Genomic DNA, 130554 nt, shown 5'->3' with positions numbered 1-130554 from the left:
GGAAAGGGGTGGATGGGTGGGAAGGGAGGGATAAGGGGGAGGGAAGGAAGAAAGGGCTCATTACGATTAGCATGTATAATGTGGGAGGAGGTGCACGAGGAGAGCTGTGCAACAGAGAAGACAAGTAGTGATTCTACAGCATCTTACTACACTGATGGACAGTGACTATAATGGGGGTTGTGGGGGGGACTTGGTGAAGGGGGGAGCCTAGTAAACATAATGCTCCTCATGTAATTGTAATGATACCAAAATAAAAAAAAATTGAAAGCAAGAAAATTTTCCCACCTCTTTTTGTCCCTCTTCGGCCTTCTGTAAGTCTGTAAGGGTGAGACAGATGTTGAATGAGAATTTAAGAGCAAGGATGAGGAATGAAGCTGAGAACTAAGGTGGTAAACCCTTCTGGCTCCCGCAGTGCACATGGAAACTCAGCAGCAGGTATCTCTCTGCTGTCCTTGGCCTCTCGCCCCAAAATAAACAAGTGGCAGTTAGCAGTGGATTCTACACTGATGTATTGTCCCCCTTTTAGTTAGCAAATACTAACAAACAAAAGCCATTTGAGTAGGTTAGTAACATTCCACATTTCAGGTAGGGAGGACGGGTAAGTGAAAAGCCAGGCCACTTGCTGTGAGTAGTTCAGCCCCAAACCTGATACTGAAGGAGCACTGTATCATGCACTTCTTTTATTTTTGATGTTTCTAGTTCCCGAGTTTCTTCTCTTCCAAATAATAAAACTATAGAGGTCTCACTGTTAGGAAAGAGCAGCTCCATCTCAAGGATTTTGATGAATAAAGTATTTTGACAAATTTCAAACTAGCTGAAGAAAGGTGGGGGTTTTTAACTGCAACCAAGTGTCAGTGTTGTTAAACTTTAACTGCAAATGCTTTTGGCCTCAGAAATCTGAATTTCCTGAAGAAACAGACTATGTAAATGTAAAGGATTTATGCCCAAACAAGTAAATGTAAGTTTATTCCATTTTTTGGAAGGATCACAAGTATCTCTGAATAATATTTTATTTTGAGATTTAAAAAACCAGGCCCATTCAATTTGACTACAGTCTACCAGAATTCTCATAGCTGAAATGTTTTCTAGCACCTAGTATTAGCATAGTAACTAGACCAGAGTAAGTGCTTAGAAAATGCTTATAGAATTATTTTCTCTTAACTATTTATGGAATCAATGTTTAAATTTTTTATGTTTTTAAAAAGTATACGTTCTGCTTCTGGTAACTGAAGAATAATAGTATCAAACTAACTCTCTTACAGGTGATTATTATGGGTTCAAAACAAAATTTAAAAAACTATTTGAAGGTTAACCATAAACAGACAAAGCAGAAGGAAGATGACCCTTGAATGAAGCAGACTGTACTGGTTGAGATTTGTGTTTATATGCCTTTTTGCCTGAAGGTATTTCCCAAGCTACCAGTTGAGAGTAGTTAGAACTCAAGCAGAAAGCTATGGTGAAATTGGGTTGAGGAATAGGACAGAACTCAGGGCTTCTAGAGAGACTGGAAAGTGAGGAGGAACATCACAGAAGGAAATGAACCACCAAAGGGGGAACCCCACATCTGCATGTAAATTCTGCCATCCTTGGCTGATCCCTGAACTAGAGATCTGCACAAGAGACTCCAAGGAGCCTGGCAGAAAACAAATAGCTAAAAGGTTGAAAGAACTAAGCAAAATTTTCAGCTGCTGCCCACCATAAAAGGCACTGAGTCCTGCCAAATTAATTCCCTGCTAGAACAAAATACAACACTTTTCAGAGGAAGATCACAGAGTTTATAATCTCTACAATACCTAATATACAACCAAAGATTGTAGGAATAGAAAGAACAGGAAAATGAGATCCACAGTCAAGAGAGGAAATGGGACAATGTGGTCCATAGTCCAGAGAAAAACAGTCAGTATGAACTGATGTCCCAGATGGCCCAGATGTTGCATTAGCAGACAAAGACTTTAAATAAAAAGACTACTACAAATATGTTTAGATAAATGTAATACTTTAAGATAAGTGAAGTTGAAAGGTTTTATCAAGCAGATCTGCTGTACAAGAAATACTAAAGGAAATTCTTTGGGCACAAAAGAAGTGATAGCAGATAGAAATTCAAGTGTAAGCAAACTCTAGGCATAATGAATGACTAGTTACGGAGAAACAATGATGGTGCAAATAGGGGCTTTTACCAAGTGGGGATAAAGAGTACACAGGAGCTTATTATACGATTATAGCTTTTTTAGAAGCTTGAAATTATTATTACTTTTGATTACAGAAGAAGTATTTGTGAATCAATTTCCTAGTACACTGGATTCTATTTTTTGTGTCATACCAAGCATTGGGGAAACTGAAAAGCAGGCAGGGTGTCTGACAGTGTCTCGGACAACATTATTCTTGTTTCTTCTCTACTTCAATCCACAGCATCAAGTATCCTTCTGTTCTCTATCAAAACCTACTTTCAAGAAAGAATAGAAAACACACTTCCATGAAAAGTATAAGTGACTGATAAAAGTTGTATTACTTCTTACAGGGTGTTTGTTCTGGGTTTTAACAGACAGAACCTTCAATTGGAAAGATAGGAAGTTTACAGACATTACAGAGCAGTGGTAATTTTTAGGAATAAGAGAGCCCTTATGGCTTCTGATGTCATATCATGTACACAGTTAGCTAGACTCCACCGATACACCTGACTACCACTTGTGATTCTGCCCTCCTCCATCATCTTAGTTTAAACATTAGCAATTGGAATGTCACCTCTTCCTCATCAAAATTATTAAATGCATGGGAACCCCTTAAAAAAAAGAATTCTACATGTTTTGTGTTAGAACAGTGCACAGTCAACTCTGCTGTATTGTGTCATCTCTGCAAGGTAGGATGATGGGTGACAATGGATAGTGATCTTTTCTTACCATGTTAGAGTGAAAGTGAGCAATGTGAATGACTCACCCAGTCCTGAACTTTTACAGTATTGAGAAATGTCAAGATGAGCAGGAAGAAATGTCTCCAAGGACAAACAGGGAGACTAGGTACACAAGAAGGTGACTTCTGACAAACCTATAGTAACATACTGTATTTATTAATGTTTTTTTGGACTTAGGACTAGTGTTTTAAAAAACACAGACAGTATTAACTGATTTTCTTTTCTATGTATATTGTCTATCTACATTTATCTATCCACAGCCTACCTATAGGCTGTCAAGTTTTTCTTTATCTACTGTAGTACTTTGCAACTACTAGGTGTTTAACAAATACTTATTTAAATCAGGTTGAATCCAGTTTGTGCTATAACAGAAAGCAGGCAGGCCTATGGAATAACACTGTTTGGATACTTTTGATTTATTCCCCAGAGCAACAGCAGGCAACAGTAATTCTACCATTCATGCAGCTCTCGCCAGCAGTCCAGTGAAAGCAGCTAAATCCCCCAAACATATTTTATTTTATTTTTTGGTGGCTTAAAACAACAAACACTTATTATACTATAGTTGAAGAATTCCCAGGCAGAGTAGCTGGGTGGTGAAGGGAGGTGGAGGGTCTCTTGGGAGGCTGTAGTGTGGACGGGGCTGCTGTCAGCTGGAGGCTGGGCATTTGTTTCCAGTATGGCTCCCTCACGTGGCTGTTGGCGGGAGACTGCTGGTCCTTACCATGTGGGCTCCAAAACACAAAAAGAGGAGGATGGATTTCTTTCCCCCAAATACCGCAGAACTCAGTATACTATGTAATTTAAAAAATTAAAAATTTTTTAGCAATTAAATGTCAATTCATCATACCAATGGAAAATCAAAAAAACAAGCACTCTGAAAATGTTAAATGTTAATATGTTTGCCTTTCCAAATTAGTTTTGCTGTACCAGTATTTAAATTGGTTTGCAATATCTTAAATTCATTATACATAATAATAATGGCCAGCAAACACAAAGCTATTTGAATTCCAAAGGGAAGGGAGTTGTAGATTATCTACAACTGGCCTGGGATGTGGAGGGGTTGTTACTTAAGTCAACATCTTCTATAGTTTACAGACCTTTAGCAAAATCTAACATGCCATTTCTTTCTTGTATATCAACAAAATATAAGTCAATAAAATATTGATGATTGGAAACCCATTATGACTGAAGAATAGTTGAGAACTATACAACTGGAATTACAGGCACAGAGAAATGAAGGGAGAGGTCCACTGTTAAACACCAGAATTATGTTCTCTCTTGAGATCCTCTCTGTTCTATGTTTCTATGAGTCTCATAATAGAAACAAGAAACAGAATAGTTTGGTGGTTCAAGCATTGTTCCCAGTGGGAGGGAACACAGCCCAGCTAATTGCAGACAAACTTAATGTACCCTTTTTGGGCTGTCAGGGCTTTTATGAGCAAATCTTTTTGGGACAGGAGCTGCTCCCTTTCTTCCTTGAGACTCTCGATCTTCAGGGTTAACATTTTCTTTTCATCTTCAAGATCTATGATGTTTTCTGCAGAGGACTGCAGATTGGGTTTTAGAAATGCCAGTTGCAACTCAGGTTTTCATTTATCTGCAAATTATAAACAAACAAAAATGGTTGGAAACTTCATTACTCAGAGTTTGCCTATTTAGTTGCATTCTAACTTCACTTGAGGTTCTGGATGGTTTTGGCTATTTCTTGTTGTCTTACTTAATGGCCTGTGGCCCACTGCCATGGGGAAACAGAATTAATAACAATTGTTCCTTATGCTAACATAATACCTGTATACCCTTTCTTTGTTTATTTAAAAAAAAAAAGGACCCTGGCAAATCTCGTATGCTTCAAAAGGATTATAAAATTTATAGAAACACTAATCCTTAATTATAGCTGTGGAGAAATTAGAGCTGAATATATTAACCAACATATGACAAATGTAGACACTTACTGTCTGTTACCTGACAGCTTTGACTGAAGTTTGACGTTTGCTTTTTTAAGCTGTGAGGGTAAATTTAGCTTGAAACAATTCTGAATGGAGGGAAGTCACTTCATGGTCCAAATCATCTTTTTCCTTTGGAACTTGATTATTACTTGTCATTTTTAGCCAATCAAAAGAATTTAGTATGTCTTTCTCCTAAGAAGTTAAAATAAAATTTTATTTTGATTTAGTTTGTATAAAGTCACCTTTAATACAATCAAAGATGACTACATTTCTGTCCGTTTCGGGACAATTTTGAAAGCACCAATACAGATAGAAAACAAACTAGGTAATAGTTTAGTGAACAGAAGACAGAATTTGAAATCTGAGTTCCAGACTTGTTTGATCTGTGCTGTATCTATCTGAATTTGAGCATATCATTAACCTTACTAGGAGGGCCTCAATTTGTGTGTCTGTTAAATGGGCATAAGACTGCCTTTACCCTAGGGATGGTCTTATTCTAAATGATAAACCACCTGAGCGCTTTGGGAGGCAATGCAGTGATCCTTGGTGATTGATATTTTATTGTTGTTCAGTATGCTTTTACTATATAGCCCATTTACGTATTTGAAAGTTTCAAAGAGCAAAATTTGACATGGATGGAGTCCCTAATGCCTCCAGGCCATCCGAGTATGTATCCTTTAGCTTCCTCGGCAGTACCCGGAAAAGCAGCTAGCTAAAGAAAATTCATGAATCAAGTCGTCTAAACATGGTTGCCATCTATGAATACACAGCTGGGGATCACTTTGGCCATATGTTAAAAACCTTCAGTCTTCTGTGTCATCCTTCCAGTAAGGATAATATCTTGATTTTCCAGATGGAAATGTGGGCACAGAGAAATTAGGGGAGAGGTACAATGTTAAAAACCAGAATTATGTTCTCTCTTGAGAGCTTTTCGATTCTGTTTCTATGATTCTTACAAGAGAAGCAGAATGGCTTGGAAGTTCAAGCACTGTTGTGAGATCTTATTGCTGGCGAATAATGCAGCATGTTTAATTTATCCATCTTATTCAAGTCCCTTTGCAATAAAAGCCAAGTAAATGGCGATATGTTTTCCTTGTGGTATTTTAAAAATACCACTCCTGAGCATGCAAATATAGGGGATTCTGTTTTTTCCCTTTGTATTCATTTGATTACCCCATAGTTTATAAAGTACATTTCTGTTTTGTACACTTTGTACTGACAAGTCTGGGCATGCAAAGACTGGAGCGAGTTCACAAAAGCCATTTAGCATATTTGGTTGCCATTTAAGTTATGACTTTGGAAACAAAAGAAGACAAGCCCATTTACAGTGATGGGCAGGTTTACATAAATGGCTGCACTAACTCTATCCAAAATAGCTTCAGTTCACATGGAAGAAGGTATTTTTTCATTGCCACTCTGCCATAAAACTCCCTGATGTTTTTAAGAATATCCACACTAATTAAGAAGTATGACACAAAGGTTTCAGTACCTCTTCTCTTGTGTATCCTTTTTGTAAGTCATGAGACCTGAGCCACCAGGGCTATTGACTGACACCAGCCTCTTCCTCCAAAGCATTATCCTGACGCAGTGTAAACTAGGGAAGGAAAGTCAACAGACTCAGCCTTAAGAGCACACACAGGGCTTGAGGCTTGTGCATCCGCCTCATCGACTATCTCTTTTTGCTATGGTAGCAGTTCAGTGACTCAAGAATATCCAAGTTCAAACACAAAGGAGACTCCTGCCTTTTGGGGGCCCTCAGTGCCCCGGGGAGCCCGGCAGTCAGGAGGTATGTTCTGTGCCCAGAGAAGGATTCACACCCCAGCTCTTTTCACCAGCCACGCCCTGTGGCCTCATCTACGAAATGGAGGTTAAGAACTCCCACCTCCAAGAACCATTTTCAAAGTTCAATGAAATTCCTAAGGTTAACTGCTCAGTGTGCATTCTGTAAGAGCTGTTACTGTTTCATACTTGCTTTGAGCCAGTCTATTAACAAGTACACTAAAAATAAAATGATGCATTACTAAGATAAACCAAGAAAAAAGACTGCTCTCAGGAGGGAAATATTTGTATTATATAATTTTAAACATAATGAAGTTTCTTACTTTCAATAACATACAGTAACAGAACTGCCTGCCTAATTTATAGCAAACCTGTTTTAGTGAACAATAAGAACCATTTAGGATTATCACATCAGGATATACCAGAGAAAGGTGTTAGACCTGCTGGGTTTCAGCTCTGGCTTTGTCCTTCAACAAATCACAGCTTTAATCTTTGGCTTCCTCATCTGTTAAATCAACACCTTGTAAGGGTATAGTGAGGATAATATATTAAAGGTATTTAAATGTCTGCCTATTGAGAGAAAGCACAGAATACACTATATGAAATAGTAATTATTTCAATATTGTAGTGTATTTTTTACTGCAAGTAGAATTTTTAAATTATTTTGAATGCTAAATTTAGTCTGATATATGTAAACATTCTCCCTGAAATTATTTGTACTATTGCTTACTTAATCCCTTTGTCATTGATATAATTAAAATTTCACCTCAAAGCATTGTGATTGTGACAGAGATCACGGAATTGCTTTTGGAGTGGGGGTAGGGGTGCGCCAAGTGCTATTTCTCAGGGGGATGGTAATTACAAGGGTGTGTCTGCCTTATAATTACTCATTAAGCTATGTATTTGTTTGGTGTGGGTTTTGGTTTCTGTGTTTTATTTTATAATGAAAAATGTTTAAATAAAAATATTATTCAACCCAGTTACTGCATAAACTACTACAAGGATGAATCACAGAGAAGCAATTTCATGAGGTTTCATTGTTTTTAAAACACAGATAATAGAATTAACATACAAACTCCTACCTTTCCTTGGGCCCTTCCATCAACACCGAATCGCCATCTGAGATTTCCTTTTTCATGAGAGAAATTTTGGATGCCAACACCTGTAAATATAAAGTAGAATAAATTCATCTTAGAAAATGACAGTTTGCATGGCAATGTACAGACTCAATGCTGTTAATTTGAAAAGATGGACCAGCCTCATGACTTGAGCCACAGTGAGCACAGTAGTGCCCATTTAAATAAGAAGTGTACCCAGAAAGAGATCAGTGGGCAAGTTGAATGTGAGTCCGATTTGCTGTGGTTATTAAAAATATAAAAAGATGCCTTATGTTTATTGAATAAGTCACTCTTATCTCTAGTGAAAAATGTGAAAATTGCAAGTATTCTGTTACTCTGTAGAAAAAATATGAACACATATCTTTGGGATACTTTGCTTATAAAGAACCTACTCAGGCATTCTGGGAATGCAGAGGGGCCTGATGACATCCAAGCTTCAGGAGGACCAGAAGCAGAAACCGTGCCAAGAACCAAGAAAACCCTGGTCTTTCTCCCCTGGTCGCCACGGGCTCTGGCTCTCCTCACCCTGCAGGTCACCTCCCACTCCCTGACGACCAGCCGTGTGCCACTGAAAGGCTGCCCTGTGCTCCTGGACCCTTGGAGCCACCATCTGATGCTAAAGGACTCCTTCTGCTGGGCCCTGATTCCAGAGAACCAGGGGCAAAAGACACCTTGGGGACAGAAGGGTCCCTGCTGAGGCCCTTCTGTGATCATCATAGATCACAACGTGGAACTTCCTTCATGCCAGCAACACTGGGCTGCCATCAGTCAGACTCTGCTGGGGATTCAAGGGTGAATAACACCCAGCCCCTGCCCTTCAGGCGGTCCGACTTCAGAAAACAAGGCAGACATCTAAAGAAATTCTTTAAAGAGGGTAAAATAAAAGAAGCCCAAATAAAATCTTCCAGGGTCCTCCAGGAGTGGATGACAAATTTCACAGAGGAAATTATAATAGAACAATTCTGAAGAATGCGTATTAAAATGCATAATGCACACTTAGACAAAAAATGTTAGTTTACTTCATCAAAATGGGGAATTTCTCTTCAGTGAAGAACAGAGGCCAAAGTCTTGACAGGTCCAAGAGAAGATTTTTTGCCCTATCTAGAACTGACAAGGACCTAACACAGATCGCTCAGAAAAACGAGGGGCACTCCACAGAAGATGGCAAGCACCGGGAGGAAGCGATTGACAGAGAAGGTCAAAAGCACAGCGCCGATGGGCCACAGTCCTCACGCACCACCAGCCAGAAGGACCGGCAAGCTAGAGAGCGCCCGGGCTGGCAGGGGCGGGGCGCTACGCTCTGGGCGGGTGTATTAATGGCCGCATCCATCCCAGAGAGCACTCTAGCAGTGCGTATCACAGGGTCTGCATGAATACTTCGCACCTGGTTCAGGAAGATGGGGATAAAGTGGAGAGGCCAGCTGGGAAGGGTCTTCTGTGTCACGAGTTTGGTTTTTATTCTGAAGACAGTGGAGAGCCAAGAGAAGAGTCTAAGCAGGCAATGATGAGGCCAGGACAGAACTGACGGAGGCGTGGGGTTCAACACAGAGGGGAAACGGCAGCTTAGAAAATGAGCTAAGCGGCTGCATATATAAAATGACACACAGTGAGACAAGCAGAATGGAAACAGCATGCAGACACAAACTTCTATATAAAAATGGCAGAGTACATTTAATAGAGATCAGAAATGAATCTGGACTGAAATGGCATATTTAACTTCTGTAGCTTTCTTCTTTCCCATGCAGCAGCTTATGATTTTTTTTTTTGGTGTCATTAACCTACAATTACATGAGGAACATTATGTTTACTAGGTTACCCCCTTCACCAAGATCCACAACAACCCCCATTACAGTCACGGTCCATCAGCATAGTAAGATGCTGAAGAATCACTACTTGTCTTCTCTGTGTTGCACAGCCCTCCCTGTGACCCTCCACATTATACATGCTAATCGTAATGCCCCCTTCCTTTCCCCCCCACCCTTATTACTCCCTTCCCACCCATCCTCCCAGGCCCTTTCCCTTTGGTAACTGTTAGTCCATTCTTGGGTTCTGTGATTCTGCGGCTGTTTTGTTCCTTCAGTTTTTTCTTTGTTCTTATACTCCACATATGAGTGAAATCATTTGGTACTTGTCTTTCTCTGCCTGGCTTATTTCACTGAGCATAATACCCTCTAGCTCTATCCATGTTGTTGTAAATGGTAGGATTTGTTTTCTTCTTATGGCTGAATAATATTTCATTGTGTATGTACCATGACTTCTTTATCCATTCATCTACTGATGGACACTTAGGTTGCTTCCATTTCTTGCCTATTGTAAATAGTGCTGTGATAAACATAGGGGTGCATCTGTCTTTTTCAAACTGGGTTGCTGCATTCTTAGGGTAAATTCCTAGAAGTGGAATTCCTGGGTCAAATGGTATTTCTATTTTGAGCTTTTTGAGGAACCTCCATATTGCTTTCCACAATGGTTGAACTAATTTACATTCCCGCCAGCATTATAGGAGGGTTCCCCTTTCTCTGCAACCTCGCCAACATTTGTTGTTGTTTGTCTTTTGGATGGTGGCGATCCTTACTGGTGTGAGGTGATATCTCATTGTGGTTTTAATTTGCATTTCTCTGATAACTAGCGATGTGGAGCATCTTTTCATGTGTCTGTTGGCCATCTGAATTTCTTCTTTGGAGAACTGTCTGTTCAGGTCCTCTGCCCATTTTTTAATTGGATTATTTGCTTTTTGTTTGTTGAGACGCGTGAGCTCTTTATATATTTTGGATGTCAACCCTTTATCAGATCTGTCATTTATGAATATATTCTCCCAAACTGTAGGATACCTTTTTGTCCTATTGATGGTGTCCCTTGCTGTACAGAAGCCTTTCAGTTTGATATAGTCCTACTTGTTCATTTTTGCTTTTGTTTCCCTTGCCTGGGGAGATATGTTCATGAAGAAGTCACTCATGTTTATGTCCAAGACATTTTTGTCTGTTTTTTTCTAAGAGTTTTATGGTTTAATGACTTATATTCAGGTCTTTGACCCATTTGAAATTTACTTTTGTGTATGGGGTTAGACAGTGATCCAGTTTCATTCTCTTACATGTAGCTGTCCAGTTTTGCCATCATCAACGGCTGAAGAGGCTGTCATTTCCCCATTGTATGTCCATGGCTCCTTTATCGTAAATTAATTGACCATATATGATTGGGTAATGCGTGGAGTCTCTATTCTGTTCTACTGGTCTGTGGCTGTATTCTTGTGCCAGTACCAAACTGTCTTGATTACTATGACTTTGTAGTAGAGCTTGAACTTGGGGAGCGAGACCTGCCACCCACTTTATTCTTCCTTCTCAGGATTGCTTTGGCTATTTGGGGTCTTTGGGGTTTCCATATGAATTTTTGAACTATTTGTTCCAGTTCGTTGAAGAATGCTGTTGGTAATTTGATAGGGATTGCATCAAATCTATAGATTGCTTTGGTCAGGATGGCCATTTTGACGATTTTAACTCTTCCTAGCCAAGAGCATGGGATGAGTTTCTATTTATTAGTGTCCTCTTTAATTTCTCTTAAGAATGTCTTACAGTTTTCAGGGTATAGGTCTTTCAATTCTTGGTTAGGTTTATTCCTAGGTATTTTATTCTTTTTGATGCAAATGTGAATGGAATTGTTTTCCTGATTTCTCTATTTAGTTCATTGTTAGTGTATAGGAAAGCCACAGATTTCTGTGTATGAATTTTGTATCCTGCAACTTTGCTGAATTTTGATATTAGTTCTAGTAGTTTTGGAGTGGAGTCTTTAGGGTTTTTAATGTACAATATCATGTCATCTGCAAATAGTGAGTTTAACTTCTTCTTTACCAGTCTGGATTCCTTGTATTTCTTTGTTTTGTCTAATTGCCATGGCTAGGACCTCCAGTACTATGTTGAATGACAGTGGGGAGAGTGGGCATCCCTGTCTTTTTCCTGATCTTAGAGGAAAAGCTTCCAGCTTCTCACTGTTCAGTATGGTGTTGGCTGTGGGTTTACATATATGGCCTTTATTATGTTGAGGTACTTGCCCTCTATACCCATTTTGTTGAGAGTTTTTATCATGAATGCATTCCTTCTGTTTTTTAAAAAAAATAACCAGAAATTTAAGAACAGAGTCATTATCCTTTGATCCTTTCCAGAAGGTGATGTCATGGCAGTCTTTGGTGGTTTCAGACAATTCTTTTTTATGTGACTCTTATGAGAATTTAGAGCCTCCTTATACATAAGTTACTCTTTAAGGAATACAGCTACTCAGAGTTTATGGGATTATTAATGATTTTTCAAGATATATTTTATATTTTATATGGTTTCTACAATGAGGTTGTATCCCCTATTTTTACTATTTCTCCAGCTACATTCTGATTTTTGAATTTAGGTGAATTTACAATTCGTGTTAGGTAAATTGCATTGAAATTGCAAACCTTTCAGCCAAGTCTACTTTCTCCCATGAAGTGAATTGGTCCAACTGGCAGGTGAGTGGCCCAAGGAGGGTGGAAAGGTCAGGCCTGGCTCCAGCATGCTCTGTGCAGTGATGAAACCCACAGAGTGCGTGGGCCTACGGGGCCAGTGCCACAGATGGCCAGCAAGTGCTCGTCAGCTTCTCTTTCATATGTGCGGAGACTTGAGTGCCTCTGCTCTAGGACACTGTTCGTTTTCGCTCCTGTAGTCTGATGGTGATCAGCACCCTGTGGTCCTGCCAGTGCACCGACAACCCCAGGGAGATACCAGTGCTGAGAAGACAAAGTCCTGTGGTTTGCTTCCAGTTCTCGGACCTCACTGTCTCCCTCTGCCTGGCTCCCTGTTTGTCCTCAGCCCATCCATTGGGTTTCCTTTTGTACCCCATGTCTGGGGCTTAATGGCCCATTTTCTCACTAATCCATGAGAAGACTTCACTGAGGCCTAGACATCCTAGATGACTGGACTCTGGGTGGAGTGGCTGTGAGCCTTTCTCCACCAGGACGTCACAGAGATTAGGTTCAGGGATTTATGCTCATTTGGGAGTGGTGCACTCTAAAGCCAAAGAACCATGTGCATGTTACATTACTTGCTACAATGTTAAAAAAAATTACTTAGGATGCAGCTAGCTCTTTATCTTACTGAAAATATCCAACTACTAGAAATGGGACTATCTCTGTCAAGGATTATAACCTGTGCCATGTCGTGTCGGGCTGTATTTCCTTACTGCTCTTAAGCACCTTTAAAGAATTGCTTCATGTTTTGGCCATTGTGATACGATTTAATATGTTCAAATAGTAAGTGAATAATTAATATAGTTGCACTGTACTTAATGCAATAGTTGGGTCCCTGAAAAGTAGTGGATTAAATTATGAATAGAACAAATATTGAGTAATTCCATTTAGTATTTTAAATTACTAAGCTCTGTGAAGAAATTCTATTGTTAATGGCCTAGTAATTAAACAATTCTTGTGTAAATCAGGTGGCAGCATTATAAAGTGTGAAAATCAGGGAATTTGGAGGAATAAGAGCCAGGTTTCAGTTCCCATTCTGCCAAGTATGTATGAGCTGTGTTATATCAAAACATTTTCAGCTGCAGTTTTTGTCTGTAAAACAGGAATTCCTGAACAATGTTACTGCACTTTGCAAATTATAAAGTACCTTAGGTGTGAGCTGTTGGTATGGATATCTGCAGAGCATGTTAATACACATGCTCTTGTGTGGTTCTGTAACCTGTGGTTGACACAGAGCTGTTTTTTACTTTTCTATCTAGATGGTGAAACCACCGGTCAGAAAAGTCTAGCAATTGATCCAAGGTAACATTATCAAGGTGTCGGAGGCAAAACTAAAATCCAAATGTTCTGACTCCAAAATTGGCACATTTTCTACTTCACCTCAAATTTGGTTTGGGGGGAGGTGATGAATACTTAACACATTAATATGCTGTTGCCCCATTTAGGGGAGAGTGCAAAAGGTATGAGAAACAGTCTTGGCCAAAATTCTAGCTCTACCTCATATAAGCTGTGTGATACATGCTTAAATATAATACTTAAACTCACTGAATATGCATGTAGTAGCAAATAAAATGATGTGTGTATTATACATGATACATAATAAGCATTCATTAAAGAAAACATCAGTGCCAAATTCAGTCCTACACATGTGTGGGAGAACAGAAGCCAAATACATGTGAAGCGGCCTGGGGCAGGTCCACGGTTCTCCCTGCCCTCATCTCTCAAGGGTCTTTCTAGGGACCAGGAGCAGAGAAGCACTCTCATGTCCCATGAATTTTCTCGACTCCAGCACCATCAGAGTTGTCCGCAATTCTGAACATCCTTCCCATTTCTTCCTGAGAGGCAACAACGAAATCATCTCGTGATTACTAAAGGAAATGGAAGATTTTCAGTCTCAGATGGCAGACTGAATACATAAATTTATAAACTGTTTTAAAATGCTAATAAATAATAGCTTTTAAGTCCAATAAAAAGGAATAGGAGGAGTTATCGACAAACCATGGAGTTCCACAAATTTCTGTAAAACATTAAATGTAGAGAAGGGCTGATGGACAAAGGGGTCCCTAGATTATTAAGCCCAGATTATTGAGCAGGCTGGACGCAGGCATCAGGAGTGAGACCTCCTGGAAGGCCTCAGCCCCATGGCAGGCATGCAACAGGGCAGCACACGGGGGCATATGCTAAAGACCTGTGCATGACAACCAATCCTCCCGCACTTCCCTCGGTTGGATGCTCAGCCACCAAGCAAAGAAAAAATATCTTTTCTAAAGATATCAAACGAACTCTCTGGGAAGAAGTAAAGGAGCTTGAGCGGTGTTGGTGATCCGGTGAAACTCCCCTCCGCAGGCCTGTGCAGAGCAGCCGCCTCCTCCCAGTGCACCTGCCTCGTCTAAAGCAAAGTGAGCCCAGATGGCAGCTCCGCCTCTGCAGGCAGTACCCGGAGGTGATCTTTGAATTCCCTTATTTTCAAATATAAACAGATACCCAAAGATTATCAGACATCTGGGGCAAATCTGCAGAATGGAAATCCCGAGAGAAAGAACAAGTAAACAGAGAAAAGCTGTCCCTAGAAGAGATAGAACTAATTAATGAAACAGAAGATAACACTTTAATGTAATTAGTACCATCACAAAGATAGGAACAAATATCCATGAAACAAGGAAAACAAACAGTCTGAAAATGAGAAATTACTAAAAATAGAACAAAAAGGTACCTACTGAAATTGCGTATCAACAGATGGCTAGCTAGGAAAATAAAATCAAAGAAATCTCTCAGAAAGCAAATCCAAATGACAAACATACAGAAAATTGAACTGAAAAGTAAGAGACATAGGGGCTTAATCTAGGAGGCCCAACATATGACTAATAAGAATTCCAGAAACAAAAAACAAAGAACAAAGAAAACAGAAGGGCTGAATTTATCAGACAAATAACAGAAGCTCCAGAAGTTGTGAGGAAAGAGACAACAGAATGTCCAGAAAGATTAATGACCCACACCTAGAAATTTTTCTGTGAAATTTGGGCATCCCAGAGATTGAAAAAAATTCTAAAAGCCTCTAGAGAGCAAAACAGGAGGAAGAAGCCTGTGATGCCCTTATTCTGCAGAATGATGGCAGAGTAAAGGCACTTTCAGACAGGCAAGTGCCAGAGAATTTACTTCCCACCCACCCCTTCACGGGAAGCACTTGGGAATGTTTTCTGGTAAAATGTGTGGGTGTTGGATGCAGTGGCTGGGAGCCGGGAGACTCACGCAGGACAGCGCTGTGGTGGTGGCTCCGTGGCAGTCCCAGGAAACGACCAGGCACGGAGCAGAGCATGCGGTCCTGGAAGGACCCCTGGAGAAAATGGTACGACTATTTATTTAGACCAAGTGGAATGACCATGCACTCTGAAAAAAGTAAATGAAATATAATGAAGACCTTGGATCTAAGGAAGTAACTAGCAACTCCAGGAAGAACAAAGAGCTGTAGAAGAAAACCAGCCTAAATAAGAAAAAATACTGGAGTTTCAAAAAGAAAAGTGGAAGAGTTCCCAAGCCATGGGTAACATGAATAAGAAGTTGGCAGACAATAGGGAGAAAGTCAAGAAAACATGTTAACACATACGTTTCTTCTCACAACAATGAAAGAGTAAAGAGAAACTCAAGAGAAAAAGTTCAAGACAGACATTTTCCAAATATAATACGGCAAACCGAAATGTGGTGTGATTGAGTTTTACGTTAGGACCATTTACATTTAAGGGCTCATAAGTGCTAGTGAGAAAGTATTGTGTTTATAGATACTGTTTGACTATCCAGGGAACAATTTTTAGTGCAATATGCAAAGCTGTTCATAGTAATGTGTAATGCAATGATGTTAATTATTTTCAATATTTAGAATCAACTTGTAGACAAAGAGCAGAAAAGTTTATTATCGTTGCAAAGCAGGCTATGAATGTAACCAACTTTGATATTTTAAAGTAAATATTTAAAAGTCAGCTGCCAAAGGTTGAGATAGAAAGAGGTGGGCTGCCAACACTCACAACACAAAATGGGGAGTGGCGGGGAGAGTCCATTGTATTTACATTGAACAAGAAATGGAGGGTTGAAGTGTGCTGGGCGGGGGTAGTTGCAACAGTGTTTGGGAGCTAAATCCTTAACTCTCATAGCAAGAAGTGAATAGACAACACTTAAGATGTCATCTTAAACACTTTAAGATGACATCTTAAAGTTGGAAAATCTAGAGTGCTGTAGATTCTAAATTATAGATATGGAGCTGACCACGAGAATAAATGAAAATTAGACAAGGCTAAAAGTGATGAGCATGGTAGGCAGAGAGGAAGGGGAGAGACGTGACGTGGGGGGCTGTTTGCTTCTATTATAATCCCTTAGCAACTGTTTTTTATCTGATGAAAGTCCTAATATTTTTCAGTTTAATTAAAGTCTGGTATGCATTGCATATTACATTATCACTTTGTACATGCATCCACTTTGACATGTTGACCTCTTAGGTAAGTACTTTATTATTCCCATTTTACGGATAGGACACTGAGGCTCAGAGATGTTACCAAAATCACTCAAGGCTGCACAGCTCCTAAGAGCTGAATCTGAATTTCAGCCTGGGTCAAAGGCACTCTTATTTGAGAAGTGATATCGTCACTCAGATGGCTTTCAGCCTGCTTGTCCCATCCGCAGGTGAAGCTCAGATTCACCTAAGAGTAGGAAGTGCCAGGAACAGGGCAGCAGCAGGGTTTCTCCACAGCTCTGAAGAACAGAGGTCACACATCACAGAGAACTGAACCAAGCTGAATATTTATGGGACTGTCTTAAAAAAGGTAATATCTAAGATGAGATGAATTTCTAAAAACAGTTCTCAATGTGGACTTACAGAATTTCTAGAAAAATGATCTACATCACCCCATTAATTTTGCTCCAAGGTGGTCTCTACCCCACCCCCAGCATAGGTGCCCCCAGCATAGGTACCCACATGCACCCACACTCAAGTTGTATCCTTATAACCACCAGGGTTTGGGTCTTGACCTTCCTTTGTGAGACCAAGTCAATGTGCTTGAGCCCAGCTGTCTCACCCCAACCTCTTCTCTGAGGAAGCACACCATAAATTGCCCTTTGTAATTTTAATAAGGTCTTATTTTTTAATTTGCAGAAGTTGTAATGGATAGAAAAAAGAGCAAGTCCTAATAAAACCAGTTAAAAAAAAAAGAGGTACCTCCTGTCTTAATTTCAGTCTTTCTACCATCATCCTGCTCTTGACAACTTCCTCCTCTTGTTGCAGCAGTTTCTTTGATGCATCAAGCACAGTGCGCATGTCTGAGGCTAGCTGAAAGTGCGCGTCATATTATCTCTGATCTTAGTAACTTATTTTTCAAACCATAGTCAGGATCCAGGCTGTCCAGGTCTGTACTCTTGATGCTGACAGTGTGGTCCCTCATTAAATCTGAATAAGCTGGGTTTGAACTGATGGTGTAAACCGTAAAACAAGTATGCAAACACTTTTTTTCCGTTAGATATATGGGTGCTTTAACAAAAGAGCCTGTATTTTTTCTCTCACTCCCTCGTGAATCCTTCAGGATCTTACCCTTTCAGTTTTTCCCATTCTCTCTATCCTACTATCCACCAACTTTTTGAATGACAAGTCTTCACATTCTGTCTGTATTTTCTTATTTTCCAAGTCCTTCTCAATCTCCTGAAACCCACCTTCTTGTCCTTCTCCCACCAAAGTAGCGTCATGATGGGAGGCTGCACTCTGGGTCTCTTCTGGTCCTGGATCAGAGATCAGGATGATGTCTGTTACAACACATGGTGGGAATTTAAAATGCACGCTTCACTGAAAACCTAGATAAAGCACAGGTACTTAAGAAAAGATGAGGCATGGATTTCTCTATCCTTCCATCATCCCATGAGCCGGGCAGTGGCATCTGCGTTCCAGGGATGAGACTCTCCCTCCATCCATCTCCCTTTTGAGGGCAAGTGAGGGGAAGCTGTCTTGTTTGAAGGATTGGGGGCCTGCTGTTTAAGGCGTTACCTGGGAACTCTAGATGCCCCGCCAGGAGACTATGTGACTTTTAAAACATTGTGATTTCCCTTGATAGGAGAAGGAAGCTATGCATCCCGGGAGCAGCTGAGCAAGGGTGTAGGGCTTCTAGCTCTCGGGACCCCCTGTTCCTTCCCCTCTCCATCCCATCTGGCTCACTGTCCAGACAGCCCAGAATTAATCCCTTGGCCACCCTCACACGGCTGTGTCCATTTCATAGCAAACCCCAGCCCTCCTGAAGCTGTTGTTGCTGGACGCGCAAGTCAACACCTAAGTAGCCAGGTAGAGGGGCGGACTCAGCCCTCACCTCTGGGGCACTTTGAAGCCCTTGATACATGACTATTCCCTTTCCTAAAACTCGGACTTCTCTTGGCTTTACTAGTACTGCCCTCTCTTGATTTCTCTACTGTTCTGTTCTCCATCTGATTCACTAGCTCCTTAATGCCATCTAAATGTGGGAGTTGTAAAAAGTGAATACCTAATATTTAAAGCAGAAAAAAAACTAAGAATGTCAACATTTTGTATAGTATTTAAAAATATGAGAAATACAAATAATCCAGAAATAACCAAGAGTTGAACGTGGTTTCCCATAAGAAGATTAGGAATTAATAGCAAAGAGGGATATTGTTTTTTGGTAATAATTCTTATGGGCCATTTGACTTTTTAAACTAAACTAGATATAACTGTTTATTTAGTTAAAATTAAAAATACACTTTAAAAAGCTCAGTAGAAAGGCTGGAAGATAAATCTTTCTATGTACTGACCTATGGAAACATCTCTAAGATTTGTTAAGAGATAAAATCACATGGGCAAATAGTGATATGTGACTATGTATGTATATATGTGTTTACAAAGCTCGTATGTGTACAGAATATCTCTGGGAGAACATGGAAGATAATCTCAATGTAGTGGTTATTCTGGGAAGGAAAACTGGACAGAGGGCTGAGCCTTTTCATGGTGTATCTTTTGCATCTTTTTCATTTTGTATCACGTGCATTTTTTTACTTACTCAAAGTAAAATCGTCATCCAAATCTGGTTTAAAATTCAAAAAAATAGGACGCCACCGTGCGGCGGGCAGGGGACCCAGCCGCCTCCACGCCCGCCCACGGGGCTGGCTCCCGTCTGACTGCCCCCCACCGCCCCGTCCCCCCGGAAAGCACGGGCTGCCCCAAGGGGCCGGCCTTCCTGCCAGGGCCCGGCAGGTAGTGAGGGTTGGAGGAGGAGAGGGCAGCCGCCTCTCCACCGCCCGGAGCGTGCCAGCTTGCGCGGATCCCCAGGCGATCTCGGAGCTGTGATATTTCACCTGTCCAGATACAGTTTCATACCTACACAGGTAACAGAAAAGGTCAGAGACATGAGGCAAGCAGGAGTGTGGAGCATGTTAAGCAAGATGAACATCTTTGGAAGCAGTTGTGGAAGCCCTAGTTCTGCAGATGTATCTAATGACTTTAAGGAACTTTGGACAAAATTAAAGAAGTATCATGATAAAGAAGTACAAGGTTTACAAGTAAAAGTAACCAAACTGAAAAAGGAGCGAATGTTAGATGCACAGAGACTAGAAGAATTCTTCACCAAAAATCAACAGCTGAGAGAGCAACAGAAAGTCCTTCATGAAACCATCAAAGTTTTAGAAGATGGATTAAGAGCCAGATTATGTGATCGCTGTGCAGTAACTGAAGAACATATCTGGAAAAACAGCAAGAGTTTGAAAATATCCGGCAGCAGAATCTTAAACTCATCACAGAGCTTATGAATGAAAAGAATACTCCACAGGAAGAAAATAAAAACTTTCTGAACAGCTGCAGCAGAAAATTGAGAATGCTCAGCAACATCAAGCAGCTGATCTGCATCTGATGAAATGTTATTCTGGATTCACCAATTACAGCCTTTTCGTTTTCTGGCATCAGCCAACTATGAAGAAAGGAGAACCTCCACATCCGATACTGAGAACAAGCACATGCTAAACCAGACCCTTCCATGTGTATGGATGAATTGAGAAAAGTTCCAAAATCTTCAACTCATCCACAGCATAAACCTAATGAAAATGAAATTCTAGTGGCTGACACTTGTGATCAGAGTCAATCTCCTATGCCTAAAACACATGGAACGAACAGTTATCCCACTGATAAATCATCTTTTAATTCAGTTACAGTTGTTGCTGAAACAGCTGGACTTCGTGTTCAAGAAGAATCTAAACCTCAAGGTCCCATGAGCCCTCGTGGTGATGAGCTCTGCCACTGTCTAGAAGGGGATTATAAGGAACCATCTTTTGAAGAATCTAAAAGAAACAGTGAAGAGAGTTTAGGGTTTTCAGATTCTGAATCAAAGTCTCCTCCTCAAGAAGAATTGACGACTCGGGTATCATTCCCTGTATTTGGAGCTATCTCTAATGTGAGAAGCAGTATAGCTTTGAATACAAGTTTGTCCCCTTCCCTTTTAGAGACTGGGGAAAAAAAACCCATCTGAAAACACTGCCTTTCAGCAACTCATCTAATTCTAGATCAGAGAAAAGTAGATCAAAATCTGAAGATAGCGTCCTTTTCACACATCACAACCTTGGGTCTGAAGTGAACAATATTAGCCAGTCATCTTCTAACAAGCAGATGCTTAAAAATAAAAACATAAGTGAATCCATAAGTGAACAGGACAGTGTGGATCCCATTAAAGATGCTGTTACTGATAGAGACAGCTGTGCGGTGGCCCTGAAACCATTGGGAGGCAGGTGATCCAAAAGAAAGAAAATCAAGGAAGAAAGTGAAGATGAAGTACACTGCCCACAAGCCTCTTTTGATAAAGAAAATGCTTTTTCTTTTCTGCTGGATAATCTTTCTTCCATGAATGAGACCATGTGATGGATAAACCTCTGGATCTGTCTGACCGATTTTCAGCTGTTCAGTGTCAAGAGAAAAGCCAAGGAAGGGAGACCTCTAAAATCAGACTTAGGCAGGTGGCTCTCAGGGAGGCTTGGAAGCCCATTCCAGAGGGCCCCTCCTCAAGCCATGAGGCCCTGAGTGGGAGCTGTGTGTTAACCAGAGATTCCCCAGAGCCGTTTACAGGAGTGCAGCCTCGGTCCTTGAGTAAATCCTCTCCAGACAATGAAACACCATTACAGATAAAAGAAGAAATCCTATCTTTAAAGTCCCTCTACATCCACATGAAAGTTTGGAGACAGAGAATCATTTCGAGGACTTGAAGGGTGCTAGTTCTCATGAGCCAGTAAAAACAACCAGGTCAGTCCGTGGAGCATGTGAACTTGCATCAGTTGTTCAGTTAAATCCATGTAGAATTGCTAAAACAAAGTCTACAAAACAACCAAAATGTATCCTTTGAAAATATCCAGTGGAGTATAGATCCAGGAGCAGACCTTTCTCAGTATAAAATGGACATTACAGTAATAGACACAAAGGATGGCAGTCCAACAAGATTAGCAGGAGGAGAGACAGTGGACATGGACTGTACCTTGGTTAGTGAAACTGTGCTTTTAAAAATGAAGAAGCAAGAGCAGAAGGGAGAAAAGAGTCCACACAGAGGAAGAAAACTGAATGACAGCTTGGCAGATATGTTTGATAGGACAACACATGAAGAATAGGAGTCCTGCTTGGAAGATGGTTTCCTCCAAGTGGCGGATGAAGGGGAGGAATTCTCAGCTCCCACAAAGACTCCAAGCACTCATGGTGATATCAAGATAAAGTCAAACAGAAAGCATTTGTGGAACCATATTTTAAAGATGATGAGAGACAAAATTTTATCTCATATTGAGGTAGTTCAGAAAAAAGCAGACAGACAAAAATTGCTTCGACACACATGTAAGGAATGTGAAATTTATTATGCAGATATTCCAGCAGAAGAAAGAGAAAAGAACTTGGCTTCCTGCTCAAGGCACTGATTCCACTACATTCCATCCAACACACCAGAGAAATTTTGGGAAGTTGGTTTCCCTTCCACTCAGACTTGTATGTAAAGAGGTTATACTAAAGAAGATCTTGATCCTTGTCGTTGTCCAAAAAGATGGCGGCCTTACAATGCCATGTTTTCTCCAAAGGCCAAGGAGCAGAAGACATCGATGCTACAGCAAAAACAGGACAGAGGACAATTTTTTTCTTTTCGGTTATTTATAGATAAAGTTATTATTAAACACTTATTTCCCATCTTAGAACCCAAATAGTTAAAAAGTAAGTTTCTTAGCAAACAGACAATAACTCAGCCCACCTTGGGAGAAAAGCAGGCAGCCTTGAGTGATATGCTCCCACACCAGGAAGCTGCTCTCCTGGGAGGAAATCAGAGTGGTAAAATTCTTGTAAATAACCAGGAACACTAATAAGAAACTTAATGTCTCTTCAAAGATAAAAATTTTGGGACCACTTAGCAGGTCTGCATTCCTAGGCCTTTGTCTCTCAACTGCCTATAAATCCCCTAGACAAGCACCACCCTGGTCCCACTGCAGTACCTGCATCTCCACTGACACTCAGCACTATTAGCTTCCTGCTTTATGCCAATCTAGCAAGTATACAAGGGTATGTCCTTGTCGTTTACTCTCATTTCTGCCATTACCACTGAGATGGCACACATCTTCCTGTGCTTATTAACCTATGGGGCTTCCTTGTCTTGAATTGCCTGGCTCATTGCTGTTGCTGTTATTTGGACTTATACCCCCTTTCTTTCCAATTGGAGACCCTGGCTTTTTTCCCTTTGCTTGTATACTACAGATGTTAGACTGTGTTTGCTTTAAGACACTGCAAATAACCTTTCCCAATCTGTCTCCCTGTTGTTTTTTTCCTATGGTGTCTCATTTTCCATGGGTTGGAAAATTCCAGTCCCCTGCCCCCATAGCCAGTGCCAGTCAGCTGCCCAGCATACACTCGAGCAGAAAGCTGACCCTGTGTGCCACAGACACTGTCGCCAGCCAACCGCAGGTGGGACAGATGCTGGCCCCAGCCACAGGTGTCTGCTCTCCCACCAGCTGGCTTCACAGTGATGGCTTCTAGAAATATCTCTTGTCACAAGCCCCTCCAACAGCCAGAAAACCCGATTTTCTCCTTGGACACACATGAGGTGGTGAGGGAGGAGAGCCTCAGTGGGGTATGTGTTGGCGTGGGTGGGGAGGGGCAGAGAGCTCGGCTCCTGGGGGAGACGTGAAGCGAAGGGACACACACCACTGGGCTTTCAAATATAAAGACTTTAGTGAAGGTAGATATTGGTATGGGGGTAGGTTTACAAGTCAAACACCCCCAGGAAAAGTGAGGAGTTGGGGGCTTCTGAGGATTTCCCCACCCCAGGAAGGAATGCTGCTAATCTAGTATAAGTTGGCCCCATGGGCCTCAGACCACAGCCCTCCTCAAGTTAAGGCTTAACTCAAAGCCTTGAGGAGAATGTACCAGCAAGTGACAGATTCCAGACCAAGGTGGCTTGGCTAGAAACAAAGAAAACAGAGCCAAGTATGTGCAAATGCTGAGGTCCAGTCTAATAATCATGCCAAACTGCAATAACTAAGTTCTGCACTTTGCTCCCACCTCTTTGCTAAAGTTTAAGCCCCAAGAATTGGAGCCTGGTAATTGCAATGGGGGTGTATGGTAGGAACCGAAACTACCAGGAAATCCAAACCCCTAGGCCTTGCTGGGGGGCACTTCCCTCCATGCCTTGCTGTGGGACAAATGTGGACAGGCTGCCCTTTCTAAACCTCTTTGGATGATAGGCTTGAAATGCAGTATACCGGATGCTCACACAAAGGAAAGACCCCTTCTGTAACCTCTCCCCATGTCGATTTTCCCTATCCATAATCCAAGACTAAAATGTTTTAGTGAGAAACAGAGCTTATCCTACTCTTGTTGTCCAAAAACCTAGACAGGAAGGTGTTGTCCGACTCCACCTGCTAGTTAACTGGTAAAGTTATTCTTAGAGCTGCTTGGCCCAATATGACAGGATGAGAACCTCTGTACCAAGTTTTGGCAAACAAGGTTGATCAAAAATAACACAGACAGGCAGCCTACCAAGGCTCCATGGAGATATGTCACAGGGATAAAAAAAAAGTCTGTTAAATAGGGGCCTGTGGTTAACTTAACATGTAGTCTCTGTTTACAGCGTACTTCTCTGAAAATGAGAGCCACCCAGAAAGAAGCAGAGCCCAGGGATAGAGAAACAAGTTGTTTAAGGCATCATATGAATCCACAAGTTCAGCCATGATACAAACAACATCTGTTCATTCTGGTGCTCTGATTTCTTAAGACAGTTGAAGTTGGATTTCCATGTGAGCAACCAAAACATTCTAACAGAGGTGACTTAAATATCAGAGGGTGAAATGTGCACTTTTAACTAATTGGAAAACCCTAGAGAATCAGCTGGCAACTTACTCAAACAAATACAAGAAAAGATTAATTTTTTTTTTCCATAAGTGGCGTTGGGGCATTAAATCCATGCCTCAAACCAAACTAAGTTTCAGAAAGATAAAAGATTTGATTAAATCACAAAAGAAATAAATATAGACAAATTTTTACCTGAGCTGGGAGTAAGAGAAGTCTTCTTTAGCATTCCAGCAAAAGCAGAAAACAAAAAGATGGACTTGTAAAAATGAACTCTTCTGTTTGTAATAGCACATGATAAGTCCATTAAGACAGGAAGTGTGGGAAGATCAGGTCTGGGACTCCTGGATCCCTGGCCGTGGGGAAGATGATTGGATCTGGGGCAGGTTGGTTCTTCTGGACACAGCTGTCTGTCCAAATGAACTAGAATCAGGTACACATGCCTAACGCTGAGGGGTGAGCACAAGGTTAGACACATGTTTGGGGCAGCTCAACATATAGATGATAATTAAATCTACTAGAGTGGATGTGATTATCCAGGAATGAGAGAAAAAGTGGTCCTCAGAACCTTGCAGAGTACTGATGTTTAAGGAGCATGGAGGTAAAAAAAAAAACCACAAAGGAGATTCTTAGTGGCCTTGAAAATACTTAGCACTGTGTGGGCTGTATACTGGGTATTCAATAATACCCTTTGGCTGTTTCCACTTGTTTCTTAAATTCAGTTAATTTAAAAGTAGGTCAAAATTCAGGCGGGTCCTGGGGCATCGGCCGTGCAGGACGCGGGGTAGGGACCGGGGCAGCGCCAGTTTCCGGGCAGCAGGTGAGGCCACGCGGGGCAGAGGCCGGAGTCGCTGGGCCGGAACCCCAAGAGCTCCGGGGATACGGCCCTCCTTCCTGGCTGGAGCCACACCGGTGTGGGGGGCGCAGTGAATGAGGTCCGTGGCTCTGGAAAACTCGGACCAAAGGCCACCGGCAAGAAAGGAGTTGGTCCCCACAAACTAACAAGTCAGCAGCTTCCCCTGACCTACTCAGCTCCCAGACAGCTGGCTGTCAACCAACATGCGCCTGGCAGAAAAACAGAAATCTTCTCTGGAAGAGAGAAAAGAACTAAGATACTGACATCAGAAAGTCTCCCTGGAATAAAACTAAGATCTTGACATTGGGAATATCCTAAGGAATACCTAGCTCAATCGCCCTATAATGACGACTACAGTTCGGCTGGCCACATGGACGTGGACAGGCTTTCCAGTCGGTCCTCTGGTGGACAGCTTCTGGCTTGAGCAAACAGCCAGGGAATATCAGGAGGGTCAGGAAAGTCTCTGCTTGCTGTGACCAATATGTTGAGAAAATAAAAGAAGTTGTTACATTCATAAAAGAAGAACAAGGTGCTGTTAAAGGAAAAAAAAATTCAGGGAACAAATAAGCAAGCTTCTGGAAATTAAAATTATGATAGCAGATATGAAAGAGGTTAAGATGAAGTAGAGGATCAATACAGAATGTAGAATTTCGGAAATAACCCAGAAAGTAAAATTAAAATACAAAGATAGAGAAAGTAGGAGAGAAAAGATAAGAAAACTAGAAGATCAATCTAGAAGATCCAATACCTAAATAATAGGGGTTCCAGAAAGAGAAAACAGAAAAAATGGAAGGGAAGAAATTACAGAAAATTTCTTGGAACTGAAAGCATGCTGGCCTGGTACAGTGGTCCAAAACAGACCCACATATCCTATCATGGCATTTCAAAGCACTAGGGAAAAAGGAAGATCCTACAATCTCCAGAGGGATGGGGAAAAAGGGTTTCATACCAGAACCAAGAATCAGAATAACACCAAACTTCTCAAAACATAACAGTTGAAGCTGTAAGACAATGAAACAATGTCATCAAATTTCTGAAAGGAAATAATGTCCAATTACAATTCCACTCACGTCGAAATGTATGAGAGCAAAATGCAGATCTCTAAAATCTCTCTTACACTCTTTCTCGGGAAGGTATAGAGTGCTCCACCAAACAAAGTGAAATAAGAGTAGGCCCTAGGATCCAAGAAACAGAGAGAAGGAGTCTCAAGGAATGGGTTTATTGGAGATCTGAAGGTGACCGCAGTGCCTAAAAGGCAACACATCCAGCATAGAACAGGTCACAAAGTTCCAGGAAGGATTTTTTCAGGAAGGTGAAATTGACAGAATACCTAATTTGAGTATCTTGAGGAAATTTGTCCACTTTAAGAAGGATTTAGATTATATTAGCAACAAGTACATAAAGAAGTAAGCAGATGTACAAAAAGACCATTGTTAACTTCAGAGAAAACTTAAATGTGCAGGGCTTATTAAGATTAAGAACTTGTACTACTCAAAAACAAGTAAAAAGGTAAATTAGAATTTTGAGGAGATATTTACAATATCTCAATTTCATGCCAAACAAAAATGACAAATATTACTAAGAATATATAGTGAACTCTAAAACTCAATAAGAAAACCACAAACTCAATGAAAATTAGGCAGAAGATATGAAGAAGTATTTCACAGATGAGGAAATTCCATATGGCCAATAAATACAAAGAGATGTTTGACATTACTGGTGATCAGGAAAATGCAAATCAAGACCACAATGATGTAGGCATATCACTGGCAAAAATTTAAAAGACTCATAATACCAAATTTTGGATAAAGTGTGGATTCACAAAATCTTTTAATGTTGCTGGTGAGATTTAAAATATTAAAATGTTTTGACATTACCTTCTAAAGGTAAAGAAAAACTTATTCTATGACCCAGAAACGATTATTTTAGGTGGAAACAGAAAAAAATTATATATAAAAGAGGAATGCATGAATGAGGTTCACCACAGCACCATTCAGTAAAAACCTAGAAACAATCCAAAAGCTGCCCGTCAATGGAAGAATGGATGAGTCAACTGATAACTTAGAGCAGTCAAAACAAATAAATGTATGGATGAATTTTTGTCGTAAGATTCTATCTGAAGTGGAAAAGTAAATCTCAGTAAACAGCATGATGTACTTTATATAATATTAAGAAAAAAATTTTAATTTCTTTGTGAGATTAATACACAAAACAAGTAGAATAGAAATCAAATGTGCAAATACATATGACTTGATTATTTTTCCTACACCAGAATGATTAGAGCCAAAACAGTTCCTACAGAACTCGTGATCGCCCTCACATGGTGTCGGTGTCCTTGAGGAGCATCATGCCCTTGGGCTAGACTCAAGGTCAGATAATGATTGTGTGTTGATCGTGTGTTGAACCCCCTACTCAGAATTCTTTAGATGTTTAAGTTCATTTGCTCAATAAATCTGCGGAGTGCCTTTTCGGCATTACTCTTGTGCTGCAATGCCTTGAGTCCCCTGGCTGGCCTTTCAGATCTTCAGCATTCCGTGGCGTTCCCTCCAAATCTGTGGGTTAGAGGCAGGGCGGAGCTGACAAACATAAACAGCCAAAGAAAAGAAATAATAAAAATTAGAGCAGAAATCAATGAAATTGAAAACAAGAAATCAACAGAGAAAATCATTTGAATTTGAAGTTGGTTCTTTGAAAAGATCAATAAAGTTGATAAGCTTCTATTCAGGCTAAGAAACAAAAAAGAAATGAATCCATGCAAGAATGAATGGGTAATAAAAATTAATATTATCTGAAATGAAAGAAGAGGCATTATTAATGATCCCATGGATATTAAAAGGCTAACAAAAGAATATTATGAACAACTCTGCCCCAAAATTTGATAACCTAGATGAAATGAATGAATTCTCTGAAAGACAACAATCTGCCAAAATTAACACAAGAAACAGACTATCTGAATAAGCCTATATCTATTAAATAAATCTAATTAATCATTAACAACCTTCCAAAACAGAAAGCACCAGCCCTGATGGGTTCATTGCAAATTCTAACAAACATTTAAGGAAGAAATTACCCCATTTCTCTAAAATCTCCTTCAGAAGATAGAAGCAGAGGGAATACTTCCTAACTCATTCTGTAAGGTCAGAATTACCCTAACATCAAAACCAGATAAATACCCTACAGAAAGAAAACTACAGACCAAATATCTCATGAATATAGATGCAAAAATACTCATCAAAATATTAACAAATCAAATACAAAAATGTATGAAAATAATTATACATCATGACTAAGTAGAATTTATCCCAGGCATCTGAGGCTCAAAAGGTGCAGAAAAAGCATTTAATAAAGTCCTATACCCATTTATGTTAAGAAAACTCTCAGTAAACTAAGAATACAGGGAAACTCCCCCAACTTGATAAAGAATATGTTCAAAAAACCCAGCTGGGGGCTCCCTTGTCAGGCCAGGAGCTCTGTCCTCTCATTCTCTCTAAATAAAAGTCTCTCACTTGCTCTCCTACCTTAAGTGTTTGTGAAGTTCATTCTTCGACCCCGTGAACAAGAACTCCAGCATCATTTTGGGGGCTTGTCTGGGATAACTTCAGAGATGGGAGTGTCCTCTTCAAGTTTAAAAAGCCAGACATGCCTCTGGCATGCATTCTGAAGAATTGGGAGCAATTTGATCCCCAAACCCTGAAAAGAAAGTGTCTTACCTTCTTCTGCATGCAAGCCTGGCCTCAATACAAACTCTCTGACGGAGAGGCTTGGCCCTCCAAGGGAAGTACAATATAATAAGGTTATGCAGCTAAATTAATTTTGCCACAAGGAAGGAAAATGGTCAAAAGTCCTGTGATCTACTACAATATAAAACTGGTTTTCTAAATCCTTCTATTGGAAATCTAGTCTACTTACTGGGTTCATCATTATCCTAAAAAATTGGGAGGTTTTTAAACTAGACTTTCTGAGACAGAAATTTCCCTGAGACAAAAATTTATCTCCTGCAATACAGCCTGGCTTATATCTTTGAAAAGAGAAGAATGCTTAAAGGGAAGCTTGACTTTGTTATGTTTAGTGAAGGTTTTGTAAGTAATCTAGCATGATTGTTAAGAAGGAGTGAACTAAGTAAGTATAGTAACTGAACTTCTCCTTGGCTGCAGGGGTGTTGAGTTAAGAACACCCCACACCCTGCAAACTTCCTAAGCCTCCAGCATCCATGGACTAGGAGTGTTTTTCATTGGAATGATCACCTAGCCTCTATTTTTGTACCATCTCTTGGTTTAAAAGATGTATGTAATTTGGCATATCAAATACTTAACCAATTTTACTCAAAAGGCCTTAATACTAAAGTAAAACTAATGCGCCAAGCAGTTATACAAAACAGAATGGCACTAGACATCCTAACAGCAGTACAGGTGGGACCTGTGCTGTAATTAAAGTTGTGTATTGTGTGTACATTCCAAATTATTCACAAAATGTCTCTGATTCACTCCAGGACCTCTGAAAGCACACGCCCAGAAGTCCTATGGAGTACTACAACATGGAGCTGGTTTTCTAAATCCTTTTGAAGCCATGAAACTGCAAATGGTGATGGAAATGGAACCCCAGATAGAAGTGCCCATCTTCCAAGGCCCTCTCGGGTGAACACTGATGGAGACCTAACTGCACCCTTTACTGCGCCCTCTCTCAGCCTGAAGCAGCCAGAGCAGTCATCGCCCCCTTTCCCTAGCAGCAGCTAGGGTCTCCATCTGGAGAGGGGGTAAAGAGACAGGGACCATGGGTTTAGACAGTGTAGGGTGAGGGCCTCCGGAGAAAACAAAGCAAGATAATCCACTGTGGGATTTGCTCTGGCCTGCTAGGGGGCCCAGCTTGTTTTTCTGACCTTACCCAGGTGCTGCCTTCCTTCCTCCAGCCCTAAACAAATGATTTGCAACCTGGCCAATGTAGCAAGCAAGCCCAAAACAACATAGTAAAAACAGGAAGGATGCCATCTTGAAAATTAGATTGCATTTTAGAATCCAACTTGCTAAAAAGTAACTTCCTTAACATACGGACAATAACTCAGCCCACCTTGGGACCAAAGCAGGCAGCCTTGAGTGATATGCTCCCAGACCAGGAAGCTGCTATCCTGGGAGGAAATTAGAGCAGTAAAATTCTTGTAACCAGGAAGACTAATAAGAAACTTGGTGTTTCTTCAAAGGTAAACAATTTGGGACCACTTAGCAGGTGTACATCCCTAGCCCTTTGTCTCTCAACTGCCTATAAAACCCCTAGACAACACACCACCCTAGGGCTCCCTTGTCCCCTTCTGGCCTGAGCCAGGAGCTCTGTCCTCTCACTTTCTCTCTAAATAAGTCTCTCATTTGCTCTCCTAAAAAAAAAAAAAAAAAAACCTACAGCTAACATCATATTTGGTGAGAAACTCATACTTAACAGTGAGAAACTCCCACTAAGATCAGGAGCACAGCAAAGACGTCCCCTTTCACCACTGCTATTCAACATCATTCTGGGAGTCCTAGCCAATGTGATAAGACAAGAAAGGAAAGAAAAGGTACACATATTGGGAATGAAGAAATAAAACTTTGTTTGTAGATGACACGATCATCTATGGAGAGAATATGAAAGAATCAGCCAAAAAACTCCTGTTACTAATAAGTGATTATGGAAAAGTTGCAGGATACAAGGTTAATGTACAAAAGTCAATTTTCTTATATACCAGTAATGAACAAGTGGAGTTTGAAATAAAGTAAAAACATTTACATTAGCACCCCCAAAATGAAGTATGTATAAATCTAACAAAATATATACAAGATGCCTATGAGGAAAACTATAAAACTTTGATGAAAGTTACCAAAGGTAAACTTTAAAAAATAGAGATATTCTCTGTCTTTGATACAAAAATTCAATATTGTGATGATGTCAGTTCCTCCCAACTCAATGTATAGATTCAATGCAACCCCAGTCAAAATCCCAGCAAGTTATTTTGTGGATATCAAAAAGCTAATTCTTAAGTTTATATGTGAGGCAAAAGGCCCAGAAAAGCAACTCAATATTGAAGAACAAAGCTGGATGATTGGCATTACCTGGGTTCAAGGCTTAAAGCTACAGTAATCAAAATAGTGAAAATTGGTGAAAGAATAAACAAATACATCAATGGTACAGAATAAACGGCCCATAAATAGGCTCACACAAATAGAGTCAACAGATCTTTGACAAGGAGCAAAGGCAATACAGTGGAGCAAAAATAGTCTCTTCTACAAATGGTGCCGGAACAGCTGAACATCCACATGCAAAGCAATGAATCTAGACACAGCCTTCCCAAAAATCAAAATGGATCACAGACCTAAATCTGTATTACAAAACTACAAAACTCCTAGCAGATAACATAGGAGAAAACCTAGATGACACTGGGTATGATGATGACTTTTTAGATACAACACCAAACGCACAATTCATGAAAGAAATAATTGATAAGCTGGACTTGATTAAAGCTAAGAACTTCTGTGAGAGACAGTGTGAAGAGAATGAGAACATAGCCATAAACTGAGAGAAAGTATTTGCAAAGGAAACATCTGACAAAGGAATGCTATCCAAAATGTACAGAGAGCTCTTAAAACTAAAGAAAATGAATCTGATTAAAAAATGGGCAAAAGGCCTGAACAGACACCTCATCAAAGAAGATGGACAACAAGTAAGCATATGAAAAGATGCTCCACATCATGTGTCATCAGAGAAATGCAAATTAAAAAAAAGTGAGATATTACCGCATATCTATTAGAATGGCCAAAATAAAAAAGACTAAAAACACTAAATGCTGTCTGTGATGTGGAACAACAGGAATTCTCATTCATTGCTGGTGGGAATGCAAAATGGTATAGTTACTTTGGAAGACAGCTGGGCAGTTTTACAAAACTAAATATACTCCAATGACGTAACTCAACAGTGGCACCCCTTGGTATTTATCCGAATGAACTGAAAATACATGTCCACACAAAAACCTGCATACAGATGTCTACAGCAGCTTTATTCATAATTGCCCAAACTTGAAAGAAACCAATATGTGCTTCGGGAGGTGAATGAATAAATAAACTGTGATACATCCCAACAATGGAATACTATTCAGTGCTAAAATGAAATGAGCTGTCAAGCCTTGAAAAGACATGGAGTTAACCTTAAATCACACCTAAGTGAGAGAAGCCCAATCTGAAATGGCTACATGCTGCATGATTCAAACTACACGACATTCTGGAAAAGGCAAAGCTATGGAGACAGTAAAATATTAATGGTTGCCAGGTGTGGAGTGGGGGCATGGGGTACAGAGGGATGAATAGGCAGAGCACAGAGTATTTGTAGGGCAGCGAAACTATTCTGTATGATACTACAATGGTAGAAACGTGTCATTATGATAAAAATATACCAAGAGTGAACCCAAATGTAAACAATGGACTTTGGGTGTTAAAAATGTATCAGGGTAGGTTTATCAATGTAACAAGTGTACCACACCACTGTGGTGCAGGATATAGATAGCAGGGGGAGCTTGTCTGGTAAGGTGCAAGGAATATGGGGGAACTCTGCACTTCCTGTTCAATGTTGCTGTGAACTTAAAACTGCTCTAAAATACAAGTATACTAATTTTAAAAAGAAAGCATTATTGGTGCTAAGTTGTAGTGTCATTTGGTTATCACCCAGTGTTTAAAGAAAAAGAAAGTAAATCTTTTAAATGCAGATGTAATTTAGCTCGTAAGAACCTAAATTTAGATCTTTAAAAGATAAGAACTATTTGTTACAATTTTTCATAGTAGAAAGAGGAAAAATCCAAATTACCTTACAGATTAAGTTATCTTATTACAGTGGCTGGAGAAGTGCACCTGATGGTTGAGAGACTTACAACGCCTTTGCAGTTGACATTGCTGAATGCCTGCTGGAGGAAAGGTCAGTAAAGGAAATCATGGTAGTGCCACTTCCCAACGACACAGTGACTTGTTGCATTAAAGATTTTGATTACCAATGATCACTGAATTAATATCTCATCTGCAGAAATTTTACTTGCTTTACCAATGGGACAAATCTACAGATGAGGCCAGGCTTACTGTTTTGCATGCATTCATCCATTATCAGACCCAACTAACCATCATCCAAGATCTCTTATAGGAACACTTGGCAACAAACACAAATTGTTGAATAACTTTTTTGTCAACAAACTTGTGGCTTGGCAAGAAATGCAAAGTGTTGAATAACTCTTTTGAGTCTCATGTTTATCCTGGAACAAGTCTGTCGACATGTGCACAGATGACACGAAACCCAAGGTGAGTAAAACTGCTGGCACCTGAGCGTGAATCAGGGCAGTGGCACCTAATTATACTAGCAGTCTTTGTATCCTTCACTGGGCAGCTAAAAAACAAAACAAAAACCAGTTTCACTTAGGACTGTCCTTGATGAAGCTGTGGAAGTTGTTAACTTCATTGAAATTCAACTCCTTGACCACATCTTTTTACTCTTTGTGCACAACATGAGCAGCATTTGAACTGCTTGCTGAAGTCTGATAGTTATCTCAAAGAAAAGCACCGTGCAACAGTTTTAGTTGTGAACTATACAAACTACTTTTGTCATGGAATATACCATTTTCCCTCGAAAGAACAGCAGACTGACAAATTATGATTATCCAAACTTGGGTATTTGTAAGACACTGTTTTAAAAATGAACAAAGTAAAACTTTTATTTCAAGGAAAATAACTGATCATTTTTCTTGTCATAGATAAAATTGAAAATTTCAGGGGAAAATTAGAGTTCTGTGAAACTTGAATTCACCAGCATGAGTTTGACAGCCTCTCAATATTTTCCTTATAGGATTGGTGGTGATATTAACAAATTCTTTTATATTGCATGGAGTATGTCAACATTCATAAAATCTGCATAACTCAATAAATCACTATGTCCCAAAAGAAAAATGTGTGATGTGTAGAAACATTCCTGGAAAAAATATTCAAAGTGTCAAACAGACCAATGGATTTTAATGTCACAAAGTATAAAAAGTTCATTATGGCTTCTGATTCCATATTGCAACTAACCATTAAAAACTATCTCTTGCCAAGTTTTGGTGTAATATCAAATAATATTCACAATTATCTGAAAAAGCTACCAAACATTAATAAAATACTACCACTTTTCCCAATTATCTATTAGTGTAAGACTGGATTTCTTCATTTTCTTCAACCGCAATAACACATCACAACAAATTGAATGCAGAGGCAGATATGAGAGCTATTTTTAAAATTAACTCAAACATCAAAGAGATCCATAAAAATATAAAACAAGGCTACTCTGCTAACTAAATTTTCTTTTCCTTTGGAAAATACAGTTTAAAATATAATTTAACAAATATCATTTGTGTTCCAGGTAAGGGCTTGTTGTTATTTAAAAATGAGTAAATACGTATCAGACACTTGAGAACTGTGCTAACCTATTCCTTTGCACACCACTTACAACATTCCTACCGACCACAAAAAATCAAGTCATGAATGTTGGAGGCTGTTTGAAATCCAGAAGCTTTCCTCACTTATTCACACTAGTTCTCACTCTGGCCAATTCCAAACTTGGGGCTCCATCTTTTACAGCCCATGCTGAACTTATGTGTGGCAGCTGTTCCTTGGGCCCTTTCCTGCTAGGGGACCCCCAGCTTGTTTCCCCCTCCTCTAAGAGGCCTTGATCTTCAGCATAGTCTAAGGCCCTCTCCAGCTTCCCAAGGGAGAATCTTAGTTTTGTCTAACCCAGTCCTTTGGCCCAGCCACTGGTTGTGAGACCATGCTTACACCTGTTTCTGACCCATGAGGTGTGAGAAGTCTGTTGAGGAACCTGGGAAGGTTTTCCTCAATCTTAAAATGGGTCATATGCCAGGGTTGACTCTTTCTATCTGGGTATTGCTGGCATGTGAAGCCTGGAGCCACTGCAGCCATTTGGGGTGCATGAGAACCAGGATACTGAACAAGCCAACGTTTGAGGATGACAGAAATAAAAAGCTCTTAGTGACAGTGTTTTATAAAAGTAACCCACCACTGCCCAATCTCTAGATTTCTTATTGGGTAGCTAATATATCTCCTAAGGCTTAAGCCATTTTAGTGAGGGCTTACCTTTACTTTTAGCTCAAAATATCCAAACCCATTTGGACATACACACAAATTAACTTTCCATTCTTTGGTTTCTTTGGGTGGGAAGACAGTGTAGCAGAGTGAAAAATGTAGGCTTCAGACCCAGGCTTCCCAGGCCCCAAACTGGGCTCAGTCACCTAGCTGGTGAGATCAGGGCGAGGTATTCAATCTCACGGGGCTTTGGTTTCCCATTTTTAAACTGGGGGACACAGTCCATGATGTCATGGTCAGGAGTAAAGGCACTGCTGCATTTAAAGAGTTTTGAGTGGCTTCCACCTTCTCACGGTCCACAAGAGGAGGTTCAGACAAGGTGAACGTGCAGTGAATGGCATCTTTGCTAACTTCGTTTAGACCAACATATTGGGTTGGACCAATTGCAGTTATTACCAGTAACCCGACATTTCCGGCTTACAAATGGCAGTTTCACATGGTGCAATCTCCTGCCCCTGGAAGCAGGGATCAGAGCTGTGAAGAAAACTTTCTTTCCTTTTAGAAAATAATTGAGGCTCAGGAGCAGCTCAGCAAAGCTGGAGATTAAACAGGAGCTGCCGCAGAGACCACTTCTGCACAGACAGACGTACAAGAGCCGAAGACTGAACAAGCCAGTGAGATGACCTGTACTTGATTTCAAGATGGTGAAGAACTACCCAAACATTAATATAAAACAACTACCCAAACATTAATATAAAACTTACTGTCTTACCAGCAGCCTTTAGTGCCCCATCCGTGACAAAGAGTAAATCCATTGCATTTCAATAGTAACACATTTGAGATGTCAGTTTTCATTGAAAAGACCCAAATGTAAAGAAATTTGGTGGCACCACCACAGACCTTGTGAATTTTATTCATCTCATGCTCCTGGGTGGGTCACATGGTCAGGAATAAAATACGTTTTCTTAAGCTTTGAGAGTCTGATAACTTAGGTGTCTTTTTCACATGGGCTCACATTTAAACTAGAGGATAATTCCATAGTCAGAAATGTGGCCTCTTGACACCCTCCCTGTGAGATAATAACATAGCAGCTACCAGCTAAAATAAAAGGAGCTTGATTTTGTCAAACACCAAGCATTTGGTGTCCTCGGCGAGGACGTCGTGCAGGAGTGCCCGGGTGCCTGTGGCGCCCCACTCCGTGGGCACAGCCGCAGATCAGGGCCAAGGGGGCGGCCGGGCAGAAGAGCTGGTGGCCTCGCAGGGCCTCGGTTATTTTCTTGGGTCAGGACGGCATGCTGCCAGCTTTCCAGGGACCACACCGCCCCCCACCCCCGTTGATGCTCACCAGGGAGGAGGGCCAGGCGCCAGGGGGGCCTCTCGCCCGTCAGCAGGGTGAGGGGGTAAGCAGAGGGCGGAGGAGGGCCAGCTGAGGAGGGGCTGCGAGCGTTCAGAGCTTCACCGGGGGTTCGGAGGGTCACTTTCTGTTAGGATTGGGTCTGTGCCCTGCAGTTCTGATGTGGACCTATTCTTGCCCATGGAAACTGCCCGCAGAGTGCTGGCCCGGGGCCACAGGGGGAGCAACACTTGTCCCAGGCACCAGGCCAGCTCAGAGCTCGCTGGTAGTCCAGTCTGGCCTAAATCTCTCTTTGTTTCCCAAATGGCTTTTATCCCAAGCCTGGGAAATGAATATAAGCAATGTTAAATGCGAGATGATCATGAGGTCTGTCGGGTCCGCACACTCTGTCCTGAACGCAGGCACCGTGGGACCCGTGACAAGGCCCCTTGGCCCCTTCGGAGAGGGTGCTGGGGCTGCAGGCACCTGGCCCTCTCATTGGCCCCATCTGTCTAGGGCTCCTGAGCCTTCTTTGCTGCTTCCATTCTCTTCTTATCCCCCAAACCCCAACAGCGGTTTCCTCTGGCCAGGACAGGGAACAGGACCCGGAAGGAAATATGGCCACCTCAACTTGATTTGCTACGTTCTATTCTTTTTATAAAATGAAAGGTCTCTGCAAACCTTTTATGACAGAATGTTAATGTGATTCTCGGGGCAGGGGTTAATTACTCTACATCTTTCTGAATCTTTAAAGTAACAGTACTTCAAACGTTAACAGTGCTGAAATCAGTAGCGATCCCTTACGTATTTCTCACATTTCTTCTAATGAGCATCTTTTTCTTTCCTAATGGGAAAAAAATCTAAAGCATGGGCTGAGAAATTCTCTATATCAGGCACTGTGAACTAGGTGCTCTGTGGGGATCCATTTGCATGTGGGCCCTGTGCAGACACCCACTGTGAGGACAGTCATTTTGGGAGAATACAAACCTATAACATGATAGCAAAGAATGAAACTATAGTGCATTGAAACTGACCAGGTCAAAAGGAAGTAGGCAAGTGGCACAAAGGGGAGACACTGTTTTCAGCTTGCACTTCAGTCAGAAAGCTGTCATCCAAAAGGGGGAGGTACTAGCCCTCTGGTGCCACACACCCACTAGGGAGGAAGCACAGCAACGGTCACCAGCAGAGGAAGGAGCCACTGTCACAGGCCATCAAGGAGGCAGGCAGGATATTTTAGCGGCAGATGGACAATGCAAGTAGCTGAGGGTCAGATCAAATCAAAACCAGGGCCCTTTGCTTAATGATTAACACTCTTGTCATTTGCCCAGTGAGGAGCCTGGGGGTTACAGCAAAGCTCCACAGAACAGTCTTTTAATCTTGTATGTAGGACTATACCAGCTGAGCACAGGAAAATCCCTGTAGATCAGTCTCAGAGTGGAAGTACTCTTGGCAAACACTTGTGCTACTTTATAACAGTGTCAAATGAAAGAATCTGGCCAGCAGTTGTTGAAGGTTTGACTTCCCCTGTCAAAATCCAGTTTCTAACGATGGATACCAGGGAATTGGTCCTGCTTTCTGATGTACAGCATGTTTCTTTGATAGTTTATTTCTCCCAGCTGTGGTACATGCTACAGAAGGTCTGGTATGCCTTCTCATTCCACCAGTCCGCAGGTACAGAGTGAGCACAGACTTTATACACCAGGCACTGGGATAGACACTGGGATGCCATAATAAATAAACAAAGCCAGCCCCCACCATCCTGGAGGCAGGCCCTAAGTGGGCACAGCTTTTCCTTCCTTAATAAACTTTCTCCCTGGTCTAAGAACTCAGGAGGATCTTGACCTTGTTGAGAACAAATTCTTTGCTCCACTACAATGTCTTTCTAGGTGAAACCAGCTGATAACATGTTGTGATGGTTAATTTTGTGTGTCAGAGCTTGGCAAGGCTGCAGTGTTCAGTATTCAGTGAAACATCTGGGTGTTTTTATGATTTTTTTAAAATGAGATTAACATTTAAATCAGTGGACTTTGAATAAAACAGATTACCCTCCATAATTTGGGTGGGTCTCATCCAAAGGCCTTAATAGAATGAAGACTGACCTCCCCTGAGCAGGAAGGAGACCTGCCTGCAGATGGCCTATGGGTTTCTTTCCTGGGTTTCCAGCCTGCCCACCTACCCTGCAAATTTTGGACTTGTACCTCCTCAACTGTATGAGCCAATTCCTCAAAATAAATCTCTTTCTCTTACATATGTAGTGCATTTATCTCCTGTTGGTTCTGCACACGTACTCACAGAACACACACTAAAGGCAGTGAGACAGCAGGGGGTGGGTGTGGGACAGACTCCCAAGCTCCCAGGGGTTTTCATTGCTAAAGCTGAAAGGAGTCTTAGAAATAATCTAGATCCTGCTTTCTAAACAAAATCTTTCACAGAATCCAATGCACCAAAACGGGATCCACAAACCCATGTGTGCCAACTGCCTCATTCTCCTTTGCGCTCCTCTCCCCGAGACACCCCGGGAGGTGCATGTGAACTTGAATGTTCGAGCTCATTGTTTACAAACAGAATTATTTTATGTGCTCCCCAGCAAATATTCTTGCACGTCCCTCAATGTATTTCGATGGTAGTGCTACTCAAGTCTGCACCAACATTATATACATAAATTATTTATACTAATGGCTCTTGAACAGCTATAATAAAACAGACTTACAAATTCAATAAAAACATTACTACCAAACCAATAAAATTTAACTTAATAAGATTAATTTGTCAAATGATGTTGGTTTGCTCAAACGAAATTGCTGCTGGAAATATGAATGATAGTGACTTCTATGGAGCAGAGCTTTTTTGTGTTTGACAAAATGACTGGACAACCTTCACTGATGGGGGCCCATGCTATATTATTTGGCCTTCACTTGATATGATTAGTGTTGAGACCTCCTGAGTTCTTTCCTCAGTAGCCCATGAAAAAATTAAAGCAGTGTTGCTGATCCCAAACAAATACCCAGGCTCTGTGGTGGTTGGTAGCCCTTAACTATCGGGGGACAACTGCCAGATTCAGACAAAAGCTTAATGAGTTCTCATGAAAATGAAAAACTTATAGAAGGGAAAAGGCTGGTGATGAGTGAGTCTAAGTGGAGGGTGTATGTATGTCCTTGTCTTATTCTTGAGGCTTTTTTGTAGATTAGATTTTTTTTTGGGGGGGGAAAGAACCCATGGAGAGCTGACAGTTCCCAAGAATGTGTCCATACCCCACCAGTGTGAGAACACGAATCTACTTCAACCCTCTATTTTATAGATTGGAAAAGTAAGGCCCAGAGAACAGAAATGAGCTATGGGGATATTACTGGCCTATTAATTAGTGGAGAATCAAGATTAGAGCCTCAGCCTTCTCACCCAGACCCTTCACCATACTGACTATGAATTGCAGGGTTTAGATTCTACAGTCCTACAGTTCTCCCAGGGTTATAGTCTGCTGGAAGAAATCAGTGAGGACTTCACAACTGACCTGTTCCAGGGCATTACTAAGCTGGCCTTTAAGAAGACGCCAGTGTGTATCCCCACATACATCCCAGGCAGAATCAAGAGTCCAGCATCATGAAGAAGGAGCAGAGATTTCACTTGCTATGAAGCATTTCATTCTTAAACAGAAAAAAAAAAATTCTCTTTATTCTTGGACTCCAGCGACTGCTAACACCTTCCAGGCAGTAACCCTGAGACTGGGCAGAACAGGGGACATAGCCTTGGGCTACCCCATTCCTGCACCCACCCAAAGGTACCTTCTAGGCTCTAAGCCCTGCCTCCAGCCCTAAGTTTAATTTTCCATCATTCAAAAGAGATAACACAAAGCTTAGGAAATATGGAAAAATTACTATCCATAAAAGCACTTTGAAAATAGAAGTATGAGATGAAATGCAAACTGTTTTAGAAAATGCTCATCATTTAAACCATCATGTTTCCCATGGGACAGGTATCTGATCCCAGGGTTCAACAGCCGAATGACTGGAAGAGGTGATTATGCTAAAAGGGCTGAAATGTCTATGGAGTAGAGAAGAATTTGTAAAGTGTTTCAGCAAGTGGTATTGTCTCTAGTGTAGTAAGAGGGTCAAGTTCATGGGAAAAAGCCAGGGGAAACGTCACGTTTACTGTGAAACACAGACACTATAGTTATTCATCAGAGGAAATTATATGCAGAGGGCTGTTCAAAGAAAACCTCATTCCCCCTACTCCAAGTACACAGAACTGCAAATACATGGCCAGCCAACTGTCCTTTGTGTTTTAAAAACCAATCAACAACTTCTGGAAGCTATAATCTAGTTCTTAAGAGCCTACACTTAATGATTAAGTTGTGGATGAACCCCATTTGACCACAAACCTTCAAAGTTGCACAATGTCTTCCACAAATGTTAGGTTCGCAGTTCATTAGAAGGATCGTGGATCCTGGGCCGAGGTGCCAGCTAGCAGTCTGGGGCCTTGGGGAGAGTCTGGTGGTGGGAAATGCAAGCCTGTAAACTGGGCAGTTGGGAAACAAGTGTGTAAGCTGTTTGGGCAATTCCACTCACTATTCATATTTCACCTCCTTTGGGGGCACGAGGCACACCAACATGGGCTGGTCTGGCCGTGGGTGGGAAGCCTTGAAATAACTTTCAGTGGTCCGGCTGGACTGGCTGAGAAGGCGGTTTCTGGAGAGAGGGAATTTCTCTTAGATTTGCTGTTCTCTAACAAGTGCTGCCCACGGTGCTCACTCCTCATGCCCACATCCCCCAGGAGGCTTCACCCAACTCTGGGTGCCTCCACCAGCCATCGCCTCCCAGTGCGCCCTTCCCAACCCAGACCTTCAGCCTGCATCTGCCCCCAGCCCATGTGGAGAGCCACGCTGGAGACCCCCAGCACCCAGGCTGTCCAGGGGCTCGGCAGCTCCTCAGCCCCACACCTACCCCTTCCCCTGGTTTGCTGTCTCCTCAGAGGCTCTGATAGACACCTGAGGTCGTTCTTAATGCTTCCTGACATCCTCGTATTTCTTGACTCTCCCCTCCCCCACCCATGACGAGCTGTTCCACGCCTTCCCACACTGCTGCACCCCACTAGCTGCTCCTGCCTCCTCGGCTTTAGCTTTCAGTGGCTCCCCATGGTCCCCAGGAATACAGTCAGGTTCTTCAGGACAGCAGCGAGGCCCTTCAGTCTGGTTTTTTCTCTCCTTGAGTCAACTCCCACCCCAGAAGGCCGGGTGCTGGTGTCTGCCTCTCACCGCATTGTTTCTGGGCCACATGCCTTTATCCTGCTTCTCCTTATACCCAAACTGCTCTCATCCAGCTTGCTACGTCCTGTCTGGCTAACTGCTCACTTGCCCCCTAGATGTGCTTCGGGGGCCTGCTCTTCCTGGAGCGGTCTCGGCCTGGCCTCGTGGGGCTGGGTGTGGCTGCTCTGCTCGCCCTCCACACACACCGTGTGCCTGTCGTTCCGTGTGTCAGAACCACCCCTTCATGTCTCCGACACTCACCTGTGAGCTCTTTAATGAAGGGACGGAGAGTTCATGTTCTCAGAATTCAACAAATACGCTTCAAAAGTGTTTGCTAGACGAATGAAAAAATCATCTAAGTTTACTTTTCTGGTCTTCAAAGAACGATTTCCAAAACAAATATCCACGACATTATGACACGTCTGCCCCGACAAGGGGCCTGTTGGGAGCCCCTCGAGGGGAGGGGAGCTCCAAGCTCTCCTACTCACACCCTGGCCAGGGCTGGATGCTGAATGGTGATGCTGGAAGCGAAGAACTGAATGGCAGGGTGACCAAGCTCTTGAAGGACTCGAGAAGTGTGGATAACCGGTGGTCACCAGTCCTGTGAGGGGAGCCCCCTTCTGGGCCTTCATCTCTAAAAGCCTTGACTGGGATCCACTCTACAGTCCCTTCAGATTTCAAGATATACCATCAGCTGAAACAAAGCGGCTTTGCCCAGGGATTAAAAAGTGATGAATGATGAGAAAAGGACAGATTCGTGGGCTGTGGACACCCTGATGCTGGAGCAGTGAGCGACAGCACCAGGCACACTGGTGCTTATTCCGAATGGGACATGGGGGCAGGGGAGGCTACCAGAGGGAACCACCCTGCAGAGCAGAGGACAGCCCCATGACCACCCGAGAACGATGTGCTCTGGCCAGCACAGAGGGGGAGAAAGACTGCCTCAAGTCAGCCCTTCACCTTTGTCCCCTAACTTACCAGAAGGCCTGTGGCTCTGGTACAGTGGTTCCATACAAACAGGTAAGCACACCCCTGTGTCTCCTGCAGACACTAGGAAAGGCCACCATCACCAGGCCATCAGAGGGGGTCTGAGGGGTGTGTGCATGTGTGCATAAGGCACGAAATTTAACGTACTTACCTATTCAGGGTTAACCCAGGAAAATCTGTCCAGACTGCCACCTTCTATGTCCCAACTACATTAAGTAGAGGCTCCTGCCCTCCATTCTCACGGGGGATGCAACACCTTAGTGGCCACATTCCCTCTTCATCTTGGTGACATCTCCGTGAAGCCTTCCCAGGACACGGCAGAGCCCTGTGGGGTCCCATTCTCTGTAACCCCCTGTACAGCCAGTGCTTGGTTCCAGAGGGCTCGGTGTCATCTGCTGAGCACCTCGCCCACATCCCCAGCTGGACTGCAGCCTCTCATGGGAGTTTCTGTGGCCCCTGAGTGCCCATCACACCACTGAGGCTTCAGCAGAAACTCCTTAAAAGCTCATTTGATTAACTTCTACCTTCTAAGGAGATAATTAGCTAATTGTAGTAAAGGAACTCCTCTTAATGCAAAGACTGTCCTTATCAAGTTTACTCTTCGTGGTTCCTTTCCTCTGCACATCTCCCTTCCCCAGGCAACCCCACCATATTTTAGGAACGCTGATAGTAGGAGTTTCCGACTGGGTAGGAGATGGTACTGCAAGAGAGGAGATGTTTGGGCCCTTCCCTTCACAGCTGGCTGAGACCCTCTACGGTCCATGGGAAACGGCTGGTGCTCCACTCTTTGTGCCTCCTTTCCAAACGTATATACCTGAACCAGGGGCCACAAAGGTGTGTGGGCAAGAAGTGGTGCTAGAACCCCCGGGTAGGACCCCTGATTTTTGTCTCTCCACCCCAGCCTTATCTTCCCAGGCTGATGCTTGACTTATTACTCATGTCTGCTTTTGTGATAACACTGGTATCACCTGCATTTGTGATAACACTGGTAACAGCTGTTTGCTGCCAGATACTCTTGCATCAGCAGGATATATAAATTTTTCAGAATATATCAAATTTCCAGGTCTGCGGACACAGAATGGGAAATGCTTTCAGAAACCACCTGGTGAGAGCTTTAACACTAAATTAGTCAAGATATGGGCAATAACATGGCTCTTCTCTAAAATTTCTTGTATTAGGGAGTCACGCAAATACTGGCTCATCAAAGCATGATCAAGGGGGTACCAATTAATGCCAGATGCCTCCCTTCAGATCATTAGATCACATGTGCTACTTAACATGCTCATCATTCTAAGTCTTGATGGGATGAGCCCTTGACTAAGGCTTGGAACTTGATCACTGCTCTGCCACTGACCTCCAGTAACCACTCCACTCTCCAGTCCCTTGGTCTAAAATGTGGGGAGCCACGCCTGCTCTCCTGGCCCCCCAAGTTTGCTGTGAGGGTGAGCTTCATATATGGTACGTCTTCACCCCCACAATTAAAAAGACTTCTTAGACCCATCTGATGGTCCTTTTCACCTTGTGAATAGAGCCTCTCAGCTTAGTGTGTTCTGATCACTGTCAGAAGAAGGGCTGGAAGAAAGTGCCAGGGTGAGCCCAGGAGGAAAAAGGGGAGGTCAAAGGCCAGGCTGCACCCGGTCACCCCCTTCTACCCCGATTATCTCCCATTTGCAGGCTTCTCTTCCTAGTCCTGGGTCCCCAGACTCCCCTGGAGGGTTGAAACTTGGGTTACACATTCCATGCTACCTGTGAGCAGCCCACCTTCTGCATCCTTGGCTCCAGAGCGAGGACGAGGGACGCCTGTCCTAGTATGTCCTGCCAGGAAGGCTGCCTCCCGCCCCAGGCTCTCCCACAGCACAGCCGCCAGCCTGGCTGGGGTTCTGCATGTGCAGAGGAGTAAGAACTGAGCATTGGTGGGAAAGATACTGCAGTTTCTAGATATTATGGTAATGTGCATTCACCCTAAACTTAATCATAAGTAGAGACATGGAAATACTAGATTACAGGCCCAGGAGTTGACTGTTTACTAAAAACCAACAGGGAAAACCAATGTGATCTTACAGTACATATTCATTAAGCGCCAAAGGGAAGAACTTTTAAATGTCCCCGCTGCATATAATTTACTCTGATGAATGCCCACAGAGTATGTGCTTCATGTCAAATTCAAGTTAATTCTCCCTCTGGCTCTTTCCCATGAACTTGCTTGCCACCAGGCCATAACTACTTACTCTCACTAGTACTGGAGTTCTGGAAACTCCTACTACATCACAGACCTGGAAAAATTCCCTGTCACCCTCTTCCCCCTCTCACTCTGTTCACTGAAGAAGAAAGTGCCCTTGGCTTTGTTCACACCTTCACCTTTTATCATGTTGTTCCTGGAGTCCCACACATGGGACATCCTCAGTCATCTCCCTGTGTTTTTACCTCCTCAACAACCTTCCTCCCCAAGTCCTTTGACCTCCAGAGAACCTGTTCTCATCTTTATCTCACAGAAATGCAAGACGCAGTAACCAGCCATAAACCCATATGCATTTGCTTAGATGCCATGACACGCACTTTGGGGGTGACCATCAAACCCTGCCCTTCAACATTTGCCTCTTGCACAGAATTCCTGATTTACCTCACCTACAAACATCACCTGCTTGCCACTGGGGATTCTGCCTCATCGACACATTCACAGTGTCTACTCTGAAAGAGTACAGAACTGCTCCCTTTAGGATAAGAAACTAAAATTCAAGGTGCTTAACTGAGTTATTACAATTTAATGAGACAACATGGATGTGCTGGAAAACCGGTCCCTGATTATGTAGTTGGATGGGTCCCAGGCTATAAAAGGCCAGCCCCCCACCCATCCCACCACATGTGCGTGGCACCACGCCTTCCCCAAACCCTCATGCTTGCGCTTTCCTTTCTCTGTTCTGCCAAATCCCGTGCCCTTCCTCTGTCGGCTCACACACACGAAGATGCTCTAGTGTCTCACTTATAAAAGAGCAAACAGTCTACTGATGCGAGGTCCTTGCATGTGACCTATTTCTACTTGATGATTCTGTCCTGAACCTTCTGCAGCTGCACAGTGGAAAATAGGCTCCAGCTTGGTGGCCATGTGCCCGTTAAAGTGGGAGGTGAGGGGTTCTGATACTAGACAGGACAGGAGGACACATGCAGTGGGGGACAGTTAGCAGTCTGCCACATTATGCTTCTCCAGAAAACTACAAGGACCTTGGGATGCCTAAACTCAAATTAGGGTAAGCTTTTTTATTATTTAACTAAAAGTATCTTTTTTGTCCTTGTTCTTAGACAAAAGGCTGTCTAGGCTATCAAGGCTGATAATTAGTTTTTCATACTTGAAAAGCATTATTCCTTTGTCTCATACTGCAAAGGAGAAGTTAGTTGACAATTTAATTGTCATTCCTTTATACATATGCCCATAGGTTTCCTCACTGCCAGGGTGCTGGGGTGGAAACATGGGGCATTGTAATTGATGAGCTTCGCTGTTTCTGCCACAGCTAATGTTTACCCTCTCTGAGTCTCAATTTCCTCATCTACGAAATGGAAGTAATCCCACCCAGGGCTGTTGTAGGATTCATGGAACCTACAGAGCATTGATAGTGCCTCTGTCATGATCCTGGCAGGAAGCAGTTGGCAGGCACACTGAAAAGAAGGGATCACTCCCAGGGGAGAAGGAATGCGGGCAGAGTTCCGGGAACCATGGAGGGCTGGTGTCTGAGCTCCAATTCCTTAGAAGCAGGTCGAGCCCAGCTCTAAAGCAGAGAGCAAGGATGCCCCTGAACATAGAGCAGGGCAGATCAGAGATGGGGGTGGGGGGCATAACAGCATGACCAGCATAGTAGGCAATACACACTTGTTAACCTAGAGCACTCACCCACGCACAGTCAGGTGGCTGGCAGAGTGGTGACTTACCCCACCCCATGTTGGTCTGCCTTTGTCTCTGGTCTCTCTTGGCCTCTTCACTCCAGCATCTAGTAGAAAGGGTGGTGACTGCAGACCCAGGTTGTATCCAGAGAAGGGTGGAACCATGAGAGACGTCGTGGTTGTCGCACACACGCATCCCTTGGATGGTGCTTGGCTCCAGCATCATCCTCGGCATGCAGAGAGCTGTGGAACCTGCCCTTCGGCTCCGCAGCGCCCTGGGACTCGCCTGAGAACGAGGATGATTGGGAGTCCAGCCCCTGGCTCAGGCCGCAGGGCTCTCGCAGGCTCCCAGCATAGCCTCCTCACTGGCTCCGGCTCCATACTGACTTTTTTCTGATAGTGTCATCTTGCCTTAAAACACACTCCCTGCTCCCTCTTTCACAGAGAACTAACTCCAAACGCCTCAGCCTGGTATCCAGAGTTGCTGCTCTCCCCCCTCGCCCCCCACCCCGCCCAGGATCCCTCCAACCGCACAGGCTCAGTCCGCCTCCGCAAGGGCCTCCGCAGGATGCCTGCTCTGGGGGGGCGTGGCCCTGCCCCCCCCCCCCCCGTGGCCCCTGGCCGACTGCTGCCAGTCCTGGAAGGGCCAAGGCCACGCCAGCCTGTCGCACTCCCTCTTCATCCTCCACGTGCCTGTCTGCCTGGTGCTTGCTGCTTCCATATGCATCTGCCTCCTTCACCAGGTCACCATCCTCATCCAGAGCCATCACTTTGGGTCTTGCTCACCAGGCCTGGTGGGGCGTTTGCATGCAGCAGACACTCAGGAAGTGCTGGTGGACTTGGAGGAGGTCCGCTTAGAATCTTCTTGAAAAGTCACTCCCTTAAGGGCTAGGGAAAGAGAATCCTCCATCAGAAGCTTTTAATTTAGACAAACCTCTTTTTAAAAAAAATTCTCAGAACTTCCTATGCCTGTCACAAAGGGGTCTGGAGCTGTGGGGGACATAACCTGGGCTGCGGGGCTTGGCTGATGAGGCAGGTAAGTCTTTGCCCAGGAGGACTGTCTGGAGAATATAGGGTGCTGGGCTGCCTTCCTTTGCCCCGGGGTCAGGTCTGGGAGGTCGCCCCCTTCACTTCACTGCACAGCAGTTCTTGTGGTGGTTTGCAACATTCCACGTCAAAACCTGCATGGGATGGGTGGGAAGGGAGGGACAAGGGTGGGGGGAAAGAAAGGGGGCATTACGAATAGCATGTATAGCATGTATAATGTGGGGGAGGGCACAGGAGGGCTGTGCAACACAGAGAAGACAAGTAGTGATTCTACAGCATCTTACTATGCTGATGGACAGTGACTGTAATGGGGTTTGTGGGGGGACTTGGTGATGGGGGGAGTCTAGTAAACATAATGTTCCGCATGTAATAGTAGATTAATTATACCAAAAAACAAAAAACCTGCGTGGGCATGAGACGGAAGGTCTGGCTCTCCCTAAGGGGCCTGTCAGGTGGGGCTCCGAAATTCTCTGCAGGAATCTGCACTCACAGGACAGTGCCGCCAGGATCCCTGCTTACCTCCTGCAAGCCTTCCAGGCTATGACTTATTTGCAAAAATGTCTTTATCTTTATATCTGAATTACTAAGGGGGCTTTACTGCCCTCCAGTACAGTCTGGGAAACATGGGCACCCTCCTCTCGGGATGGTTCAGAGCCTCAGCCCCCATGGCTCTGCCTCCTGGTTGTTTCCTCTTCCTCTGACCTACCCCCTGCTGCTGGCCCAGAACATCAGGAGACCTCGCCTCTCTGTCTCTCCCCTCTCCAGGCAGCAGCTTAGAAGTGATACCCTGTGTTTGTGTAGCATGTTCCAGCCCAGACATCCCAAGCCCTGTGCAAACATCAGCTCACGACTGCACCTCTCCCTCTTCTCGCCATATCATGGCAAGGAAACTGTTGAAAGGACACGATTTGTGGAGTGGGGAAAAGAACATTTGGAATAGAAAACAGAAGGTTAAAAGGTGGGAAAGGTCAAAAAGCCTAAATTTCTGGTTTCAGAATGAACTTACTTTGGTTCTAAACCAAAAATGTCCCTTTTTTGGATTCTGACCCTCTGGCTGCTTACCTGGTGACATCACAGCATGGTGACGCTATTTTATAACACCGCCTGTGACATGATTTGGGCCATTGTGGTTTCCCTGTGTTTTGCAAGCCAGATGGTATCACTGAAAATATGATCTGATTTTGCAAGAAGGGACTCCATGCATGCATTTGTGAAGCGTGTTATGGCTCTGACTCAGCTGGTTGGAATTAAGCACTAGTACTTCTCTATATTTTAACTCATTGGTCTTCCTAGTAAACACTTCACTTTCCGGATGGAAAATCTGAGGTCTCAGAGCTGAGCCAGGGTCCAGAATCCACAGCTCTTGCCACTAGACCATCACCCTACGTTTCGTTGAATTTGATGGGACGTGGGAAAGGCTTTGCAGATCACAGAAAAAATCCCCTCCGTCTTCTCTTCCACTTCACTTACTTGTTTCCGGGCCCAGGAACAGGCAGTGGACCTCTGCAGTCTCCAGCTGCTTAGCCTTCTACTTCGGCCCTGCCACTCTAAGATCAAGCCCACACCTTCTTTCCCTCCCCTCAGCCTGTGCTCCCCCTCTGGGCTCGCCCTAGCTTACAACTTAGAAACTGAGCTGGCTCTCATGAAATCTTGCCCTTTGTGACCACAGAGATGAACTTGGAGAGCATTATGCTAAGTGAAATAAGTCAAACACAGAAAGACAAATACCATATAGTCTAAAAAACAAAATTAACAAACAAATCAAATAGATTCAGGAGCACAGAAAACAGGCCGCTGGTTACCATAGGGGAAGGGATGGGGGATAGGCAAAATAGTTGAAGGATAAAGGAGGACAAACTTCCAGTTATGAAATAGTCACAGAGGTGAAAAGTAGAGCACAGGAAATATGACCAATAATATTGTAACATCTTTGTATGGTGACAGATAACTACACTTATCATGGTAAGTACCTCATGGAGTATATAATTATTGAATTACTATGTTGTTATCTGAAATATAATATTGTATGTCAACTATATTTCAATAAAAAAATGTTTTAAATGTTCATCTGGCTCTTCTCTCAAACAGCACCTGTCCTGTCTGGCACAGCCAGACACATCCTATGAGGTTAGGCTCAGATCACCACGCTTACCTGCTCGAAGCCTGGTACCCTCCCACAATCCACCAAACTAAGGAAACTCTTTGCCTTCAGCACCCATAATATAACCTCGATCCACCCAAAGCTTCATTCCCACTGTTCCTTTATACATAGCTGGTGTTCAAGTTCCAATCAGGCTTCTTACTGGTATAAGAGTCGCTCCAATTTTCCAGGTCTGTGCATTAGTAACATTTGCACTATTTCCTTTCCCCAGAATGCCCTTCACAACCCAATTTCCTCCATCCACATCTCAGTCTTTCTTCAAGGCCTATTCAAATGCCACTTCCTTCATGAAGCCTTGCCTGATGCCCTGTCCTTTGAATCCCCAAATGCACTTCTTGTGCACAGTTAGCTGTGTAGCCTCCCACAGTGCGTAGTGCGCTGCTTGACACGTAAGAGATGCTCAGTGGATGTGTGTGGATTACTTGGATGAATCACCTCATGAATTACAATGGACTCAATGAGTATCTGTGGAAACTGATTTGCCAATGATCCCACCTCTCCTCCTGAATCTAAGCTCTGGTTTACGTTTCAGATACCTTCAAGAATGTATACATAATGTCTTACCTTTTCCTGGAACATGGCAGGTCAAAATCTGAACTAACTGTTCCCTCCATCCTGCCCCCAACCCGGCCCTAACTTCATCACTTTCGTCTTTCTGCCTCACAAATTCCCCCAGCGTGTACTTCGGTGACAGCTACTTCACGTGGGGCTTGATGAGCCCTGGGAACACAGGCGGCTATGTCCCAGGACCTAACATCCATGGATTAATCAGCATCCCGGAACTAAAGGATGCCAGAGTTGGAAGAGATGGTGGTCCAACCCCTGCACTACAGAGAAGAAACCACACTCCCTAAGGGATTTGTGAGAACTTGAGGCGGAGCTGTCCCAAGGCTCCATGCTGCCACATGGCCCAGGGGTCTGTCCTCAGTAGGTACCACATGGCCTTCCTAAGCTCCTGTTTTTCCAGGTGCTTCAGGTCGTGATCTTTCAAGTAACTGCCCATTTCCCTGACTCCCACGTGCTATTGGACAATACAGTTAGCACGGGGCTTAGACAAAGCCATTGCCTCTCCCACTAATTCTGCCCCAGTGTCTGATGAGTCGGGTTCTCCAGAAATTTCCAACAGTCAGCGAATAGGAACTTTCCATTACTAATCCAGCAGCAGATTCAAATTCTCTTCATTTTCTCCAACATCCCTGCAAAGCTAACGATAACCCGGAATACTTCAGGGCTTTAAATAGTTCACCAATTCAAAAAGAGTTACTTAGAGCATGATTAGAAATTACCATAAGTCCATGGCATATGGTTTGAACCAGACAATACGCACTTGGGCTAAATCATCTAAACTCACAGACAGCCTCAGAGGGACACTGACTAGAAAGTACTCAAGTACATCTGACCTGCTGAGCTAAACAGGCCAGAGAGCTTTCCAGCTGGCCCTTTGCTCTCCTGGGCAGGAAGATGGGAGAGAGATAACACTCTGGGACAACAGCTGTGCACTTTACACGTGAGATCTCATTGAATTTGAGATCACCCAGTGTGGTAGTGTGCTCATCTTACAAACAAGAGAATCAACACATTAAAAAATGCAGTTGTTGCTCAGGCTGATGTAACTGGAAGCAGAGACAGCCTCCAAGCCCAGTTGTAACTCCAAAGACTAAGTTTTTTCTATTTCTCCAGTGGGTTCCTTCCTTCCTTTTTTTCTTTTTTTTAGAAGCCAAATGCCCTTTTCTCTGAAATGATACACAAACTTAAGTATGGGAAACATGAGTGCAGAGCCACCTTGCTTTATTCCTATTTGACAAAAACTGGCAATACCCCAAACAACCATGGATGGGTGAATAAATAAGCATATGGTGCTGCACCCAGACAGTGGAATGGAACTCAGCAATACAAAGAAATGAAGTAACAGATACACACAGATCATCGATGAACCTCAAAATAATTAGGCTAAGTGAAAGAAACCAAACACAAAAGAATATATACTGTAGGATGCCAAGTACATGGAAGTTGAGAAACAGCAAAACCAGTCGAAGGTGACAGGCAGCAGGTCAGTGGTGCCTAGAGCGGGGCCAGCGCTGACTGCCACATGGCTGAGGGAGCCCCGGCCTGTCTCATAGGCTGTGGAGGTGGTTCCATGTGTCAGTTGTGGGATGATGTCTATACTGGCCAGAGCTCACTGAACTTCACGCTTCAAATGAGTGCGGGTTTGGTGTGTAAATAATTCCCCAATAACATTGGTTGGTTTTGTGTCATTTTGTGTTTTTTTAAAGCAGAAGTGCTTTAACGGAGGAAGAGAGGCTTAAACCCCATTAGTGTGACCCCCACAGGGACCCAGGGAGTCCCTTTGCACTATGGAAATTTATATCTTCAGGAAGCCCTTTGACCACACCTAGCTGCCTCATACAGCCATAAATAAAAAATGAGCCTAAAGTCCAGGCTTTATAAAGGGCATAAGATCTGTTCATTTTTGAGCACACCACTTCAACATTCAAAACACTTCAACTGAGGCTGCATAGTTCCAGCTAGATCTGTGACATACCCTGTCATTGGCAGGAAAAGGCTTCCAGGCCAGTTTTAATCTCTTTAATTAGCAGTTAAGAAATGAAACTGAACAATTTTATAAGCATAAGTGAGTGTGTATGTGTGTGTATGGTGTGTGTGATGGGTGTAAGTTTGCTTCACACCACTTGTATCCAGAAAGTGTGAGGTCTTATTTCCAAAATCAAATCACATGCAGCCTGCAGTGTTCCCTGACCAGGGGGATGCATGGCAGCAGTAGTTCTTATTGGCTCAAGGCCATGCACAAGCCTGGTGGGTTATCAGTCCAGAGGATTTTAGGAAGTAGGTCTGTCCTTGAGGCCACCCTGGTCCCAGCCTGGTATCCAGTGCCCAGCCTCTAGGGTCCATTTCAGAGGCTAGTGCCTTTGATCCCCAGCTGGGGCAGTGGGACCTTGTGGCATCCCCAAATGGAGACACACGAGGCCGCCTTGGATCAGGCCCCCGTGGAGCGGTGTGCGCAGGAGGACTTGGTCCCTGTTACCTCTGCAGCCCCCAACCCCCTTCCCTCTCAGAGCTGAGGAATCTCCCTTCTCCACTTCCTCTCCTTTCCCCAGTCAGGCTGCTCTGATCGCCACTAGGCCTTGTATCCTTCTACAGGACAATCCACCCTCATCCCTGTAATGGGTCTGAAACACAAGAGCTGGCAATGGTTGGGTGGGGAAGTGGAATGCGAAGGTGCAGGGAGAGAACACTACATCTCCGCCGTCCCTCCCTCTGACAGGAGCAGGCAAAGAAGGCTAATTTGCTCTTCCGTGGTGAATCCACAACAGGAACAGAAAGCTGAGCCAAGTTTGTTTCTTTATTAATAACTCAACTAATTATGTATGAGAGTTTGTGTTTGTATTTATATAAGATCCATGAGGTTAAGAACAGCCTTGGTCTCATTCACAATTGTGTCCCCAGCACTCAGCTTGACACAGCATACATAGGTGATCAATAAACACTGGATATTCATGAATGAATGTATAGAAATCAGCCAAAGGGCACACACCACTCTAGAGCTGATTACCTTCGGGAAGTGGAAGAATATCAATATTATTTATATTTCTGTATTGTTCATAATACATGAAATTTTGTTTGGTGACTATCTAATGTTTATATAGTTTGTATTAAAAAACCTTTCAGACTCTTAAGTAATAAGCACAAGTAAAAACTGTATTATAATCTTGCTGTGAGAGGGAAGCTGTCTTGTAGCAAGGATTCACATTTGGTAGAGTTACGTTATTGGATGAGAAAATGTTAAGATAATCTGCATTAGGCCAGATTCAGAAAGGTTGGAACATTTGAATCAATGTCACTAGATGGGGGAGTGACCCTTGACAGGGTGACTGGCTTTTCCTAAATTTAATGAGAAAATCATTTAAGCATTTTATCAGGAATATAAATGATAACCCCAGGAGATATGAATTATGTCAATGTGAATTAGTGTATTAGATTTGTGAGGTTTAGTCACTCTGTAGGAGTCCAGAGGAGAAAGAAAAGGAATATGCAAAATAAAATTCATAAAAATCAAAGGAGCCTCCTTAGAGCAATGGCACTGTCATGAAAACATTTCATTTTCTCTTAACTCATTAGACTATTGTTGGAGGAAGATCCTTGGTTTCCCTGAAACCCGTAAAGAAAAACTATGCAGGAGACCAGTGTTGCTCTGGAAGAAGAGGGTTTCCTGCCCAGGGCAAGTTCCTTATGAATTTGCTAAGACCAACGGAAGGCAGGGGCAAGGAGTTGGGGCCTTAAAAGGGGGCTTATTCTCGCAGCAGTAGGTCTCAGTCTCCCCTCACTCCCCACTCTCCCTGGCCATGCTCCACTCCCCCACCCCAAAGCTGGGAGGAACTCTGTGGGCGAGTCCTCATGTGGACACCCAACCAATTACATACCAGGAATGGAGGAGAGGACAGAATGGTGTTTCCTCTGCACCCCTCCCTTGGGCCAGGACTCCTGTGGCTGACCAGTCTGCTCTGTCCCCAGTAAACATCCTATGCATGTGCAAACAGGCTCTTATTATATACACAATGGGCACTATTAAAGACAGGTGGGAATCCTAGTCAGAAACTACATTTTCTGCACAGCCAGGAACACAGATGCAGGTGATCCAACCTAGATCAGGAGAGAGCAGCAGCTGGCCATCACATAATCATTGGAGTTATCTGAAGACCTTCTCACTGTACCAGGGTCTAACTCAGACCCATGAAGTCAGAACCTCTGGCTGGGTCCCAGCATCCTGTATTTTTTAAAGATCACTGGCTCTCAAACCCCAGTGTATATCAGAATCATCTGCAGGGCTTGTCAAACACAGACTGATGACACACCAGGGTTTCTGATTGATAGGTCTGTGGTGGAGCCTGAGAATTGGCCTTTCAAACAAGTTCCCTGTGGTGCTGATCTAGAAGATTATAACACTCACAAAGTCAGCAACTGGCTCAGGGTGGTGGTTCTCTACTCGGACTTGCTCACTGGAATCTCCTAGGTACCTGTTAGAATGCTAGACCCTGACTTATAATCAAAATTGAAAATGGGATATAAAGTTATTCATTTATCCCATGAGCAACCTTTACAAAATTGAAATGGGCTAGTCAAAAAACAAGAAAGAAAAGCTTATCCCACTGTTGCTCATGATCGAGCACTGCCCACAGGATGTTTATTGAGAGACAAGGGGCCAGTAGAGGAGATGAAGAGTTTGGTTTGAGGACAGAATTAGCAAGGGCATGGTGGGGGGGGCAGGTATGTTTGTGGGCCAGTCTCAATGGCCAGCCCAAAAGGAAAGCTGAGTATCTGCAAGTTCACGGAGGGAGATGGGATCCTTGCTGATATTCCCCATCGTTTGGAGAACAACAGTCCTGGAAGAACAAGCATGAACAGGACAAGGGGAGGAAAGTGAGGCATTATCATGGGCTCAACACTCAATACAGTACTTGATTTTCAAAAATTTGAACTTTTAAATAAATCATGGACACACGGGAAGTTGTCCCATGGTATTCCACTGTGTTGACATCTTACAACTATAACTAACATCTAAACCAAGGCGCTGACATCAGAACATTACTGCTAACTAGATCACAGGTGGGCATTATTTTTAAACACATGTTTGTGTGTGAGTTTATGGGTATTGCTGAATGCAGTTGAGGATGAATAATATTTTAATGCAATAATTCTAGAGTTCAGAATTAATGGAAAGCCATCTGTGATAAGCAAAATATGGGTATATAGGGCAAATACCTCAACATAATAAAGGCCATATATGACAAACCCACAGACAGCATTATACTTAACAGCGAGAAGCTAAAAGCTTTTCCTTTAAGATTGGGAACAAGACAAGGATGCCCACTCTCCACACTTTTATTCAACATAGTTCTGGAGGTCTTAGCCATGGCACTCAGGTGACACAAAGAAATAAAAAGTATCCAGATTGGTAAGGAAGAAGTCAAACTGTCCCTGGTTGCAGATGACATGATATTGTACATAAAAAACCCTAAAGACTCCACTCCAAAACTACTAGAATTAATATCTGAATTCAGCAAAGTTGCAGGATACAAAATTAATACACAGAAATCTGTTGCATTCCTATACACTAGCGATGAACTAGAAGAGAGAGAAATCAGGAAAACAATTCCATTCACAATTGCATCAGAAAGAGTAAAATACCTAGGAATTAACCTAACCAAGGAAGTGAAAGACCTATACTCTGAAAACTACAAGACACTCATGAGAGAAATTAAAGAAGATACCAATAAATGGATACACATCCCATGCTCATGGATAGGAAGAATTAATATTGTCAAAATGGCCATCCTGCCTAAAGCAATCTACAGATTCAATGCAATCCTTATCAAAATACAAAACAGCATTCTTCAATGAACTAGAGCAAATAGTTCTAAAATTCATATGGAACCACAAAAGACCCCAAATAGCCAAAGCAATCCTGAGAAGGAAGAATAAAGCAGGGGGAATTATGCTCCCTGACTTCAAGCTCTAATACAAAGCCACAGCAATCAAGACAATTTGGTACTGGCACAAGAACAGACCCATAGATCAATGGAACATACTAGGGAGCCCAGGTATAAATCCAAGCATATATGGTCAATTAATATACACTAAAGAAGCCATGGATATACAACGGGGAAATGACAGCCTCTTCAACAGCTGGTGATGGCAAAACTTGCCTGCTATATGTAAGAGAATGAAATTGTATTATTGTCTAGCCCCATACACAAAAGTAAACTCAAAATGGATCAAAGACCTGAATGTAAGTCATGAAACCATAAAACTCTTAGAAGAAAACATATGCAAAAGTCTCTTGAATATAAACATGAGCAACATTTTCCTGAACACATCTCCTCAGGCAAGGGAAACAATAAAAAATGAACAAATGGGACTACATTATGCTAAAAAGCTTCTGTACAGCAAAGGGCACTATCAACAGAACAGAAAGGCATCCTTTGGTATGGGGAAATATTTTTGTAAATGACATATATCTGACAAGGGGTTAACATCCAGAATAAATAAAGAACTCATACGCCTCAATGCCTAAAGAGCAAATAACCCTATTAAAAAATGGGCAGAGCATATGAACAGACAATTCTCCAAAGAAATTCAGATGGCCAACAAGCACATGAAAAGATGTTCCACATCACTAATTACCAGGGAAACGCACATTAAAACCACAATGAGATATCACCTCATGCCAGTTAGGATGGCCAACATAGAAAAGAATAGGAACAACAAATGCTGGCAAGAATGCAGAGAAAGGGGAAGCTTCCTACACTGCTGGTGGGAATGTAAACTAGTTCAACCATTGTGGAAAGAAGTATGGAGGTTACTCAAAAAATAGAAATACCATCTGACCCAGGAATTCCACTCCTAGGAATTTACCCTAAAAAGGCAGTTTTCCAGTCTCAAAAAGACACATGCACCCCTATATTTACTGCAGTGCTATTTACAATAGCCAAGAAATGGAAGCAACCTAAGTGTCCATCAGTAGATGAATGGATAAAGAAGATGTGGTACATATACACAATAGAATATTATTCAGCCATAAAAAGAAAACAGATCCTACCATTTGCAACAACATGGATGGAGCTGAACGGTATTATGCTCAGTGAAATTAGCCAGGTGAAGAAAGACAAGCACAAAATGATTTCACTCATGTGTGGAGTTTAAGAACAAAGGAAAAACTGAAGGAACAAAGCAGCAGCAGACTCACAGAACCCAAGAATGGACTAACAGTTGCCAAAGGTAATGGGACTGGGGAGTATGGGTGGGAAGGGAGGGATAAGGGGAAAAAATGGGCATTATGATTAACACACATAATGTATGGGGGTGGGCATGGGGAAGGTAGTACAGCACAGAGAAGACAAGTAGCGATTCTATAGCATCTTACTACACTGATGGACAGTGACTGCCATGGGGTATGTGGGGGGACTTGATAATGGGGGGAATGTAGTACCCACAGTGTTGCTCATGTAATTGCATATTAATGACACTAAAAGAAAAAATAAAAGTAAATAAATAAATGAATGAAAAAAACTAAAAAAACAGGGCCAGTAAAAGCTTGGTGAACCACACTGGAGCCTCAGGCAAAGGGAAAAATCAGTGACATTTTGTTCATCTTGGATTTTTTCTCCATTCATTTTGAGTTTTTAAAATACTGTATTAAAAGATGATTCATCTTGATCACGGGAAGATGGCAGCAAGAGTAGTTCAGTGGAAATCTCCGCCCAAAAACATATTTATGAAAATATAATAAATACAATTATTCCTAAAAGAGACACCAGTGGATACAGTACAACAGCCAGGATACATCCACATCTGCGAGAACTCAACATACATGAAGGGGGTAAGATACAAGCCGCAGCCAGGCAGGACCCGAACGCTCCCCCACCCCAGAACCCGGCGGGAAGAAAGGAGTCGGAAAGGGGAAGGAGTGAAAGCCCAGGACTGCTAAACAACCAGCTCTAGAAATCTGCACCTGGAGCGCAGACACAAGGTGCACGGGTTGCTGGATATTAGAGAAATGGAAAAGCAAAACCTGCGGACAGGTCCCCACAACCAGCGCTCCTGAGACAAAAGAAAAGCGAGTGCTTTTTACAAGTCTTAAGGACACAGGGACCCCACAGTTGGACGAAGTCGTCCTGGCGCACTAAGCCAGCATCTGGGAATCCCGGGGAACATTAGGCGCCCTAAACCCCTGGGCGGCAGCACAGCTCTGAAGCCCCTCACTAAGCAGCCTGCCAGTCATTCCTCCAACTGGTGTTGACCCCAACACACCGGCCCAGTAGTGGGAGAGTGGAAACGAGCTTCAGAGGCAGCGGCACCAGAGGGGATCGGGAGCAGCCCATGTGCGCCAGCGGCGCCAGGGGGGACCAGGAGTGGCTCATGCTATCCTGCTGCGGCGGTGACCGAGCAGCCCGGGACCGGCCCTCATGCACCGGTGGCAGTGGTGCCAGAGGAGCCTGGGAGAGGACTGTGTGAGCCCGCAGCAGTCCCCTGGTGGGGCAGTCAGTATCACACCTCTGCTCTCATCATTCAGGACATGGAGGTGAGTGTTGGGACCAGGTACTTCCACCCACATGTTAGTCCTGAGCCTAGAGGGTGTCCTCTCCTTCCCTCAGGGACGAGTCCTATGCAGATGGCCCTGTGTGCCTGATGTAAGGAGCAGGGTTTGAGGCCCACATTTCCCCGAGGGGAGGTCCAGGCAGCCCCAGGTGGCACCTCCCAAGCTACTAGGCACTAGCTTTTCGGAGCTCCACCCTGGGGAGCATGGAGCTGGTGGATGGATTCACCTACTCCATCTCCCTACACCTGGGGCAGGCTGTCTACACCAAGGACACCGTTCCAAATCTGGCGCCCTGCCAGGGCCCAGGGCTTCCCCACGAGAGTGGTTGACAGTCCCTCTCCAGAGGACCTGGAATCTCATTCCCTGGGGGCACCCCTTCCCTCTCCTTCATTGCACCCCAGAGGGCTGGGGACTCTTGGGTGAGTTGCAAACCTCCCTCGTCCTGGTGGTTCCCGGGTTTCCCGCTGACGATATGCCCCCTGCCCCCTTCAGCATGAAGAGGAGTCAACTCTCCATGGGAATAAGGTCCACAGGCGGAGGGCTCCCTGGACAGGTGTGAGGAAGAAATGGAGAATGAGGACGGCACGAGTGGAGCCAGCCAGAAACATCAGCTGGCGCACTCCTGAGTCCTCACTCCCTCCTGAAGACACTGACCAGTCCAGCACAGGCCAGCAGGCCACCAGGTGATCCTCCATCCCCTCCTCGGCCAAGTCGGGCCTCTGCCCACAGCCCTCTGTGTGTCTTGAGTGTCCCCACATGTGTCTGAGCTGCAGCGTGCTCCTCTGACAGGCAGGGTGGCTGGTGATCAACCTGTTAGGGTACCCATGGGGAACACGGGAGGAGCCCTAAAGGGGATCCCCTGGCGCCTGGCGGTGTAGAAAGGACTACCTGCCAAGCAGGGCCACTTTGGGGCTATTACTTCTCTATACCCGATGAAAAGCCTTTGGCTTCACCCGTCAGGGGACTCAATTTGGAAAAGCACATGGAAAACAGCCTTTGGAATAGAGACTTGCAATTCCCTGTGGCTGGGACCAGTCCCTTTCCTCACCGTGGCCACATGAGGGACCTCTGGGGGCAGCAGAGGGGTACCTGGGAAGGTTCTGGTAGGACTTCCTTCAGCAACAATAGGTAGGAAGCACTCACTTTGTGCAGGCCCTTTGGGGACTATTAGCATAACTGAGTGAAGGAAGCAGACACAATACTGGGACCCTGTCCCGGGTGGAGTTGGACAGTCACTTCAGGCATCAACCACAGGTCACAGCCGGGGAGCATCACGGGAGATGCTCTCACGGCCTCCTCGTGTAACACAGGGGATGACAAGGGGCCAGATGAGGAACTGGAAATGTGAGCACTCACTGGGCCCAGAGGGGGCACTGCCCATCTGCACAGAATGGGGGGCAGGAGTTAGGGGCTTGGGGCAGGGGGAGCACAGCAGAAACCAGCAGGTCACTGATCTTTGGATTCCCAAAGGCAGGCTGATGACTGGGGACTTCCTATTTGGGAGGATGGGAAAGGATGGGGTCCCAGGATAGACACACAGGGTCAGGAAGGGGGAGGGGCAGATGCCTGGACAGGCAGGGAACTACAGAGCGGCCAGGCCCACACAAGGGTGGGCCAGGAGGGCAGTGTGGCTGGGAAGACCAGGCTTCTCACTCTTCCACCCCAGGCCTTCCCCCAGCCATGGGATGGGCCGGGCTAGGCGCCAAGCCTGGGAGCCCAATGATGTGACCAGCTTTGTACAAGGCACCCAGCTTTCATCCATCCCAGAGGGCCAAGCCCTCCACTGCTTGGTCCAGGAGGAGCACCTGGGGCCCACTGTGGCAGAGCTGGAAGGTGAGGGGCTGCAGCCAGGGGACCGTCTAGGGTGGGCTTCCTGGACTGGGGTTGCCTTCAAGGCAGTGAGGGCTTTTCTGTCATTGTTAAGGTGTGGGGAATCAGCCCTGGGGTGACCCTTTCTCTGTGTCCTGCCTGCTCCAGAACCACGGCAGATGCAGCTGGCTCCAGAGACATGGGGAGGGCCGGCTTCGTGGCTAGAGCCAGTTCAGGACCTCCCTGAGACCCCTGTTCTGGAGCTACGGCTGGTGTCACCTGCTCCAGACCCTGCAGAGCCGGAGGATGTCCCAGCAGTGACCTCAGCTCCGGTGACAGGCCCTGAGCTGGAGCCTGCCAGAATGGCATCGGGCCTGGCAGTGCCAGAGCCAGCTCCAGAGCCCACCAGGCCCTGTGCTGTGAGCACCCACGTCGTGTCGGGGGAAAAGGAGCCCACCATCCTGGCATTCCCCCACCGCCTGGTGGCCGAGCAGCTGACCCTGATGTATGCGGTGAGCACAGCGGGCTCGAAGTGGGGGTGGGCCTTTCCTGTGCCATGGGCTGCCCCAGACCTGCTGTCACCTGATGTGCACTCCTGTGATCTGGGCCCACATCCCAGCTTCCTACCATGTGCCCTTAGAAACTCTCCTCACCCCCAAGGCTTCACTGACCACAGGGACAGTAGGGCTGGCATATAGGGATCCTTGCAGACCAATGAGGAATAGCGGAGGGAAGGTGGGCAGGGCCTGGCAGGGGTAGGAGGGGCAGGGTAGTGGAGAGGTGCTCAGGGAAGTGCTGCCAGGGCCTTAGGTCCTCGGGCCACTGGCCTGGCAGGCTCCACAGCCTCCAAACTTCAGAGGCCCCTGCCATGTACCTGACTACATGGGCCTGGTTGGAGTTGTTTGGGAGGAAACTGCACCTGAGTGGGTAGTGGGATACACGGGGTGACAGAATGGGAGGCAGATGCCCCAGGATGGGCAGGCGTGAGCTGCCTTGTGCTGCCTTGTGCTGCAGGGAGGAGGTGAGTGAGGATGCCTGTGCGCAAAGCCCCTCTGTTCCCCACCACTGTGGCGTCCAGTGCATCCGCTCCTGGGTGCCTCAGTGGATTGGGTCCAAAGCCTGGACTGCCACAAGGCTCACACCACTTCCTCATTGGCCTGGGCTTCAGATCTGACCAGTAACTGCCTGGGGCCAGGGGCAACGTGGACACAGCTGAATGACCCTCCTTGCCATCCCCAGGAGCTGCTCACCAAGGGGGCAGTGACCAACTGCATGACCTACTTTGGGTGCCAGTCATACAACGGAAACATTCTGCACCTGGCTCCCACCGTCTATAAGATCTTCAGAAAATTTGATGACGTGGCTAACTTCGTCATCTCCTCCTGCCTCGGGGCCCTGAGCATGACGGCCCAGGACAGGGCCCAAGTGGTGGAGTTCTGGATCCGGGTGGCCAAGGTGTGCCATGGGACAGCCCCCAGGGTCCATTCTGCCTCTTGGGACCTGCTCCCCTCCTTGGCCAACTCTCAGAATGGATTCCTGAGTTCTGACCCTGCACGGACCCTGGGCCCCTCCTGCCAGGGGCGTGCTGACCTGGACTTGCAGGCCCCGGGAGTGGGACAGCCATCCCTGGCCCCTTCCTTGGGTTGAGATACAGTCCTCCACCCAAGAGGGCTGCTCAACAGGTCCTGGGTGTTTGTCTCCTTAAGGACAGGGGTTCATAGGGGGACACAAGCACAGAAGGAGGCTGTGTTCTCAGCTCAGTCTTCCCACCCAGGAGTGTCTGGACCTCAAGACTTTTGCATCCCTCCATGCCATTCTCTTGGCCTTGCAGAGCCCTGCTGTGGGTCGTCTCAAATGCACCTGGGGTCATGTTTCCTAGTAGGTACTCCTGTCCCTGGGACCAGGCCACCTGAGTGGACCAGAGACACCACCCCTAGGTCTGGCAGTGTCCCCTCAGTCGGCTGGGGCTCCTGGGAGGCTGCAGACCCTGGGGACAGGGGCTTACAGGATGGCGGGCTCTCAGAGCCCCTGTGGGTTAGGCCAGCGGTTCCCCCTCAGGAATCGGGTTTCTTTGTCAGGTGTGGGTTGAAGCCAATGGGAGATGTTCAGCATGTGTTCTGTAGCAGGAGGTCTCTGCCCCAAGGACAGCCACCTGTCCCCAAAGCAGATCCGCCCCCAGGAGAACTGCAGGCCTCAGATTCCCCAGGTCTAAGAGCCATGGAGGAAAGGCTCATGCAGGCTAGTGGAAAAGGGGTCCAACCTGTTGGCCCACCTGTTGGCCACATGTCTGCCTCCTCTCTCCTCCCCTTAGGAAGATCTCCAGGATGCATAAGAGCTTATGCAGGAGAAGTGGCTTAACCGGAAGTGGCTCTTTATGGTAAATGGAGGCTAGAGGTCTGAACAGAGGGGATCCTTGGGGCAAGTCCTCTCCTGTGCTGTGGCCAAGCCTTGGGGATGACTTGAGGTGTGCATGGTGGGAGGGGGCAGCTGATGGGAGAAGTAGGCTCCACCTGGCCCCCAAGGTGTCCTGTGTGTCTCCCTCCATGCCTCCACTTGACTGGGAGCCTGACATTCAGTAAGGACCCAAAGGACAGGCTCCTGGTCAGGGCTGGGGCTGGCGCTGGGTTGGCAACAGGGGTGGGGCCTATGGCTGAGCAAGGTCGACCCCTCCCCAGGGCCCCCTGAGCCCATCACTGCCCCTCTGAGGACTCAGGCTCATCTGGTCATGGAGGGTTGTCACCCTGGGGTGTGGGCCTCCCAGGTGAGCAAGGTCCAGGGAGCACAAGATGGCCTTCAGCTTTATGCCCATCCCACCTGGTCGTGTGAGGGGAGCCGTGGTGATAGCCAGGTGACAGTGAGTGCTCAGAGCATGCTGAGAGGCAGACAGAACTCCCCTGACACTCTGCGGGTGAGGAAGCCTCTCAGGCCAGCCGGCCGCAGCCCAAGGACACCCATGAGTGTGAGTGTGTGCTGGAGCTGCGATCGCCCTGGGCTGAGAGCCTGCTGGAGGTGGGGACAGCATAGTACCAGGAGACTTGGGCGAGGCATCCACCAACCAAGCTCTGGTTTGTGGGAGGCCATGTAGGAGGGGAGCATGAGCACCTGAGTGTCCTGGACCTTGCAGGAGGTGACCTCCATGTTGAGGCAATGGCTGAGGGACCCCTGGGAACTCTGGCATAGGGAGGAGCAGGTGAAAATGACCTGCCCAGGGTTGCGGGTGGTGGGGCGACCCTGCACTTGCTCCTGCTGCCACCAGCCGTGAACTGCCAGCACTGGGGTGACCAGGAGGGCGAGAACAGTTGGCTACAGGGAGGAGTTGGAGCACAGGTGCAGGGACCACAGGTCTCGGGATTGGCCAAAAGCCAGGCCTTGGCGGGACAGGAGGGGAGAGCAAGGTGAAGGGAGGGGTGGGAGGCAGCACAGGGTGGTCCAAGTGGAGCTAGGGGCTGCGAGTGAGGGGTTCAGGGAAGACTCTATGGGAGCCCGCCCCTGAAACAGGTGGGGACTCATCACCTCCCCACCCCAGTGGCACAGGGCATGGTCCCCTTCTTCAGATTTCTCACGGCCGTCCTGCTGGTTTTAGACAAACCCCTGGAACATAATGATGTGAGTGAGCCCAGAGGGGCACAGGGGTCAGGATGGTGAGCTTTGAAGAGGAGAGAGACCCTAGTGAGCCGGACCTCTCAGCACCAGGCATTCCCGCCTCCTGGGGGTTCTCCCTTACAGCCCAGGAGCTGGGCTGTTTGGAGAGGACTGCCAGAGGGACCCCCTAAGTCCTGGTCCTGGCCCCAGGGCAGATGGGGCTGAGGGCTACAGGGGGCAGCCTCTGAGCAGGACTGGCCTCTCCCCCAGGCCCTGCCCAGGGGGAGGGATGTTGCTCCTTCAAGACAGGAAGCACATGGGGGGTGCTGGCCATGCCTTCCTGCCTGAGGCCTAAGTCTCCCTGTGTCATCAGAGAGAGTTGAGTGGGATGCGTGGCCTCAGCTCCCCAGTCCAGTCCCCCCTCCTCGGTACCCCAGATCCTGGCCTAGGTCTGGGTGCTGTTTCTGGCAGGCCTGCCGCTTGGAGGGCCCCAGTGCTCCTCCAACTTGAGAAAGGGTGGGGAGGTTTGGGCCTTGTTCTGGGTGCAGGGGGCTGTTTCTGATGCACTTTGGCTGCCTTGCTGCCTTCCAGGCTGATGGGATGAGAGAGGCAGAGTTGCGCTACTGTACCACCCCGCCACAGAAAGGGAGGTGTGGTGCAGGGCCCTTGGGCAGGACCCTGTCCGGCCCAACTCCTGGGTATAACATGTCTTGAGAAAGTTAACACACCCAGGGCTGAGGACACTTAAGGCTTTGTCAGGTGGGGGGTGACGGTGGCATCAAGACAGCCTTCCTGGAGGAGCAGCTAGAGACCCAACAGTGGGAACAGGCAGGGCTGGATGGCATTGGAGGGAAGGTGGGTTTCCACATGAGCAAAGTTCCAGGACCATCCCACTGCCCCACTCCTCACGCCCTTCCTTGTCCACATCCTGTCCTTCCTCTGCCCCAGGAATGTTCCATCGTACGTGAGATCATGACATACAAGCACATGGCCAAGATGCATCACCTGGAACCCGAGGAGCACTTCAGGTCCTTCTTCCAGGCCGTGGAGACCCTGGATGAGCAGGAGAGGTGAGGCTGGGCAGGAATCACGTGTGGGTTCCACCTGCTGGCAGGCTCTGGGAGAAGGGCCCCTGACATGTGGCTCCAGGGACTCACAGGTGCCCCTCTGTCCTGCAGCTACACCCTGTCCTGTCAGCTGGAGGCCCCAGGACAGAGGGCCGGCACAAAGGGACTCTTGTTCTTCAGGTCCCATAACATTTAAACTTGGCAGCCAGAGCCAGGTAAGTTTCTGGCCTGGGGCCATTCGCAAGGGGTGGGCTGCTCCGCAGCCTCAGGGAAGCTTCGGGCCATGCTGGGTGTGGGGAAGTACTAAAGACAGGTTGGGCTGGGACTCTGCTCCACTGCGGAACAGTCCTGTCAGGCTCAAGGGTGATTCCCCTCCCTCTCTGGGACCCAGTTTCCTCCTCTGTGAGTGGGTGATGCTCATGAGCCTCCCCGTGACAGGGACCCCATGGGTGACGGTGATTGACAGGACCCTCTGCACAGGGCCAGGAGCACAGAGGGTAGTGAGGACAGGGTGGAAGCAGGATAACGGGGGGAACCTGGGATAACCTGCCTCTTCTGTTCACCTGCGTGGCCCTGTAGCTGCTGTCATCGGGCCCACGACCCAGCTGGTACCCTGGCTGTGTGCAGAGGAGAGCTTCCCCTTTGGACAGGAGGCACCCGGCGCCCCAGGACCCTAGTCTGCTTCCTGCTCCTCTTCCTCCCGCTGCTCATCCTGAGCCTCTGCTGGGGCAGGTGCTCTTGCACCTCTTCCATCAGCAGACTTGGGCAGCTTCCCAGGCTGCTGCTGCAGGCTCAGGGACCCGTACGTAGCTGCAGCCAATGGAACAGACTGGAGAGCCCAGATATACATCCAAGTATATATATGGTCAATTCATACATGATAAAGGAGCCATGGACATACAATGGGGAAATGACAGCCTCTTCAACAGCTGGTGTCCGCAAATTGGACAGCTACGTGCAGGAAAATGAAACTGAATTATTGTCTATCCCCATAAACAAAAGTAAACTCAAAATAGATTAAAGACTTGAATATAAGCCATGAAACTATAGAACTCTTAGAAGACAACATAGGCAAAAATCCCCTGAATATCAGCATGAGCAACTTTTTTCTGAATGCATCTCCTCGAGCAAGGGAAACAAAAGCACAAATGAACCGATGGGACTACATCAAACTTAAAAGCTGCTGTACAGCAAAGGACACCATCAACAGAACAAAAAGGCATCCTACAGTATTGGAGTATATATTTGTAAATGACACATTCGACAACAGGTAAACATCCAAAATATATAAAGAACTCACACGTCTCAACACCCAAAAAGCAAATAACCCGATTAAAAAAATGGGCGGAGGATATGAACAGATAATTCTCCAAAGAAGAAATTCAGATGGCCAACAGGCACATGAAAACATACTCCACATCACTAATTATCAGGGAAATGCAAATAAAAACCACAATGAGATATCACCTCACACCAGCTAGGATGGCCAGTATCGAAAAGACTATGAACAACAAATGTTCGCAAGGATGTGGAGAAAGGGAAACCCTCCTACAGTGCCGACCGGCATGTAAGTTAATTCATGATGCTGAATTACATGTGGCATGACCTTGCTTGATTAATATTTTCCCTTAGTGCCTTTAAGGTATTAATTAAAGTTGCTTTAAATCTTTTTCCTGATAGTTTCAGCACCTTGTCATTTATCAGTCTGACTCTTATGAGCTATAGCTTTCATATCACATTTCTTCCTGTCTGTATTCCTTCTCACTTTTTTTTTTCATGAAAGCTAAACATGTTACAAAAGGCAGTAGCCGCTGAATTGAATTAATTATTACTATTTTTTTGGCTTGGAGATGAGCACACCTTTCTTTCTGCTGTGTCTTTAGTTTGAAAGTGTGTGTTAATGTAGTCAGATGTAGGTCTGTTTCTGTGCATTGTGGCCATGGCTACCCTTAGTGTACCAGCCAGAGGGGGATCGTCAGTTCCCTTTAGTGATATCTTATGTTTATTGGGAATGATAATTTGCAAGAGGGATGCCTGTTCTCTGCTTGGCTTTGGATTTCTCCACTTGGCTTTGTTTTGTGTCTTTATTGATAAAGTCTGTCTCTTCCCGATTCCCCTGCTCTCTTTACTGTAATTTTTTCTTGACACATTGTAGCACAGGATGAGGGCTTGGCATGGAGCAGAGAACCGAGGAATTCTGGGAAGTTTAGGATGAGACTCAGTGTTAGGAAGGCACTCGCCTGGAGTTGGGGATATAGTCTCCACAAATGTCCCTACGTCCATCCTCCAGAAGTCACACCGGGCCCAGCAAGTATCTCTTCCTCTCCCTCCAGAACTAGAGCTTCCTTCCCTCCTCCTCTCTCAGCTGTGGGTGTTTTCACCAGTGCCCCAGGCTGCAGCCCTCAGTAAATCAAGGCTTTTCTATCATAAAGGAGGCAGAGATGAGTTTGGGGAGAGTTTCTGCAGGGGCCGCTGTTCTTCCCTGCCAGCCAGCACCATGAGGGACTCTTGCCCAGTGTATTCCACGGTCTTCATTGTGTGTAGCTTGTGGGGTTCCTGGAGGAAGCTATGAAACTGTAAGCATGAACATTCGGTTCTCTGCCACCCCATCCAGCCAATACCCAGAGAGTGTTGGGTAGAGAAAGAGTTTTTTCAACAAGCTGGCCAGTTGGAAGATGGGAGGATTAGTGTGTCCTGAAGGCCCATCTTCATTCAGGGTTGGTTTCAAGCTCCCTTTATGCTGGGGAAGGGGCAGCAGGAGGGGAGCAGGAGATGATGGACAACTGCGGACATTGGAGCGCCAGTGAGGGCCGAGGGAGGTCGTGAAATTCCCCGCGTCGGCTGACTCCCGCCAGCACAGGTGGTCATGGTGTTTCTACAAATCCTTGATGAAACAATCATTATTTTGTACATATTTTCTTATCTTTTGGGGAGACACAAGCCTCGGGCAAGGGGTGTTTGCTGATCTCTAGCTGTAGGCAGAGCTCTTAACAAGCCTACCTGCAGGCCTGCAGGTTTTTTGCAAATCTAAAAGGGAGTGTCAGTTAAGGGTTTTGTGGCAATTTTCAGTTCCACTGCTTGGTTTGCCTTTGTGCTGTTTCTATCTGTAAACTCCAGGAACAAAACAGACCCACAGGGACAGTTTCCACGTCTATGCAGTCATTCTTACCTTGTTCCTGGCAGCCTGCAAGGAGCCAGACCCCAGCTCATAACTCCCTCAGGAGTGGTTACAAAATCAACTATTTTTATGGCTCCCAGAGATTTCGCCCTTTGATGCCAGCCAGCCTGGGCTTGGCCTTCAGAAATTCAGCAAAACAGTTTTAAATGTATTACCCATATAATCAACCTTGAACAAAGTCAGACATTGTAGTGAAAATGTTAAGATGGTAATGAAAGATGTTATTGTTCCAAAATATCAGAAATATTATAGGGAGATACAGGCAAGAAACTGAAGTACGTAAGTATTTATCAAGAACTAGGGTTTTGCTTACACTATTTTTTATCACTAAAAAACTTTGAAAAATTTTTGGCTTTGTATATACTCAGATACATGTATGTATACAGTTAGAAGAAACCTACTCTTGAAAATGACTTCTGAGTAGAAATACTTCTAGGTCTACCAAAGTAATAAAATTGAACTAAATCTCAATTCCAATAATTATATAATTTAAATTTCTTGTGAACACCCTTCCCACTCCACATTATTTCAGTCTGAGCAATACATTATTTGGTCACCATTGTTATAAAGAAATAGTAAGTGTTGAAAAATTGCTGAGAAGGTGATAAAAAAGTGCTTGAAACCAAACTCAAAATCTTATGAGGGACAATGAGAGTTAAGAGCACTTCCTTTCCTACAAAATTCCCTATATGCATGTAGTCAGACAGACAGATAATAACAATATTAGATGCGTGGGGTGCAGGCATACTGCACTTCCCTATGGAAATACAAAAGAACTTATTTAAACCAAGGCTGTACCAATTGAGTCCAGTTTATTTGCTTGTTTATTTTAACTCAACCTATTTTATGATACACCCAACCTTTGCACCTCTCTTAATCTTACATTTAGGGATCAATGTATTAGGATCAAGGAAGAAATTTTTGTTTCTTTACAATTTTTCTATGTGAAATGACATTTCAGTGTGTTAGAAAATTAGTTCACATAAAAATTGCCATTATAAGTGCTACACAATGATGTAGTAAATTGATTTATAGCTCACTGACTTGGCACAATCCAGGATTATTCATCCCATCAAATGGCACGCATGGCTGATGCCCCAGAGCTAAGGAATTATTTCTGATATTTTACTCTCTGTTCTTTCCTGTATGCACATAAAGTTAATACAAGTCACACTGTTTATCTGAATTTCTGGGTAGACTATGAGTTCTCAAACATTTCCTGTTATTTTCTGCTGAATGAAAGGAAGACAACAGTCCAGTTCTCTAGTGTGAACTGGTATACATTGGTCACGAGATGAAGACAAAAGAATGTGTATGTTTATATTCACTTTCTTATTCAGTATTAATAGGGAGTACTGATTCCTACATTACTCTAGCAGGCTCACTGCGTCCATTTAAACTTGGAATATTTTTCCAAGTGCAATCTCTGATTGGAAATTACTTAAGTCCTCATGATGGTATTATATGCAACCTTTTTTACCTTCTTTAAATGTCACTCTTTGCACTTAAGAAATTCAACACATGGTTAACATTTGAAAAATCCCATATCCTTTTTTTTTTTTCAGGAAAAAATTCTCTCAAAACTATTACCTCAACATCTAATAATGTATATCATAGTGGAAAAAGCTTTGGTGGTGAAATTTCCTGCTCCTATCTGCCCTTCCAAGGCTCCTTTCCTCTTCCTTTCTTTCTGTCTCTTTCTTTAAACTTAATGAAAACTTTTCCTTAATTTCAAAAATTTCATTGACTTTTTAATTTCCAAATAAAGATATATTATTTTAGGTGTTACTCAGCCACAACTAGCTTAGATTGCCCTACACTGTCTCCCTCGCTCCCCGTCCTCAGCCTTGACCGCACTGCCTAGCAGCCTTGCGCTGCCCTTAACCTGCTCTAGCCTCTCAGGCCACATTGTTTTCTTTGAGCATACCTGACAGTGATCAGCTTACTAATTCATTTAATATATTTTTCCAACCTCCTGGCAGAATAACGGACAAATATAATGGTATATATTTAAAGCACACAATGTGATGATTTATCTATGTATACACTGTGCATTGATAGCCAGGATCAAGATAATTAATACATCCATCACTTCACATAGTTCATTCTCTCTTCCCTGTGTGTGTGTGTGTGCGCGCACATGTGTGTGCGTGTTGAGAACACTTAAGATCTACTCACAGCAACCTTTAAGTATACAACACTATTACTAACTGTAGTCACCATGCAGTCCATGGGAGCTTCAGAACTTGTAGTTCAGAACTTCTTATAACAGAACTTCTTATAACTTTGACCCACCCTTCTCATTTCTCCTCCCTCCAGTCACTGCCATTCTGTTTCTATGATACCAGCTTTTTTGTTTTTTAGATTCTGTGTGCAAGTGATACCATGCGCTTTTGCCTTTCTCTGTCTGGCCTACTGCACGGAGCCTTACACCCTCTGGGTGCATCATGTCATTGCAAATGGGAGGATTTTCTTCTTTTTTATGACTGTATGTATACCTTTCCTTGTCTGTTCATCCACTGTTGGACACTTAGATTATTTCCATCCATAGGCAAGTGTGAAAAAGGCTGCAGTGAACTTGGAAGTGCAGATCGCCCTCCTGACAGTGGTAAAAATTCACATGGTATTTTCTTTGTAGTACTTACCAAGGGTTTATCAACTGTACTCATCTTTTCACAGAAACTGTGTTTGGATTTCTTGATTTTTTAATGTTCATTTCTCAGTTTATTGCTTTCCTCTTTTCTTTGTTATTTCCTCCCTGCCGCTCTGATTTAGATTGGATCACTGATTTCATCCATTATTTATTTTCTAATGTATTCCTGGTTAAAATTTTATCTTTACTCAAAGAGCAGATATACAACAATACAGGGTTTTTTTGTTGTTTCTAGTAAAACAAATTTTGATATGCCTGATTTCCGTCAAGATTTAGTTTTTTTTAAAGTCATTTTCTTATTCATTTGTACATGTGGATGTAAGTGTTTGACCCTTGAGTAATTTAGAGTTGTATTGGTTAGATTCAAGTTATTTGGGGGTTTCCAAGTTATATTTTTGTTGTTCATATTTAGTTTTATTCCATATAAGTGAAAGAGCATGATCTGAATGATGTAAAATCTTTGATATGTATTGTGACTCCCTTTTTAGCCCAGTATATGGTCAATTTTGTAAATGTTCTGTTTGCATTTGGAAAGGGTTTATATATCCTGCATTGTTGGTTGTACTGCTGTACATACTAACGAAGCAAATATTTTAACTGTGCTATTCACGCCCTCTGTGTTCACTGAGTCCTTTTGTTCTATCAGTTCTTGAAAAAGTTAATATCTTGAACTGTTATTGTGGGTTTCTTAAATTATTTTAATTGTGTCAATTTTGTTTTCCACATTTGATCATCTGTATTACTTCCTACTAATTAAGCATTGCTGTGTGTTCTTTATATATCAAGAATTTTGGCCTTGTGAAATAAAACCTTCAAAGCTCATGATATCTTCCAAAGTGTCATGACACTTCGTATAGGAAATTATATATTCTACTCTTTGATGATCTTCAGTTTTCATAAATAGGATTTTTCTTCTTTGTGTGTTGTATAGGAATATATATATACATTCCTATACATATGTATAGGAATGTATACATTCCTATACATATATATATGTATATATATATTATATATATATACACACACACATATATATATAAGCTGCCTAATTCAGTGCCTTTTGTATTACCAGGAAGACAACATTTTGTCTGGAATATATCTAATTTTTAATTCATCCAATAGAAGTACATAGTTTTACATTACTTCTTTTATCAACACTCATAAGCAGTCCATCCATTTCAATTCTATTGCAACTGTGAGTGAACAAGCTATACAGATTTCTAAGATTTGGTAGGAGTCCTTATTTTCAGTTTGTAGAATTGGCAACTTCTGCAGAGGTTTTAAGCATTTTCAAAATATGACTCCAAAGAACAGATGTACTCATTAAGCTCCCAAATAACCTGAGTCCGTATCTTCTCCAGAATTTACCAGTTTCAGAGACCAACTTTTCCTTTCTCCTTCCATTTACATTATTTTATCTTATTTTTTATCAAACCTTTTAAAATCACTTATTCCACGTAATTTTTACTTTACATCATTGGGATTTCTTCCTTTTTGCCTATAGGTATATATTTTTTAATGTTTTCTCCATTTGCTCTCCTTAATTTCCTAAGAATGCCCAGATAATGTGTCAGCTAGAAAATTTCTAGCTGAAGAAAGCCTTTACCATAGAGCAGAATGTGGAAAATCATTTTCATACCACTTGATTTAGATTGTTTTTGCACAAGAGTGTTTAAAATATTAAAAAGTGAGAATCTATTTTGAATGCTCACTTATTTTTTCTTTTTGTTGTTTTCTTTTATTGTAAGTGTAATCATCTTTATAGTAACATACTTCAAATTGTTTGACAGATCCTATGGTTTGGTTTTCCTGCCTGTTATCATCAAGATATATCCACTATACACAACAATTTCTGTCATTCACATTTTAAAAGAATCATAAAAATTTGTTTTTCAGTATGATTATATGGGATCAGAAATGATGGCTGTAACAGAAAATTATCCAGATTATTGGCCTTGTCAACACTGTAAGTTTTAAGACTTTTACATTGATAATTTATGAAAATTCATTAAAAATAATTCCCATTATATCGTGACTAATTAACGACTTAAAGGCCCTTAATTAGTTTCATATCCAAAATAGTCAACTGAACTTTTTCTTCATTCATTATGCACTGTTTTGATGTAATAATTTATGTTACTTGAATAAATATACCATAAATCTTATCTTTAGATGTTTTCTCAGTTCAAACTGACTGTGATATTGTCTTCTTTGGAACTGTGGAGAGATAAAAACCAAATTCCTACCAGTGGGGATGCTGATGATTTATTACAAAGATTTGTGATATGGAAACAAGGCTCTCTTACCCTACGGCCCCACGACACAGCATTCTTGCTTATGTAAGAACTATACATAAATAATTCTATTAATTTGATAATTTAATGCATCTATCATGGATGTCAGCTTTCTGTAGGCCCTTTGGAAATGTTAAATTAAACTTAGCCTTTGTCATAGTTGTGATAGTGTAGTTGGAAATATGATAAAAATAAAAACAACATGAATCATTTCTCTAACAGTGTATTTCGGAACATAATTTATGTGAAAAGATCTATGTTTCATGAACTTTCATTATATGAATTATACTACAGAACAAATATAATGCATAGATTATTAATGATGTAAAAATTGACACTCTTCTGTTAGTATTGCCTATATATTAATACATTTCATGTCTACTGTTTGACATGAAGAGGGGCTTGGATTTTTTCATTACATTTAATTTTAACAAGTGCTTATCTTTAGGACAGGCAGGATGTCTTTTTCCAATAATTAAAAATCCCTTTTGTTTTAACTTTTAGTTTAACAGTAAAGGCAGAGTAAGGGAAACTGAGGAGAATTAGAGATAATAAAATTATATCAAGTCCAGGAGATAGACATTATCTATTGTTTTCCTATTATCAAAGTGAGAATTTAACATCCTAACAGCTCATCATATCTACATTCTGCCTCTTCCATTCTTCCTCTATAGTTATATAGCTTATTAGAATTGCTTTTTATTTTCTGAGAAGCCAAAAAATGAATTGAGATTAAATTGCTTTTATTATATAACTTTTGGTTGTTCCCAAATAAGTAATTGCATCATAAGGTTTTTGCCCAAAATCTTGAGTAAAATTAAAAATTGCCTCTAATTTTCTACATTTCAGACATTCCTCTCTTTAACCCAAGACATTTCTTTTTTTTTTCACCAATCTTTGTTAGACTTTTGGCATAGCTGGTGTTCAAGAATCTCTCTCTTGTCTCCTTTGTAATATGTACATTCTTCTTTCATGACTTGCTATATTGGTAGAATACATACTCCTATAATTTACTGAAAAAGTATAAACAGGTATTAAATTGTTGGGGAGTTGCATTATTGAAAATGTATTTAATTATTTTAAAAGATGGTTCAGTTAATTTTAGTTTTAAAACAATTGTACCTCAGAATTTTAAAGGTCTTCTCCTTTGTCTCTTAGCTTCTATTTAGAAATCCAGTGTCATTCTTAGTCTCATTCATTGTGTATGTGGCCTGCTTGTTTTCTCTGTGGAAACATTGACTTGGTGTCTTTTATGATCCAATATGCTGGTAATGTTGAAGCTCTTTCAATCTGGATGCTAATTTACTTTTGACTTGAGAAACTGTACTATATTATATATTTGATAATTTTTCCTTTTCTCTTTCATTTTGGACCTTTGTGAGTTATGTATTAGAGTATTTGACTTGTCATGTCATTTGTTTTCTCAAATTTTTTTCTTTATACATCGTGTAATATTTCTTAATATTCATATTTTGGGTCAGTCACTCACCACATCCTCTCAGACCTATTTCCTGCTTATCCCTGCCCTGCTCTGTCTCACAGGGAACTATACATTCCCCAGCTGCATTGCTATTTGGCTATTAAGTATGTTCAGCAATGTGGATGATTAGAGGGCAGAAATGTCATGGTATCTCTACGTACTGGCCCTATACACATGGTGGTGTGGGAGTGTATTTATTATGCTCATTACACTCGCCCTTGACTGTGCTTCTTGTGATCACTGTCCTCTAGGCTGGGAGAGACAGTTACATGAGTTGTGTGATACACTATAGGATTCTCCGTATGGATTCTGTCCCTGCTTGGAAGTGTCTCAGAGCTACTGCTTCCTGGTCCTGTGAAGCAGCTCTGTGGGCTCACCTCCTGCTGAACAGCACTTATTTGTGGATTCTGTCCATAGCTCCTCATTCATACATCCTGTCCTGGTGTTGGTGGCAACATTCTGCTTTCCAGATCTCAGTGTTGCCTCCTCATCTTCTGTTGCTTCATCTATATTTTGTTACCTGTCAACCAGGTGCTTTTATTAAACTATTTCTTCTTGGATTCTGTGCTGACTTTAAAGTAGTCTGTCTCTCTTTATCTCTCTCTTTCGTTCTCTTTTTGTTAACGTCTAGGCCAATACAGCTGAGAATCATGTCCCAAATGAATTAGCCATGTCACAGAATCAAAATCAACTTGGCTCCACACCTGTTATTCTATAATTAGGGCATTAACTGGAAGGGAGTGAGACCTTAGATTTGGGATGGTAACATTGGACGAACTAAGATGCATCTCGTAAGTCTTAAACCCCCAAGCCCTGCTAAAAATTTTATCCACTGAAGCAGCTGATCCTCCTCTGTGTGGTGAGACGGGCCTTCTTGCTTCTCTTATTTAGAAATCCTGCAATGACCTCATTTGAGTTGGATGCCTTATCATGACATCTATTCACTGTAATCTCTCAGTTGGCAAAGTTTTTATCTAAAGGGCCAGATGGTGAATGCTTTAGGCTTCCTGGGCCATATAAACTGTGTCACAGCTACTCAGCTCTGCCATTGTGGTACAAAAGCCAATATAGGAAGGGTATAAATTTATGAGCATGACCATGTTCCAGCAAATATTATTGATGAAAACTGAAATCTGAATCTCATATAATTTTCACCTGTTACAAAATATCATTTTTCTTTTGATTTTTTTCAGCTGTTCAAAAATATAAAAATTTTAAATACATTCTTATTGGCAGACTGTACTGGTCACAGGCTTGGTTTGGTCTATGAACCATAATTTCCCCACCTCTACCCTATGCCCATCAACCCTTAAGCTCACAGATTAATAATAAAAGTTGTAAGAGCTTCCCTGGAAGGTGGTAGTTTATAAGCCAAAACAATTTATGAGATTTTGCTAATTTATATTGATACATTCCGGGGAACATGGAAGGAAATAGATACTAAAGGTTCTAGACAAAGAAGTATGGGATGATCTTTGGTTCAAATTAAATTTATTAGCAGAGGTTGAGATTTTGGATTTAGTGTGTTCTCTCTAACATTTGGGAGTGGCTGTAACAGCTACACTGATTGACTGAAACATGTGATCAGTGGTGGTGTATTTGCAATGAAGTTGGCATAATAAAAAGAAAGGAATTCACAGGCCTATACACAAGGTGCTATGGGAGTGTATTTATGATGCTCATTACACTCGCCCTTGACTGTGCTGCTTGTGGTCACAGTCCTCTGTAGGCGGGGAGAGACAGTTATATGAGTTGTTTGGTACACTATGGGGTTCTCTGCATAGATAATTAGGTCATCAGATGGAGATAATGTTATTTATTCCATTCCAATCTGCCTGCCTCTTATTTCCTTTGACATATTCCACTGGCCAGAATCCTCTTATTGAATAGAAGAGGTGAGTCCTAATCCTTGCTGTGTTCCCAATCTTGAAGGGAATGTATTTTCATTCTTTCACAGTTTCATATGATGCTAGCTGTAGGTTTTTGGTAGAGGCCCTTTACTAGAGTAAGGAAGCTCCCTTCGATACTCACTTTAACGAAAGGTTTTTTTATTTGGTTACTTGGTTTACCAGAAATGGATGTTGAATTTGTCAAATGCCTTTTTTTGCATTTATACACTCAATGGTTTTTATTCTTCAGTCTGTTGATATGGTGAGTATATTATTGATGGATTTTTCATTTGTTGAACCAGCTTTGCATTACTAGAATAGACCTCACTTGGTCGTAATACATTCTTTTTTTTATGTTGGATTAGATTTGGTAAAATTTGTTAACAAATTTTGCATTTATGTTGATGAGGTGTATTAAACTGAAGTTGTCTTTTTCATAAGGAGTATTTTTTATTTGATATCAGGGTAATCATGATTATATAAAATTAGTGCATTTTCTCTATTTTTGTCTATTTTTCTTGAGTTTATGTACAGCATAGAGAACAGAAAAACTAGAAAAATTGACAAAACTAGTTTTTTAAAAAGATAAAATTATCTAAACATACTAAGCATCAAAAAGAGAAGATTTAAATAAATAAAATCAGAATTGAAAGAGAAGACATTACATTGATTTTGCACCATTGTCAAAAATCACTTGAGCATATTTGTCTGGGTCTATTTCTGGGATCTCTTATCTGTTTCATTGATCTATTTGTCTATCTTTCTGATGTTACATTGTTTTGATTATTCTAAATATATGGTAAGACTTAAAATTGGGCAAATTGATTCTATTTCAAAATTGTTTTCACTATTCTAATTACTGAGCCTTTCTATTTAAATTTTAGAATCATTTTTTTAAAAAACATGGCAATGATTTGACAGGCGTTCATTAAACCTATAGATCAATTTGGGCATAATTGACCTCTTTACTCTGTGGTAATTTTTAAGCCATGAACATGCTTTGGACTTACTTGTCCAGCATTTTCTGATTTTAAGCACATAGTTCCTATGCATGGTTTTGTTTTCTTTATATTATTATGGGGCTGAATTATATCTTCCCAAAATGATATATTAAAATTCCACCCCTAGTACCTAAGAATGTGACTGTATTGGAGACAGGGCCTTTAAAGAGGTAATGAATGTAAAATGAAGTCATATGGAAGTTACTAATCCAATGTGACTGCTGTTCTTATAAAAGAGATTAGGACACAGACACACTCTGAGAATGGATCACATGACCACAGACACTGGTCATCTGTAAGCCAGAGAGAAAGGCCTTAGATGTAACCAGCCCTGTCAACTTGATCTGGGACTTCTAGCCTTCAGAATTATGAGAAAATAAATTACTATTGTTTAAACCACCTACTTTGTGGTACTTTGTTATGAAAGCCCTAGTAAACTGATATGCCTAAATATTTTCACTTTTTTATAGAAATTATAAATGGTATTGTTTTCAATTTTTGTTTTATTTGTTCTGTGCTAATATAAATATGATGGATTTGTGTTTGTTGAACTTGTATCCAAGTTCAACTTGTGTCAAGTTCCATTTGACTGTGTATCAGCATTTTATCATTTTACTGCTCACTTTCTAAGCTCTCATTTTTAGTTTTCTGAGCTTTTATTTTTAATATCACTTGAGATTTTCATATATTACATAGATAATTATGTCTTCCACAACTAGGGACAGTTTGGTTTTTTTCTTTCTAATCTGTGTGCTTTTATTGACTTACTGTATTGGCTAGTACTTCTAACACTATGGTCAATAGGAGTGGTAAGAGTGGATGTGATAGATAGATACATACATATATATAAAGAGATAAATAGAAAGATACTTTTTTGACGTAAATTGTTTAAAAATGTGTTGAGCAGTATTTGTGTGTCATGAGTTTGGAGATTTTCCTGTCAAACTTATTTGTTCTAACAATTCTTTTATACTCAGAGAATGTATATTGTATTCTTTAAGTTCTTTTACAGTTGTTTTGTTTTATTAAATGGGATGTGGTCTCAGTGAATACTCAATGTGTGTATGAAAAAATGTGTATCATGCTGTGGTGAAGTGTTCTATAAATGCCAGTTTATAGGCATTGTTTGATGGTGGTGGTCATGTCTTCTAAACAATTTTTTTATCTATTTTTTATCACTTATTGTGAGAGTGTTGTTGAAGTCTCCAACTGACTGTATATTTGTATATGTGTTCTTTTCACTGTGTCAGTTTTTGCTTCATAAGTTTTGCAGTTCTGTTGTTTGGTGCCTGACTTAAGATTATTATGTTTTATTGGTGAAGTGAACCTTTTTATTATGTTAGAATGCCCTTTGTCCTTGATAATTTTTTCTTTGACATTAACTTGCAACTGTTATTAATAAAGCCTCTCTGGCTTTCTTGTGATAAATATTGACATATATTTTTTCTTAACTTACTTTTATCTTATGTGAGTTTATATAAACAGCATATAGTTGGGTCATTTTTTCCCCTGAATTTTGCTAATATGTGGCTTTTAATGGGTATGTTTAGACAGTTTGCATTAAATCTAATTGTTGACATGTTTCTATTCCAGTCTGTCATTTTAGTATTTGTTTAATGTTTTACACTTTCAGTCCTCTGAGTTGGCATTAAAAGTTCAGCTTCTGTTTCCTACATCTTGCCCTAAAAAATGACAGCCAGCCAAATATCATCTCTCATGTTCATACTCTGTCTTTAACCTCCACTCAAATTCTGATACTAGGATTTTCCCTTTCTTTTAACCTTAGCTCTTGTAAACAATAGGAGAGGGTGCCTATTAACTGATATTTCCATGTTACTCCATAATATTCCGTATTTTCATTCACACACATACACAATCTTTTTTCTCTTTAGGTATGAATTACTTAAATTTTACTATAAATTTCAATTGATGCAGACAAATTAGAGAAGTTCTAGGAATTTTGCTTATAATAGATTAAAGAGATGAGAAAAATTTCTCAATTTATCAAAGTTAATGTGAAATGCCACTTTACACTGCTGCTAAACTTTTTTTCATACCTCCTCATAACAAATTTCCTCATCATTGCTTTGTCTCTGTCTCTGACTCCTGCCGGGTTATGTCTTCACTCATGTGCTCCCAGCGCTGGCCGGGGTCCCACACAGCCGCCCCACGCGTCACCATGCTGCTGGATCATTCCCCAGACTCTGTAGCTCAGCTGAAATATCAATTCCACAAATAGGTTGTTCTAACCACCTTATCTATATCCACCTCAAAATTCTTTACTGGAGCACTTCATTTTCTTCAGAGCACTTTACATGACCTCTCTCTGTTTGGGAAGTTGGTTGTCAATTTCCTGTGCATTTTCTTTATTCCTTTCTTTAATATAAGTTCCAGGTGTAGACAACATCCATTTCTTGCATGCGCGCCACTATATTCCTATCTATTGTAGGGCCTGACACATGTGCATATTGAATTAAAATGTGTTAATGGGAGGGGCTAATTTAATGGAAAGTTAAATAAATGTGTTTCATATTGATTCCATTGGAAATACTAAATGTGTTTAGGGCTATAGAAGCCAGGCATGACAAATTTTAAACAAGAGACTATTGGTAGTTTCATTACTTTTTACATTTTGTGCTTCTTAATCTATTAACTAGTATGGGTATGCATATCAATGACATATCAAAATAAGATGTAAAATAGCTTAACATAGACAATATTAAAATACAAAAATTTTACAGGAATAAAAATGGTTTAATTTATTTCTTGATGTGTTTTCTTCTTATATGATTGTTTTCCCTTTGATTCTCTTTAGTATCCAGATGCAATAACTTTGCAGGGATTTTCAGTTATTATAGCTCAACTACTTGGCCTTAAAATTGGATTAACATATGATGACATCAATAAGTGTTCTTGTCCAAGAGCTACGTGCATAATGAATCATGAAGCATTGTAAGGCTTCTTTTTACTCATAATTAACTTTACATTTATATATGAGGTTGTTTACAACACGTAATGAATTTATTCCTTATACTCCTTATAGTCAACTCCACATCAAAAATTGGAAAGGTATGTTTTGCACAATGAGATTCACATTAACAAATCTGTTTAAGTGACATAAAACTACAGAAAGCAGTAAATCCCACTATTGAGAAATATTCACTCAAAAGAATTAGAGGGAAAACTTTAAGATTTATGAAGACTATGAAATATTGTGTAAACATATGTTGCCACTGTTTGACTCTTGTAGTAAGTTGTTGCTCAAGGCAAAGATGTCTAACATCTACCTGAATGATATAACATAGTACTGGCAGTTTTAGCTAGTATTTTAAAGGAAAGAAAAAGGAGGAAAGATTTGAAGAGGACAAACATTGTCTTTATTTGCTGGCATTATAATTGACTACCTACTTAAATCAACAGAATCAGTATACAGTTAGAACAATAACAATATCAAAAACTCATTAGGATGATCATTCTAGAAAAACAGCATATGTATACCAGCACTAAGGATATAGGTAAACCTACTATAAAATGGCTGATATTTCCAGAAGAGGCTTATAAATTCAGCACAATCCCAAAAATATTTAAACTGTTTTTAGGAGCTTGATAAACTATATGGGGTGCATAATAATGGAGATGATAAATACAAACTTTTGGGGAGTATGAAGTGGAATTTATGATCAAAAGAGAGCTTGTATGGATGGGAAACACTATATATCATCTTTATAGTCAACTCCACATCAGACTGATAGAAATGAAGAGAAAAGTAGGAAAAGATGAAGCTGGATATAAAGAAGACTTAAAAAGCAAAATCATTGAGTAAAGCAGGATAGAACCTAGTGCATAAGTGGAGGGTCTGGCTTTAATTAAAGCTGGGTATATTCAATTATTGTGATAAGGTCTGGGGAGAGTAAATAGATAAAGATGTATGTAATTTAGTTGATGGAGGTGCAAAGATGAGGACAGTCTCTTCTGATAGGGAGCTGAAGGCAAGGAATGTAAGAGCTTTGTTAGAAGACACGGAACACTTGGTCTTTGAGACTAGAAAATAGAAATGATTTAGGAAGTGCGATAGGATTGCTGGGCCTTTTGAAGACACCCTTAGAATTTGTAAGTACAAATTGAGTATGAAATCAAATGCTGTATCTTTTTATATTGGTCCATTTAATTTCAGCTACTGAAGTGCATATGTAAAGAATGAATAGTTGATCTTTTGCTAAGTTAATGTCCATGGATTCAGAAAGAGTTAGGGCTGCAGGACAAGCTGTGTTCCCCTGATATAATTACTTCAGCTTTTTCCTACCCCACAGTGGGAGCTTTGGAAAGAAATTAAAGTATTTTGAGACAACTGCCTTAGCTCACCTTATTTTATAATTGTCTTTAGGCCTGGATGGTAATCTTCCCCACAGATAGCCAATCAATTAATATTTACTTTGAAATGTCTTATGTCTATTAAAATTCTATATACTTAGTCATTTATATATATAATATATATGTGTATATATCTATACATTCTTTTTCTTATTAAGGTATCATTGATATACACTCTTATGAAGGTTTCACAAGAAAAACAATATGGTTATTACATTCACCCTTACTGGGTCCCCCCCGTACCCCACTGCAGTCACTGTCCATCAGTGTAGTAAGATGCCACAGAGTCACTACTTGTCTTCTCTGAGGTACACTGTCTTCCCTGTGACCCCACACACACCATGTGCACCAATCATGATACCGCACAGTCCCCTTCTCCCTCCCTCCAAACCACACCCCTCCCTTTTGGTAATCACTAGTCCCTTCTTGGAGTCTGTGAGTTGGCTGCTATTTTGTTCCTTCAGTTTTACTTCATTGTTATACTCCACAAATGAGGGAAATCATTTGGTATTTGTCTTTCTCTGCCTGACTTATTTCACTGAGCATAATACCCTCTAGCCCCATCCATGTTTTTGCAAATGGTAGGATTTGTTTCTTTCTTATGGCTGAATAGTATTCCACTGTGTATATATGTACCTTGTCTTCTTTATCCATTCATCTACTGATGGACACTTAGGTTGCTTTCATATCTTGGCTATTGTAAATAGTGCTGCAATAAACATAGGGATGCATATGTCTTTTTGAATCTCAGAACTTGTTTTCTTTGGGTAAATTGCTAGGAGTGGAATTCCTGGGTCAAATGGTATTTCTATTTATAATTTTTTGAGGAACTTCCATACTTCTTTTTACAATAGTTGAACTAGCTTACATTCCCACCAGCAGTGTAGGAGGGTTCCTCTTTCTCAACATCCTCACCAGCATTTGTTGTTCCTAGTCTTTTCTATGTTGGCTGTCCTAACTGATGTGAGGTGATATCTCATTGTGGTTTTAATTTGCATTTCCCTGATAATTAGTGATGTGGAGCATCTTTTCTTGTGCCTGTTGGCCATCTGAATTTCTTCTTTGGAGGATTGTCTGTTCATATCCTCTGCCCATTTTTAAATAGGGTTATTTGCTTTTTGAGTGTTGAGGCATGTGAGTTATTTATATATTTTGGATGTTAACCCCTTGTCAGATATGTCATTTATAAATATATTCTCCCATACTGTAGGTTGCCTTTTTTTAATCCCTTGTTAGATATGTCATTTACAAAGATATTCTCCCATACTATAGGATACCTTTTTGATGCAATTGTTAATGGAATTGTTTTCCTGTTCTGCTGGTGGTGTCCTTTACTGTACAGAAGCTTTTTAGCTTGATGTGGTCCCATGTGTGTTCATTTTTGCTTTTCTTTCCCTTGCCCAAGGAGATGCATTCAGGAAAAAGTTCTTCATGTTTATATTCAAGAGATTTTTACCTATGTTTTCTTCTAAGAGCTTTATGGTTTCATGATTTACATTCAGGTCTTCGATCAATTTTCAGTTTACTTTTATGTATGGGGTTAGACAATAATCCAGTTACATTCCCTTGCATATAGCTGTTTAGTTTTGCCAACACCAGCTGTTGAGGAGACTGTAATTTCCCTATTGAATGTCCATGGCTACTTAACGTATATAAATTGACCATATATGTTTGGGTTTTATATCTGTTTATATGTTGGGTTCTCTAGTCTGTTCCATTGATCTATGGGGCCTATTCTTGTGCCAGTACCAAATTATCTTGATTACTCTGGCTTTGTAGTAGAGCTTGAAGTTAAGGAGCATAATTCATCCACTTTATTCTTCCTTCTCAGGATTGCTTTGGCTATTCGGGGTCTTTTGTGGGCTCCATATGAATTTTAGAACTATTTGTTCATGTTTGTTGAAGAATTGCTGTTGGTATTTTGATAGGGATTGCATTGAATCTGTAGGTTGCCTTAGGCAGGATGGCCATTTTGACAATATTAATTCCTCCTACCCATGAACACGAGATGTGTTCCCATTCATTGGAATCTAATTTCTTTCATGAGTATCTTGTAATTTTCAGAGTATAGGGTCTTTCATTTCCTTGTTTAGGTGTATTCCTAGGTAATTTTATTCTTTTTGATGCAATTGTGAATGGAATTGTTTCCCTGATTTCTCTTTCTGCAAGTTCATTGTGAGTGTATAGGAATGCAACAGATTTCTGTGTATTATTTTGTATCCTGCAACTTGGCTGAATTTTGATATTAGATCTAGTAGTTTTTGGAGTGGATTCTTTAGGGTTTTTATGTACAATATCATGTCATCTGCAAACAGGGACAGTTTAACTTCTTCTTTGCCTGTCTGGATGCCCTTTATTTCTTTGTGTTGTCTGATTGCTGTGGCTAGGACCTCCAGAACTATGTTGAATAAAAGTGAGGAGAGTGGGCATCCTTGTCTTGTTTCTGATCTTAAAGGAAAAGTTTTCAGCTTTTCACTGTTAAGTATGATGATGGCTATGGATTTGTCATATATGGCCTTTCTTATTTTAAGTTACTTGCCCTGTATACGCATTTTGTTGAGAGTTTTTATCATGAATGGATGTTGAATTTTGTTGAGTGCTTTTTCAGCATCTATGGAGATGACATGTGGTTTTTTGTCCTTTTTTTAATTGATGTGGTGAATGATGTTGATGATTTTAGAATGTTGTACCATCCTTGCATCCCTGGAATTAATCCTACTTGATCATGATGGGTCATCTTTTTTATGTATTTTTTAAATTTGGTTTGCCAATATTTTGTTGAGTATATTTGCATCTATGCTCCTCAGGGGATATTCACTTTTAGTCTGTGGTTTTCTTTTTTTGTGGTGTCTTTGCCTGGTTTTGGTATTAGAGTGATGCTGGCCTCATAGAATGAGTTTGGGAATATTCCTTCCTCTTCTACTTTTTAGAAAACTTTAAGGATAATGGGTATTAGGTCTTCACTAAATGTTTCATAAAATTCATCAGTGAAACCATCTGTTCCAGGGTAGATTTTGTGAATATCAATTCAATTTCATTGCTGGTAATTGGTCTATTCAGATTTTCTGTTTCTTCCTGGGGTCAGCCTTGGAAGATTGTATTTTTCTAGAAAGTTGTCCATTTCTTCTAGGTTATCCAGTTTGTTAGCACGTAGTTTTTCAAAGTATTCCCTCATAATTCTTTGTATTTCTGTGATGGTCTGTAGTGATTTTTCCTTTCTCATTTCTGATTCTGTTTATGTATGTAGGCTCTCTATTTTTCTTGGTAAGTCTGGCTAGGGGGTTATCTATTTTGTTTATTTTCTTGAAGAACCAGCTCCTGCTTTCATTGATTCTTTCTATTGTTTTATTCTTCTCAATTTTTATTTATTTATTTATGCTCTAATCTTTATTATGTCCCTCCTTTTACTGACTTTAGGCCTTGCTTGTTCTTCTTTTTCTAGTTTTGTTAATTGTGAGTTTAAACTAAACTGTTCATATGGGATTGTCCTTCTTTCCTGAAGTTGGTCTGTATTGCCAATATACTACCCTCTTAGCACAGCCTTCGCTGCGTCCCACAGATTTTGTGGTGTTGAATCCATTGTTGTCATTTGTCTCCATATATTTCTTGATCTCTGTTTTTATTTGGTCATTGATCCATTGGTTATTAGGAGCATGTTGTGAAGCCTCCACATGTTAGTGAGATTTTTCATATTCTTTACGTAATTTATTTCTGGTTTCATTCCTTTGTGGTCTGAGAAGCTGGTTGGTACAATTTCAATCTTTTTTAATTTACTGAGGCTCTTTATGTGGCCTGCTATATGATCTATTCTTGAAAATGTTCCATGTGCACCTGAGAAGAATGTGTATCCTGCTGCTTTTGGGTGGAGTGTTTCTGTAGATGTCTGTTATGTCCACCTGTTCTAATATGTTGTTCAGTGCCTCTGTCTCCTTGCTTAATTTCTGTCTGGTTGATCTGTCCTTTGGAGTGAGTGGTGTGTTAAAGTCTCCTAGAATGAATGCATTGCATTCTATTTCCCCTTTTAATTCTGTTAGTATTTATTTCACATATGTAGGTGCTCTTGTGTTGCGTGCATAGATATTTATAATGGTTATATCCTCTTGTTGGATGGACCCCTTTATCATTATGTAATGTTCTTTTTTGCTTCTTGTGACTTTCTTTGATTTGAAGTCTATTTTGTCTGATACAAGTACTGCAACCCCTGAATTTTTCTCCCTATTAGTTGCATGATATATCTTTTTCCATCCCTTCACTTTTAGTCTGTGTATGTGTTTGTGTTTGAAGTGAGTCTCTTATAGGCAGCATGTAGATGGGTCTTGTTTTTAATCCATTCAGTGATCTTATGTTTTTTGATTGGTGCATTCAGACCATTTACATTTAGGGTGGTTATTGATAGATATGTACTTATTGCTATTGCAGGCTTTAGATTTGTGGGTACCAAAGGTTCAAGGGTAATTCCCTTACTATTTAACAGTCTAATTTAACTCACTTAGTATGCTATTACAAACATAAAGGTTTTTTTTTACCCTCCATTTTCTTCCTCCTCCACATCTATATATTTATTTAAAAAGAATATTAAATGTTAACATAATGTTAAAGATTAGCAATGATAAATGAAAATTTAACCATGGCTGACTTCACCTCTGCTAAAGTACAAGGGTTTCATTTGAGCCATCTTAAAATTCGTACTGTCACATGTGGAACATTATTTAGATGTGGTTTTATTTGCCTGATTGATTTACCTGAGGAATGTTATTTTATTTTAGGGGATCCAGTGGTATAAAGATTTTTAGCAACTGTAGCATGCAAGACTATAGATATTTTATTTCAAAACTTGAGGCTAAATGTCTTCAGAACTTACCAAAGTTGCAACCATCATATCAAAATCAATCAGTGTGTTTTAATGGGATTCTGGAACCTGACGAAGAATGTGACTGTGGCAGTGAAGCGGTGAGTAATATACAGACTGAAATATGAGCACAATTTTTTGTGTTTTCAGTAAGTTGTTGTCATGGTATATGCAGAATGATATGCAGCTATGTCCCCCACATAGAACTTAGATATGAAAATGAGGATGAGATATGTCAGTCACTTTCCCACCCCTCTTCAGTAGAGAAGACAAATGAATCATGAAAATTTGGTTTGCACACACTCTTCCCGATTATGCCAGCAGAGAGATTTTTGACTATATAGGCTTAATGAATGCCTTTTTTTCCACTTCTTTCCTAACTCAGATGCCCTCAGTGTCTGTTTTCTCTGTAGACTTCTCTGGAATTTCATTGTCTTGTGGTTGCAAGAATGTCAAAACATTATAATGCTTGTTTCTTAATCATTTCCAAACATTTTTGCATTTCTGTTTCAAGATGTGTGAAATTTGTTCTATTTGCTCACTTCTAAATATAGATATGCAGTCTACCACAGGTCCATCAACTAAAAGTTCAATGCATACTATTCTCAGCAGACAGGACCAACATTTAGTGTATTAAACATCATTATTGTATAATATTTAACAATTGCCCTCTATTTAAATAAAAGTTTCTTCATAATTACTCCTCCAGCAGTTACATGAATTTCTTATCCATCTACAGAAACAGCTGGCCACCACTAGTTTACATAAAATTAAACCCCTACAAGTTATCTTAATCATCCACCATTCCCCAAAGTAAAGAATGTGTGTGTGCATGCCTCTGTATATATGTATATAGGTTTTCCAATTATCTCAGACCTTCCACTGTCATCTTGCAATTCATCTATCCTTAAATATGGTGCCAATTACCTGCCAAAAAATCCAGTTATTTTTCAAGAAGAATAGAATAAAACAATGTAATCTGGGATAAGGTCTGCGCATTGTGAGATTCCACAGCTCCAGGCAGACCAGCTCACAGCAAATACTGTCAGTGCCCCACCAGTTCCTCCTAGGCACTGACTGTCTCTGCAGAATGTTTTTGCTCTAAGTATCCGGTCTCCCTGTTGGCTTCTCCTGCCCTCAGTAACATGCTCAGCCACAGGTAGGATGGGCTTAACATGCTCAGGACTTAGGCACCTGTGATCATGATGGGTGAAGAAAAAAAGCAAAGTCACTCTAATTATGTCTAACAGGGAAACCTTGAAAATTGTCCAAGTCACAAAAATGGTCAAACACGCTCCTGTCCTGGCTAACAGGAGTAATTCCTGCTTCTTTACTGGTTTCAATGTCAGCATTGGAATAGTCTTTCTTCTTCAAGAGAAGAATCCAGTAATAGATGTACCCCTGTTTTCTAATAGCCTCTAGGCTAGCAAAGTCCAGATTCCTTAAACCTTTCCCCAAATCACCTAACATGAGCCCATATCCTATAATTATACCTTCTTATGAGGTGTCCACAGTTATCATGGTGTGTATTTTTTGCTAAAACTAGCAATAAATCCAATTTGTTCAGCTTATAGATGTATTCTAGATGGTCCTTAGGAAAATGACGTTGACACCTATATCTTCATAAATATCCCCCATTTGACACAAATACAGCTCTTTTTATGCACCCTCCCACACACATGCAGGTGTATTTATTTGTTCCTGTATTCACAAATGTAATAACTAGTAATAAATATTTGAACAATTATTCCACAAAATATAGAGATACATTTCAGAAAAAAATTAATCTAAAGTTTTTAAAAAACAAAATATCAGAAGAAAGCATTGATAATATTTTATCATCTTGGCATAATGGAAGTCTTGGTAAGGAGACAAAAAACCCAATGTGCATAAAGAGAACATTGTAAATTATCCCAAATGGCAGACACCATTAAAAAGTCAAACAATAGACTGCAAAGAAATGTTATAAACATATAAAAAGGAGAAAGGATAACTGGATAATATATAAAAGCTGTTCCTACTATTTAGTGGGGAAAAGACAGGGAAAAAGAATGTATTTAATTCACAAATAAAATTGTACAAAATTCAAATTCATGCTCAAACTCACTAATAAGCAGAGTGATAATGACAATGAACAGTGAGGCACCGTCTCCTCATTAGCTTGTTATAAGTTAAGCTGATAGGTTGTAATCAGTATGGATGACCACGGTTGGCAGAGCATCCTCGTTCACTGCTCATATACATACGTACACTCATGTAATGGTACTGAACTTTGGAACATGAACACTGAAATATATCAAGTGATTACCCCTGGAAAATCTGGGCAATATGTGTTTATTCATCACTAAGGCCATCCTACTTATGGCTGAGTAATATCCAACACATTTCTTCTTATGAAATAACTATAGCTTTTACTCTAAACTTTCTATATTCTAGGATGGGAATATTTATAAATACATATTGATTCACATAAACACATGAAAAAGCAGAAACAAACAAATGGAAAATTAAAGAATCCTGCCTTCATTCTAACTGGCAAGATCTTTGAAACTAGATTTTTGAGACAAATGGAAAATGTTTGATTAAAAAAAGAATATAAAAATATTAAAGAATTATATCACTACAATGTATTTACATGGAAACAATATTTGGTTTGTTGACATTATTTATCACCTAATTTGAATAATAGTTGACTGTCATTTACCTTGTAAAAGTTATATGTACTGACATATCTTTTTCTGTTCTAAATGTATTTTTATTATATTGCCTAACTCTAACCCTAGTCACAACGGAAAACTTTAGTAAACAAATTGCTAAAAAGAAATTGGGGAGAGTTTTCTCTTGGGAATTCATACTTTTCCTCCCAAGATTTTGTTCTTGCTATTCATTACCAAATATTTCAGGTAATAAATTATTACCTGACATATATAACAAAAATATTAATTACCAAATATTTCAGGTAATTTAATGATGAAATGATATTTTAGATGTTTTTAGTTCTTGCACATGCTTTTGGATAGTATTGAAATAGTGAATAGTAAAGCTTCATTGAATATAACTAGAATGTATAATTGAAAAGTTGAATACAAGTGAGGATTTAAAAAGTTGATTCAGAAACAGCTGTTAAGTGGTTGAACTAGAATGGTATTTCTTCTTATGAAATTTTAGGAATGTCTGTTTAAGGAGTGCTGTGATTACAAAACATGTAAACTGAAAAACTCAGCAAAATGTGGTTCTGGACCATGCTGTACCTCAAGCTGTAGGTAGGTTTCTGAAATTTAGAAAAGGGGTTTGAACTATCATAATAAAAGGCTATATTAATTGAATTAATGTGAAATCAGTAAAAAGAATATAGAAATAATGGAAAGGACCAAAGAAGTGAGCACAAACATGACCACAGGTGGATAGGAAAGCAACTATAAATAAGAAGGCATCTTATATTGGTACTAATCATTCTGCTGTGTTGAAACCATAGCTTACCGTCTTCTAAATTATCAGATAAAGTGCTGGATAAACATACACATTATTATATCAAGATATATTAACTCTGGAGGAAATTGTGAAGTCAAATAAATGGTGTATGACCAATTGTGGGATAAAAATTCTAACACGAATAGCAGACAAAATGTGTAGCAGACTAAACATGTCAGATATAGAATATGCAAAGAATTCTCACACACTGATAAGTAAAAGACAAATCACACACACACACACACACACACACACACACACACACACACACACACACACACACAAACATAGGCGAAGGGAGCCCCCAGGATATTTTCAACAATGAAAATAGAATTATTCAATGAATACACTGATCGTCTGCAGTATTAAAATAAACACAAATAAAAATAATAATTCAATATCCTAAAGCAGTCATCCAAATGGCAATTTTAAACACAATATCAGATATTGGCCAAGGAGTGGGAATGGAGATCATGCTTGGACAGTGTTGTGGAATTTTGAATTAACTATAATCCCTCTGGTGAAAAATATTTGTGTATCTCTGAGCTGAGTATAAATTATCAAGTTAATTGATTATGACCAGTTCTTTCATGTATATACCTTAGAAACATGCACATGTATGGAAAATTCAGTAAAGAATATTAATTATAGAATTGTTTGTAAAAGCAAATCATAAAGGCAAACAATATTTATTGGTATTGGATGGCACATAAATGTACATTGTATAAGAGGTATTTAACAAATGCAGGCTAAACATACATATGCTAATACAATATTATCTTCAAATAAGTAGGGATAAGAAAGCAAGTGGCATGATACAAAGATTTCATAATTCCAGTACTGATATAGTATATATGCATAAATACTCCCTATATTCTTTTTGCCCAATTCTTCAATAACTTATAATTTATTATAGTAAAATTATTTCAATGAACACTTTTGAATATTATGGCAAGCATATTCAGTCTTATAACTTTACACCACAACCAAGGGATAGGCGGTCTCACTACCACTCCCCCAGAAATGCCCCTGTTCCCCACTGCAGGCAGTCCACACTTCCACCCACGGGCCCTGGCAACCACAGGTCTGTCTCCTGCATCTGTAATTTTACTTTTGCGAAATGTAATATAAACTGAATAATTATATGGGTAAACATTATGATTAGGCATCTTAGCATAATGCATTTGAGATTCACTCATGTGGTGGTGTTTCTTACTTTTTTCTTTTTGTGTTGCTGAATAGTATTGTAAGCATGCACCACAGTGTGTTAATCCTTCCCCCAGCTGAGGAACACCCGGGTTTTCAGTTTTTGGGGATGCAGATACAGCCGCTATAAAGTCTTCATAAGCAAATTTTGTATGAACATAGTTCCATTTTACTTAAATATCTATAAGGGAGATTGCTGGGTCATGCTGTAAATGTATATTGAATTTCATAGGACACTGAAAATCTATTTTTCAAAGTGGCCAACCTATTTTGAGTACCCGTAGCATTGATGAGACATGCAGTTGCTCTGCAAACTAAATGTAAACTCTAAAACCATAAGACATAGGGTTTCATTTTATGTTTGCTACTGGTGTATTGTTTATACTTTAAAACTCATTTTACTGGTTGTCTTGAGTTTACAATTCTTTGATTAATTAGTCTGATTTCATATAATACACCACTTCATGTGTAGTGAATTAATCTCAGAGCACTCCCATATACTAGAAACACAAAATATACTGTTACTATTTTTGCTTTATATAGTCTTTTATCTTTTAGAGCCAGTAAAATAAGGAAAGTAAAAAAAACTTTATTATTAACATCATTAATTCCATTTCCAGCTCTCTTTTTCCTTTTGTAGATTTCTGTTTACTGTCATATTGCTTGTGCCTAAAGACCTCCCTTTACTCTTTCCTGTAATTTAGGTCTGCTGAAAATGAATTCTCTCAATTATTATTGGCCTATGAAAGTCTTTATCTCTCATACATTTTTGAAATATGGATTTCTCAGGTATGGCATTCTAGCTTGGAAGTTCCTTTTTATCTTGTCATTTTGAAGATGCCACTTCATTCCTTACCCATCTTTGTCTCAATCTGTGAAGTGCTAATTCAGTCAGACTGGATTGTAGAATGTCTCTGAGTGTATGAGAGCATATATAGTGGGTCAGCATTTGGACTTGTGAATTTCATTGTGGAAGGCAATGGATGACTGATTGAATCAACAGGCCATAATATTTGACAGCTGCTCTACTCTTTACCTGAGCTATGCAAGAAGGCCCTTCTGCTCTCAGATAATTAAATATGATGATGATGGTCATAACCTATTTCATACATTGATTCCATGTGTTATTCTAAGCACTTTTTAAATATTAATTCTATTTAATACTAACAATCCTCTGACAGAATGATTATTATCTCGTTTACAAATGAAGAAACTGCAAAACAGATTATGTACCTCAGCCACAAATAAGCTAGTAAAAATCCAAGCAAGGGATTTTAGGGCTGTTTGGCTCCTGGGTCTCTCCAAGAACAAAAAGACAGAGGCAATGTTCCTCCAGTTTTGAGGGACAGGTGTGTTTAAACTAATCTGTCCCCCTCCAAAAGCCGGTAGAGTTGGATGGCCTCCTCCTGAGAGGAGAACACAAAGCAGTTGCAAATCCTCTGTTGGAAAGGATCCTTTCGTATCTCTGAGAGAGTTACTTTTCTTCAGGCTGCATAATGAACACTGTACCTGATTTTTCCTTCAAAAAACTCAGAGCCGTGGGAACTCTGGGATTCCCTCAAGTATCCACGATCAGGTGTATTTTATTTGAAAATTCTCTTGGGTAGGTAACTGAGGGTGGTCATTCGCAGGACATGATTTTCTTTCTCTTTTTCCCTCGTAGATATCAGTGGCGGGCACTCCATGCAGAAAGAGTGTTTATCGAGAGTGTGATTTCACAGAGTATTGCAATGGGACCTCCAGTACTTGCATCCCGGACACCTACGCGCTCAATGGCCGGCTGTGCAGGTCGGAGACCGCGTTCTGCTATGACGGACGGTGCCAAACTGCTGATAAACAGTGTGCCCAGGTATTTGGAAAAGGTACTGCTCTAGCTCATGTGTTTCTTTTACCTCAAACTGGGACCCTCCAGAGGATATACTACTTATCACACCTCTAGAGTGGAGGAACCTGAAGCACAAGGTCAAGAAAGATCAAATTTCAATTAAAGAAGGTTTGTTTTTGTAGGAGTGTTTGAAATTTTCCAGAATAGTCTTGCACATTCCTTTCCTCATGGTTTGGTCTGGTTTTCAGTCATTAGCTACCTAGGCAGAAATCCACAGGATGGCTCATGATTTACAGAGAGATTGAAATGGCAAGTCAGTAGCTTCTGAAATTTCCTTAGATTCCTTTTATGTTCATGGTCTTTTAATTTGAAAGGTTCAGAGTGAATTTCGTTCAAGTATGATCATATTTCCTCGCTGAAGAACTGCTAGAGTAACAGTAGTCATAGGTCACTGATGACAATTCATTTTATATTTAGCTTTTTAAACAGGTTTTGTGAGTACTTCAACTAAGACTCACGCAGATATGCTTGCCTTGACGCAGTAATTATTCACAATACCCCAATATGATTTTGTATTTTTAGAAATTAAGTTAAACTTGAATAAATCAAAATCACCCAGGGAAATGCCCTCACAGTCATTCGCTCATTGAGCAAAGTAAATGTATACCATCGAGATTCAGTGATCTGCCCAGAAGTAACATAAATACAGTTCGTACCGAAGGACGTGGTATGTGGTCCATACGGTCTTCCTAACCACTCAAAAGTTGTCTTTAGGATCCCGTTGCAGATCAGGCACCTTCACCACCGTGCAGTGGCCACAGAGCCCTGGACGTCTGGGCCGCAGCCGCCGCCCCTTCTGGGCGCTGTGGCTCCAGGGCGCCCCTTTTCACTTGCTGTTTTCCTTCAGGGCTTACTTGCATTTGAAGATCCACGATCAGGCATATTTTCAGGAGCCTCGAAGACACGCTCCTTTTTAAGATTAAGTAAAACTTTTAACCACAATTGAGTTACTTGACATTTGACGTCTTTCCGAGTTCTAATAAATAAGAACATGTCTAGCTCAGACTTGACCATTCGTGTATTTCCTCTTCTAATATATACTCTAATGTCCCCACAAAGCTGAGCCAAATGGATCAATAGTTTGATCTTTTGATTCAATTCATTCATTCCCCTTTTATTCATTTATTCATCTCCCATCTGGAGCAGGTATTTCTTCTTGTTTTTATGTTACTAAAAACTAGAAGGCAAACGTCTGCTTTTAAGGTAGTCTGCTATATGAGACCTGTGAATGAACAAACAGTTGCTTATATTTTGCATTATTTCTTTAAGTAAAGTTAAACTTTTAAAGCAACTGTAGAAGTTTAACCAGATTGGTCATATTTTCCCATGAAAAATATATTTACTGAGTATGTGCATAGAGATGAAAGTATTCAATAAAACAGGCATAGCCACGTGGTTATTAGACTCATGGAGCACGTGATCAGGAGACAAAGACAGCAAGTACATAGACACAAAAGAAGCAGGAGGCCTCGCACTGGGTTAAGTGCAGCTAATGAAAAGATGATAGGATGCAGAAAGGAACATGAGGTGTAGTGGACAAGAACAATACTGCCTGCTGCCATCAGACGGTGTCGGGCTACCAGCTTGCTCCTGCAGAATCTGTCTCCACTGCACAGACGCACCTTACCCAAGGGCGCCCACTTCCCAACGCAGCACACATCCGGTTATGCGGTCATATTAATGAAGGTAGGATATAAAGGCCTGGGCAGGTGCCCGATAGGCACCTGTCAGGCATGTACTCTGGCGGGCTATTCATGCCACCTGTGGGCCGGCATCTCACTTGCCGTCTCTGCTCCGTCCCGCTTCCTCCCTCTCACTTCCAGATGTTCGGATCACTAATAAATGGCTCGCATGTCGTATCTCACCTAGATGCTGGCTTCTGGAGACTCTAACCACTAACAGTTGGTACTCACAGTGATGTGAGGAAAAAGTCTATGAGATAAAATTTCAAAAGTAAATCACTTGCTTCCAGGCCATCGGTGAGCACCCCAACACTGGTGGAATTTGAGAATACACTCACTGAGTGACCTGAGATGGTGTACCCGTGAAGGAGCATGCATTAGGCAGTACTGCTGGGGTGTAGGCGGGAAATAGCAACTGTACAGAAAATGGCATGGGATGGCTATTACTCAGCAACACTGAAATCTAGGAAAAGGTAACAGAAAGGTGTGCATTTGAAATCAAAGTGTGAGCTGGAAGGCTTTTCCTGTAAAGGTATAAAGAGGCTCCCATCTCTTACAATCAGAGGTTAGAAAAAGTTGGTGGAACTCCAGAGAACGTTCAATTCTCAATCAAGCCTGTTTGGCCAGGGTTAGGTTCTGGTGGGAAAAAGAATGGGACCTGCATTTGGGATGGGAACAGATGAAAAATTAGCCCCCCAAATTTTGAGCCTCCACACTTCTCTGAAATTCCTGAATCTGTAGAATGATACAGCCCTGTTCCTTCACACCGCCGCTGTTCCCTAGTAAGAATGGTGAAAGTATCTTCCCCTTGCTTAAAGATAATGCAGAAGCCTGTCACTCACAGCGCAAACTACATCCTTATTCGATCCTGCCCCTCCCCACCCTGGCTGCTAGCTGAAAACAGAGGGAAGGCAGAGCAGCAGGGAGCCGGGCTGTGCTGGAACTTACCCGGGAGTACGGGGACTACTCCCCAACGTAGTGCAGGTCCTACACAGCCGTTCCTACCAGTATCAAGGGAGGGCACAGGGGCCTGGATTCTGCGAGTGCTCAGTCATAAGACTGGACAGGGGAACATTAAGAGTGGATAGGAGAGAGTTTGTTGATTTGGGAGCACTATCCCAAGATATGGGATTTAACATCCTGGCAAGGATCCTAGAAGATAACAAACATTTCCATTGGGATTATTTCCAGAAGCATGGAAAAAAGCACGATGGCTCACTCAAAGTTTAAGTGGCAGAATTGTTACAGGAAAGGATTATAAGGCTCAGAGAAGTGGAGATGCTTGACTGCATATACTGTATATGTATGGCCAAATAATTAGGCCCAACAGGAAGGCCCAAGACATAGGGAATAGGCTGCTCAGAGGAAGGCCAGACTCACTAGACATTTCTACAGTGGCTTTCTCTGTCGGCCAGGGCTGATGGTAGGAGATGCTACTAAAGAAGCAGGCTCATTGAGAGCAATGGGTGTGATAAGATCTTGAAAAATCCAGGCCAGATAGCAGTGCCTGACTGCCAGAAACCAGATGGATAAAATTATTGTAAGTAATAGGGACAGAGTGGCAGACACGGGAAGCTGATCTATACATAGTCAGGGACATGGTTAGTAGAATAGGACTTCTATTCTGTTGTGTTCTTTGGGCAGTCAGCAAGGGTATTACCCAGATTGTGCTATCAAAAGAAATAAAAAATGGGTGACTATTAAACTGAGGAGAGTTGCCTTAATGAATGGCATAATCCCATGTCCAATTCTGAATCTAAGCCAATTTTCAGAAGCAAAACTCATTGACGTAAAGCAGGGTTAAGTGTCCAGAAGGAAAACACCACACCTTGGCAAATGTACATGTGAACAATTCCTCTAAAACACCCCCAGATGGACATTAAACCATTTAATCAGTTATCTGTTCACTGGGGAAATATCTAAGCATTTTGAAAACTGGTGGACAGAGTCTGAATTGATGTAACTACCTGGAAATCCAGGGAATGAATATAGTCCTTCCCAAGTTTCAGTTTACAAGGGGTCCACTAGATCCAAGTCCACTGGTAGTCATTTCTCAGTCCCAAAGGGCATCCTTGGGGCTGGCCCATAAGTGGTTTGTGCAGTACCATTACTAGGTCCTTGTCCTGTGTGGTGAGGCCATGGACAACATGTCTATAACTGTCGGGGGTTTCCAAATACTGGTGCTCCCCTCAAAGGGTGGTTGGCTGTGTAACATCTACATGTAGTTACTCAGTCTGATCCCTGCGGAAGCCAGATGGTCCCCAGAAGATAATAGTAATCTACTGCAAATGCAGCCAAGTGGTAGGTTAAGTAATTGCATCTCCTGAGGTCTCTGCTCGAGCAGATGAGCATGGCCTCAGATATATGGTAGGAGTGTAGCCACTGGTTTGGCAAATATAGTCTTTTCTATTCCTATTTGAAAAAAGAAAACTAGAAACAGTTTGCAATCACGTGGAAGGGACGATGCCGTTAATTTCCAGTTTTGCTTCAGAGCTATGTTTACGCTCCTTCCCCCAGGCATCATGTAGCTGCAGAGATGTAGACATCCCAGAAAATATCACATTGATCCACTCCATTAGTGATTTTGTACTTATCCAGCTAAATAAGCGAAGCATAGGTAGAATGGTGGGGGTCTAAGTAAACACATGTGTTGCAAAGGGCAGGAAATAGACCCTCAAAATGCTCAGGAACCTGTCACATCAGTAAAATTTCTAGGAGTCCGGTGGTCAGAAGCATGACCTGATGCTCCATAGAAAGTTAAAAATTCACTATATGCACCTTGCATCTCGTATGACAAAGAAGGATAACGCTGGTGGGCCTTTGGGTCCCAGAGGCAGCAGACTCCCCATGGAGAAGGACTGCTCAGCTCCATTTACCAGGGGGCATGAAACGCGGCTGATGTTGAGTGACGTGAAGAGCAGGAAAGGGCTCTGCAGCATGTCCAAGCTGCCAGGCGAGCATCCCTGAATTTCGAATCATAAAACATCACTGATCCAATAATTTTAGAGGCGTAGGTTGTGAGGGGAAAAATGCCATGTGGGGCTTGTACTGGGCTTCCTTGGGAGAGTGACAGTGAAGTTCCCTGGGGTTCTAGACCGAGGCTGTGCACTTTGAACCAGAGAATGATACCACTTTGACAAAAAAACTGGGCACACTATTGCTCCTCATGAAGATGGCGAAGCTGACTTTCATACACCAAGTGACCATGTGTTCAGGACTGTGCATTATAAGCTTAGTTATGTCAGAGCCACTGAGTTAGATGACTAGATAGACGGGAGTCACTCATTCATCTGGATTCATGCACAAAGAGGTCGCAGAAGAGCAACCCATGAGCGGGAAGTCCAGAACTGTACATCTTTCTCTGCCTTCCCCCTTGGCTTCTCCATCGGTTCATACCTGTGGACACGTGGGGCCTCACTATGACCAGCTGGCAGAGGAGGAACAAGCCTCGGCTCTTGCTGTAGATGTGTCGGCTCATTAAATCGGTTATGAGCTGAAATAGGACAGTAGCCATAGCATAGCCTCACTCGGGGGGGATGCCTGGTCCACCATTTCCTGTGGAAGGAGACAAGGTCTGAAGTTAGGTCACAGATGGCCTCACGGACAATGAATGAGGGCCCAGCTGGTCAGCGGGGTGCCCGGATGCGGGACCCTGGGAAGGCTAGAGCCCGGAGTTCTGTGACGGAGCTGTGTGGATAGACACGTGGGAATAAACAGGAGATGTGAAGATCTCATTCCACCAGGTTAGCAGCCGCCAAAGAGCACCCACCACGGGAAAGAGAGAAAACCACCCAAGGGACACAATGACTCGGGCGATTATGTCGACCAGCCCCGTCACCATCCGCCCTGGCGCCTGGAGGGTGGACACATTTCTGGGCTTTGTCTTTTTTTATTATTACTATTACTTCTTCTGAGATAACTGCATCGTCCCTGAGGTGAGCTCCTCTCTGCCTTGGCACTTGCCCCGTCTGGTCCAGTGCAGCCGTCAAGACACATTTTGGTTCCTTGCCTCTTCACTTAAGGCAACAGGTACCTGAAGGACATTATCTCCTTTTAAATGACTGAGAAAATGGTTCCTCCAAATGTTTCATTCTCACAAAGCATGTATTCCTCTCCTTTCAGCCTCTGACGATAGTTTTCTTCACACCTACTGCCAGGCTTCAGTTACAGCACCACATAATTTAGGTATGGTTTGTAATAGAACTCTATTCAATGTACCAGTTCCTGTGTTTAAGGAAATGGAAATAACCTTAAAATCCTGAGGCTCACATGTCCACCACAGCTATTCTGCTCCCCCACACTGCCTTTGCTGTGACTCCAGACTCGCAGCTAAGGCCGTGCTTGCAATACCGCTTATCCCTCATCAGAGAAAAAGAGTATGTTGCTCGTTGTACTAGTCCTGAAGGTTTCCACCCATAAATGACAAGCGTCAATTCTCTCATTCCATTAAGCAGAGCAGGTTACAATATCTGTCTTAATCTCCACTGGACTAGGAAGTATGCATTCTCACTGGGAGGGGTAGGAAATTGTTTTCAACAATAATATGATTTACTGCAATAGATACAATCCTTTTCTGTTTTCTGTTCAGTAAGCCAACTGTTAACCTTCTACTTGCATTGACAGACACACACAGAGAGAAAATGATCAAGTTCATGATTTTTCTGTTTATGCAATGAGTTTTTATTAGCTTTTTATAGACAAAAATTTTAATCTGGACTACCTGTTTGCATTTTAAGGTGCTCAAGGAGCTCCGTTTGCCTGTTTTGAAGAAGTTAATTCTCTGCGTGATAGTCCCGGAAAGTGCAGTTTTAAAAATTCACAACCATTGCCTTGCAAACAGAAGTATGTATATAAAAGTAATTGTTTCATTGAGTCATAAAAATTACTGTTTCTTGTCCAGAGACAAGATAGAAATGGACAGTAAATCTTATACCAGAAAAACAGTTTCACTTATCATTTTCCATTTATTTTCCTTCTCTGCAATTCAGTTTGCTTTTTCCTCAGTATTGTTCTAATAATGAGACTAGACTAAAGAAAGGCTAGTGTTTATTACCAGAGAGAGGAAGTGCACATAAACTGCCAAAAATCAGAAATTTGTGCTCTATATGGAAATTTTAAATTGAGGTTTTTTTTATTAAGTTGATTGATAATGATGCTAAAGCAAGTGCTTTGAATTTTAAGATGTAGCACTGATGAAACAGAGTTTTATTTTGTTTTTGTTCTTGTTGTTTGTTTCCAGAACACTGCTATGTAAAACAGTACCTATGGATAGCTAACCTTGGAGTAGTGGAACACTGTTTTTCTATCAACTATATAGAATAAAGGGATTATGGCAGAGACATGGGCATAATCAGAAGGGACTCTAGGATGCACGGAGAGGAAATAAATGCCATCAGCCACTGTCAGAAAATGGTGGGTAACAAATGACCAGACTGGCTAACCTGTATCGAAGTGGGCTTAGGTGATGAATTTTCCCAAAGAAGGGGCAAGATACGATGACCTCTCTAACACCGTTGGAGACAAGGCAACAAAGCTGAGCTCTGAAACAGGAAATGAAGTCCTCTGCAATAAAGTTCAGAATTTTTCAATTCTGCTACAGTGCTAATTAATTGGATTGCATTTAGTTTTGTGCACTGTAAGATAATATTATTTTGGCATATTTTTCTGGTTTTATATCATCAGAGAAACAACATCTATGCTACCATCTATTAAGATAATACTTACTTGGAATTAGGCATCATTTAAGAATAAAATAATGAGGAATTTTCTGCTTTCCATTTCCAGGGATGTTCTCTGTGGAAAACTAGCTTGTGTATGGCCACATAAGAATACTTACAAAAATGATGTTCAATCTGCAGTTTATTCATATATTCAAGGGCACGAATGTCTCTCTGTAACTACAGGGTCATTAGTGAGATCAGATGGAAGAGATCATGCCTATGTAGCTGATGGCACTATCTGTGGTGCGCAAATGGTAACAAAACATGTTCATTTATATTTAGCTATGTTAAATTATGTAATTTTATCAGATATGTATTTCACGATGACTATCACAATTACACTGAGTGGATTTGAACCTGGTGCTGCCGCTTATTTCCCATATGATATTAAAAAGATAAACTAAGCCTCCGTTATCCAGTAACTTTGATTTTTTAATTAACTTGTCATCACTCCTTACATGAGAAAAAATGCCTGTGTTTTAAGCACAAGATACCACTAACAGGTGATATTTTTAGATCTTTGAGTTATAACAGCTTTAAAGTACAGAATTCTAATTTAGAGTTTGCAATATTCCATGCTTCCCAAATAAACATAATTGAGCTTTCATTTTATTTAAATTATATGCTTATGTGTAAATCAAAATGTCAGGGTGAGAAGTTTGGAAGAATCAAACAAGAAGTCTGTAATAGGAAAGCATGGTTACAGCGATGTACAAGCTTATGATATGTGCATTTATACATATGAACATTGACGTTCATGTAGTCACAAAATCAAGGGAGAACAAAAATGGCTCAGAGGCTTATTCAATCTGGAAGTATGAGTGCACACATTACAGAAAACATAAGGCATCTGAGATTTACAGAGTATTTCGTGTATATGGCACTCAGCACTTCTGAATTAAAAATAAAACCTAGACATGATGACTCAATTAGCCAGCTTTTTTTTAGTGCCACGCTGTGTGTTATTTTTATCTTTTTTATTGAAGTATAATTCACATAAATATTACATTAGTTTCCAGTATACAACATAATAACTCAACATTTGTGTACACTGTAAAATGATCACCCCAGTAAGTATAATTACATCTTAGTGTAATTAAGTAAGTGTAAAAGTGAATGCAATATTATTGACTATACTCCCTGTGCTGTACATTACCTCTCTGTGCCTTCTTTATTTTATAACTGGAAGTTTGTACTTCTTGATCCTGTTCACCCATTTTGTACCCCTCAACCCTGCTTACCTTTGGCAACCACATATCAAACAGAAAACATCTGTGTCTATGAGTCTGTGTTTTGTTTGATTTGTTTTGTTTTTTTAGATTCCACATATAAGTGAAATCACGTGGCATCTGTCTTTGTCTGAATTGTCACCTAGCATAATAGCTTCAAGGTCCATCCATGTTGTCACAAATGTCAAGATACATTCTTTTTTATGAAACTGGAAGCCTGCGTTATCCAGTAACTTTGATTTTTTAATTAACTTGTCATCACTCCTTACATGAGAAAAAAATGCCTCCTTATCCCCTTCACCTATTTTGCCCATCTCCCAACTCCTCCCTGTACAACCACCAGCTTGTTCTGTGTGTTCATGAGTCTATTTCTGTTTTGTCTGTTTGCTTTTCATGTGCTTTTTGACCATCTCTATATCTTCCTTGGAGAAATATCTATTTTTGTCTCCTTTGGCCATTATTTTTGAGTGTTGGTTTTTGTTATTGAGATTTAGGAATTCTATATATATTCTGGATATTAATCCCTTATGAGATATATGATTTGTTAATCATTTATCCTATTCTGTGTGTTGCCTTTTCAGTCTCTTGATAGTGTCCTTTGACACCTGAAAGTCTTTTTAATTTTGATTAAGTCCAGAGTATGTGTTCTTTTTTGTTACCTGTGATTTTGGTATCATATAAAAAAAGCATTCCCAAATTAATGTTAGGAACCTTTTTCCTGTGTCTGCTAAGAGTTTCATAGTTTTAACTCTTATGCTTGGGTCTTTGATCACTTTGAGTTAATTTTTGTATATGGTGTAAGATAAGGGTCTAAGTTCATTCTTTTGATATCTTGTTTTCCCAGTACTATTTTGTATATAACAAACAAAACTAGATATCTAGTTTTCCCAGTACTATTTGTTGAAGAGACTGTTCCATGCCGTTGAAGAGTCTTGGCAGCCTTACTGAAAATCATTTGACCATATTTACAAGGCTTTATACCTGGGCTCCCTAATCTAATCCATTGGTCAATGTGACCAGTTAACTTTTCTCTTGCCGGATTATTTTGATCAATATCATAATAAAGATTCATGACAATTTACAATCCAAAATATTACTTATATTTGAAACCCAAACAAAATTACTGAATTATGTTCTAATTTTTGAAGGAACAAATAATTAACATTAATCTAACCAATTATTCACAGCAGAACATTAACATACTATAGAAAACTCCCAATGGACATTCTCAATTCAATTCCCAATGTAGGTGTCAAAACAAATTATATGATATCATTACATAAACTATGTCAAGGCGAACATCCTCAGATTTTTTTCTTAAATTTATTGTTTAGAATTTTGTATTGGACTTGCAGAGTCAGAGTAATATGGAATCAAAAGTCTCTACTTGACTAATCTCATATCTACATATATAAAACATAATTATTATATTACATCAAATTTGTGGATGACTATGAAATACTATGTTTGTTTTATTATAGTTTTATATTTACACAAAATAAAACCTGTAAGGAAGTTCATTTAATGGGATATAACTGTAATGCCACTACAAAATGCAAAGGGAATGGGGTAAGTAATTTTTTTTGTAGCTCTAAATTGCAAGTTATATTGTGGGCAATTCAAAGTAAAAATGTATTCTGTTTGGAAGAATTGCAAATCTAGGTTACCTTTAAACTGATCTTGCCTAAAAATAGCTAATATAAAGAAAGTCAGCTGAGCTAATTCAAACGCTATTAAATGACTTGTACTATATGTGTTGAATTTATAAATTTGTAAAAATGAATTAGAACAACTTACAATTAGGTACATGTTTAAATGAAAAACACTTATTCTTTTCTTATGCCAATAAACACACATTTTACCTAGATTGTGAACATATTTTATCACTCCTCACATTCTTCATAATTAAAATGTATGGCTACATAATAATTTACAGAGAGTATACTTAAAAAATGTTGACATGGTAGAGAATTTTCCGATTGTTCTTATGAAGAGGTTTCTAATAGGCAGTGTATCCTCATGCGAAAGAACTTTTTGTTTCCTCTCAACTGCTTCTGTGTTTTTGTCTGGTAATACAAATTTTTTGTTATTTTACATGTCATTTTCATATCTTCACATTTATAATTTTGCTTTTTGTTTTCTTATTTTCCTTAAAGAAAATCAGTGTATACTGCAGTCAACATAAGACTGATCCCAAATTCACCAAATTTACTAGTATTCAACTTTATAATTTTTAAACTGATTGGAGCGAGACTATGTAAAATATCTCGGCATTGCCTTCAGTGTTCTGTGGGCTTTATCTTAATATTAACACGCTGATGTTATCCTTTATGTTAATGTGTTCCTTAACGTCAATGTTATCATCTTTAAATTCAGCAAACAAAATAGCTACACTTTTTATTTTTACTTTCTATAACAGTTATTGGCCTGGTCTTTTTCTTTCTTGTTCAATCATCTGTTTTAAGTCTTCAGCCTTAATGTATTTTATAATATCTCAGAGTTAGAGATTGTAGATTATTGATACTTTGCTTTATTGAATACAAATTTGTTTTCTTAATTTATTTCTATTTGTATTCCTGTTTTATTTTTACTTAAGACTTTTTGGATGTTTTTCCTTTTGATAAAACTTTTTACCATGAAATATGACACACATAAAAGAAATAAATAAAACTTCTATATTCATTTTTAAATTTTCTCTATGATGTTACATTTCATGATTAAAATGTTTAAGAAGGAAAACTATTTAAAAGAACAAAGAAAAAACTGAAGAAACAAAGCAGCAGCAGACTCACAGAACCCAAGAATGGACAAACAGTTACCCAAGGGAAAGGGACTGGGGAGGGTGGGTGGGAAGGGAGGGACAAGGGGGAAAAAGGGGCATTATGATTAGCAGACATAATGTAGGGGGTGGAGGGCCTGAGGAGGAGAAGACAAGTAGTGATTCTATAGCACCTCACTACACTGATGGACAGGGACTGTAATGGGGTGGGGGGGGGACTTGATGATGCAGGAGTGTAGTAACCATAATGTCACTCATTGTAGATTAATTATACCAAAATAAAAAATAAAAAACAAATAAAGTACTTAATCAAGTAAAATCTAACTAAATCCAAGAGAATCTCTGTTTTCTTCCCAGTGACATCTCAACAGATAGGCAACTCTATTGCTGACAGTGCATGGAATTTATTTATAACTCCTTCATTTACAATTCCAGTTCAGTTTTATGAGCATGTAATTGTTCAGAAATCTCCATTATGAAATTTTGGCAGTTATTCAAGTATTCTTTCTTTATTCATGATATACTTTTCTTTATTAATAAGATTTCCATTTTTTTAGAACAGTTTTGGGTTCACAGCAAAATTGGGAAGTCCATTCTTCCCATATATCTCTCTTGCTCCCACATATGCATAACCTACAGCATTACCAACATCCTGGACCAAAATGGTACGTTTGTTATAAATGATGAGCCTTCACTGATGCACCATTATGGCCCAAGGTCCATAGTTTACCTTAGAGTCACTCTTGGTGTTGCACATTCTATGGGTTTGGACAAATGTATAGTGACATGTATCCATATGATGATATCATACAGAGTATTTTTCCCAGCCTAAAAATCCTTTGTGCTTCTCCATTCATCCCCCCTCCTCCCTCAACCTATGACAACCCCCAGCCTAAAAATCCTTTGTGCTTCTCCATTCATCCCCCCTCCTCCCTCAACCTATGACAACCACTGATCTTTTTACCATGTCCATAGTTTTGCCTTTTCCAGAATGTCATGGACTTGAAAATAAGCAGTATGTCACATATTCAGAGTGGTTTCTTTCCCTTAATAACATGCATGTAACGTTCCTTCATGCATTTTCATGGTTCAGTAGCTCATTTCTTTTTAGTGCTAATTAATATTCCATTATCTAGATATACCACAGCTTATTCATTCAGCTACTAAAAGACATCTTGGTTACTATCAAGTATTTGCTGTTATCAGTAAAGTTTCTTAAATACCCATGTGCAGGTGTTTTTTTGTTGTTGTTGTTATCATTAATCTACAACTACATGAAGAACATTATGTTTACTAGGGTCCCCCCTTCACCAAGTCCCCCCGACAAACCCCATTACAGTACTGTCCATCAGCATAGTAAGATGTTGTAGAATCACTACTTGTCTTCTCTGTGTTGCACAGTCCTCCCCATGCCTCCCCCAACATTATACATGCTAATCGTAATGCCCCTTTATTTTTCCCCACCCTTATCCCTCCCTTCCCACCCATCCTAGTCATCCTCCCTAGTCCCTTTCCCTTTGGTAACTGTTAGTCCATTCTTGGGTTCTGTGATTCTGCTGCTGTTTTGTTCCTTCAGTTTTTCTTTGTTCTTATACTCCACATATGAGTGAAATCATTTGATACTTGTCTTTCTCTGCCTGGCTTATTTCACTGAGCATAATACCATCTAGCTCCATCCATGTTGTTGCAAATGGTAGGATTTGTTTTCTTCCTATGGCTGAATAATATTCCATTGTGTAAATATACCACATCTTCCTTATCCATTCATCTACTGATGGACACTTAGGTTGCTTCCATTTCTTGGCTATTGTAAATAGTGCTGCAATAAACATAGGGGTGCATCTGTCTTTTTCAAACTGGGCTCCATGTGCAGGTTTTGGCGTGGACATATTTTCAACTCTTTTGGGTGTGTGTATTTTTCTCTTCATCAGTCTCCCTGGCAATTGATCATCTTTTTAGTAATCCAAAAATTAATAATCTAAGTATTAATACCAGAAAGTTAGGCACAACAGAGTATATTGAAAATTTATTTCATGATTGACTATAAGTGGTGGAGATTCCTGTGTGATCTCTATTGTTAAAGACATAGCTTTCAACATTTCACATTTTAGTATAATATTTGCAGAAGTTTTTTTTGGCAAGACAGTACTTATTCAGTTAAAATAATTGACATGACTAATTCATGTCATCTGAGAACAAAGACAATTTTATTTCTTCCCAACTTTTGCATCTTTTATTTCCTGCTCTTACCTTATTGCATTAATTAGGACTTCTAGTATATCGAACAGGAGCGGAAGGAGGAAACATCGCTTCCTTGTTCTTGATCTTAGCAGGAATACTTTTAGCTCCTCACCCTTTTTAAATATATTTCTCCAGTGTAGTATGCCATGTTAATTTGTGCATTTCTAGCTAAGACAGAAATTTCTGTGTATTTCAAAATAAAACTAAACCTTAGAGAGGGTCGTATTCAAATGAACAAAAGTAATAAAAACATTCAGTCCCTGGAAACCAAGAAAGGGGATATATGTCATGACCCAGGGAACACTTCCCACATTCCTTTTTCCTCTTCTTCACAATTTTCTTTCATGTCATTTTATGCTGGAGCCTCTCATCTGCCACCTTCTACCCCCAACACACAGGCAAAAACTCACAAATAAATCCTGTTTGTCTCTAAACCCCCAACTTACTCTCTTCTTTCCCTTTGTTCTCTTCTTCCTCTTTCTCCCTCAACATTGTCTCTTTTTTACTCTCTTTCGTTTGCTTTTCCTTTTCTCCTTCAGCTTCCCCCTCTTCTCTTTGTATTCCTAGCTTTACTCCTTCTCGGCCCTTTCCATTTTTATGGAGATGTTATTGACACATAGCATAATATTCGTTTCAGGTGTACAACACAGTGATGCAATATCTGTATATATTACAAAGTGGTCACCACAGTAAGTCTAGTTAAATCCATCACCACACATAGTTACACCTTTTTTTTTCTTGTGATGAGGACTTTTAAGATCTACTTTCTCAGCAAATTTCAAAAATGCAGTAGAATATCATTACCTACAGTCTCACTATGCTGTACATTACATCTCATGACTTATTTATTTTATAATTGGAAGTTTGTACTTTTTGTCCCCCCCTTCAGCCATTTAGCCCACCCCCATCTCCTGCCTCTGCAACCACCAATCTGTTCTCTGTATCTATGAGCATGTTTTTTTTATAATTCCACATGTGAGATCATATAGAATGTGTGATATTTGTGAAAAATTCTAAATTCACCCAATGACGTGCTCTCCTCTGTGAATATGATGGTCATAATTTAATGACTCCTATTTGTTAAAAGATGATTGGGGAAGACAAAGTAATTATCAAAAACAGTCAATATATAGGGGTCAGAAATATACTATCATGTATGTAGTGATTTTTGTCATTCATTATTGTGTTATCAAAATTTCCACTAATTTTTCTAACCCCTTTTCATATTTACAGTATTATTAAACCTAGAAAAATAGTGATTTTTATTCTTTATAATTTAGGTATTTATATCTAAGAGGTAAAGACTAACATGATTTATAGTAATTATGTGTTTTTCTGTTTCAGATCTGTAATAACTTAGCTAATTGTCATTGCTTTCCGGGCTATAGGCCTCCAGACTGTGAATTCCAGATTGGTTAACCAGGGGGATGTATTGATGATGGAAATGTTCAGAAATCTAAGAAGAAATGTAAGAAGAAATTAAATTTTTTAAACCACACAGAATGTCATTTTATGAAATAACTAAAGAAATATACTGCCAAGTCAAATTTTACGATCTGTGTAATTGTAAGAGTTATCTTGAATAGTGGCCTCAATCAGTGTTATATAATATCTGTGATGAGATTTCCTGAGACATTCAGTTTCAGTCAGCTTAGTTAAACAAGTTAGAGTACTCAAAAACTTTAAATTTTTTATATAAAATTATAAATTTTTATATATAAATATGTAAGTATTATAAAGGTAATAGCATGAATGCAAAACAAATCCAAATATGGAAGAATGACACTACACAAGTGATTTGCATCCCATATTATTAAAAACCTTGTAGGAAGCAACTATAGGATAAAGTGTTCATTTTGAATGAAATTTGGAAAAGACATGGCAAAGTATAAATAGAAAGAGTAGCAAATCATATTTTGACTGATGAAGTCCATGTTTATACTCTCTCTTGTTCCCATGAATGAAGGTAAGTGCCAGAGCATATCCACTAATTAAATCATTCAATCATCATTAATACATTACCTCCACAACATGTTATTAAGTGTCAGGGAAGGCAATAATATTGATATCCACAATTCAGAAAGTCTCTTCAGGCAAAAAAGTGAAGAGCAGTTTTCATAACGTGAGGAATGAAGGTAAATTACTTAGCACTACGCTTGATTATAAAAGCTTGAAGTAAACTGAAAGAGAAGATAAATAAGTCATCACATAATATCAAATATTTGTTAGCAACAAGAAATAAGGCATGATGATCAGTTGTGTCTGGCACAAGCACCAGAATGGATAATGATGGTTTATCCATGTTTTCATAAATGAATCAGGATAGACAAAGCATGAAGTTAATGAATTTGACTTTGAATAGACAGCGTCTAGGTCACATGTAGAAGAACCCACGTGAAGATGTCCACAGGAATCCACGGGTGTTTGATAATAGTTTCAACTAAGTAGGGATGTCAGGGATTGGTAATCCTTAGATTATAATTCACTTATAATTAATTAAAGTAATTTGTGAGATAATGTGTAAAGGTAAAAATGTGTACCTTTTTATGTGGCATAAGAGATTTGGGTATAATTTCAGGGACATAATTTCTAGATTATTGGCTGATTCTTGAAAGAAAGATAATAAAAAGGAGTAGTCCCAAGGCCTTCTGTTTCTGGCCATGACAGAATAATGCTAGAGAATTAGATGAGGTATTTGTTACCAGATAATAAATAGTATAGGACTATGACCCTTGAGATAAGGGACATGCATAAGACTCAGCATTGTGTCTTTAAGACAGTATTAGCCATTCTTGCCTACCGTGTAATGGGTGATTCAGATGAAAAGGACAAAGAATGCGCAGGAAAGACACTTGAAGAAATAATGACCACAAATTTCCTAAACAAGATGGAAAACACCAACGTTCAGTTACAAGAAGCTAAGCGGACCTCAAGCTGGATAGATATAAAGAACTTTACGCCTAAGAAAATCATAATCAGGCTTCTGAAAACCAATGGTGTAGAAAAAAATTTTAGAGCAGCTTGAGCTGGACTTCTGTTGTCCTGCAATGTAGAGGGAGGAGATCAAGAAAACCGCTCCTCCAAAAGCCGCCGAAAGGACGGGCCACCTGTCAAACGAACCACTTCAGTTCTATGGAAACTAACCAAAACCACACTAAAAAGTTGTTTCCTCATGAAAACCACTTCAGCTAGCAAGAGTGAGTCCGTGGCTTCCTGCGCTGCGGCCGCCCCGTCTCCGCAGGCCCAGCTCTGTCACCGCGGCAGGTCAGCCAGGACGCGGCAAGAGGTGAAAGCCGCGAGCTTTGCCGTCGCTCTCCGTTGGTTTCCTTTAAGGAGGGAAACTGTGAATTTGGCGGGAGAGGGATGGGGGTTTTCCCACAGTCCATTCCCTTCTCAGTTTTTAACTTAAGTCCTGTTAATGTATTACCCTTCAAAATATTGATGTTATAAATAAGCTGAATGTGGTAAGCAAAACTCAAGACATGTATACAATACCATAAAATTAATATGCGTAAAAGACAAACAGGAGATCTATGAAAAACGTACCATGGTCATTTTGGGTCATGGGCTTAGGTATGGTTCTATCTCCCCCATAAGAGTTTGCAGCATATTGAAGTTTCGATTATGTTTTTATGGGTATTTATGCAAATACATGAAAAGAAACACACTTGAAATACTCAGTGAATATCCACTGAATTCTATGTTTCATTTCTAGATACAATTTTTATTAAAAAAGGCTACAATGCACAAAAGAACAACTGGCTTATTCTGAGGTTCCTCATTCTTCTGCCCTTTTGTGTAATTTTCACCGTTATGATTATGAAGCGAAATGAAATGAGAAAAGTATGCAAAATAGAAAACACAGAATATGAAGGGTAAATATAAATATACAAATAATGTATTATCTTAAACTGCACCGGTCACTGACCAGTGTCATAAATTCATAGTTGTACTGTACATTTGTTATATTTATTCCTAAGTCTGTGCTATTTTTAATCTAGTGTAAATGCCATTTTTACTATTTTGTTTTCTAATCGTTTGCTGTTAGCATGTTGGAGCAAGTCAAAATCTGGACTATCCTAGAGCTATTTTCCTGATGACTGTTCCACACTGTGCTAGGGACTTAGTATATCAGAGAAGAATTTATTTGGTGCATGATTTTAAGTTCCTTTCCAAGTGGGATCTAAATTACGTTTTGGCGTTGGTTTTCTTTAGGGAAACCCTTTTTTTAATTTAGAAGCCGTGTGAAAACTTTCATTAATAAATTCTTTGAACCTCACAATTTTTCTATTAAAGTCTCAGAACACTGTAACACTTCCTATTAGTATTCTCAAATGCTGTAAAAAAAATCTCTCTTCAGTATTCCCTTAAAATTAGATACTATTTCTTACAAATTTATACCTGCCATTCTTACATCTGTGTCTCTTCTGACCAAACATTTAACTCACTGAAGGCAAGAAACCCTCATTTAAGTACCTAAAAGTAACCTTACAAATGTCAGTTTTCTTGAAAGCTACCACCATTAAGTGGTCCACTTAATGAAAAAACTTTCATTTGTACACACATTACATGTATACTGTTGAGGGAAGTAATGGACCGTACGTAGTCTCTGAAAGCAGAAGTGACTTAATTTTGGCCTGTCATGATTCTTTGCAGAGAAAAAGAGAAAAGAAAATTCAAAGAATGGCCTCATGGGTAATATCACTGGGGGGATCTGAGTAATGCCCATGCTTAGTACATCTCCCCAATCCAAAACTTCCCCCTGCTGAGCCTTAGTGATGCCCCCTTATGACCTCTCCCAGCAGACTTGGGAGGTGCACCTTCAGGCCTTGCATCTTTATTTCTTCTACAAGTAATATATATATATATATATATATATATTGGAGCCATTGAAAATGTTATTTTAACCAGCTGGAAATAAAAGTATTTCACCTTGCGGCAATATATTCATTTACATCATGTATTTCCTTCTTAAGTTTACAAAGGACTTCAAGCTTAGCTGATTCTGGAATAGCTAGCATAGAACCATCTGTCCTGTCTGGAGTCATGAGGGACTTAGTTAGCAGGGCAACTAGGCTGGAACCTTACAAAGTCCTATTTCCCTCCCTTTACTTAATTTTGTGATACTTGATGCTACAGGTAAGACAATCTTGCCTCTGAAGTACTGCCACCACTACTTTGTATATATGGAGTGTATGAGAGCTGAATTACCTGGTTTTCCCCCTTTGTTTTATTTTCTTAGTTTTCCAAGGGAACTTTTTATCCATCTTTTTGTTATAATTTTGGATGGCCTCTGCAAACACACCCTCTCAGTCCTGCTCTTCACAACACTCTCAATCTTTCATTTGAGTGAACTTAACATAAAATATTAATAGACAAAATACTGGGCCTTCTTATAAAATATGCGAATCTAATTCACTTGTCTTTCTGCTTGTCACGAAAACAGTCATTGAAATTAACACTATAACACACTAAGAAAATTTTATGTTAAGTGAAACCCTGAAGACACTAAGAAAGGAGCACACTGGGTATCACAAAGTGGGGAAAGGGCCAGCCGGGCTGGGAGAGTTAAAGAAGGATACTAGGAGATCCTCATTAATCTTTTTGGCTTCACACACAACCTGGAAATAATGGATGACTGTGACCGACAAAGTGTTACGTGGTAACAGATAGACAGGTGGGTACTTTAAAATAAGTAAATAAATAATTAGTGAAAGAAATTTCTGAGAAATACAATTCCATTCATACATAACATGTTCTGTTGGTCTCCACTTGGGTTCAAGAAATTATGTCCCTCTTTTGTTTTATATATATGTGTGTATATATACACACACACACCAGTTACATATCTATAAAACCATATATATAACTACATAAAGAATTATTTAACTATATATATAGATAGACAGAAACACACACATATATGTACACTTCCTTATATATAAGCAATGTAATATTCCTAATTAATTTGCTTTTTATATGCTTTGCTAATCAGTTTTGAGAAAATCCATATCTGGTTTATGGCCTGGTACATTTAGGATAATTTTGGTTGAAAATAATAGAAAAGACTGAGTATCTCCTTTTCTCTAGTCTCAGTTCAAACCATCATCATCAGATAGATTTCCCTTTTGGTGGGACGATGGATGATTCTTAGATGTTTCTTAGAAGAGTAAGTAGTCCACCTAAAATGCTAAACATCCTAATGCGTGTGAGGTTGTAGCTCATTGTGGTTTTTTATATTTCCCTATGATTAATGATTTGAGCCTCCTTTAATGTGGTGACAGGCCGTTTCTAAATCTTCTTTTGGAGGAATGTCTATTCAAATCCTGGTCAATCAGGTTGGGTTTTTCTTTTGTTTGTTTAGTTTTGATTTTGTTGCTGAGTTTTGGGAGTTCTCTGTATATTCTGGGTATTAATCCCTTATAAGGGAAATTTTCTTCCATTTTTTAAATTTGCCTTTTACTCTATTGAGGTACAAAATAATTGAAAGTAGCGTCTTGAAGAGAGATTTGTACCTCCGTGTTAATCACAACATTACTCACAATAGCTAAAAGGTGGAAGTAACCCAAGTGTCCATGATAGATGAATGGATGAGCAAGATGTGGTGGTCTAGACAGACACTGGAAATTTGGGGGTGCAATATCCAGCCATAAAAAGAAGGAAATTCTGACAACTGCTACAACATGGATAAACTTTAAGGACATCATGCTAAGTGAAATAAGGCAGTCACAAAGGACAAACACTGTATGATTCCACTTACATGAGGTACCCAGAGTAGTAACATTCCTAGAAACAGTTAGTATAATGTTGATTGCCAGGGCTTGTGGGGAGGAGGGAATGGGGGCTCCTGTTTAATGGGTATATAGTTTCAGCCTTATGAGTTTTGGAGCTGGTTGGTGGTGATTGGGTAACTGTGAATTTACTTGGTAGCAATGAACTATACACTTAAATGTGATTAATATGGTAAATTTTAGGATATGTGTATTTTAACCACACTAAAAAATATTTTGGAAAAAAAAAACCTGAAACTAGGTAAGCCACCAACCTGCATATTAAAACATGAAAGTTCTTTCCAAGTTAACTCTATTTGCCGTTTAGTGTGGAAGTCCATATTAACTGGGAAAAATTCGTTTAGCCTTTCACATGGACTCCCTAAGCCATAGGTTTTTCTAAGAAACAAAAGCATACCAAACTGAATAAGTGGATTTCAATTGTTTTCCAGTCATTTCATGGGTGAAATTATTTCGCCTCATACTTAAATTATAAATCGGTACTAAAGTAGTAAATCATGTAATGTTTAGCATTTTAGTTGGACTACTTACTGTTCTAAGAAACATCTAAAATACTATTGATTTTTGATATCCTTGTAGTGTGAGTGTGGTTTTGAGCTGCATCTTAAATTAGAACTCTGGCAGTAGGCTGATTGACATAGGCAGTGGTCTGCCACTAAAAATACTGTGAATTTCTATTTTCTGTTCTCCTTCACTACAGTAATTCAGTCATTGTGCCAGAAAACCATGACCTGGACTATGCCAAGAAGTTGACCAGCGAATGTCCTGTTTCCAGAGAATGTGAGCTCAATAACCCTTGCGTTACCCCCGAATGCGATTAAAACGTCAAATGTTTGGAAACCAAACACCACGTGGGCAGGAGCACAGCGGGTCTGCGGTTATCTCCTGCCGCGGACGGTGGAGGGGCCGGCGGCTGCACCTGCGTGTCCGGCTCCTCAGAGCCCCGCCCCGCTTCTGGAGCACAGCCCTTCCCCCGGCACAGGACGCAGGCCCCTCCCTATGCCCCGCCTCCAAGGGCAACCACGCCGCCTCACCTGTATCCCCGTATGAGCCCCGTTTCCCGGGGTGCAGGCCACGTCCCTCCGCCGCACTCCGCTGGGAAGCTCAACCCTGCCTCTTCCACAACCGCCTGCACAGTGGCGGGGCTGGCCGGCCGCACGGTGCTTCCTGTGTTGCTGACCCTCTCAGGCCTGGGCCGGCTGACCCCCTTGGGCCCTCGTGAGCACAGGAGCCCGCTCCTGGGGGGGGCCCCCAGGCGGGCGGGGTTGCTCCGCATCCGCGCAGAGCCGCTCGCCGGGGTCCGCGGAGCCTGACGGCCGGAGGGCTCCTCTCGGGCCTGGGCGCGGTGTCCTGCCCTGGCCTGACCCTGCGCGGGAGAGGGCGCGCACCCTCTGCGGAGTTGCGGAGGGGGACCCGGTCGGGGGCTTCTGAGACCAGCCCTTCACCTACGCCCCTTCTGGGGAAGCCTCGGAGGGTGCTGTCCGGCCCTGGGGACGCTCACACACGTTTTCCTTACTGCAGACGCTGGTACATCACTTCTGCAAGTTACAGAATCACAGAAGATCGAGACACACACCAGTGATGATGTTTCTTACATGCATGCCATTAAGAACACATTCTGTATATTTTCGGTGTATTTTAAATAAATGGATACATATCCATTCTTTAAGATTGTGTTCATATTTACTTTGTTAATGAGTTACGTTGTATGAATGAGAGCAATCGTTTTGGTAATTTAATTTTTACCAAGTACTATATAAACGTAGTGGAAATATTTTTAAAATACAGACTCAGGAAAAAAAGTGACAAAAATTTCTCTCTCTAAAAAATGTATAATTTAAATACTCTTACATAAGTGAGATTATACTAACACGTTTGATTCTTGGGGTAGGTAGGTTCTGTATCAAGTCCCACCACACGGAGTCAGCTAATGCTGAATCATTCATTGCTTCAAGGGGAAGTATGTAGATCTCTCATATAGATCATCTTAAATTCTAAAAGCAACTCATCCGAGAAGATTCTATTTTCTCTAGGTCACAAAGGATCAAAGGACGCTCAGAAGTGAGAGTGACTTAACGTTAAACAACAGGCAAAGGACCTAACAGACATTTCCCGTAGAAGATGGCCAACAGACACGGGAAGAGGTGCTCCACATCACTGGTCCTCCGGGAGATGCAAACCCAAGCCCGGATGAGACAGCGCCTCACGCCTGTTAGAATGGCTGGTACCAAAAAGACAGGAACTAGCAGGTGCTGGCGAGGATGTGAAGAATAAGGAAATAAGTACTCTGTTGGTGGGAGTATAAATCAGTGCAGCCACTACGGAAAACAGTACAGTTTGTCATAAAACTAAAAATACAAAGACCATATGACCTCATAAATGCCACTTCTGGGAATTTACCTGAAGAAAAAAAACCCCACTAATTTGAAAAGATACCCACCTCTATGTTTATTGCAGCACTGTGAAAGTTATGAACAAACGTCTTTTAAAAAATAAATTTATTTCGGAAAAGGAGAAAAATCCAAGGAATTTAATAATTACAGAAAAATAAACTTTTTGAAGAACAAAAACAGAAAAGTTCCCATTTACTCTTCACTGAGTCACCATGTCCAAATACTTCCCAGATATGTTCTAACAAATAACGTTTCTTATGCTTTTAAAATTTTTCCAGTGCCTGTGTCAAACTGTTTTAAATCCTGTAAAGTCTAGCATAATGTGAAAATAAAAATACACCAATATCCCAATTTTGAAATTTAATCTCAAATAGCTGATTTGATAATTCACTCTATACATGCATATTACATAAAAGCTAGATTTATATCAGAAAGTACTGGTTTTTAATTAACATTGCGGGAATATCACAATTCTAACTTAAAGATATAAAGTGTGGACTGTTTATGTGTATTTCAATATTTTATATAATTTTTAACTGTTGTGTGATGTTTTATAAATTCTATAGTGGGTGGCACAGTTAAATTCTTAATGGCCAGAAGTAGAAGTCACGTCCTTTTCCTATAATAACAGGTATCTCATAATTGACCCAAGAAAAATTAGGTTCAGTTTTAAATTTGCTTTCGGAGTAATTAAGGCAATAAAAAGGAAACCCCAGCTCTGATATATCTTTAGTGGAGACGGAGGAGGCAGGGAAGCAGAGAGCCATGAAACAAGCTCTATCTACCATAGCGTAACTGCTTCACATTAGCTTAAACACAATGTTTTTGCACGACTATTTCCAGTTAATTTCTATGTTATATAAAACTTTCCTAATTTCTTTTAAGTAAATCTCTTCTAATCAAATTGTGCATATGATGTTTTTCGTAAGTTACAGAATCCTTGTCTCTTAATTAGGATATTAAATTCATTGATGTAAGTTATTTTGGTTGTGATTTTGGTTGTTTAATAATGTATTCTTATGAATTTGGTTTGTTCATTTGGACAAAATTTCCATATATTTTATTTTTCTAATTGTCTTAGTTTTATAAAAACCTACACAAACACCTATTTTTCTAATTAAAATAATCAAAATTATAATATCATGATACAGGACATGTGAAGTTTTAACTTAGTAACTATCATTAAATGCTTGTTAAAATGAGGTTATCAGGCATGGCAATCATTTTACATTTTAATAAAATGTAACATTAAAATTTTCCCCTTTACTCTATTTTTTAAAGTCCAGAACCCATTTTTTAATAATAATATCAATAGCAGTGGATTTTACATAGCAGTTTATAGAGTGGAATATGATAAAATATACCACACAAAGATGAAATATAAAAATTAATGTAGACATATAAAGATTAAAAATGAATTATGCCAGTTATTTTATGTGTATTGAGTTTAAAAAACATAATTCATGTTGACATAGTCATAAAATATTGGAAAAGACTTGTAAAGTCAACTTTACTCCATGACTTTGTCATTTGAGCTCAAATTTATATAATTACCACTATGTCTTGAATATCATTTTTGTATATATCATTTAGATTTTAAACTATTATACCAGTATAAGCTCTTCATTGTTCATTAGTTGCTATCTTGAACTAAAGCAACCAATTTTTATTTTCTCTAGAGAAAATTTGAAAGCAGACCAAGAACAATATAATTACTTTTTGTCCACAAGTATACAAGTACATATCTCTTTTGAAAGAAACTGCATTTTACAGTTTAATTTAGTTGAACACATAATTTTGTAACTTTATAATCTTGAAATGATACTAGTTTATCTAAACCAGTTAAGCCAATAGGATTTAAGAAATTCAAATTGATCAGGTTTACCATGAAAAAATATATCCAAGACCAGCAAAATTTAGAATATTGTAGAAATATCTTTATTTTTAATAGCAATTTTAGGTTCACAACTGAACTGAATGGACAACAGAGTTCCCCTGTAACCTCTGCTCCTACGAATGCATGGCCTCCCCAACTACCATCCCACATCAGATCAGTACATTTATTCAAATCAATGACCCTGCATTAACATACCATTATCACCCAAAAGTCAAAGTTTACATTAGGGTTCACTCTTGGTGTTCCACATTCTGTGGGTTTTGACAGGTCTATGGCATGGGTCCACTCTTACAGGACCATGCGGAGTCACTTCACTGCCCTAGAGATTCCTTGTGCTCCACCTGTTCATCCTTCTTCCCCACCAGACTCTGGCAACCGCTGATCTTTAACTATCTTCATTCTTCTGTCTTTTCCAGAATGTCATATAGTTGTTATCAGACAGTAGATAATCTTTTCAGATTGGCTTAATTACCTAGCATAATGCATTTACATTTCCTTCTGTTATTTCATGGTCTGACAGCTCACGTATTTGCATCATTGAATAATTTTCCATTTTATTGATCTACCAGAGGTTGCTTATTCATTCATCTTGAGGGAATCATCTACTGCTTCCAATTTGGGCAAGTATGAAGAAAACTGTTCTACGCATCTGTGTGATTTTGTGTGGACTTAAGTTTCCTGCTCACTGGGTAAATACCAAGGAGCATGAGGCTGAATCATGGGTAAGAGTACATTTGGTTTTGAAAGAAAGTGCCAGACTGTTTTCCAATGTGGCATGCTGTTTTGCCTTCCCTTTGAAGATCACTTCTGAAAATGTAAAAGGTATTCTGATATTGTAGCTCAGAATATACCTTTGTTTATAAAACAACGTGGTGCTCTTCCAAAAACAAAATAGCATTTTTCTATTTGCCCTCACTTTAACTGCCGTCATGGCTCTGAAATGAAATAAAGATATTCAGAAGATAAATTTTGGAAGAGAGGGAAGTGCAAGAAGAGATTCAATAAAATTACTTTTATACGCATTAAAAATGCATTATAAGTAGTATTCAAATTAATTCACAATAAGTCCGGACTATTGCTTGGATTGGATTAATGTTTAGAAATACTGAACACAAGAAGAATGTCTCATATATACCGATTTTATTTTCAGATTCCAGGTGGTTAGACATCCATCATGTTCCTAGAAGCCCAGGAACAACCAAAGCTGCTCAGTAAACCCAACACCTGTCCAATAGGAAGCCGTGTCAGCTGTGATTACAGCTTTTTCTCCTTCCCTGTAACATGGTAAAACCAAACCACAATCTGTTTAGTGACCCTTAAGGGAAAAAAGAAGGCTGACTTATGGAAGGAAAACTTGGGTCCATGGGAAAAGAAAATGGCTTTTCACTTTTATAAAGGATATAATGGTATAAAATCTCCCTCAGCACCTTTTAATTTACCAAGCTAGTTAATTTTATATCCAAGTTAGCACAAACTAGAACAATTCAGACTAGTATTCTGTGTGATTTATATAGATATTTACACAAATTGGTAGAAATGAACAGAACTGAAGGATACCTGGCACAGGTGTTTTGCAAGCTCTCTCTTAAACCACTGTGAAAATATCTCCACGGTTTCTAGAAAGTAATCCCAGCTTTTGGAAGAGATATTATAAGAGATTATTTGGTCAAACATCACAAAATCTGGTCACGAACTGTGTAAGCAATTCCACCGAAAGAATGGAGGCTGTGTAAGTACCATAAACTACAACTAAATGCAGCTGAAGGACTTACAGGCCTAATGAAGGAGCAGCGGAGGTGGGATTGTAGTCCAAACAGCCATTTACATAGTTATTGGTGGAAATATAACTATGGAAAGAAATGTTAGGAACTGGAAAATTTACATGCAAATCATCAAGTTTTAGAGAAGCATTGTTGTAGATACATATTTTATTCCAACTTTTATGCAGACAACATCCAGGAAAATAGTAAATGGATTTTTACTTTGATATCCAAAAAGCACTTAATACTGCTTACCCTTTTTAAATTTCTGACCAATTGTAGAAAAAGACCTACAGTTGGATGTAACCACCAGTTGGTTGTGGGAAGTAAAGTGGGTATTAACACATCTGAATTGAGTAGTTAGCACAGATCTTGCTTTTTATCTTGGTTATGCTCAAAATCACAGTATTTCCTATAACTGATGCTATTTTTGTACACAATTCTATAGCAGAAGGCAGCAATAGTAAGAGCAATCTGCCACAGAGTTAAAGGCAAATTAAGGAATTTAATTGTTGATCAATGGATAGAGCTCATCAAATGAGTTTTTATATTTAAAAATACCCCAGGTAGGAGGCATGTTATCCTCATAATTCATCATCTTGACTCCTGTTTGTCAATTTCATGTGCCAAATCAAGAACTAAGATAAAGCACCTTTTGATGTTGTTTTTATATTGAGAACTATTTAATGTTAATATTATCCAGAGATTTTACCAAAATTGTTATAAAGCACTTTTAATATCTTCAAATATTTATGAGCAATCATCTATCTTGACTCCAGCCTCAATTACTCTACCCCTTGTTATTAATTTCTTTCTCCTACTTCTATAATGTTACTAATATTGCAAACTTATTGACTACTTCCTGGGTACTTCTGTGTGTCAGATTCCACCTGGTACACTTACACAGATTGCCTCTCTACCTACATTTCTTGCTAAGATCTTGTTATCCATATTTTAGAAATGAGGAAACAGAGACAAAGAATTTAAATAATTCCTTATATTTATAGAGTTAGTAAGTTAGGAAATTGGAGTTAAATTAAGATAATCAGACTCCATAGCTGAAGTCCTCAAGAACTCCACAATTCTGAAATATGTATCTTGAGACACAAACACTGGGGATAGACAATTGAATTTACATGTGTGAAGGTCTTATCAGATGCCGGGAAAAGGCTCAATGCGTCCTCCAAGCCATGAAGACAAACCTTTATAACAAGATGAGGTAGGGTAGGCATCCAAACATATTTCTCAGAGAATTAATTCTTACATATAAATAGTGACACTTGACATGTTAGGCCTCACTCAGAGCAAATGCAACAATTCAACAGAGACCAAGAGTTGGTCCAGTTGCCTATGTAGCTGCCATTCCCACAGATCTGACAGTTAAATCGGTCTTTTACTTTACTGGCACTAATCTCTAGTCCAGTTGCTACCTGCTGTTCGATTCTGTTACATATAAGAAGCAAGAGAAGGCTCTGCCTCAGGTCCAGGCTGCAAGGCAAGCTGCTCTGCCATTTGCGCCACGCAGCCCAGCAGACGCAATGGTGCCTGAAGTGGCCGTGGCAGACGGGCTGCCGTCTGGAGCCTTTGGCAGGCCCCATGGGTGCGTCACAGTGTAGGCCTGTAGGATTTTGGAGAAAGGCCCTGCCACAGCGCAGATAATACTCTCCTTTGCAGAAACCGCTCTTGGGTCTGCTACTGGGCCTTAGTAGAGAGCGAGTGCTTGATTGTGGACCACCAAGTTACTGTACAATCTCAGCTGCCCCTCATGAACCAGGTGTTTTCTGAACCACCAAGCCATAAAATTGGGTGTGCACAGAAATACTCCACCATCAGATGGAAGTGCTAAATATATGACCAAGCAGGCCTTGAAGGTACAGGTAGGTTACCCGAGGAAGTGGTCTAAATGCCCACGGGTCCCACTCCTGCTCCGCTGCCTTCTTTCTCCGAGTTTGCATGTCTGGCCTCAGGGGTTCCCTGCCATCAGCTGACAGAGGAAAGGATGACTTGGGCCTAGCTTACAGATGATGCCTCACAGTGCAGAGGCACCACTCAAAAGTGGGCAGTACAGCCCTTATCTTCAGCAACCTCGAAGGACAGTGGTGAAGGGCAATCCTCCAAAGAAAGCAGAACGTCCGGCATCGTACCTGGTTGTGCACTCTGACTGGAAGGAGAATTAGCCAGACATGTGATTATATATGAACCCACAGTTTGACTGGATGCTCAGGGACTTCGAAGGGACCATGTGGAAAGCTGGTGACAAATTTGGAGAAGTTGTATGTGGATAGACCTCTCTGAATGGGCAAAAATGTGATATTTGTGGATGCTCACCAAAAGGTGACCTCAGCGGAGGAAGATGCTAATAATCAGGCGAGAGGGTGACCCACTTTGGGGACAGCAGTCAGCCTCTTTCCCTTGCCACGCCTGGTATCACCCTACGGGCTCGTGATCAAAGTGCCATGGTGGCAGGAATGGAGGTTATGGATGGGCTCAGCAGGAGGGACCCCCACTCACCAGCCCCGCTTGGCTGCAGTCACTGATGAGCGCTCATCTACCAGCAGCCGACTTCAGTGCTGAGCCCCAGATACGGCAACATTCCCAACGATCAGTCTGCCACCCGGTGGCAGGTGGATTCCACTGGACCACTTCATCGTGGAAGAGGCACTGATTTACCCTTATTGGCAAAGACACCCTGGATTTGGATTTGCCTTCCCTATATGCAATGCTTCTGCCAGAACTACCATCCACGGACTTACAGAACACCTTACCCACCATCATGTTATTCTACTCAGCACTTTTTCTGACCAAGGAACTAACTTCACAGCAAAAGCAGCATGGCAATGAGCCTGGACGAATGCAATTCACTGGTTCCCCACCATCTGCAGCAGCTGGCTTGGCAGAATGGTAGAACGGCTTTTTGAACACTCAGTTGCAGCATCAGCTAAGTAGCAATACCTTTCAGGGCTGGGCAAGGCTCTCTAGAGGACTGTATATGCTCCGAATCAGTGTTCAATATGTGGTGCTATTTCTCCCATATCCAGGATTCATGAGTCTAGGAATGGAAAGCTGGAAATAGGAGTGGCACCACTATTACCCCAAGCCACCCACTAGCAAAAAATTTTTGCCTCCTGTTTCCACAGCTCTAAGCTCTGCTGGCCTAGAGGCATTAGTCCCAGGAGGAGGAACGCTCTCACTGGGAATCACAACCGTGATTCCATTAACTGGAAGTTAAGATGGCTGACTGGCCTCACTGGGCTCCTCGTGCCTCTGAATCTAGAGGCAAAGAAGGGAGCTAAGGTGTTGGCTGGGGTGACTGACCCTGATTACCAAGGGGAGATTGGACAGCCACTCCACAAAGGACAGAAGAAAGAGTATGTGTGCAATGCAGGAGATCCCCTATGATGTTTCTCAGCACTACTATGCCCTGTAATTAAGGTCAGCAGAAAGCTACAACTGCTGCTAATGGTCCAGGCCCTTCAGAAGTGATGGTCTGGGTCACCGAGCCAGCTCAGGTGCTTGCTGGAGTCAGAGGAAATACAGAATGGGTAGTCGAAGAAAGTGGTTATAAACACCACCTACAACCGTGTGAGCAGCTACAGAAACAAGGATGGTAATGTCATGAGTGTTTCCTCCTTATTTTGTTATGAATACATTTGTGTGTGTGTGTGTGTGTGTGTGTGTAAAGCAAATACCTTAGCTTTTCTCCCCTATTTTATTCCCTTAGCATGTAACATAATATGTACTGATTTTATATCAGTATTCTAGCATTGCTAATTTACATCACAGTATTTAAGTTATGGGATGTTAAAAGAATCACCATCACTTAAGGGTTTTATCTCCTCTCCTGGGGAAGGGATTAGTCCATTTTCAGCTGTATGCAGGATAGTTGTATCATGGTAAGCAGAGTTAAACCTTCATTGGAGAATGAGTATTGCTTAAGGAGATGCATATGCCAAGTTGACAAGGGGTAGGTTTGTGATGGTTAATTTTATATGTTAACTGAAGGATGCCCAGATATCTGATGAAACTTTATATCTGGGTGTATCTGTGCGTGTGCCCCTGGGTGGATTAATATTTGGATCATTAGACTGAGTGAAGAGCATTACCTCACCAGTGGGAGTGGCATCATCCAACCTGTTGAGGGCCTGAATAAAGAGATCAAGGAAGGATGACTGGGCTCTCTGTTGAGCTGAGCTATCTGTCTTCTCCTGTCCTTGGACATCCAATGGCACTCCTCATTCTTCCGTTTTTACCCAGGACTTACCACCATTGGCTACCCAGCTCTAGGTCTTCAGTCTCAGACTGAATTTCACCACCAGCTTCCCTGGTTTGCCAGCTTGCAGACGGCAGATCACAGGAGCCAGTTCCTATAATAAATCTCATTTTTCTATCGCCCATCCATTTTTCTGTCATCTGTCTGTCTATAGCTATCTGTCATCATCTACTGTTTCTATCTGTATCTGTCATCTATCTATCTCCTATTGGGTCTGTTTCTCAGGAGAACACTGACTAATACATTTTTATTATTGTCGCATCCTCTTAGATTGACCCTTAACATTATGATATATTGTTCTTTATCTCCACTAATGCTTTCGGTGTTATAGTCTTTCAAGCTTTATTTTGTATAAAGTTTTTGTATAAAGTACCATGGTATATATTTTTCTTTTACGTTGAACATTTATATAACTAAAATTGCAGTGTATGATTTAGAACTTTTTCCAAATCTCAGGATTACTGTTTTCAGATTGACTATGAACCATCTGACTGTAATATAATTACATAGCATTGCAATTTAAAATGTAACAGGGGCCTTTAATCATGGCATTGCATTTATTATATTATAGCCTTTCCTTGTCTCATGCTTACTGATTAAAAGACAGTACCTATTAGCAGAATTAGTATGAGATAACTTTAAAAATAAGAAATGTAGGAGCCAGGATGGCGGCGTGAGTAGAGCAGCGGAACTCTCCTCCCAACACCACATAGAATTATGAAAATATAACAAAGACAACTCTTCCTAAAATAGAGACCAGAGGACAAAGGACAACATCCAGAAAACATGCACACCTGCGAGAACCCAGCGCCTCGCAAAGGGGGTAAGATACAAGCCCCGGCCCGGCGGGACCAGAGCGCCCCACCCCCGGATCACGGCGGGTGGAAAGAAACCGAGCGGTTTTTTTTTCTTTTTTGGCGAGTGCTTTTTGGAAGCCTTAAAGGGACAGGGACCCCAATACCAGGGAAACAGGGCAGTAAGACCGGTGAGAGGGCGCCTGAGACCGGCACTTGAGGACAAACAAAATCGAGCGTTTTTCCCTTTTTTTTGGCGAGTGCTTTTTGGAAGTCTTAAAGGGACAGGGACCCCAATACCAGGGAAACAGGGCAGCAAGACCGGTGAGCGGGTGCCTGAGACAGACGCCTGAGGACAAAGGAAATCGTGTGTTTTTCCTGTTTATTTTTTTTGGCCAGTGCTTTTTGGAAGCCTTAAAGGGACAGGGACCCCAATACTAGGGAAACAGGGCAGCAAGACCGGTGAGCGGGTGCCTGAGTCTGGCACCTGAGGACAAAGAAAATCACGCGTTTTTCCCTTTTTTGGCAAGTGCTTTTTGGAAGCCTTAAAGGGACAGGGACCCCAATACTAGGGAAACAGGGCAGCAAGACCGGTGAGCAGGTGCCTGAGACTGGCACCTGAGGACAAACAAAATCGCGCGTTTTTCCCTTTTTTTTTTTTTTAGGCGAGTGCTTTTTGGAAGCCTTAAGGGGACAGGGACCCCAATACTAGGGAAACAGGGCAGCAATACCGGGTAGCGGGTACCTGAGACCAGTGCCTGAGGACAAACAATATCGCATGATTCACCCTTTTTTTTTTTTGGGGGAGTGCTTTTTGGAAGCCTTAAAGGGACAGGGACACCAATACTAGGGAAACAAGGAAGCAAGACTGGTGAGCGGGTGCCTGAGACCGGCGCCTGAGGACAAAGAAAATTGTGCGTTTTTTTCCTTTTTTTTTCTTTTCTTTTTCCTCTTTTGTTGTTGCTGTTGTTTTGGTTTGGAGAGTGCTTTTTGGAAGTCTTAAAGGGGCAGGACAGGACACTTAGCCCAGAGGCAGGGAATCTGGGGATCTCTGGGCACTCTAACCCCCTGGGCAAAAGGGAGCACAGAGGCCCATTACGGAGATAAATAGCCTCCCAGAGCTCCCCCTCCAACGGGGCTCCAACATTTTGGAGAAGCAGCCACAGCCAGGCAAGGCCCACACAAGAGCAGAGATAAACTCCATGGCAACCGGGCAGGTAGCAGAAGCCCTGTCTGCGCACAGCTGCCAAGCATAAGCCACTAGAGGTCGCTATTCTCCCAGGAGAGGAAGGCCACAAACCAACAAGAAGGAAAGCTCTTCCAGCTATCACTCGTACCAGCTCTGCAAACTATCTCTATCACCATGAAAAGGCAAAACTACAGGTAGACAAAGATCACAGAGACAACACCTGAGAAGGAGACAGACCTAACCAGTACTCCTGAAAAAGAATTCAAAATAAAAATCATGAACATGCTGAAAGAGATGCAGAGAAAAATGCAAGAGCAATGGGATGAGATGCAGAGAAAAATGCAAGAGCAATGGGATGAAGTCCGGAGGGAGATCACAGAGGTCAGGAAGGAGATCAGAGAAGTAAAACAATCCCTGGAAGGATTTATAAGCAGAATGGATAAGATGCAAGAGGCCATTGAAGGAATAGAAGCCAGAGAACAGGAACATATAGAAGCTGACATAGAGAGAGATAAAAGGATCTCCAAGAACGAAACAACACTAAGAGAACTATGTGACCAATCCAAAAGGAATAATATTCGTATTATAGGGGCACCAGAAGAAGAAAGAGGAAAAGGGATAGAAAGTCTCTTTGAAGAAATAATTGCTGAAAACTTCCGCAATCTGCGAGAGGAAATAATCGAACAGACCAAGTAAATACACAGAAGGCCCAACAGAAAGGATCCAAGGAGGACACCACCAAGACACATAATAATTAAAATGGCAAGGATCAAGGAAAAGGAAAGAGCTTTAAAAGAAGCTAGAGAGAAAAAGTTCACCTATAAAGGAAAACCCATCAGGCTAACATCAGACTTCTCTACAGAAATCCTACAGGCCAGAAGAGAATGGCATGATATACTTAATGCAATGAAACAGAAGGGCCTTGAACCAAGGATACTGTATCCAGCACGACTATCATTTAAATATGGTGGCAGGATTAAACAATTCCCAGACATGCAAAAGCTGAGGGAATTTGCTTCCCACAAACCACCTCTACAGGGCATATTACAGGGACTGCTCTAGATGGGAGCACTCCTAAAAAAAGCACAGAACAAAACGTACAACATATGAAGAATGGAGGAGGAGGAATAAGAAGGGAGAGAAGAAAAGAATCTTCAGACAGTGTATATAACAGCTCAATAAGCAAGCTAAGTTAGGCAGTAAGATACTAAAGAAGCTAACCTTGAACCTTTGGTAACCACGAATCTAAAGCCTGCAATGGCAATAAGTACATATCTCTCAATAGTCACCCTAAATGTAAATGGACTTAATGCACCAATCAAAAGACACAGAGTAATAGAATGGATAAAAAAGCAAGACCCATCTATATGCTGCTTACAAGAAACTCACCTCAAACCCAAAGACAAGCACAGACTAAACGTCAATGGATGGAAAAACATATTTCAGGCAAACAACAGTGAGAAGAAAGCAGGGGTTGCAGTACTAATATCAGACAAAATAGACTTCAAAACAAAGAAAGTAACAAGAGATAAAGAAGGACACTACATAATGATAAAGGGCTCAGTCCAACAAGAGGATATAACCATTCTAAATATATATGCACCCAACACAGGAGCACCAGCATTTGTGAAACAAATACTAACAGAACTAAAGAGGGAAATAGACTGCAATGCATTCATCTTAGGAGATTTCAACACACCACTCACCCCAAAGGATAGATCCACTGGGCAGAAAATAAGTAAGGACACACAGGCATTGAACAACACACTAGAACAGATGGACCTAACGGAAATCTATAGAACTCTACATCCAAAAGCAACAGGATATACATTCTTCTCAAGTGCACATGGAACATTCTCCAGAATAGACCACATACTAGTTCCCAAAAAGAGCCTCAGTAAATTCCAAAATATTGAAATTCTACAAACCAATTATTCAGACCACAAAGGTATAAAACTAGAAATAAATTCTACAAAGAAAACAAAAAGGCTCACAAACACATGCAGGCTTAGCAACATGCCTCTAAATAATCCATGGATCAATGAACAAATCAAAAGAGATCAAGGAATATATAGAAACAAATGACAACAACAACACAAAGCCCCAACTTCTGTGGGATGCAGCGAAAGCAGTCTTAAGAGGAAAGTATATAGCGATCCAGGCACACCTGAAGAAGGAAAAACAATCCCAAATGAATAGTCTAACATCACAATTATCGAAACTGGAAAAAGAAGAACAAATGAGGCCTAAAGTCAGCAGAAGGAGGGACATAATAAAGATCAGAGAAGAAATAAACAAAATTGAGAAGAATAAAACAATAGTAAAAATCAACGAAACCAAGAGCTGGTTCTTTGAGAATATAAACAAAATAGATAAGCCTCTAGCCAAACTTATTAAGAGAAAAAGAGAATCAACACAAATCAACATAATCAGAAATGAGAATGGAAAAATCATGACAGAACCCACAGAAATACAAAGAATTATTAAAGACTACTATGAAAACCTATATGCCAACAAGCTGGAAAACCTAGAAGAAATGGACAACTTCCTAGAAAAATACAACCTCCCAAGACTGACCAAGGAAGAAACACAAAAGTTAAACAAACCAAATACGAGCAAAGAAATTGAAACAGTAATCAAAAAACTACGCAAGAACAAAACCCCAGGGCCGGACGGATTTACCTCGGAATTTTATCAGACACACAGAGAAGACATAATACCCATTCTCCTTAAAGTGTTCCAAAAAATAGAAGAAGAGGGAATACTCCCAAACTCATTCTATGAAGCCAACATCACCCTAATACCAAAACCAGGCAAAGACCCCACCAAAAAAGAAAATTACAGACCAATATCCCTGATGAATGTAGATGCAAAAATACTCAATAAAATATTAGCAAACAGAACTCAACAGTATATCAAAAGGATCATACACCATGACCAAGTGGGATTCATCCCAGGGATGCATGGATGGTACAACATTCGAAAATCCATCAACATCATCCACCACATCAACAAAAGGAAAGAGAAAAACCACATGATCATCTCCATAGATGCTGAAAAGCATTTGACAAAATTCAACATCCATTCATGATAAAAACTCTCAGCAAAATGGGAATAGAGGGCAAGTACCTCAACATGAAAAAGGCCATATATGATAAACCCACAGCCAGCATTATACTGAACAGCAAGAAGCTGAAAGCATTTCTTCTGAGATCGGGAACCAGACAGGGATGCCCAGTCTCCCCAATGTTATTTAACATAGTACTGGAGGTCCTAGCCACGGCAATCAGACAAAACAAAGAAATACAAGGAATCCAGATTGGTAAAGAAGAAGTTAAACTGTCACTATTTGCAGATGATATGATACTGTACATAAAAAACCCTAAAGACTCCACTCCAAAACTACTAGAACTGATATTGGAATACAGCAAAGTTGCAGGATACAAAATTAACACACAGAAATCTGTAGCTTTCCTATACACTAACAATGAACCAATAGAAAGAGAAATCAGGAAAACAATTTCATTCACAATTGCATCAACAAGAATAAAATACCTAGGAATAAACCTAACCAAAGAAGTGAAAGACTTATACTCTGAAAACTACAAGTCACTCTTACGAGAAATTAAAGGGGCCAATAACAAATGGAAACTCATTCCCTGCTCATGGCTAGGAAGAATTAATATCGTCAAAATGGCCATCCTGCCTAAAGCAATATACAGATTTGATGCAATCCCCTATCAAATTACCAGCAACATTCTTCAATGAACTGGAACAAATAATTCAAAAATTCATATGGAAACACCAAAGACCCCGAATAGCCAAAGCAATCCT

General features: G+C 41.2%; 1 protein-coding gene, 2 long non-coding RNA genes and 1 pseudogene across 3 annotated transcripts; 3 read left to right on the top strand and 1 right to left on the bottom strand.

The window, feature by feature from the left end:
• The first annotated feature begins 19625 nt into the window (after positions 1-19625).
• LOC140845295 (DNA endonuclease RBBP8-like) lies at positions 19626-22381 on the top strand (annotated as a pseudogene).
• A 43225-nt stretch (positions 22382-65606) lies between these two features.
• On the top strand, positions 65607-66400 carry LOC140844781 (uncharacterized). The gene is made up of 3 exons (XR_012123276.1): positions 65607-65701; positions 65810-65913; positions 66278-66400. It is a non-coding gene; the product is annotated as an uncharacterized lncRNA (long non-coding RNA).
• A 13909-nt stretch (positions 66401-80309) lies between these two features.
• Positions 80310-111932, top strand: LOC140845294 (disintegrin and metalloproteinase domain-containing protein 18-like). Its single transcript, XM_073219279.1, is given in 10 exon segments — positions 80310-80399; positions 81009-81145; positions 87331-87514; positions 90582-90680; positions 93754-93952; positions 100394-100499; positions 101442-101624; positions 104088-104175; positions 108971-109094; positions 111342-111932. Coding segments are annotated over 10 exon segments (1374 nt in total). The 3' UTR covers positions 111506-111932.
• A 6800-nt stretch (positions 111933-118732) lies between these two features.
• On the bottom strand, positions 118733-120536 carry LOC140844780 (uncharacterized). Its single transcript, XR_012123275.1, has 2 exons — positions 119843-120536; positions 118733-119642 (listed from the first exon to the last, which is right to left on the bottom strand). It is a non-coding gene; the product is annotated as an uncharacterized lncRNA (long non-coding RNA).
• Positions 120537-130554: the final 10018 nt, after the last annotated feature.

The sequence above is a fragment of the Manis javanica genome, chromosome 12 (genome assembly GCF_040802235.1).
Source record: "Manis javanica isolate MJ-LG chromosome 12, MJ_LKY, whole genome shotgun sequence".
Classification (NCBI taxonomy): domain Eukaryota; kingdom Metazoa; phylum Chordata; class Mammalia; order Pholidota; family Manidae; genus Manis; species Manis javanica.
The sequence above is the reverse complement of the archived record's forward strand: the minus strand, read 5'-3'. Positions and strand labels throughout refer to the sequence as shown.